The 144,179-nt window shown below is 34.1% G+C and overlaps 1 protein-coding gene across 2 annotated transcripts; it reads right to left on the bottom strand.

The window, feature by feature from the left end:
• Positions 1-20,115: 20,115 nt before the first annotated feature.
• Positions 20,116-75,200, bottom strand: LOC101900975 (3-phosphoinositide-dependent protein kinase 1). Of its 2 annotated transcripts, none has more exons than XM_005187296.4 (6): positions 74,077-75,200; positions 52,693-52,801; positions 52,129-52,614; positions 25,173-26,408; positions 24,834-25,108; positions 20,116-23,045 (listed from the first exon to the last, which is right to left on the bottom strand). In XM_005187296.4, exons 1-6 carry the CDS (start codon positions 74,140-74,142, stop codon positions 22,650-22,652), a joined length of 2,568 nt encoding a protein of 855 aa, XP_005187353.1. In that variant the 5' UTR covers positions 74,143-75,200; the 3' UTR covers positions 20,116-22,649. The 2 variants fall into 2 exon arrangements, with proteins under 2 accessions (XP_005187353.1, XP_005187355.1); XM_005187298.4 differs by lacking the exon at positions 74,077-75,200 and adding an exon at positions 57,898-59,019.
• Positions 75,201-144,179: the final 68,979 nt, after the last annotated feature.

The following is a 144,179-nucleotide window of genomic DNA, read 5'->3' on the forward strand; positions in this document are numbered from 1 at the left end:
AAAATCCGGACCTTTCATCTTTCTCTTAAAATTAAATAGCACATTATTCCTTTAGCCACCCTAATATACAATTGTGCAAATTATATCCAAACATGTGAAATATTGCAAAGATTTTCAAGAGCTTTGAAGTAGGTGGATGACAGTGTCAGTAGCAGTTAAAACAGCTGCCTGACAGACTGGTAGCCTGCCGGCTTGCCAGCCAACCTACCAGTTTCACAATGACCACAACAAGTCGTCAAGATTTGTGTGAATTCTTCCAGTTCATATTGGACGTGTTTGAAATTTTGATGATATCCCAGTTACAGGCCGGCGTGTAATTATTGTATCTTTTGTTTGAAGAAAGTATTTAATGTCATAAATGCCTGTTACGAATTTTACTTTATTGATAATTACGAACGGCGTTGAAACGTTAACAAATTCAACTCAAAGTTGTACGTGAATCAGAATTGGGAAACAAATAATTGTTTACACCTTAAATTATCTGTTAGACACAGACGACTAGGGTCTGAGGACTTCATTCTAGAGAAAACAAGCAAATTATAGGCCTGATGTTTCTTAAAAAGAAGTTAAAAAGTATCAATCGGTTTTGCCGAGAACTACATTTGAAGAGAGTTGAATGCTTATTTGGCTATCTTAGAGCGTTTGGTTTTTCAAATCTCGAAACCTATGTGGAGGAGGCACCAGAAGAAATGGTCGAGATCGAATCATCTTTATTACAGATCATGTGTTAATTAAAATATTGAGATGTGGCAAGTCTGAATGGAATCAGACGTTAATTTCGCGTTTTGTGTGCTTTATGGATATTCAAAATGTTGACCCTTTGCGAGGCAGTAGACCGATGTATCCTATCTTTACAGCAAATCTTGTGTTGGTAGAAATAATGGGATGTGTGAAATATGAAGTCAGAATGGAATCGGAGTTTAATTTCGCGATTTATGAGCTTCATGAATATTCACAGACCGTTTGTGGGGGGGTACCAGAAGGAGTGGACCTATATATTTCATCTTTACACCAGACCATATTCGACGAACCCATGACTCTTTGGGCCCATTCCAATCGACGAGGCTTGTCCGCAGGCAACATTCTTTGCGTCAATTGAATTTTGTACGGGAACAAACGCAAATCAATGCGAATAATCCGTTGTAAAGTGGACCGAGCCATGCCCAACTGCTGAGAACGGCGTTTTTGGGTTGTTCTTGGGGACCTCTCAACACTGGCTCGTACGGCAGCGATATTCTCGGCCGATCGCCTTGGTCGACTTTTATACTTCTCACATTTTTTAATGTTTTAAAAGCATGTTGAGTTTTCACAATTGACTTCTTCTGTTGAATGTAAATTTCAACTATTTCAGAGCGCGTGTATTGGTTCATGTTAAAAATCTGCTTGGACTGACGCTTCAAACGCGGTATGTCATTAAGCGATGTGACATCTCTGTCAAAAGTTATGGCGTTGCCAGATGGGTCCATCGAATATGGACAACCCTGTATTGTGATGTGTGTAATTTGAAGACAATCGGACTCTTATATGATATATGAGTTAAAATTATTCAAAATTTTGAACCTTTGCGGGGGAGGTATTTGATGGAGTGGACCGCTTTTCTTCAATTTCGCAACTGACGCAAACATTAGGATTTGCAAATATGAAACAATATCGGATTATACCTTCTCTTTCTGGGAAATAAAATATTCTTTTGAAAATTCCGAACTGTTGTGGGGGAGGTACCAGAAGGAGTGGACCGATATTGTCCATCTCCGAACTGGATCTAAGTTTGATAATAATATTATGATGTACCAAGTTTGCATCAAATCGGATACTCCCTTTGAGAGTTATCGTGCGCACCAGCCAGACAGACAGACGGACGAACATCGCTAGATCGACTCTAAATGCCCTGAAACGGATTTGTACAAATATACCTTATTTCGACGGAACACGTTGTGTTCGAATCAAATTTCTATCCATATGCCTTAAGCCATATGTTTTCAAAATTCACAATGTTCTTAAAAATCCATAATTACTGGTAAGTTTTCCTTTCGTAAAAAAACATAAATAGTAGCTTTTTAGTCCTATGAAAAAAATCTAAGAAAATCGGTCTATTGGTCCTTAAAAATATTCATAAAAAATCCACGATCATATTTTTAAGTAAATTCACAATTGTTGGGGTGTAGGTCATTCAAACGCTATTCTTAAAAAATGTACGATTATTAGTTTTTTGGTCCTAGAAATAATTTTCTAAAAACCCTCCTCCGTCTATTATTAAAAATCCTCCATTCAAAGAACATTGGTCTGTCGGTCCTTAAAAATTTTCATATTGTTGGTCCTTTGAAAAAATATTAAATAAATTCTCGATTGTTGGTGTGTGTGGGCCTTAAAAAATGAACGACTATATGTCTGTTGGTCCTTGAAAAAATATTCTTAAAAATTTTCTAATATTGCTCTTTTGGTCCTTGAAAACATTTGACTAAAAATCCATTACATCTTCTATTAGCACTTAAAAATTATTTACAAAAATCCACGATTATTGGTCTACTGATCCAAAAAAAAAAAATAATAATAATAAATAAATAAACTGTTGATCTTCTGATCGGTTGGTTTTCGAAAAAATATCCCTCTATCCACTATCATTGGTCTGTGGTCCTTAAGGAAATATTCTCAAAAAATCTATGATCTCTACGTCGGTGGTGCTAGAAATAATGCTGGTTCGTTGGCATTGTTGGCCCTCAAAAAATTATTTGTAAAAACACCATTACCATTCGTCTGTTAATCCTTAAAAAATAGTTGGTTTGAAGGTCCTTAACTGCCTGAAAGTCCAAACGGCCTGTAGTCCTAGAAATAATGTTCGTTGGATGGCTTTCTTGGCCCTTGAAAAAAATAACCGCAAAAACACCACGACCTTAAAAAAATCTTTGACTGAAGACACACAAAAGACCTTTGCAAGATGTTCTGTAGTCAAATGACATTTAACAGATCTTATATAGATAAATAACAATTTAACAGTCTTTTCTCGACTGAAGCTCTTTTTATACCCTCCACCATACTATGGAGGGTATATTAATTTTGTCATTCCGTTTGTAACTCCTCGAAATACGTAAATAACGCTACCTCCCGATATTCGGTATTTTGATGATTTTAGCGACATTATTCACCGGAATTGTTTCAAATTTGGCATTTGAAGTTCGTAATAGATACTACAGCATAAAACAGAAAATGAGCCATATAGGTCCACTACCGTACCCCCCGATATTCGGTATTTTGATGATTTTAGTGACATTATTTACCGGGATTGTTTCAAACTTCACATGTGAAATTCGTAATGGATACTTCAGCCCATGCCAGAAAATTGTCTGTGCAGGTTCACGTCTTCGTATAGCCCCATATAACGGAACCCCCCATATTCGGTATTTTGATGATTTTAGCTACATTATAAACAGATTTTTCTTCAAGTTTCGCTTTTAAATATTGTAATAACTAATGACAAAAGTTGCCTATGCTGGTCCACGTCGTCGTATAAGCATTCGGTATTTTTAAGATATTAACAGAATTTTTAACGGATTTTATTTTTTTTTTTTTGGAAATTGCCAAATTTGTACCAAATGGTGGAGGGTATTAAAAGTTCGGCCCGGACAAACTTACAGCTTTTTTACTTGTTTTTGCCTGTAATACACAAAGGACCCTTAAGAATCCTTCTTCTATCTACAGGAGACTCATTTAATATATTCAGTCTGTTCTGGTTCGTTGGCCTTGTTGGTTCTTGAACAAATATTCGTAAAAATACCATGACCATTGGTCTGTTGTTCCTTAAAAAATAGTTGGCCTGAAGGTCCTTAACTGAAGGCCTACAGAAGAACTTAACTTATGAAAATATTCTAAAAAAAATCCACGGTCTATAGGCTTGTGATCCTAGAAATAATGTTCGTTAGATGGCTTTGTTGTTGTCTTGAAAAAAGTAAAACACCACGATCTTAAACAAATGTTTGGTCCTAAGGTCCTTGACTGAAGGCCTACAAAAGACCTTAGCAAGGTGTTCAAAAAATCCATGGTCTATAGGCTTGTGGTTCTAGAAATAATGTTCGTTGGTTGGCATTGTTAGCCTTTGAAAAAAATATTAGCAGAAGCACACCGACTCTAATTTTTTTTCTTCTGTCTATAAAAGACATATCGAAAGTCAAAGGCCTCTAACGGGTGTTCTACGGAAAAAAAAATATTTTGAATGTCTATAGAGAGAAAGCGTTTCAAAGCTTTTTTTGGAGGCAATTAACCTTTAAATTATTTTCCATATACAGAAGTCCATTTAAAGAAGACCTGTTTCACAGTTCAATGATTATTATTAGTTATTCTATAGATAAATTATTTTTTAAAGCTCTTCTAAAGATAGAAGACTTTCCATAGATCTTCAAAGATCAAACGGAAAACTTTTCAAAGCCCTTCTATAGACAAAGGACTCTCAAAATCGTAGAATACAAAGAAGAGCTTTCAAAGCTATTTAATAGATAAAACATGTTTCAAAGCTCTCATATAAGGGCTTTCAAAGCTCTTTTGTAGACAAAAGACCTTTAAATCTCATTTATGAAAAAAAAACAAGAAAAAATGCTGTAAGTTCGGCCATTTGGGGGCTATACGAAGACGTGGACCTGCACAGATAATTTTCTGTCTTAGGCTGTAGTATCCTTTAGATATGTGAAAAATCATAATTTTCCTCATGGCACAAAGTTTCCTTGACCATGCCGTTACTTAAAACTTTATCTGACGCGTTTTGATTTGTTCTGCAGCCCGTGTATTGAGGTTATTTCTAGCCTTCCCATAGAAATCTAACAGCGACCGGCCACATCTAATGACCATCTAGGGTCATTGTAACGATTTTTGGTCAAATCTAACATTCCGCCAATGCTAAGTGCAGAAGACGACGACGGCGACAACAACAGCATTCGCCAGCGGTCAGAAGAAATCATTTCACAGAGGCTGTTGGTTGGTTTTACGAAATTGGTGGCCTGCCTTTCTTTGTTCACTTTTGGGATTGAAAAAAAAAAAACGTAAACAAGCAACACGTTTCACTACCAAATATGAAGATGGAAACACAAAATATATATGCTACACACACTCCGCTTCGATGCGTTGTTAGAAAATGCTGTCCATGACCAAACACAGTCAGACCAACTGACTTTGACTCTCTGTTGTCTCTTGGCTGGTTGGCTGGTTGGCTGGTTGGCTGGCCTTCAATCAAAACAAAGAAATAGAAATAACAATTCCCGGCTACACAGCAGCAACTGCAACAACACAACAAATGGACAAATTGTTTTATTTGCAAATATGGAGGGGGGGGGGGGGGGGGGGGGGGAATCGATAGAGAACAAAGATTGTGGCCACTGGCAGCCACCACCTCTCATTCTTTCCATGCAACCAGTTGTAGACACTTTAAAAATGAAGGAAAATTTCCCAATCCACTTAAAATGGTCAAAAGCGAAAAATGTTGATATTTTTTTTAGCTGTAAATTAAAAAAGTATGTTTCAGATTCTTGGAATTATTTATTGGACATTTACATTTAGTTTGAAAGGAATCTGGCTGTGATCATTCATTCCGAATAGTTATTGGATGAAAAATATAAATCAAAGGGAATATTGAACAAAAGTCGAATGCTAATTGAAAGAAATCAACAATGAACAAGAATATTGAATAAGAGCTGAATGCCATTTGAAAGAAATGAACAATGATTAAGTTAGAAAGTATAAACCAATAGACATTTATCCAGAGGGACGCTCGGAGACGGTGGAGGAAAATAAATTTTGAAAAAAAAAACTCTTTAAAAAATCTTATCATTAAAACAAGTTAAAAAGCAGTAAGTTCGGCCGGGCCGAACTTTGAATACCCTCCACCATTTCGTACGAATTTGGAAATAAAATTTTGAAAAAATTTTGGTAAAATTTTAAAAATACCGAATATTGCCGTTATATTGGTGCCTATACGACGTGGACCCACACAGGCATTATTTGTCATGAGTCATTACCAAATTCAAATTCGGAACTTGAAATAAACGCGAATAATGTAGCTAAAATCATCAAAGTATAGAATATAGGGAGATACCGTTATATCGGAGCTGTGCGAAGACCTGAACCTGCGTCGATAATTTTTTGTCATATTCTGTAGCATCCATTACGAACTTCAAATACGACATTTCAAACAACTTCGGTGAGTATTGTACCTAAACTCGTCAAAATACCGAATATAGGGAGGTACTGGTGTATGGGGCCTATACGAAGACCTGGACCTGCATAGACAATTTTCTGTCACAGACTGGAGTTTCCATTACGAACTCTAAATGCGTAATTTGAACAAATTTTGGTGAATAAAGACGCTAAAATCACCAAAATACCGAATATAGGGAGGTACCGTTATATGGGGGCTATACGAAGACGTGGACCTGAACAGACAATTTTCTGTCTTAGGCTGTAGCATCTATTGCGAACTTCAATTACCAAATTTTGAACAATTCCGATTAATAATGTCGCTAAAATCATCAAAATACCAAATATCGGGAGGTACCGTTATATGGGGGCTATACGAAGACGTGGACCTGCACAGACAATTTTCTGTCTTAGGCTGTAGTATCCATTTCGAACTTCAAATACCAAATTTGAAACAATTCCGGTGAATAATGTCGCTAAGATCATCAAAATACCGAATATCGGGAGGTACCGTTATATGGGGGCTATATAAAAACGTGGACCTACATTACCCATTTACGAACTTAACCTGCCTACTGTAAAAATAAACCTGTGTGCAAAATTTTAGCCTTGTATCTCAATTCGTTCGAAAGATAGCGTGATTACAACAGACAGACGGACAGACAGACAGACGGACAGACAGACAGACGGACATCGCTAAATCGACTTAGAATTTTACGCTGATCAAGAATACATATACTTTGTTGTGTCTGACATGAGTATTTCGAGGAGTTACAAACGGAATGACAAAGTTAATATACCCTCCATAGTATGGTGGAGGGTATAGAAATATTTAAAAAATTTAAAAATCCACAATTGTTAGTAGGAATGCCCTTGAAGGGGTGCGAGGGTGAAGTTACTCCCTGATTTGACACTTTTACCAAAAAATATTATTTATGGGAGATTTTCATCCATAATATATACGTACAGGGTTGCCCATATTTGACGGACCCATGTTTTTTTGGTCCCATTCCAATCGACGAGGCTTGTCCGCAGATGTTCTTGGGGACCTCTCAACACTGAGAAGTATACTGTCTAGATGAAGACCGTGGCATTGGGGTATACGAAGACCTGCATACTTAATTTTTTGTCATAGGCTGTGGTGCCCATAAAGATCTTCCTATACAAAATTTGGAACAATTCCGACCTATAATGTCGGTAAAATCATGAAAATACCGAATATTCAGAATTACCGTTATGGGGGGGGGGGGGGGGGGGCTATACGAAGACGTGAACCTGCATAAGTAATTTTTTGTCATAGGTTGTAGTACCCATTAAGATCTTCCAATAAGAAATTTGAAACAATTCCGGTCTATAATGTCGCTCAAATAATCAAAATACTGAATAATCAGAGGTAACGTTGTATGGGGCTATGCGAAAACGTGGACCGACATGACTCATTTACGAAATTAAATCTACCTAGTGGCAAAATACACATGTGTGCAAAATGTTAGCCCTCTATCTCAATTCGTTTGAAAGATAGCCTGATTACAACAGACAGACCTCACCATATCGAAAATTTTACGCTAATCAAAAACATATATATTTTGTTGGGTCTGGCATGAGTATTTCGAGGAGTTACAAACGGAACGACAAGGTTAATATACCCTTCCTAGTATTGTGGAGGGTATAAAAATTCCAAACGAAAATATCATTATATATTTTTGCCGAATGAAACGATAGTAGTGCCATCTAGTATTGGTTAGTACCAAGAAAGTAACATTTTAGCCGAGTCTCATTTAGTACACGATGGTTGTCTAGACTAATCATTACACATCGAAACAGCATGTTTCGTATCGAAAAGGGTGACTCACATAACGTTAGAATTCAAATGTATTGTTGGTTCAAAAAATATTTTAAAAAATCTTAATAATTCCGTATGTAGCCGTTGTATTAGGGTATTTACGACGACGTGGATCTGCATAGGCAACTTTTGTTATAAACCATTACAATATTAAAATCCGAAACTTGAAAAAACTTGAAACTTGAAATTTTCAGTCTTAGGCATTACGAACTTCAAACACAAAATTTAAAACTATTTCGGTAAATAATGTCGCTAAAATCATGAAAACACCGAATATCGGAGGGTACCGTTCTATGGGGGCTATACGAAGACGTGGATCTGCACCGACAATTTTTTCGTCTTAGGCTGTTGTATCCATTACGAACTTCACACACCAAATTTGAAATAATTCCGGTGAATAATGTCGCTTAAATCACCAAAATGCCAAAAAAGTGAGGTACAATTCTATACCAAAAGTCCTGCAGACATAATACACATTTGAGTACAGGGTTGCCCATATTCGACGGACCCCGAAAACAAATTCTTCAGAAAATCGATTGTTATGCGACTTGTGTGCGGTGGAGCGCCGTCTTGTTGAAACCAGAACTGCCTCACACGCTTTCGACGAATAATTGGCATCACCAAATTGGTCATCATGTCGCGATAACGCTCCTGATTGATGGTAACAGCATGGCCATTTTCATTTTGGAAGAAAAACGGCCCAATGACCGTTTTCGCACTAATGTGACTTTTTCGTCATGAAGAGGCACTTCTTGAATCTCCTGAGGATTTTCAGTGGCGTAAAAACGGTCCCATTCAAAGTGAAATGGGCTTCATCGGACATGATAATTTTGTTCCAAAATTGCTCGTCATCTTCGGCCATTTCGATGACACTCGCGTGGCGTGTATTGGTTCATGGTAAAAATCAAACGCGGTATGTCATTAAGCGATGTGACATCTCTGTCAAAAGTTATGGCGTTGCCAGATGGGTCCGTCGAATATGGGCAACCGTGTACAATTTTATTAACCTACTGCATTTCGTACGCAAGCTAGAGTGATTTCCACAGACGGACATCGCTAAGTCGACATAGAATTTTGTGCTGATCAAGAATATATATATACAGAGTGAGATGAAAAAACTGCAACCAACTTCAGACTGCTGGCATTTCTAAGCTACTCGTCCGACAGCTGCTAAAATTATTCCAGTGACAGCTCATTATATTGTTTACAAGCGTACAAAAGCATTTTGGTGAGAATTTTCTAGAAAAAACATTATTCGTAATGGAATTCAAGCGTGATAGTGTGATTTCTTTATATTTGGCTGGAAAACCACAAGTGGCTATCGTTAGAGCACTCCAGCATTTAAATGTGAATAAATCTTTTGTGTCTCGTCCAATCGCTCTTTACCGTGATACCGACGTAAAGGAAGTGGACTTAAGAAAACAGCAACATCAGCAGAAATGGTTCGAAAAGTAAAGAAACTACTTGATCGAAACCCGCGTTGCAGTGGCCGAAGCCTGGTCGAAAGTGGTGAACTGCCGAATTTGCTTTTCTCCGATGAGAAAACATTCGTTATCCAGCAGTTTGTAAACAAACAAAATGATCGTGTTTACTTGCCAAAAGGGGTCCACTGAAAATGTGCACCTTGGGTCACCAGAACTCAAGCGCCGGCCATGGTGATACTGTGGGCCGCCATAACAGCCGATGGTCACTCTCCGCGCGTATTAATCGACCGCGGCATAAGAATAAATGCCGAATAATATCGCGAAAATATTCTGGAGGGTGTATTAAAGCCTTGGGCATGCAAACATTTGGCCGCAGACCTTGGACATTCCAACAGGACTCAGCACCATCACACACAGCACGCGCCACCCAAGAATGGTTACAAAATGAGGTTCCTCGCTTCATTTCCAGCGCACAATGGCCACCTAAATCTCCGGATACCAATCCGTTGGACTATTGTGTCTGGAGTATTTTGAAAAGCAAGGTTGGCACTAAAAAATACCAAAGTGTCGATCATCTCAAGCAAGCGCTTCGCCGGGAATGGGTCAAAATTCCGCAGAGCAACATTCGGGCAGCGTGTGACGGTTTCATTGACCGTTTGAAGGCCATAATTCGTGCCAAAGGTGACCAATTCGAACAAATCTAAACTTACGCCAAAATTTAATGCTATTTCCGACATTTTTCGCTTTCAGTCAACAAAATTTTAAAAATAAATGTAAAAATTATGGTGATTGACATTGTTGCAGTTTTTTTTTATCTCACCCTATATTTGTGGGTTCTAAAATGTATATTTCGAGGTGTTACAAACGGAATGACAAACTTAATATACCCTCCATACTATGGTGGAGGGTATAAAAACTAAAGGACCTAATAAAAAATAGTCCACAAGAAGAATCAAAGTATTTCATTTTCTTTATTTGCAGCTAAAATCAGTAAAGAAAGTCTTAAAGCCGGGCGGGGCCGACTTTATGATACCCTACACCACTTTGCTAATTTAGTAGAGCTCCACATAACAATTAAAAGTTTTTATGGGAGAATTAAATCACACACGCTATGATTATAATTATAATTTAAAGATCAAAAGACTAAATATGCCGAAGCATTTGTATCTCTTAAATTCGGACTTGTATTGCCCATTTGATATATATGGGAGCTATATCCACATCTGAACCGATCTTGGCAAAGATATTTCTGAAATATATTTCTCTGAATATCGTTGTTTACAAATATAACAAATCGGATGAACAATATATATGGGAGCTATAGCTATATCTGAACCGATCTTCATCAAATTTGACATACTAGCTTCTAGACTCAATTCGATCGTAATTTCATCCCATTTGGGCAAATATTAAACGTTTGGTGCACAATAACAGGTAAATCGGACCAAGTTATATATGGGGGATATATCCAAATCCGAACCGATCTCGATAAAATTTAGCAAAGGTATTTCTGAGCTGTATTTGATGCATTTCCCCAAAAATTGTTGCTACAGAGTGCATATTACGGCTGCGGAGGACAAAAATAACAGATCGGATGAACAATATATATTGGAGCTATAGCTATATCTGAACCGATTTCGATCAAATTTGGCATATTTATTTTCAGGCCTAATTTGGTTGTATGTGCATACTATTCGGGCTGATATTACACGTTTGGTGCACAATAAAAGGCAAATCGGACGAAGATATATATGGGAGCTATATCTAAATTGTTACCGATTATCTCCAATTTTAACTATCCATACTCCTTGGGCCAAACAAATGATTTGTGCAAAATTTCATCTGGATCGGGTAATAAATGCGAACTGTATTTTGTTCACAAAAATACATGGACAGGCGGACGGACATGCATATATCGACTCAAAATGTGAGAGACATAACAACCTGACCACCTTGTGGTGTGGGGTATAAAAAAACATCGAAAGTTTACTTTTGCGCCACCTTGTGCCATATAAAGGTTATATCTACTAAAACCGATGGGTACTGAAATGGAGAAAGATAAACCCTCCATCCATGGTGGGCTATTAAAACTATCCATACTCACACATTTAACAAATCGAATTTTAACCAGTAAGGAAAGCTCAAAAGTCGGGCGGGGCCGACTATATGATACCCTACACCACTATGCATATTTAGTAGAGCTCTCGTAAAAAGGTTTATACAGGGCATTTCAGAGGTCTATGAGATATTTGGTACAAAATCAAAATCTATCTAATTCTATCGTGCATTTTACGAACTATAGCGTACTCTGAACCGGGTTTCTCCAAATTTTACGTATTAGCTTCTACACTGAATTCGGTCTTATCTACGAAAATTCAGGTGATTTGGGCTGATATTGACCATTTAGTGCACATTTAACCCGAAATCGGATGAAGATATATATGGGAGCTATATCCAAATCTGAACCGATCTGAAATTTAAAACAGTTATTCCTGTACTCCATCTAATACCTGGTACCAAATTTCACGGTTGTGGAGTGAATATGTATGGGAATGTATGGGACTAAAACACTAAATCGGATGAAACTTATATATGGTTGCTATATCTATATCTGAACCGATTTTCACTAAATTTGATATACTTGCTTCTAGGCTGAATTTGGTCCGATGTACTAAAATTCAGTCCATTTGGACTTATATCGGCCATTTGGTGCACAATTAACCCGAAATCGGATGAAGATATATATGGGAGCTATATCCAAATCTGAACCGATTTCGATAAAATTACAAACAGCTATTTCTGGGCTATATCTTATATCTGGTACCAAATATCATTCTTGTGGAGTGCATATTACGAATGTCAGAGGCTTAAACACCAAATCGGATAAAACATATATATGGGAGCTATAGCTGTTTCTGAACCGATTTTCTCCAAATTTGTTGTATTTGCTTTAAGGCTAATTTCGGTCACATGTGCCAAAATTCGGGCCATTTGGGCTGATATTGGCCATTTGGTGGTCAATTAACCCGAAATCGGATGAAGATATATATGGGAGCTATATCCAAATCTGAACCGATTTCGATAAAATTTAAAACAGCTATTTCTGTGCTCCATCTAATACCTGGTACCAAATATCACGGTTGTGGAGTGCATAGTAGGAATGTGAGGGACTTAAAGATCAAATCGGATGAAAGATATATATGGGAGCTATAGCTATATCTGAACCGATTTTCTCCAAATTTGATATACTTGCTTCTAGGCCGAACTCGGTTGGGTGTGCCAAAATTCAGGTAATTTGGACTGATAGTGGACATTTGGTGCACATTTAACCCGAAATCGGATGAAGATATATATGGGAGCTATATCTAAATTTGATCCGATTCTCACCAATTTCAATAGGGTTCGTCCTTGGGCCAAAAAAATATTGTTTGGAAAATTTCATCTCAATCGGATAATAAATGCGACCTGCATTTTGTTCACAAGAATACATGGACAGACGGACGGACGGACAGACGGACTGACATGCATAAATCGACTCAGAAAGTGATTCTATGAAGGTTCTCAAAAGTAACTATGGGTCTATCTCGTTTCCTTCTCCATGTTACAAACAAATGCACAAAGACATAATACCCTTACTACTATGTGGTGTAGGGTATAAAAACCCCAATCTTTAATAAAAACACAAGTATATTTTTGTTGTTGTTGTTGCTTGTTTTCTGTCATCGTCTTAGTTTGTATCATTTCCATAACTTTGTGTATATTTTATTAGTTTAATTCATTAATTGTATATATGTATATACAATATTTTGCCTATAGTCTAAATATATATATATATAGATATATAAATATAATTTTTATTAATAATATTTTGCCTTTTATTCTTTTTTTTGATTGTTGTTTAAATAAATATGCAGTTAGTGTTGTTACTGTAGTTGTAAATTTTATACAGTTCCTAATGATAATAGTAGTTATCGATAGTAAGTTTATCGTAATTATACATATATATAGTTTATATTTTATATGTATGTGTGTGTGTGTGAATGAATGAATTTATGCCTTTAGATAAATATTTTATTTAACCATGTATGTATAGATATAGTTGTAAATCTTAATTTAGTTATATTATTACTGCGTTTTTTTCTTGTTTTTCTTACATTAATCTAATAACATTTCTTTTTTTTTTTGAATTGAATGTTATTTTGTTTCTCTTTTTCTGTATTGCACCATTATATTTCGGAAAATTTTACAATAAATATAAGTTGTTTTTTTTTTAATTTTAAATATAATTTATATTTAATTTTCTTAATAAGGTGTATATTTATTTTATATATAGAGCTTGTAACGAGTGATAATTTAATGTTTATAGTATATTGTTTTGTAAATATAATTTATATACAAAAATATTATTTTTTATTGCACTTTAACTCAAATATCGACAAGTAAGTTAAAGAGTAAGATAAACTTTGAAAAGAGAGCTCATGGGTTTAAATATCTATTTTGGGGATGTGAGAATGAAATGACCATTCTGAAGAACTAAAATTAAATAACAGGAAATGTCCTTGTCCCAAGAAATTAATTTTATATTTTTAGAAATATTTATTGAAAATAAAATAACCGATTATGAGCTTCATATTCAATTTGAAAACCCAATGCGAAAACATATTTGTTAGAATTAACTCTTGTTTTTTTTTTTTTTTTTTGGTTTTGGTTTTGGTTTTGAAAAAAGTTATTTGTTTTCAAGCAAAATATAGGATATCGGTTAGAATGGATATACATTTTTCTGTTTTAAAAACTCTTCTCATTTATATTCTCTCTCTTTACCCACATTTTCACCTCGATTTGCATATGGCTCTACACCGCAATCGATATTTGAGCGTACACTACTACTCTGACGAAACATAAACCGCTTTTTTTTAGGTCCTTAAATCGTATACAATGTTTGTTGTTGTTTCATACCGTTTTTTTTTTCTCAGTGTTTAGTTTATTTTTTAAATTTTCTTAATTATAATTATTAATATTAAGCACCTTGTTAAATTCCAACAATCCTATAGCAAAACTGACTGTATCCCTAAACATTACGCATAATATCCTTCGAACTTTTATTTCTGTATATACATTAAAATATTTGTAAAGGTTTTATTTTAGGAGTTGTTCAACTTAATTTGATTAAAAACAAATTGAAGAATATATATATAAAAATATACACGCAGAAAAATACACGTTCGAAATAGTATGTATATATTTGGGGCTGCTTGCTATATATTTGGATGCAAACATATCATTCGACATGGGGGTAATGCCATCTGGCACGACTTTTGGGTTATTAGTTCCCTAACAACAAAGCCCGTCTAGCTATGTCGATGAGAACCTAAATTTAAGTGCGTGGGTTTATGTATCAAAATACATATTGGGCGCCATACTGTAACTGAGCCTTCAGCCTCCGTGTTATTGGTTGCCCGCAACATAGCTCGGCTAGTTCAGTCGGTAAAACATGAGAATGTTGTTTGAAGGTATATTAATTATTAACTAACGTTTTGATGGCATACAGTAACAGATCAAAATTTTATTGAGCGCCATACTGTTACGGGACCGGTATTCAGTTTGGGGGGATTGTGCCTTCTGCATCGGTTTTCGGGTTATTGGTGCCACCGCAACAACTCCCTACTAGCTAGCTAGTCGATGGAGTATTAGAATCGTTCTTCAGCTTAAATCCATGCAAATTTAAACAAATAAAATAAAAAATATTAAGTTCGGCCTGGCCAAACTTTTAATACCCTCCACCTTAGGGTAAAAGAAACATTAGAAGAAATGTGGCGAATATCGGGAGGTACCGTTATATGGGGGCTACACCAAAACGTGGAACGTGGACGTGAATTACAATGTTTCGCCACACGAACAAGGACCCATTATGACCCACAAATACCAATTTTTAGACAAATCAGTGAAAAAATGTGGCTAAAAACTAAAATACCGAATATCGGGAGGTACCGTTATATGGGGGCTATACCAAATCATGAACCCATACATGCAATGTTTCGCCACGGGAGCTGGAACCCATTATGACCAACAAATACCAATTTTCAGACAAATCCGTGAAAAAATGTGGCAAAAATTATCAAATTACCGAATATCGGGAGGTAACGTTATATGGGGGCTATACCAAACCATGGACCCATACATGCAATGTTTCGCCACCGGAGCTGGAAACCATTATGACCCACAAATACCAATTTTTAGACAAATCCGTTAAAAAAATGTGGAAAAAAAATAAAATACCGAATATCGGGAGGTACCTTTATATGGGGGCTATACCAAAACGTGGACCTATACATGCAATGTTTTGCCACACGCACAGGGACCCGTTATGACCTACAAATACCAATTTTCAGACAAATCCGTGAAAAAATATGGCATAAATCATCAAAATACCGAATATCGGGAGGTACCGTTATATGGGGACTATACCAGAACGTGGACCGATATAACTCATTTTCAATACCAACCATCCTAGACACAATGCAAATTGCTCTGCCAAATTTTGGCGCTCTACGTCAAATAATGTGGGCTGTATCGTGATTTCAACACACAGACGGACAGACAGACAGACAGACAGACGGACATTGTTATATCGTCTAAGAATTTTATGCTGATTATGAATATATATACTTTATGGGGTCTAAGACGAATATTTACAAACGGAATGACAAAGTTAATATACCCTCCTTTCCAAGGTGGAGGGTATAAAAATAACCAACCCAATGTACGAGTTTTACAACGATAGCGGATATTTATAAATAAATTTTCTTCTAATAGCGATCTAAAGCATTTAAAGAAATTGTATTTGATATATTAAGAGCGTGATATAGATAGCGATCCTCCAGCAAGGACAACTAATCGGAACCGCTTTCACATTTCCTCGAGATAGAATTCATTAACCGATCTATGTAGCTTTCAGGTTATTCATTCGTTCAATCTATTGCGATATATCCGATTTGGTCCAAACTTTATATTTCTGTCAAAAGTATATTGCATTTTAAGTCGGACACTATAGAACCAAGTCCTCGTATAAACTTAAAATCAAAAGTTTCTACCAAAACATTCCTCATATCAAAAAGAAATTGATGGGGAAATTTGCGGTATCTATTTAGATAACTTTGCCAAAAAAAATTAAAACTCCGTTCACATGTGTTCTCTTTTTAGCTCTACTTTCAATGGATTTTTATATCTCCTTTTGGAAAAAAAAACAACAAGTAAAAAAGCTGCAAGTTCGACCGGGCCGCACATTGAATACCATCTACCATATTAGAACGAATTTGGCAATTTTCAAAAAAAATAAAACAAAAAACCGTTAAAAATTCTGTTAAACTCTTAAAACTACCGATAGGGGCTATACGAAAACGTGGACCTGTATAGAGAATTTTCTGTCTTAGGCTGTAGTATCCATTTCGAACTTCAAATACCAAATTTGAAACAATTCCTGTGAATAATGTCGCTAAAATCGTCAAAATGGGGAAAAGCGGAATGTAGCGTTATATGGGGGCTATACGAAGACGTGGATCTGCACCGACAATTTTCTGTCGTAGGCTGTAGTATCCATTTCGAACTTCAAATACCAAATTTGAAACAATTCCTGTGAATAATGTCGCTAAAATCGTCAAAATGGCGAAAAGCGGAATGTAGCGTTATATGGGGGCTATACGAAGACGTGAATCTGCACCGACAATTTTCTGTCTAAGGCTTTAGTATCCATTTCGAACTTCAAATACCAAATTTGAAACAATTCCTGTGAATAATGTCGCTAAAATCGTCAAAATGGGGAAAAGCGGAATGTAGCGTTATATGGGGGCTATATCTGCACCGACAATTTTCTGTCATAGGCTGTAGTATCCATTTCGAACTTCAAATACCCAATTTGAAACAATTCCTGTGAATAATGTCGCTAAAATCGCCAAAATGGCGAAAAGCGGAATGTAGCGTTATATGGGGGCTATACGAAGACGTTGATCTGCACCGACAATTTTCTGTCATAGGCTGTAGTATCCATTTCGAACTTCAAATACCAAATTTGAAACAATTCCTGTGAAAAATGTCGCTAAAATCATCAAAATGCCGAAAAGCGGAAGGTACCGTTATATGGGGGCTATACGAAGGCGTGGATCTGGAACGACACATTTCTCTTATAGGCTGTAGTATCTATTAAGAACCTCAAATACCAAATTTGAAACAATTCCTGTGAATAATGTCGCTAAAATCATCAAAATACCGAAAATAGGGAGGTACCATTCTATGAGGGCTATACCAAAACGTGGACCTACATGGCCCATTTTCAATACCAATGGTCCTGCAGACATAATATACATTTGAGTAAAATTTTATCTACCTACTTCATTTCGTTCGGAAGCTAAAGTGATTTCCAAAGACGGATGGACATCGCTAAGTCGACATAGAATTTTATAGAATATATATACTCTGTGGGGTCTGAAATGTACGTATCGAAGCCATTGGATGGCCTAATAAATAGAGACTCTATTTTTCTCAAACAGAATACCGAATGTGAATTTTCAAGAACAAAGATTTTTTTTTTTTTGAAAAAAAAAAAAATATTTCAAATTTTAAAACTAAAATAAAAACCAAAATTAACAAACCTTTTGTTTATATCCAATTGTGGCCAATTAAAACAATAAATAAATTTCATTTTTGTTGTTCTTTGTTTGTTTCAAATTTAATTTAATAGGTTTCAAAAATTCCAATTAAACGAAATTTTTAATTTAGAATTTTTTTGTTTTGTTTTGTTTTAGATAAATGTAAATTTAAAATTTAGTATACATAAAAATTATTTTTACTAATTTGTAAGATGCTTTAGAAGTTATGTTCTCTTTCCTTATTTTATTAAGTATACCAGCGCAGTTGTTTTATTTATTTATTCTGAAAAAAACATTTTCAGCAAGGTTTTTGGTTTAAAATTCTTTTAATATGTTTCTTAGATAATAAAATAAAATTTTAAAAGAAAAAAAATATTTTTTTTTGTAAAATTCATTTAATATGCTTATTAGATAATAAAATAAAATTTTAAAAGAAAAAAAATATATACTGGTAGGGTAGAAGAATGTAGGTGAGCGATTTTTAAAGAAACTAAAATCATGAAAAGGAAAATAAAAAGATATGTTATCATTCATAGCCACCGCAATTAAAGAATTATACTAAAATTTTCCTAACGGCTTCACGGCTTGATGGAACTACTTTGACATTTTATTGACCAGAAAAATCCCATAATCAAATTCGACGGAAAGTAATGTTGAAAAATTCAGCCAATATCTTTTGAATATTAAAAAAGGAGGAATATATTGAAATGACTAAGATCTCTACAGAGTGATATGAAAAAACTCCAACCAAATTCTGACTGCTGTCGTTTCTAAGTCACTCGTCCGACAGCTGTTAAAATTACTCCAGTGACAGCTCATTATATTGTTTACAACCGTACAAAAGTAGTTTGGTGAGAATTTTCCCCACAAAAAAAGTTATTCGTAATGGAATTCAAGTGTGATTTATTTATATTTGGCTGGAAAACCACAAGTGGATATCGTTAGAGCATTCCAGCAATTAAATGGAAATAAACATTTTGTGTCTCGTACCATCGCTCGTTACCGTGATACTGGTAACGTAGCCCAACGTCAAGGAAGTGGACTGAAGAAAACAGCAACATCAGCAGAAATGGTTCGAAAATAAAGGAGCAACTTGATCGAAATCCGCGTCGCAGTGGCCGAAAAATGGCTCCTGAGCTGAACATATCCCAAAAATCCATTCGGCAAATTTTGAAAAATGAGATCAGGGTAAAGCCATTGAAATTTCAAAAAGTGCAAGAATTTACACCGCAACAGAAAGAAAATAGACTCAAAAAAAATAAAGAGTTGCTTCGCTTGGCCGAAAGTGCTGAACTGCCGAATCTCCGGATACCAATCCGTTGGACTATTGTGTCTGGAGTATTTTGGAAAGCAAGGTTGGCACTAAAAAAAATACCAAAGTGTCGGTCAAGCAAGCGCTTCGCCGGGAATGGGTCAAAATACCGCAGAGCAACATTCGGGCAGCGTTTGACGGTTTAATTGGCCGTTTGAAGGTCATAATTCGTGTCAAACGTGGCCAATTTGAACAAATCTAAACTCAGACCGACTGTCACAAAATTATTTTTTCCTGCAAAATGTGAAAAAAAAACTTCCAGATAAAAAACTTCCTGCGTAACTCCCTGTTCCCTGGCTTCTTTGTGGGCTTTGTGATGCAGATCCAGATTTCGCACTATTTCCTTTTTCCAAGGATCTTTGACTTATTCCGGTCTAAAAATGCTGAATCGATATGTCGTTGAACGAACTAGACATCAGGATAATGCTTTCTATTTTTTTCTGCCGCAAAATGCTTTTAAGAATTCCCAAGGTAGCCGTTGAAAATTTCGAGCCCACACCCAATTAAATTCGAAAAAAAATATTTTTCCAAAATTTCAAAGCACATGCCAGGTTAAGATTGGCATTTAAAAAAGACTTAAATTTTTGATTTTCGAATTTCCTACCAAAAACATAAACTGGCAACCCTAGTAATACGGCCATCAATGTCATGGGCATTTAAAGCAAACACTGACCAACTAATAAAAAAAATTGAAATGAAATAAAAGAAACAAAGATATTGGTTTGCAAAAAATTGAAATTCAAATAAGGTTTTATTTTTGTTGTTTTTTATGTTGATTTTTGTTTTCATGGTGTGTGTGTGTGTGTGTTTTTAAAGTCTTTTTCTTAAATATCTCCAACAAAACAAATTGAAGGAAATATATATATATAAAATTAAATTGTTATAGCTATTAGATACGAGGATTTGGGGGGAGAAACAAATAATAATGTAAGGTAGTAAATGTGGGTGTGAGTGCTGATCTCGATTTTCCATTTTTTCTTTCTTTCATTCTTTACATAAACATTTAAATTTTGTAATAATTAATATAAATATGAATAGCATAGGATTAAATTGATTTACAAACAAAAAAATATAATAATTAATATAAATTTATAAATAAATGAAAAATAATATAACACAAAGAATAAGAGAGATAGAAAAAAGTTGGAAAACAAAACAAAAATAAGTTTAACACATTTCTGGGGTTTTCTCTTTTCAAGAAGAAGAAACAAAAAAAAACTAAATTGTTTCCTTTTCTCTTTTTCAAATAAAACAAAAAATTAACAAAATCTGAAGGGGGCCTTGGAAAAAGGGGGAATTAAATTATATCGAATAAAGCCAAAAATATTTGTTTTATGTTTCAACAATTCACAGTACCAAAAAAGAGAGCTATTATTTGTTTAATTTATCCTTTCATCCATCTTCTTCTGTTTGTTTTGTTTCATCTGTTTCATTTCTCTTTTGTTTTAAATTAAAAATTAAACATAAATTAAATAAATTATTATAACTGTAAATGTGTTTTGGGATTTGGGGAGTTTTTTGTTTTGTTTTACGTTTTACAATTAAATTAAAATATATGCCTTGTTTGTTTTTTTGTTTTTGTTTTTAATTAGAATTAATTTTTGTTTAAATTATCAATTAAGGGGAGGTTTTTATACAAGTTTTTGTGGGGGAGGGGGTGATTTCAGGGGGATAAATGGTGCTGTCAGAATATTCAAAAGAAATTTACAACTTTTTTCGGAAAATACTCAAAATTATTGACTAATGCGATGAAATTAGTTCCGGTTTCTCGCAACACCATTTTCCTTCGAAGTTTGGGGGTGGGGGAGTGGTTTGGGGAAATATTTGTTTTATTTAAAATCTACACCTTACAAAGAGAGATGATAAATGGCCACAGCAAAAAGAATCCCTATTGAAAATTTTGTAAAAATGTTTTCAAAACGTTTTCTTTTGCCGCCAATTTTTCTTCCCTCTACATAGATAATCCTTAAATGTAATAGTAGTTGGTTTCTTTTTCGATATTTTTCTGTGTGTGTATATATAAGTTTGTTTTTTTCTGTGTGTATATAAGTTTCCTTCTTTTTCTTGGTTTTTGTTTATTTTTCTTATTCTTTGTTTTAAAAACTAATGTATTTTACGTAAATTTCTTTCAATATTTATATAAATTTTTTTTATTAATTTCACTTTCATTTATGGGTTAGATAAATAATTTCATTTCAATCAAATAAATCCAAATCCATTCAGCCATAAACTGTTTTCAGTCTAAAGTCTAATTACTTGGATATTTTCAATGAATTGAAATTATTGTATTCGCCCGATGTAATTGTATTTAGATTAGTTTATTAATGTTACATATGCTTGTGTGTATATTTTCACCGTTTGTTTTTTCACTAAATTTTTGCTAAATTGCTTAAACTTTAGAAGGTTAGTTGTGGTTTTGTTTTTTTTTTTCATTTTCTTTTTAAGGGAGATATGAGGAAATTGTACAGAGGAGTAGGGGGTAAATGGATTATGTGAGGATATTTATGAGGGATGTGGGGGTTATTATTTAATATTTTAGTGATATAATTAATAAATACTTTCTAAGATAAATTATAATTACTTTTTTCGTTCTTATGTTTGTTTTGCAATTGAGACTATCTAGAGTTGGTTTGTTTTCTGTTTTTCTTTTTTCTTTTGTTTAGTAGCAATATTATTATTATTTTACTTCCTTTCAGCTAATTTCTTATATAATTAAGCTTATGTATGTTTATTATTAATAATTATATTTAATTTTATTACGAATATTATTATTACCAAAAAAATAAAGAACTTATAAATGTAATAAAGTGGTGTTTTGTAAATAAATTATATTAGGTTTTCTTTTTTTAGTTTTTTAATAATTATGCTATAATAATATTTATAAAGTATATAGGATTTTTGGGGGTTTTGTTTTGTTTTCAATAGGTTTTGCGGTTTTGAACTAAAATTTGTTCTAAATAAAAAAATTAAATTTAAATAATTTTTCTATGAGAGTTTAAGGGCTGGTATTTTCAGTTTTATTTTCTCAGTATAATTTATTATTATTATTTAGTATTTTAATAATTATTATTTTTATTTGTTGTTGTTGTTGTATATGTTGTGGTTTTCTTGTTGGTTTTATTCCATTTCACTTCCCATTGCTTATCGTTTTCGCTAAATGATTATCCTTGAGAGCCACCCACCCATTCCATCCATTTTCCTTATTAATTAATATTACTATTAGTAATTAAAAAAAAAACAGCAAAGTCTATTTAATTTGAGGCCGTTTTCAATATTGTAAACGGCGCTGTCAGTAATGATGATGTCTTGTGGGCTATTGACGATGACGACGATATGGCTGAGGAGGTTTTCACTGCCACCGAACTCGTTGAATGACTGTGATGGTTATTGTTGTTATTACTATGGTTATTGTTATTCAGATTCATTGCCATTCTTGCATTGGAGTTGGTTGTATTGGAGGTGGATGATGACGAGGCTGTCGAACAGGACGATGAGGTGGATGGTGAGGAGGAAACAATACCAGCAGCAGCATTTGAATTTGAGGTATTTATTTGTTCTTTATAGGTAAGATGATGCATTTTCTCAATAGCTGCCACCCATTCAAGGCCGAAACCTTCAGGATCATCCAGATAATAGGTACGATTGGGCTAGAAAGACAGAAAGGAAAAAAGTTCATTATTATTAAATTCATGTGATACTGTAAAGAAGGGAAAAGCCCTAAGCACGTCCAAAGGTCAAAAGGGATAAGATGAGAATGCTATCCCTTAAAAGTCTAAAAAACTTTATATGAAGAACTAAATTTAAATAACGGAAAGTAATCTTTCAAAAAAGAGGAGTTGAGTTCCTATATTATTTTTCTAATTTTATATTATTGCATAATTCCACTTTTTCGATTTCGATGCAATCGATATTCATATTTTGCTTTGTATATCACGTGTTGTATGAATGACAACCTGATGTTTTGCTGTTGTTGTTATTTTTGTACTAATGAACTCGTTTTGCTTTCGCAGACTTTAATACGCCACTTGAGCAGACCACCGAAACGAATGCAAATCAGGCTGATGTGTTATTTCAATTAAAAATAAATACTCTGGCCTTAAATATTCTTAGCAAATCAAACGGTGTTGAAGCGAACAATATTGAAAAAAAAAAAAAAAAAAAAAAAAAAAAAACTATTTTTAGGACCCGTTTCAAAAATAGACAAGAAATTAGGAACTTCAATATTAAGGTTTTCATATGCGATATTCGAATATTCCAATGATAACAATTAATAAAAATATATATATATATGAATTATTGTAAAATTGTTTTGAAAATTGCATACTTAAAATAAAAACTAATTTTTGTGATTTGAAAATTTCTTGAAGTCAAATTAAAAAAAATGAAAATTTAAAATATCTCGTATCTTTTACCGATCATTATGATAACTTGTCTCTTTCTCATAATATATTCAAAAAAGTGTGGCATTAATTCAAATATGTGAACAAAGTTATCAAACGAATAGAAAATATCGATAATGCCTGTCATCATGTGTTGTTGATATATTTTTTTTAAATTTCAGCAGTTATTTGTTTTCAATTTGTTAATAACAATTCTTAAATGAAATGCATGCTCAGTGCACATGTCTAGATTATCTCGTTAATTATAGATTTTTTATTTTTTAAAGCAAAACGATTTCAAAGAAAGTACCTTATCTAGATGATGTATACATTAACGTTAAATTTAATTTGATACATTCCATACTGACTGAATTGTTTTATTTCTATTCTATTTTTTTTAACAAAATGATTCATTTTCATCATTTTTTATTTATATTCGAAAAAAAATCGCAAGAGTATGACGTCACGGCGACGCTGAAGACCAATACAAATAGATAATTTGCACAACTCTTATTGATGATTATGTCAATGAGTGGGAGCATAATAAGTAACCACAATTGAAAGGCAAGTCATCGAGAAAGGAAGAAGTGGCATAACAAAAAGAAATTCACATCACGTATGTGCTTGATTAAATTTTAGAAAGAAAAAAATTATAGATGAAAATAATTTCAGCATTTATTTTTTTATGGGAAATTTGGCGTGCGTGTGTTCTTCTTCGTTGTGGTTTAATTTGTGGCAAATATTCCAGAATTATTTATTTTGAAAATGCCATAAAAATTCTAAAAGAAGAAGTCCATGAAATGCCAGGGAAGAATATTCAATCATATTTAAGAAAAGAGAGTGCAAATATTTTGAAAAAAAATGGCAAATTTCTGGATTAAAAGATTTCTTTGAACACACCTGAAAAGAGTTGAAAACTAATTTGAAATATACTTTGATAATTTCACAAATGAGTCCAAATGTTTGAAATTCATGGCCCTCCTTTAGCCTAATTTCTGTCCCTCAGTCATTCCAAAATACATAATACATTTCCTTCCATAAAGCCAACCAACTTACCGTATGCACAAAGAAAATTTTGAAATTTTTGGCTTCAGCACGCAATTCCGGACTCCAGGGGATTTCTCCCTTTTTCACCATCTGCACGGGATCGATATAGATGAGATGGGGTCCGGTGGTTAGCAAAAGCATGCGGCGTCTGGCAAACAGGCCTTTGCGTTTGTTGACAAAGCCTTTCTTTAAAATGACCTCACCCTCGGCGAAGACATGCCATTTGTCCGATTTTTGGGCCTCCAAACGTTTGTGTTTCTCCATGTCGGATAAATCAAAACTGTCTGCAATAGAAACAGATATTGTTTTATTAATAACAGCTAAAATATGAAAATAAATTTCACTTACTTTTTGCCGACTTTTGATAGTTGTTGGGTGTTGAGGGCTTTGGCTGTGTTGACGCTGATGTTGTGGAATTAATCGATTTGGGTTTACTGCTGGCCGAAGAGCCACCACTCATTTTACGTTCGTAGGTATCATCATCACTGATGCAACCCAATTCCTTGCCCAATAGCCGGGTCAATTGTTTGTCATCCAGGCCGGGTTCCAAATTGTCACACAACATAAACTCGTTCTCCTCCTCTCGCACCAGATCCGGCAAATAGGGTGATATGGCTGGTGGTGTTGTCTGGCGTACGGCCTCAAAATCAACATTTTTGAAGAAGGGATGGGAACGTATGCTATCATATTGCCCACTGGTGTCTTGGGCACCCAAACGTTCGGCTGGATTCAGTTTTAGCAGTTTTTTGACTAGATCCTCGGCATCCTTGTCGAAACCTTGGGGAAAATCTAAATTGCAGGCAATGATTTCTTTGAATATGACATAGTCATTGGAGCCACGGAATGGTGGTAGGCCCGACATCATTTGATAGATGATACAGCCCAGAGCCCACAGATCGGCGGCGGGAGTGATGGGGGCATTTTGCAAGACTTCGGGAGAGACATATTGCGCTGTGCCCACAAAACTGCCACGACGTTTTCGATGATAACGAGGTGCTGGCGCCTGATGGCGTCTGGCACGCGGTGAATCAGTTTCACCACCTGTCTCAGCATCACCACAGCTACCCGATGACCCAGTCGATTCGTAATCTTCATCATCATCATTGTAATCATCATCATCACTGCGCATACTACCACCCGATTGACATCTGGCTTTTTTGGCTAAATCAATACCGCCGGACAGTAGAAATTCCTGGGCCTGGGCCTTCTCCTCGGCCGACAAGATTTTCACCGAACCAAAATCGGCAATCAACGTATGCATATCCTCGTCCAACAATATATTCTCCGGCTTCAAATCGCGATGCACAATATTGCGTCGATGCATCTGCTCACAGGCTAATACTAATTCGGCAGCATAGTGGCGTGTTGAGTCGATATCGAAGGAACCAACTTTATTGATATATGGCAATAGATCACCATTTTTGGCATAGGTCATAACAAAGTAGAGTGAACGGGCATCTTGGAAGGTGCAGGACAGATTCACAAAACCAGGAACATTTGTCAGTGTGTGCATAACCTCTCGCTCGCGACGGATGTATTCTTGTTTGTGTTCGCGTAAAATTAGGCGCTTTTCGCAGACTTTAACTGGAATAAAAAAGAGAGGGGGAGAGAAGAGACATTTGTTAGTTATTGTTCAAAATTAATGAGAGTAAAATAATTATAGAGAATAATTTTTGTGAGAAAATTTGGGTAGTAATTAAGAAAGAGTTGTTGTTATTACAGCCGCCTCCAGTTTTTGTTACAATACGGACTGGGTCGAGTTGAACTCGGCTCGATACCTGCTATTGTGAGAACGCCGTAAGTGACAAACAAATTATTCTAAATTTCCAAAATAAAACAAAAGCTTTCAAAACAACAATCATAATCATGAAGAGAATTAAACAAACAATTGCAGCAGGACAAGATATGAATGAAAATAAAAAAAAAAATAAACAGAATGACAGCTTTATTTAGCGGGATTTCTGTGCAGAATTTTGTTGTCCAGAGATTTTTGTCGCCACAGAAAGTAGTCGTGGCCGATGTCATCGTCGTCGTTGCTGTCACACACAAATGGTGAATAAACTTTTGATATACAGAGATTAAACAACCTTGAACTTAAGCAGAATCCCAAAATACAATAACAGTAAAAAAGCGACTTGTACAAAAAAAAAAAATAAAATGATGATGATAAACAAAAATAATAACAACAACAGCAACATAATAAAACGGTGCAATACGATTGAAGTGAAATTTTTGTAACTAACATGCTTTGCAAATGGCTGAAGGGGCAGGGGACATATTATAACTCGTGTTTACTTTCCTCCTTCCCTTAGCAAATTAATAAATAAAAATATGAAAATGAAATGAAAATGATAAGACCGACCATCATCATAAATTGATTGATTCTCAATAAAAACAAAATGAACGAACGAAAAACACTGATAAGAATGCTGAGACATGTTTAACAACAATTTTTTTTTAATATTTGTAAATATTTAAAAAAAAAATATTTTTTGCCAAAATCAGCAACGACATTTCAAGGCACACACCCGCCGTCCCTCCTCCTCTTCTTGTGTGTAATTTGAATACAATGTTGTTTATCGCTTGTTATTTATTTAGTCATTGTATAAATCGCTAGTAATATTAGTGTGTGAATCAAACCATAACTTATTTGGGCGGAAGGTAAATAACCTCCAGGAGCTCACTTTTTGTTTGTCACTCAGTGGGGTTGTTCAACTCGTTACAATGTGAAAAATGTATAACAATTATCACCAAGTAATTTGTAATTTTCAATTGAGTTTTTTTTTTTTCGAATTGGAAATTTTGGGCATAAATAAAGATATCCCTCAAAATTTTTTGCAAAATTCCTTTATTTCAGTAAACTATAGATAAATACATGTATGTTTGGGGGAAAAATCAAAAATTTCCCGTTTGGGAAATTTTTCGTTTTCAACGAAAAATATTATTTTTCATCGAAACAAAATTGTGCGTGAAAAAAAAATTCAGCTTTGGTCCGAAATGAAAATTTCCCTCAAGGGAATTTTTTGGAATATTTCTGTTTTCAATGGAAACTGAATTTTTCCATCGCAAAATAAACAAATATAAAAATATATTTTTTTAATTTCCAATTGGAAATTTAAATATTTCAGTTATAATAAAAATTATTAAAAACAAAATTGTTTTAAAATTTTTAGTAATATTTGTTTTTTTTTATAAATTCAATTTTATTTCTAACATTTCCCAAACAGTATTGAATTCCCAAAATTTGGCAAACATGAAATTAATACCAAAATTAAAACATAAATAAACATAAATTTGAATGAATTTTTTTTCAAAAAACCTTGCCAACGAAATATGTATAACGTCAGGCGCCGTCGATCACAAGACTCATCGATGATCGTCGTCGACATAATAATACCACCACCTACTTTTTTCCCCACCTGTTACTAACCCGAAAATATAAATATGTATACATGGAATAAAATAACACAACCGAACTATAAAAAAACCTCTATTATCCAAAGAAACAACAACACCAAAGGCGGGGTCTTCTGCAAAATAAATTCATTGATATCATCTTTTTTTCTTTGAAAACACAAACAGACAAAATTTTTGCCATTATAAACAAAACAAAAACATGTTTCCAGAGCAAGAGATATGAGAATTTTCCTATCCCACCTTTCCAATTGGTAGGGTACCAACCAAATTGAGACATTGTCCCCTTTTGATTTCTACAAAAATTAAAAAAACACATTTTGATGATAAACAAAAAATAAAAATTTACAAAACGTGTGTTATTGACATTTTCGTTGAAAAGTTTTAAACCCAAAGCAATTTAAATAAAACTGAAATCTAATTTTATGCTTTGTTTACAAAATCTCAAATTAAGTGGCTGGAAATAAGCAAAAAATCGAATTGTTTTTAAAAGAAAAACACGCATGAAAAATACAAACAAAAAATTACTACTCGTGTTAAATTTTTTTGTATTTTTTTTATTTTTGTTTTTAAAAGTAAATGTTAAATAAAAATGACCTTGAGTCAGCGGGGCCCACAAGAGAAAAACAAAAGTTTTGTTTTTAATAAAATTTTGCCTAACCTTGTGGTAATGACGAGAAAAAAAGAGCAACGAAATGATATTTGAAAAAACCAAATTGGTAATTTTATGGTTTAGGTTTGGGACTTGCCATATTTTTTGTATAAAGCAAATAAACAAGGTGAGATGAAAAAACTGCAATCAACTTCAGTTTGGCCGAAAGTGGTGAACTTGCTTTCATTCAATAAAATTAAAATTATAGCGTTTGACTTTGTTGCAGTTTTTTTTATCTCACCCTGTATACCCATGTAAATGGCAAAAAAGAAAGAGTTTTACTATTTTTTCTTAACAATTCAAATTGTTTTGTAGCATTGTAAAGTAGATGGATGTCTCAAAATATCCGACTTTAATGCTTTTTTTTGTAAAATCGCAAATTACGAAAATTCCAGCATGCCATAACAAATTTTTCAAATTAATCGATACATGTAAATTTTACCGTAGAAAAACGCTCTGAAGTATATCCTATAAATTGTTTTTTATCTTGTAAAATCCATAAAAAATTTTCACTTCCAAGTTTTGCAAGTTCCCACCATTTTATGAAATGACAAAAATACCCAAAAGAGAGAAAAGATATAAAAAAAAAGAACACAAGCATTTTGGCGGGAAAAGTTTTTTTTTTACTTTTTTGAGTTTCAAGCTGTGTGGCTGGTTTGTTGCTGTAGTTGGTGGATAATTTTTTTGTTTCTTTGTAAAAGAAATAAATCACAGCCTGTTGAATTCTCTTGAACCACACGGATACAAGGAGCAGCAATAAAAAAAAAATATATATGAAAAGAAGCAAGACAAGACAAGCTCTGTCGGCTAACAGCTAAGAATTGAAGAAAATGAAGAACGAAAATGAAAACGTTCTCATAATAAAGCATAAAACATTGCTCCTTTTCGAATAGGTTTCTTCATTAAAAGCTTGTTTATGAAGTCAAGGTGATGGTGGTGGTGAGATGGCGATGGCGATGGCGTAGTATCATGGTTTAGGGGGGGGAGCCCAGCTTGTGAGTGGTTAGTTCATTGGTTTGTATGTCTTTTTGATTCACTTTTTTGCTGCTGCTGTTGTTGTTGTTGTTATAATGGATTTGTGTTCTGTTTTGGTTGCTTTTTTTATTATTGTGGTGTCAAGTTCAAAAACCTTTTTTCCGTCTCGTTTCTTGTTTTACACACACACACACATACTCAGACATCATGTTGCCAAAGAGAACACCCTATTGAGGAATTAAAAAAAAAATCGCAATCTCTTCTCTCTTTCATGGTCTCCCCTTTATAGGTGGAATAAATGCTATGTTTAAATAGCCAGCAAACAAGAACAGACAGTTAAAACCAGACATGAATAATAGTGGCAGTAGTAGTAGTAGTAGTTAAAAATTGTATTACTCTAGGTAAGCAATAAGGGTTCTTGATTTCAATCCTTTCAATGTATTGTTTATTTTATAGTCTGCCGTTGAACTAACCCAAATAGGCAGACAGACAGACAGACAGGCAAAACCAACAGTGCGACAAAAAATCACATGCAGACAAGTATATGAAGACAAGATCTTGTTTTTTTTTTGGGAGGGAGGGGGTAATGAACTTGTGAAAAACCAGTAAACGAACTTTGAAATAGAATAAAAATTAAAAACAAAAAAGAAGAAAACAATTCTTAAAGAAAATAAAATAATGATTGAAAAACGATATTAAAAAAATATATATATACAGGGTGAGATAAAAAAACTGTAACAAAGTTAAACGCCATAATTTTTACATTTTTTTTTTAATTTTATTGATTGAGAGCAAAAAATGTCGGAAATAGCATCAAATTTTAGAATAAGTTTAGATTTGTTCGAATTGGCCACCTTTGGCACGAATTATGGCCTTCAAATGGCCAATGAAACCGTCACACGCTGCCCGAATGTTGCTTTGCGTTATTTTGGCCCATTCCCAGGGAAGCGCTTGCTTCAGGTGATCGAAACTTTGGTATTTTTTTAGTGCCAACCTTGCTTTCCCAAATACTCCAGACACAATAGTCCAACGGATTGGTATCCGGAGATTTTGGTGGCCATTGTGTGCTGGAAATGAACCTCATTTTTAGCCATTCTTGGTGGAGCGTGCTGAGTCCTGTTGGAATGTCCAAGGTCTGCGGCCAAAATGTTTGCATGCCCAAGGCTTTAATACACCTCAAGAATATGTTCGCGATAATATTCGGCATTTATTCTGATGCCACTGTCGATTAATACGAGCGGAGAGCGATCATCGGCTGTTATGGTATGTTATGGTTTTGTGGGAAATTCTCACCAAAAATGCTTTTGTACGCTTGTAAACAATATAATGAGCTGTCACTGGAACAATTTGAACAGCTGTCGGGAGAGTGGCTTAGAAATGACAGCAGTCTGCAGTTTTTTCATCTCACCTTGTATATATTTGTTTCATTCTACAATTTTCATGGCAATGGCCAAAGTTCGTCAAATTAATTTCTAATAAAAATTTTATATTAAAATTCTATATAAAACTAATATTAAAATAAGTAATAATTATTTGAGACTGCTATAATTTTTATAGCATCATTACAATCATGTGTTGATTAAAAATTAATTTGAACAGAATTAAAATTACTGCAATGAAAATAATAATAATTTAATATTAAAAATGTGAGAGGTTTGTATTTCCTAAGCATGCTATAATTTATATAGCATAGTTGTCCTAATGGAATCATTGCAAATAGATAATGGAATTCTATTATTACAGAAATGAAAATAACATTTACTAAATAACAAATATGTAGAAACTGTGTTCCTAAACTTGCTATAATTTTTATAACATATCTAAAAATACTTCTCCTTTAAAAAGGCGTGATAAAATAAATCCCAGAAATTTTACAAATATTGGGGTAGCTATAATTTTTATAGCATCTCTCATATGCAGAGCTAATCGATGAATTCCAAAGCTATTTTATTTTGTTAATCAAAAAATAAATTAAAACTGCCAAAAAAAATTCTATTATTACAGAAATGAAAATAACATTTACTAAATAACAAATATATGTAGAAACTGAGTTCCTAAACTTGCTATAATTTTTATAGCATCTCCAAAAAATACGCACATAATTGAATACTTCTCCTTTAAAAGAGGCGTGATAAAATAGATCACAGGAATTTTACAAATATTGGGGTAGCTATAATTTTTATAGCATATCTCAAATGCAGAGCTAATTGAAGAATTCCAAAGCTATTTTATTTGTTAATCAAAAAATAAATTAAAACTGCCAAAAAAAATATATATAATGTTAATTAATTTTGTTTGTAAAAATGCCAACAATTCTTAAACAAAGAGATAATATTAATGTTTAATGCAAATTGGATTGTTCATATAATTATATTATTTATTTGAAACGTTGTTGTTGTTGCTCAATTATTTGTCGTTATTATTGTTGTTGGTTTCTTCTAAACAACGGCCTTGTGGCTATCGCTTGCCACACAAAATATGTAATATAACCTGTCTTTAAAAAAACTCTGGTTTAGATTTTCAATCTCCTTCCTTTGCCCCGCTTCCTCGAAGCCTGTCCTCCCCTCAACAAAAAAATATACATACATACATACATAAAGTAAAGTAAAGGATGATCGAGTTGTTATTGTGTAAAACAACAATACCAAATTTATTGCCTGCTAAACTTCAGAGCAAAACTTCCAATCTAAAAGGTGGCTCTGGCTGTGCCTTGGAATGTCGCCATACCACATTTGACCAAAAAACAATGTTGTTGTCGTCGTCGTGCATGCTGCAATGCTGTTGGCTGCTGCTGGCTGCCTACTGTTGGATACTGTGTTGTGTTGCCTCCCCCCCCCCCCCCCCCTCTGTTGCATCTTGGACGACATTGCCTCCCATAATTGTTATTGCCGTTTTTCTTGTACAGTTTTCTATTTTTCATCTCTATGTCATTAAATAGAGAAGAAAAAGGCGATGATGACGTTTGCATGGGCATGGGACGCGTACCAACCATCATTTCCAATGTGTTTTTCTTTTTTATCAAAAAAATAGAATGTACCCAGTTTGTTTTTCCATTTCATTCCACACAAAAATTTAATTCTATTTTTGGTATTGCTGCCACAGTAATTTTTCTTGAAAAACAAAAACAATACCAAAAACGCCATTGACTGACTGACTAGTTTTGTTGTGGTCGTTGTTGTATGGATGGCATTTCTTATATGATATCATTATATCGTTTTATACCCTCCATTTGTCTGAGTGTCCACCAAGTGGAACGACTTGCGACCAACAGTGATGTTGCATGATCGTCGGCCTTTAACGCCTTTACGACGATGATGTTACTTAGTGAAACCCCCCAAACCCCCATGCACAGTCGGTCCATGGGGTCTGCCTCTCCGCCAAATATAATAATATTATGCCGCCAACGTTTTGGCCATATTATTTTCTAACACTCTGGTGGTTATGGTTGGTTGGATGGTGCCTTCGTTTTTGGTATTTATAGCTCAATGACTTGTTTGGTATGCAATTGTGTTAGGAATGTGTTGATATTTTTCTTCTCCTTCTCGAATGTCAGCAGCAGCAGCAGCAGCAGCACAATGATAATGGCGATGATGATGAACATGTGAATAACTATTGAACTCATGCTGATAATTCATTGGTATTTTTCTTCCTTAGATGCAATAGAGAGGTGGAGAAGTAGAGAAACAGCAAGCTGCTTCTAATGTTGCTGATATTAAATACGACACGAAACGATGTCTTGAAATGTTTTGAACGGGGAGTGGGGATATCCCACTGTATTACTGTAAAGATTCTCCTACTCTGCTGGTTTTGGTAGCTACTAGGTGGTAAACGGACAAAACTTGTTCGACTGCATTCTTTTGAAAAATGGAGTTGTTGTTTGTGCGTTGATGCTGGGGAAGTGCATCCAGCAATAGCTAGCTTAACACCAATAACAATAAACGGCAACAATTTCCATTAGAATAACAAGAAATAAAATGGGCGCAAAAATTACATATCTACTACTACTCTAAGCGAAGAAGAATGCCATACAAATATGTATTATTCTTAAAGAAAAAAAATAAAGATACTGAGAAGGACAAGTTTCAATGAAATTGTTTAAAAGTATTTCATTTTTTTTTTTTTTTTTTTTGATAACCAAAAAATACAGTCTTAATTTTTTTTTTAAATAAAAATTTAAGCTTTTAATTTCGGAAAAATATATTTTTTTTAACAATAATTTTTTTAAATAAAATTTTAAGTTTTTAATTTCGGAAAAGTATATTTTTTCTCTAAATTCCTTTTTTTTATTATTATTATTTCTAAAAAAATACATATCTACTACTACTCTAAGCGAAGAAGAATGCCATACAAATATGTATTATTCTTAAAGAAAAAAAAAGGTAATGAGAAGGAGAAGTTTCAATCGTTTAAAAGTATTTTTTTTTTGATAACAAAAAAATAAAGTATTAAAAATTTTTTAAATAAAAATTTAAGTTTTTAATTTCAGAAAAAATTATTTTTTTTAACAATAATTTTCTTAAATAAAATTTTAAGTTTTTAATTTCGGAAAAGTGTATTTTTTTCTCTAAATTCCTTTTTTTTAATTTATTTTTTTTTTTCCAAAAAAAATCTTTCCAACATTTTATCGTTTAAAATATGTTTACTCATTTTCTCATTCAAAATTATTTTTCATATAACTTATTAAAAAAAATTCAGGGGTCATTGGCATTATTTTTTTATGTCACAACGAAAAAACAATTTTTTCGTAGTTGGCATAACTAACTGTCCTTAAACTCAGCTGTGATAATCTAAAACTTAATATGTCATTGTCCTCCTCTGTCTGTGTCTTAGGGGCGGCTAAACACAGCAAAAACATCTGTCACACGTTTGCCAAAAAAAAAGAAGGAAAAAAAAACAAACAAACAAGCTCTCTAAAAAATTCTACTAAAAAATGGACACGTCATCGTTGTTATTAAACAACATATAACATTCCCCTCCCGCTCCACCATCTTTCCTCTTTTACTCACAGGTAGGTAATACAATATTAAAGTGGTTCAGTTTAAGCGAATATTTATTGCCAAACAAAAATATATACGGAGTCATTAACCCCTCTCGATACACCAAAAAACAAACAGCCAAACTAAAAGTAAAAATCCTCACCACTCAAAGAAATTGCCTTAAGGATAATGGTGTAGATGACCAGCCCAAAAGCTACCTAAAAATATGGTCGGTTTGTGCTGTCCTGCTGAACTTCCTTTTTTGCCATTGAAGAGTTTGTGTGTGTGGTGGGTTCTTTCCTTTTTTTTTGTTTTGGTTTTAGTTTTGCAGTTCCTTGCTTTGTGGCAAAGTTAAATGTCCTTTTTCGCAAGAAAATGCACCTGGCCGAGGAAGGAATCCAAAAAAAAAGAGCTTTAAACCTTATTTTGTGAACGCAAAATGGCAGATGTTTGGCCATTAAACCAGGACAAATGTATTTCAATTGTGAGTGCGTTATATGAGGAGCAAAAACAACAACTCCTTGGCGAGCTAAGCAAAGAAAAATGATTATCATTTAGAAGGCCGCTTGCCAGTCATTTAGGCACACACGTGCCGCAAAATAATTTGGATAGCGTAACACTCACTCACGTAGGGGTTGGGGGCTATGAAGTTTCATCATGGCAGTGACGGGCAGACACTCCTTTTGCCAGGCGCTGAATTTTATAGTTTTGAGTTTGTTGTGAGTGAGCGTGTTTTTGCGAGGCCCCTTTTTATGATTGCTAAATGATCATAAAATTCAAATTACTTTGGGCCTTACAAAGGACAGAAAACAAAAAACAAAAACAAAGAAAAAAAACAACACTGGCAAGCATATTATTACTTTGTTACTATAATTATAGTTATATTAGAGTACATTTTTCCTTGTCTACGAAGAGGAAAGGGGTAGTGAATAGCAACAACAACAACAACTGTCAAGTGTCTCCTTGGGGACCTTATTTGAATTTATAGTAATTTCCGTTTTCATTTACATTTTACTTTAATTTTTTTTTTTGGGGTGGCAAGAATGCTTAGTTGGAACAATGGAAGGAAGCAGGGATAGAAAGGAAGGAAGGGCTTGAAAGATAATAAAGTACAAGGTTTTTTGGTTCATTGTAATTTTATGTTCCTTATGATATTTGCATGCCAGAATGATGGCGCCGCCGGCATGAAATAATTTCTTTTGGGGTATGTGATAACTATTTTAGTTGGAAATCCAAGTAAAAAAGGAGGGCTGAAGAATTGTGGAAATAATTTTTTGGAGAGTATTTTTAGATTTGTTAATTGTTTTTTGTAAAATTATAAATTATTATTATAAATTATTTTATATGAAATTAATTCATATTTTATAAAAAATGTTATTTGTTTCTTCTGAAATTTTTTTAATAAGGTCCTCAAGGTCCACATTTTCTGTTACTAATTTGTTTTTATTTATTTTATTTTCAAATTTTATAGCTCCAGTGAAAAATATAATAAAATTGCTTACAAAAATAGCAAGCTACATTTGTATGAAATTTCTGTTTTATGGAGTATGTGTGGGAGTTATGAGGAGGTGGTTTTGTTTTTATGAAATTTTTTTGTTGACAACCTCCTCCCCCCCTCCTCTTTTCTTCGTATACATCTCATCTACCACAAAACATTTTGTTGCAGATTAGTCATAAAATATTTATTAGCTTGTTAATTAGAATACTTATATTGATTTCGTAGAGGAAGGAGGATGGATGGATGGATGTGTCATAAATTTTTATTGTGGCAAACTATGATTAAACATAAAAATGTAAGAAAAATAAAAATACTGATGACAAAAATATAAAGAAAATGTAAATTGGGAACGAAACATAATAAAATTAAGACAATTTGCTTAATTATTGAAGGAAATAAAACATTGATGACAGACAAAAGTAACATTTTTATGGTTGCAGGGTGGTGCAAAAGAAAATGTTCTAAGTCAGAAGTCGATAAAAAAAAATAAAGTCAGAGGGTAAGTGAAAAAGTGGAGATTTCTTTCTATGAATTCAGTGCCTTTTTTACTCCCAACCCAAAATCTAGCAGAGGCATTCTTCTATCTTCTTAAAATACAATTACCAAATTTTATGAACATTAGTCCATAACATTAAACAAAACGAAAGTTATTTTCATTGTTAAATATTATAATGAAAACTATTTTTGGCATTTTATTATTTTTTTCTTTTAACTATTAATTTATTTTGAAAAATATTGCCTTGAGATAAATAACCCCATTGGCCAATTTTTGTTGTTGTTTTTTTGTGATTTCTCTTTAAAGTGTTGGTCTATTTTTAGAGATGCTATTTTTTATTTATAGAAAGCCACTTACAAATAATTGTTTGAAATTGTTTTTGGTTCTGAAAAAAGGCCTTGTCATTTGTTAAATTGTTGTTGATTTCTATAACGGTAAATATTGCCAATATGCCGTTGTTTTTTATTTACCTTTAATAATTTAAAGCATTTGAAAAGGCCTGTGGCATTTATTGTTAATAAATATTATTGTTTGTCTTCTTTTATTTTATTTTGTTCCACTCAAATCAATAGCGGGCTATGCAATGAGAGAGAGAGAGAGATCAAAATATATGAACGAATTTTGTATACCCTATTAAACACAAAGGAATGAAAAAAATTAAGTAGCCAAAAAAAAAACTAAATTCAATTCACAAAAAAAAATAGTTTTCCAAATTGTCATTTACGATCCCAAAGAAAAATGTCATCATTTTTCCTTAGGAATTTTAAAATGTTACAAAATTCTCCAATAAATCAAATATATCCCCTTCTCCTCCCACTATTTTACATCACATGACCGGCGGAGATAGTCAGTCTATAAATTGTGCCAAGTCATTCATAAACGTCAGTTGAAATAGTATGTCGTCTATAACCCAGCCAGTCTTAATGATGATCATGATGTGAAAACAATATTGTTTTTTTTTGCGTTGTGCTTAATAGAGAAGAGAACGAATGAAGAGGCGAGTGATCAAGCCAGCCAGCCAACCAACTTGTTTTGATTGTCGATTTGTACAAAACAAAACAAATAAAATAATAAAAAATTTAAATAACCTCAAGTTTACAGGGAAAATAACAAAATGATAATAACAAACAAGAGCAGCAGCAGCTATGCGAGAAGCGCGCATAAAAATTTGGAGAGCAGCACCAAGAGCATAAAAAACAACATTTAGCAATCATATGATCAATATGGTAAAAAACAAAAACATCTTGATATCTTGTACAAGAAATATTTCGAATGCATATCATTTTTAGAGGAATTTCATCATCTTGTGAAGCAGGAGAGAAAGAGAAGAAAATAGCATAAAAGAAAATATATAGGGAAACAAAATTGGCTTTACTTTTTCTATCTTAAAACAGAAAGATAGATTTTCTTAAAATTTGTAATTTTTTCCAAAGAACCCAACATTCTGTTGATGGTTTATGATGAAATACCTAAAATTGTGGCGCCCGGACGCCAAACGCCATCCGTTTCATTGTCTTAGACAATTTTAATTACAAATAAACCCCACATTGTATAATAAATATCTAAAATATCTCTTCTGTATGATTGTGGCCACAAAATAATAAAAACAAAACAACAACCAACTCATATATAAATCTATATTTGTCGTACTGTTATTTTATTTCCTTTTATGTGATTGTTGTTGCTGTTGTTCTCTTCCCCTCCCTCACCAAATGATGAACAACAAATACAACGCAATAACAACAAGAAGATGATGAAAACAGCTGAAGAGCATGAATGAAGGAGGAGAATCGAAATGAATGAAAAAATTACAACGTAGTCGAGAAGAAGAAAACACTATAGTAGGCTTGCTTCTCTATTAGTTTGCCGAACAACAAAAACAACACCACTATCAGACTAGAGTAGAGGAGAGCTTCAATTGTAAAGGAGCCTATGCTATGAAGAGTGTGAGAGTAACTTATTTGTTATGAGGGGGAAAGCGAGAGAGAAAGAGAGTGAAACTATTTTTGTTTTTCATTACATTTCATTTAAGATTACAAAGTCCACGGCACATACACACACATTAGTGTTGTTGTTTCTCAATGGCCAGAGAGCCTCAACAACACAAACAACCCATGATTCGATGTATTATTGCAATGAGAGCAAACGAATGCCAGCCAAAGGCCGATGTTGTGTATAGTGAGTGTGAGTGATTGGGTATGGATGGGGTGGTTGGGTTGGATGGCTGGCTGGCTGGTGGTGGGAGGCAGAGATAAAGCAATACAAGGAGATTATTAGAAAAACAAAAACATTCACACACTCACACACGAAATTGGAGGCCGGTGGCCACAAGAAATTTAAAAAAAAAAATCAACAAACAAATACCTTATTGATGATAACAGTCTCTAACACCTGACACTCGAAGAAAAAAAACGACAAAGCATATTTAGACAATCAAATTAGATTAACCACAATGAAAATAAGGCGCGTGTATATTAAATAAGAACAACAACAGCAACAAAAAGTTTGTCACAAATGTCAGTATACGTACATATGTACATGCATAATGATCATCATAATTCTTATTTTGATAATTTCACCTTGGTTTGAGTTTTCTCTCCAGCTTTCTTAAGTTGTTTACCTTACATAAAAAAATAACTGGGAACCTATATAGAATAACAAAAACAACAGACACACACGTCGTGTACCTATATGCATAAATTCTTTCTGACATACCTACAAACACATATAATACATACATTTCTTCATAGAAAACCCACTTGAAACACGCGCTCACGCACTACACTTTTGTTTTTATTATCGTTGTTGTTTTTTGTTTTGTTTTCATGATAATGATAAAAACAACATTGGCGATATGGCTTGTGAATGAAATATGGGGTGGTGCTGGTAGTGCAGTTACAGCGCTAAGTGACTACTTGAAAAATATGCCCAGTCATTGTTTGTATTTTAAATTACAATTCATTTACACACATATTTTTCATGTTGGCATTATTATCTTCCAACAAAAAAGTGGGATCTGTCTAAGATCTCGTATTTGGTGTGTGTGCTTTTTGTAAGTGGAATAAACCCAAATACTCGTAGGTATAAAGTACATTTTCGAAAAGTTTCCATTGGTTTTTTTTTTGTTTTTTCAAAAAACAATATAGGAAAAAAGTGTTTGTTTAAACAATAATTTTTTAACAGTTTTAATGAAAATTGAAAAATATTGACGAAATTCATTCATAAATAAATGGGGAAATATGTTAATTTTTTTGTTTTTTTTTTTTTTTTTTCAAAAATTATTTACCTCTGGAAAATTCCCCAAATTTGTATTTAGCTTTGGGGCTATGGACAAAGAGAGAAGGTCAAATAAAAACATTCCATGGAAAAATTCCATGGAATTTTTTGGGGAACGTTACAATTTGATGTTGTGGAAAATGTTACATTGTAAGAATAATAAAAACAAACATTAAATTTCAATTACTATGAAATTAAAATAACAGCATCCAAAATGCTGTATCCTTTTTAATGTATTATATATTTTCTAAAATAAGAAATTCCTTCAATTTTAAGTAGCATAGAATTTTAAAGTAAAAACATCACCACACAGCAGGGCGTTGAGCGCCAAAATTCCGACATTAAAAATGATCAAATTGAATAATAATATTAGAATTGTGGAAGACATTCTAGGAACTTTATTAAAAAGACAACAACTGAAACTCCATATTGGGCGCCATTTGCAATTTGAAATTAATTGTCATGATGAAGGATTGAAAAATTTATAAAATTAAAAGCAATTTGAATATTGTGGATCCCAAGCTAATTTACCTAACTGCAAGAGCACAGAAGCCCCAAGTTGGGCGCCATAATTTACCTTTTTAATAGAATGAAGAGAAAAATTGATCAATTTAGTAAAAACTAAAGGCATAGGAGGTCCATGTTGGGCGCCACTTTTCAAGTTTTTGATGCAATGGAAGGAAAATCATATAAAATGGGAATCTTTATATATTAACAAGAAAAATTTACTGGACAAATTATAATCACAATTCTATTTCTTGTTTACAAAAATCGACCCACAAAGCAATTCAATCTAGATCATCAAAAAAAAAAAAAAAAAAAAAACTATTAAAATCCAAATATATATATTATTTGTTTATAAAAATATATTAACTTAAGAATGTTGTTCTTTTTTCAAAAATATTTAAACGAGATTATTTTTTATTGTGTTTTTATTACTCTGCCGGAAATGCTGGGCAGCACCAATGATATTTTTTATTTTCGTTTTTTTTTTATTTTTTGAAAAACAACAAATTATACAACCACCTTCAATATATGTATATACACATAAATATATAATCAACAGACTACGACGGCCACCACATCTATATACTAATAGTTTATATGTGTGACGAATTCATTATGACAATGTAGTAAAACAAATAATAACGCTTGCTATCATTGAGCATAATCTTGATAAAGTGTAGAATACTTGGAGCTATGGAAGCATAACAAAAAAAAAATAACATAAAACTTAAGCAAATAACGCAAGGATATACACACGCACATTAGATATGAATTAGAAAACGAAAAACAACAGATCTTTTAAAAACAATAAATACTTTGATGCTTTCACAAAAGTAAAGAAAACACAAACAAAAACAACAACAATTTAATTACTGAAAATGAAAACAGCCAGAGATAGTCAGTCAGTCACAAGCGAGGCAAGGTAAACCAAAACTTGACTGACACTAACAACAGTGAAATATTTTCTTGTTTTTGAATGTTATTCTAATGTCAAGAAATGATTTTGAATGATTTTCCTTCTGAGGGAGAGAGAGAGAGAGAGAGATAGAGGTTAATGCGTAAAATAAAATTCAAACTAACGTCAACAATGACGTTAGAGGGGAAAAAGCCATTAAACTACGTAAGAGGAGGTGTCTTGTGACGTTCCCGATTTAAAATTTGCCATTATTTTATCTCTGGAAAAAGAAAATATCTGGGTAAATAAACGTCATTGCAAATTTCTTGGATTCAGGGGGTTTCTATTGTTTTGTATGGCATTTAATTAACTTTTATTTTGATGAGGATGTATGTGTGTCAGTGTGTGTGTGTGAATGATAACGTTTGTTGATTAGCTTGACAGCAACAGCTGTTGGGCAAAACTATGGAAAACAAGTTTATTTATTATTTTTTTTTTTTTCGTAGAAGGCAAGCCTCCACACTTAGAGAAAAAGTTCGAAGACAAAATGCCTGCAAAGTAAATATTTATGCACGCCCCACATTGGGCGCCACTCTGGAGACATACAAAATAGTGAATTCCATTTCTAGGAAATAAAAAATATATAATTTAAAAATAAGCTTGGGAAGAGATTTACGTTGGGCGCCATTTTCAATGTTACAATTGTGATAGCCATAATGATCTTCTAAAAGAGAACACCTTTTAAATTTATGGAAAATAATACAGAAAACCTCGCGTTGGGCGCCATTTTGGCGCACATGATTATTCTAATAATAATAAAATTGAACATTCTGTTTGGGGATTCAGAGACTTGAAAATCCAATAAATTCGATTAAATTTTGCAAATTTTCCGAGCAACACCACTACTTTGAACGTTGGATGTCATTTAATTGAAATTTAAAAAATTGAAATGCCAGACTAGTCTATTTTTGGGATCAAATTCAAACTTGTAAATGTAATCAATTCCAAAATATTTTGCAATTTTTCCAAAGAACCCAACGGGCGCCATTTTTGCAGCAAATATGTCCACAGCATTTAGTTACTTACTTTAATATCGCATTGTGTACACACTTTTCTCTACCATTACTTATTTCTATTTTTAAAATCTAAATACCCTGAACTAATTGATCCTAGAGGATTAAAACACTTTCGCATACACAAACGAAGAAGAAGAACAACAACAAAATTGTGGCACAGCTTTCTTTTCCAGCAATGTTGTTATGGAAGATTTTAAAGAAAGAAAACTAATAATAATCCCATGATGGCAAATGGTTTCCTGTGGAGAAAATTTTCATTTTGGGATAATAATATTTTCTTTCGTTTGGAGGGTTTTGGTTTTCGTCATCGTCAAGAAGCAGCAGCTCGCACAACATCTGTCCTGTGTGTTAACATGTTGCATGCATTATACTGTCGTTGTTGTTGCACAGCAGGCATGTGAAAAACACTAAATAAACATTCATTCTAAGATGTTGTGATGCAAGAAAAGACCGATTTTGAAAAGAAAAACAAGGCAGCTGCTGTTTTGTCTAATCTCTAACAGCAATCCATCTTGTAATGATCTGCCGCCGCCTATTTATCTGGCTTTTGCCTTCCCCTACACCATTTACTGGCAGAAGAAAAGACAAACCAAAAAAAAATTGTTTTTCTTTATTTCATTTTCGTTTTGCTTGTATAATTCCTGCATGAATGAATCGTTCGTTCGTCTGGTGTTTTTCCTTTGCCATAGACGACTACACGAGCGAGGCAAGAAAAACAACTCCCTAAGTGTTTTTCCAAGAATTTCTTTTTCTTTATTGTTGTCTTTTAATGATGATTTTTCGTGTCGTTGTTGTTACTTTTGTTGTGCATTTAATGTATGTACTTCTTATTGAGGGGGATTATGAAGAAGTGAGTGGAAAAATATGGGCTAGAGATAAGAGAAGCGGAGGCGTTCGAACGGTCTGGTCCGTTCCTCTTCCAACATGGGTGTCTGTGAATGGTGGTGGCGGCGGCTTCTTATTTCTGTGTAAACAGCATGCTTGAGAAATCGCATGAAAAGCAAAAAAAAAAAAAAAATAAAGAAGAATCCATCAAGTAACAGCTGAGTAATTTGTTATTGTATGGAAAACTACCCATCTAAAAGAAATGTTTGTTTCGAGGGGAGATAATACCACCCACCACTTTTAGGGGGGAGATATGTTACAACATTTTATTCAATAAACATAGAAAAAACCGAAGAAAGTGACAAAAACAAATACCAAAAAGCGATGCTAAATTCCAAATCATGTGGGTGCCATGATTTCAACCAGGACCGGACTTTTTATATTTTATCAATTAATGATATTTTGAATATTTTTGAATTAAATATAATTTGCATTGAAAAAAGAAATAAATGCTACCAATTCAAAATAAATTTCCTTTAAAAAAAAAAAAAAAAAAAAAACAACCGACGACACGTGGAGACTTTTTTGTGCAACAACATCCTTTGAGTGTTTTTCTTCGCTTTGCTTTTTGTAATAGACACACCAAGAGCCACCAGCCAGGTTGGTTGGTGGAGAGGTGGCAAGGAGAGGTGTAGATTGTGTGGTCAATTGGCGCCAGTCGTAAAGCAAACGACCGTGTTAAGATTATTTACAGCAATGTTTTTTTTTTTTTTTTTGTCTTCGTCTACAGCAGCAATATCAGTCAGTCAGTCAAAGCTTTTTTGTCATTCTTATGCTTGTCGTTTGTGTTGTTTTGCCCTGGTTTATTGTTAGTGTGCCAACAACACCAAACACAGCAGGCTTTGTTTTTGGCTGAGAGACAATTAGCCAAGAATGCGGTCGTAATATTAGAAATGTTCATATGTAAAGCAGCCGCAGCAGCAGCAATTGAATGGGGCAAAACAGAAACAAAGACGACAGATCAACATTTTTTTAGCACCCAAACAGCCCCTCCGCTCTGTCGCGCTCTCTTTTTGGATATTGGACTTGGCCATTTGTAAGAAAATAACATATGTCTATTTTCAGCCCAAGTCTATTTATGTTAATTTTTGTTGTTTTTTTTTTTTTTTTTTTAAAGAATAAAATCTACTTTCAATGTGGGTGGTTGCTTGCTTGCTTGCCTGTCGCTGTAAGCCTTTGGTTTTGGTTTTTTTTTTTTTTTTTTTTTTTTTTTTTTTTTGCTTTAACCCAGTTTAAGATGTGGGTGAGATATTTGTCACAAATGTGGCAACATCAATAAATATCGATTTTAAAACGAGGGAGAAGAAGGAGGCGAAAAGTTTTCAAAACCATAAACTCAAAGAATTACCTACCGCTCGGAATGCGGGAGCATGCGAATGGAATAGGAAATTTTTGCCCGACAAGTTTAGAAGGCAATGCATTGTGATTGGGTGTGTGGTGGGAAAAAGTAGTAGTAGTACTATGATTATAAATTGGTTCCTTGTTTGAACAAAGAGTTTGATTTTTAGAAGAGAAAAAAAAAACGCACAATTGAACATTGAACCCCCGAAGGTTCAAATATGGGAAATTGTGTTTATTGAAACACTTGGTTCATCTTGGCTAAAAAATGAACCACAGGGTTCATTATGAACCTCTGGATTAATTTTGTGAATGTTTGGGTTCATATTGAAGCCTTAGTTTAAATGTGACTTTTTGTGTTCACAATGAAGATTTGGCTTCAAAATAAATCACTCGCAATGAAGTATTGTGTTTACAATGAATCTCGTGGTTGTACAATTAACTTCTGGCTTGGCAACTAATTTTAATGTGTTCATATTAAAGTCCTCTGGATGCTCAATGCACCTCAAGATGTGTTGGTTCTATGATGAAGCTCCGATTTTAACATGAACTTTTCGATCGCTAACGAAACTTCATGTTTACCATGAACTTTGGGCCGGTCCACATTTTTCATAACCTTAAGGATACTCTCTGGGGGGGGGGGGATCTCATTGATCCCCTGTGACCTTATGGCAGCATAATGATATTCTCTTGGGCAATATTGATTCCCTACGAATCTCAGGGATCATATTGTTTCAATTTATAACGAGTCTCTACCTATCTCTCTCTGCCCTCTCCCTTTCTCTCTCTCTCTGCATCACAATGAACTAATTAGCCCATTGTTTAAACCGTGCTTGTATTCATCTCAATCTACCCTTTCACAAATTCTTTTGAACATTTCTCGGCCACCTGATTGGGAATTTCCGATTGGAATTCCTAAATGGGGGGGGGGGATTGACGTCAAACTTCGACCAAAATAAAAATAAAAAAATAATGTTTTTGTTTTTTACGATATTGCGGTTGTTTTTGACTCCACAAACAAGAAAAACCCAAAAATCGTTCACCCAAAAGCGTAGCACAAAAATTGCTGTTTAAAAGCGTTTTTTTCTTTTTTTTTTTGTTTTTATTTCGTTAAGGTTATGGTGATAAATTTTGTATAGCTTCAAGTTGTTGCTAGCATTTATGGCATAGAAATCACGTACAAAATCAAAAGATAATCACCGCCATACACAAGAAAAATAAATACAACAACAACAACAACAACAACAACAACAAAAATTTAAAAACGATAAAAACAAAATAAAAATTTCTTTCAAGTCAGGTGTTGTGCGTGATTTGATAACTTGCGATGAGATTTCAATTTAGGCTGGGGGGGTAGGAGAGGGGCTAGAGGTCTCTGAATACGGGAGGGGGGTCAGTCAACAATCATAACATGACAAAATAAAAACAAAAACAAATGGGGATTTTTTTTCTTAAAGTGATGATAACAAGACAATCACTCGCTCGTTCGCTTGTTGTCCACAGCGGAACAAAGATGTTTTTTTTTTTTTGAAAACGAAGAAGTGCTAATCAAAATGTTTATGTTTTCTTAATAAATTCAAAGAATTTCGAAAATAAAAACAAAAACAAGCACCAGCAGTTTGTTGTGATAATTACAGCAAGTGTGTCTCGCAGGGCAGTTGTTGTTGTTTTAGTTCCAGTGCCAGAAAAAATTGTAATATTTATTGATAATCAATTTTGAAATGGAATGGTGAAAAAATCGAAATCAAGACTTAATTAACAATGGATCTAGTTTCCAATGTTCTAGATACACAACTGTCCGCCCCTTAAGCCGCTGGACAAACAAGACTCGTATCAGTTCGGCGGCCAGACTGACTTGCAGTCAATGTCCGTCAAGATAAATTTAAATTTAACTAGCAAAGACACAAACCAAGGTGACTTTTTCTCCGGTTCACAAAGGGTTAATAAAGAGAGAGAGAGAGAGAGCGAAAGAGAGAGAGGGAGAGATAGATAGAGGGAGTAGTAAACCAGAGAAAATTAAAGGTAAACTAAATTATATTAGTTTTCATCAAATTTCATAATTTTCCCTACAAATTTCAAATTTAATATGAAATCGCTAAATAAAAACCTAATTAAAATTCACGTTGAAAAACTTTAAAACCCTTAACTCTACATTTAAACCGAGAATAAAATATTTAAAAATGAAGCGGTGTTGTGGCTGGGCACAAAAGAAAGATCTCGAGGAGTACTTTCCGAATCAGTGGACCTTATAGTCAAAAAGAATTTCAGACTTAGGAATTTTTTGCATTGTCTGAAGAATTATTGCTCAATTTTATGGAAATTGCAGATAAAAGCATCCACAGAACAGAAACTAAAAATGAAGCGGTATCGAGGCTGGGCACCAATGAAAGGTCTCGAGGAGTACTTTCCGAATCTGTGGACCTTATAGACGAAAAGAATTTCAGACTTAGGAATTTTTTGCATTTTCTGAAGAATTATTGCTCAATTTTATGGAAATTGCAGATAAAAGCATCCACAGAACAGAAACTAAAAATGAAGCGGTGTCGAGGCTGGGCACAAATGAAAGGTCTCGAGGAGTACTTTCCGAATCTGTGGACCTTATAGTCAAAAAGAATTTCAGACTTAGCAATTTTTTGCATTTTCTGAAGAATTATCGCTCAATTTTATGGAAATTGCAGATAAAAGCATCCACAGAACAGAAACTAAAAATGAAGCGGTGTCGAGGCTGGGCACAAATGAAAGGTCTCGAGGAGTACTTTCCGAATCTGTGGACCTTATAGTCAAAAAGAATTTCAGACTTAGGAATTTTTTGCATTTTCTGAAGAATTATCGCTCAATTTTATGGAAATTGCAGATAAAAGCATCCACAGAACAGAAACTAAAAATGAAGCGGTGTCGAGGCTGGGCACAAATGAAAGGTCTCGAGGAGTACTTTCCGAATCTGTGGACCTTATAGTCGAAAAGAATTTCAGACTTAGGAATTTTTTGCATTTTCTGAAGAATTATCGCTCAATTTTATGGAAATTGCAGATAAAAGCATCCACAGAACAGAAACTAAAAATGAAGCGGTGTCGAAGCTGGGCGCAAATGAAAGGTCTCGAGGAGTACTTTCCGAATCTGTGGACCTTATAGTCGAAAAGAATTTCAGACTTAGGAATTTTTTGCATTTTCTGAAGAATTATCGCTCAATTTTATGGAAATTGCAGATAAAAGCATCCACAGAACAGAAACTAAAAATGAAGCGGTGTCGAGGCTGGGCACAAATGAAAGGTCTCGAGGAGTACTTTCCGAATCTGTGGACCTTATAGTCGAAAAGAATTTCAGACTTAGGAATTTTTTGCATGTTCTGAAGAAGTATCGCTCAATTTTATGGAAATTGCAGATAAAAGCATCCACAGAACAGAAACTAAAAATGAAGCGGTGTCGAGGCTGGGCGCAAATGAAAGGTCTCGAGGAGTACTTTCCGAATCTGTGGACCTTATAGTCGAAAAGAATTTCAGACTTAGGAATTTTTTGCATTTTCTGAAGAATTATCGCTCAATTTTATGGAAATTGCAGATAAAAGCATCCACAGAACAGAAACTAAAAATGAAGCGGTGTCGAGGCTGGGCGCAAATGAAAGGTCTCGAGGAGTACTTTCCGAATCTGTGGACCTTATAGTCGAAAAGAATTTCAGACTTAGGAATTTTTTGCATTTTCTGAAGAATTATCGCTCAATTTTATGGAAATTGCAGATAAAAGCGTCCACAGAACAGAAACTAAAAATGAAGCGGTGTCGAGGATGGGCACAAATAAAAGGTCTCGAGGAGTACTTTCCGAATCTGTGGACCTTATAGTCGAAAAGAATTTCAGACTTAGGAATTTTTTGCATTTTCTGAAGAATTATCGCTCAATTTTATGGAAATTGCAGATAAAAGCATCCACAGAACAGAAACTAAAAATGAAGCGGTGTCGAGGCTGGGCGCAAATGAAAGGTCTCGAGGAGTACTTTCCGAATCTGTGGACCTTATAGTCGAAAAGAATTTCAGACTTAGGAATTTTTTGCATTTTCTGAAGAATTATCGCTCAATTTTATGGAAATTGCAGATAAAAGCATCCACAGAACAGAAACTAAAAATGAAGCGGTGTCGAGGCTGGGCGCAAATGAAAGGTCTCGAGGAGTACTTTCCGAATCTGTGGACCTTATAGTCGAAAAGAATTTCAGACTTAGGAATTTTTTGCATTTTCTGAAGAATTATCGCTCAATTTTATGGAAATTGCAGATAAAAGCATCCACAGAACAGAAACTAAAAATGAAGCGGTGTCGAGGCTGGGCGCAAATGAAAGGTCTCGAGGAGTACTTTCCGAATCTGTGGACCTTATAGTCGAAAAGAATTTCAGACTTAGGAATTTTTTGCATTTTCTGAAGAATTATCGCTCAATTTTATGGAAATTGCAGATAAAAGCGTCCACAGAACAGAAACTAAACATGAAGCGGTGTCGAGGCTGGGCACAAATGAAAGGTCTCGAGGAGTACTTTCCGAATCTGTGGACCTTATAGTCGAAAAGAATTTCAGACTTAGGAATTTTTTGCATGTTCTGAAGAATTATCGCTCAATTTTATGGAAATTGCAGATAAAAGCATCCACAGAACAGAAACTAAAAATGAAGCGGTGTCGAGGCTGGGCACAAATTTAGAAATTAATTAAGATTCGGAAAGTACTCCTCGAGACCTTTCATTTGCGCCCAGCCTCGACACCGCTTCATTTTTAGTTTCTGTTCTGTGGATGCTTTTATCTGCAATTTCCATAAAATTGAGCGATAATTCTTCAGAAAATGCAAAAAATTCCTAAGTCTGAAATTCTTTTCGACTATAAGGTCCACAGATTCGGAAAGTACTCCTCGAGACCTTTCATTTGTGCTAAGCCTCGACACCGCTTCATGTTTAGTTTCTGTTCTGCGGACGCTTTTATCTGCAATTTCCCTAAAATTGAGCGATAATTCTTCAGAAAATGCAAAAAATTCCTAAGTCTGAAATTCTTTTTGACTATAAGGTCCACAGATTTGGAAAGTACTCCTCGAGACCTTTCATTTGTGCTAAGCCTCGACACCGCTTCATGTTTAGTTTCTGTTCTGCGGACGCTTTTATCTGCAATTTCCCTAAAATTGAGCGATAATTCTTCAGAAAATGCAAAAAATTCCTAAGTCTGAAATTCTTTTCGACTATAAGGTCCACAGATTCGGAAAGTACTCCTCGAGACCTTTCATTTGCGCCCAGCCTCGACACCGCTTCATTTTTAGTTTCTGTTCTGTGGATGCTTTTATCTGCAATTTCCATAAAATTGAGCAATAATTCTTCAGACAATGCAAAAAATTCCTAAGTCTGAATTCTTTTTGACTATAAGGTCCACTGATTCGGAAAGTACTCCTCGAGATCTTTCTTTTGTGCCCAGCCACAACACCGCTTCATTTTTAAATATTTTATTCTCGGTTTAAATGTAGAGTTAAGGGTTTTAAAGTTTTTCAACGTAAATTTTAATTAGGGTTTTATTTAGCGATTTCATTTTAAATTTGAAATTTGTAGGGAAAATTTTGAAATTTGATGAAAACTAATATAATTTAGTTTACCTTTAATTTTCTCTGGTTTACTACTCCCTCTCTCTCTTTCTCTCTCTCTTTATTAACCCTTTGTGAACCGGAGAAAAAATCACCTTGGTTTGTGTCTTTGCTAATTAAATTTAAATTTATCTTGACGGACATTTGCAGTCATTGCATGTGTCATTGTCGTCCGAGAGCTGGGAAGAAAATAATAAAAACAAAAAATCCACATAATAAAACCAGCAAGCAATGGAGGGGAAAAGTCGTGGGGGCTAATGCAGAGGGGATCCTCCACCACGAAAGGCCACTGTGTAAATAAAAATGTAAACAACTGCTTATGCCATAATAACACAATTGCTTAGGTTTTGCTTTTATAATTTTCTTTCCGTATTTCACATGAGAGCGGTGTTGTTTGCGGGTTTTGAAAAATCCAACACTACTGAAAACTGAGCGACACGTGTAAGCGATAAAAATGTGTTTTTTTGCCTTCGTCTTTATGTTTAATTTACATTCAACTGGGTTTAGTTTCAATTCCCTAGGGTTTAGCTATTATTACTTGAAGACCATGGCGACTAGTTTTGGAATATAAAGAAGAAGAAAAAAAAAACGACAACAACAACATACCGAGAGTGAATGACTCTAAAAACAATGTTTATTTCATACATGTGGAACTCATCATTTTTTGTTGTTTCTTGAGCTGTTTTGAACGGTATTTTCAAGTATTGTTGCTGGAAGTAAAAGTGAATGTAAAGTTGTTAGAAGATAGAGAGGAGAGGAGAGGAGGGGAGCAGCACAGCTAAGTGTGTGCGTTCGATTTTTATTTATTTTTCATGATGTGTTTAAAATTTCGTGTGAACAAGACATTTGGTCGCTCAACAGCATTTGATACTCTACATTGTTTTTTTTTTTTTTTTCGGGAGGTTTCTATTTGATTTTGGTGGGAAAAATGACCATTATTTTGAAGAAAAAATGAAAACTTTATTATGTGATCTCGGGGGGGTTGGTGGTACTTGTGACAGAAATAGATTTTGTTTTAATAGAAAAAAGAAAAGAAACTGTAAATGAAGCTATTTTTAGAAAAAGAGGTTAATGGCAGAAAAGTGTTTGCACGTGTGTTTGTGCGTGTGTTGGAATGTAAACAGAAAAAATCTAAAAATATAAATTGAAAACACTTGAGAATAGCGGGGCTATAAACAATGTGAGCCACTTTAATATTTTCTTAGAAATCTATTTAATTTAACATTTTATTAAACACGGTCTTTAAGAGTTTGGAATTTAATTCCCATGACCTTAGGTATATTTTCAAACAACAAATTGATAAGATATCAAAAAAAATCAAATTTTAATGGAATATGTGTTTTTCCTTGTTCCAAACGATTTAATTTCAATACGAAAATCAAACAAAATTATTTTTTTACTCTCAAAAAATATGTTTTGGGTCTGACCTTAAATCAAGATCGAAGATAGGCTATATCGGCCAACTCTTTCCTATAGTCCCCATCATCACGGCACCCTCCCATTTTAAACATTTCTACGATTTTCGGCACTTTTTTAACGGGATTGTCTGGGTTCTTAAAAAATCTCTGTACCTTTATTTTATATCTGTTCAATTTAAATATTGCAGTTTTTTTTTTTTGAGTGGAATTTTTTTTTTACATTTTCATATTTTTGATCTACCCCATAATTTTCTCTTAAAAATAATAATAATAATAAAAAGCAATTTTAAGATTTCTACTTACTTGCATATTCACGTTTCGTATTGACATCGACCGCCAAATAGACCGTGCTGAAACTGCCCTCACCAATGTATTTACCAAAAATAAAATCTTTTGGCGATTTCTTTGGCGGTGTAATGGCATTATTGGCGGCAGGTGGTGATGATTTTGCAGGATATAGATTTGTTGAGTTATTTTGATGATGATGATGATGATGGTGGAGGGAGGATGCTGTTGTGGCGGCTGATGATGACATTCCCGATGTAGATGATGATGACGATGCGCAGGAGGATGTGTGTGATGAGGCTAGGGGTAAGGTTTCACAGCTACCATTTGTTTGTTGTTGCTGCTGCTGTTGTTGTTGTTGGTAACGTAGTCGACAACATGTTGTATTACTAGCGGCACTACTGGCCGTAGATACTGTTGACGCCGTCGACAAACGTTGTGGTGATGACGAAGGTGATGAAGAATTTTGAGCGGCCAAGGCAGCCGTTAGGGGCGATGAGTGCCCTGCAAATAAACAAAGATAAAAATTCACGTTAGAAATCTAAAACAAAGATTTCAAGTCGTCTTTTTTTTGATATTTACCATTTAATCGTTGCTGTTTTTCAATGGAGATTTGCTCCAGACATCCTAACATCTTGGATGTGGCTGTTGTTGAGGTGGTTGGTAAAGGAAGCTGCTGTTGACCGTTAATCTGCAAATAAACAATGAGAGAATATTTTTAGAATTCGTTCCAAAAATTCCATAATTTGAATGATTTTTTGTGCTTTTTTGATTTTGATTTTTTTTTCGTTTTGTTATTTGTGTCAAAACACAAAGAATGAACAACAAAACTGAGGCATTTTTATGATTATTTTTATTGCGTTTTAAAAAACAAGACAAAAAAAAATCAAGTATTGAACTGTGGACCTTTAAGTCATTCGAAAAGAAATATCACAAAATACAGATATTTGGCAAAAAAAAAAACATATATATTCATTCAGAAAAAAAAACGTGTTAATAAAACAATAATAAAATACAAAAATGTTTAAAACTTTGTATTTTATTGAATTGTGTTCAGTACAAAATACAAAAAATTCAAACTTAGAGAGGAGAGGAGCCGGGCAAAGCGATTCGAAAAACATATATCTGGGAAGGTTGTTTAAACTGTGTTTCGTTCGTCGTCGTTTTGTTTAGAAACCAAAAAAAGAAAACAAAGCGAGCTGTCGCCGAAAAAAAGGTGAGTTAACTCTCATCAATAATTTCATTAATGGTTAGAAGGTCATTAGTGACGTAGATCCCCCCTCCTAAGATAAAGAAACCAACAGCAGACTAAAAGACAAACAGACTCAGACAGTTTGACGTACATCATTATGGCCAAAAAGCAATAACAACAACAAAGCAGTGAACAAAACGAAACTAATGAAACTAAACAAAATATCATAAATTAGACACAGTTAAGTCTTTTTTTTTTTTGGTTGAGACTGGTTAAGATTTTCGGGTCATCTTGATCATCAAAAGGAAAGTTGAAAGGTATATATATTTCATAAAACAGGTGCCAAAACAAAGCCAAAGATCTTTGATCGAAAGCAAAAGAAGAAAATCGATTTCATTCCAAATTTCCAAGTCCCCTCTTTGATCTTTAGCGCCAAAATGTATTACTTCTTGTTTTGAGTTTTTTTTTTTTTCAGCATTGACCTTATATGGAATTCTAGAGATTTTGGTTTTTACACAAAATATTGTCAAAGTAAACTGAGTGTGTGTGAGAGAAAGAGAGAATAAATAAATTATGATCTCATGCTACCGTAACAATGTCTGTCTGTCTGTCAGACCCATTACTCATGCCAACCCAGAGGCTAGCAGCAACCAGTCAGTATTCAATAATAGTATAAAATACGCATTTAAAAATAAAAGAAACTATAAAACAAACAAAAAAACGCAAATTAAAATGAAATATTTTTGCTGTTCGACAAACACCACAAACTCCCCCATACAAAATTCCAAGAAATGCAAATTGTAGCGACGAGCCAAAGACATTAAGTCATAGTTTGAACCAAATGAAGGAAAAAAAAACACGGAAAAACGGTTATAGATAAATAAAGGATTTTAAATTAAAAAAAAATAAAAAATAAAATTAAATAATTGATAAATTAAAAAATATTTAATATTACCTTAATGACAAAAAAATACAAAAAAGTTAAATTAAAAACAAATTAATAAAGTGAAAAAAAATAAATAAATAAATAAACAGAAACAGTTATGGATAAATAAAGGATTATGAATTAAAAAATCCAAAAAATTTAATAAATAATAAATTATAAAAAAAATAAATAAAGTGAATAAAATAAATAAATAATATAAAATAAAAATAATTAAAAATCCAAAAATATATAATATAAATAATTTTTTTCATTATTTTTTTATATTTAAAAAATAGAGAAAACTTAAATTAAAAAAAAAATAAAAAAAGTAAATACAAAATATATAATATAAATAATTTTTTAATATTTGATATGTTTCACTTTTTTAAACAATTTTTTTTTTTTGTAAAATTTCACCTAAATAGTAAACTAAAGAAATAAAAACTACAACAAAAAATTATTTTATTGCATGCCAAGTTTTGTACACTTTGCATGACTAGTCGACATGATTACTTTAATAACGCCCACAATAAAAAAAAATGAAACAATAAAACAATTGCCATTTTTCTCCCGTTAGTGTTTTAATTTTCATTGAAGCATTGGCAAAAGATTGCAGTTAGAAATAGATTGTGTGCTGGTGGCGCCCAACTTATTATTATGCCAGTGTTGTTTTGGTTTTGCAAACGAACACAGAAAAAAGAGGTAAGCTTTCTTTGGCAGACAAAAATTTCGCTGAAAATTTGTCTTGGAAAAGGATTTCCTTTCATGTTATTGCTACTGCTGGCGTTTTTTTTTTCTATATAATATATAGCATTGGCTTTAAATATTCTAAGAATAAAAATAAGAACAACAGCAGCAACAAACAACAGCTATGAATAAAGAAATCTGGCACACAGGCTCGCCGTCGCCATTTGCACCTTGTCTAGTTGTTTTGTTTTTTTTTTTTCGTTATTTTTTCTTGTCTAGTAATGTATGTCGATTTTTTTTGTAAATTTTGTTGCTGTTTCTTTTACTCGTGTATTACTTAAATGGCGCTCTGATTATTCTTAGAGGTGCCATGATGACGCCCGTTACACTACCAACCATGAGATACATATTTTGTGACATTTTTTAAACAAAAACGACAAATTCAACTGCAATTACCCTTCCCTCCTCGAAATGGCAACATTGTATTATTTAAATTACAAAAAAAAAAAACCTTTTTTGAAATTATTCCTCTTCCTGTCCTCTTAAAAATTCAGCCATTGCCTGCCTTTCTACCTGCCACTATTTGACTTAAAAACACATTTAAATTAGAAGAAAAAATTTGAAATATTCATGAAAACAAATTCTAAATAGACTTTGCTCAGGACATTACACTGGTGTGCAAAATTTGGAAAATGAAAATTAAATTGAAAAAAATGAAATTTGTTTAAAAAAAAAATTAAAAAAAAAACTAAAAAAAAAAATCGAATATGTTCATAAGTTAATGAGGAAAAAAGTAAAAAAATACATATACATTTTTATTAAAAAAAATTATAAACAATTAAAACCTATTTTTTGTTTATAAATATATTATATATTACAAATATATAAATATATTTTTCTATTTATTAAAATTTAAAAAAATATATTTAAAAAGTAGTATATATCACCAATGGATTTTTAATCGAATTGAATTTGAAAACTCTAATAAAAAAATTATATTACTTTTTTAGTTTACGTATTGAATTTATAAACTAAAAATATTTTTCTTTTTCAATTGATTTGGAATTTTCATTTGCAATTAAAAAATATTATTTAACTCTGTAATTTTATATATCTTAAAATAGTTTTATTTACTTTCAAATTTTAAATTTTATGATTTAATGTTCAATATATTCATTTTTTCATCTCAAAAAAAAAAAAAAAATTGACATCCTTGTGTAAATTGTAGTTCTTTTGCTTGTTTATAAACATTTGCAAATATCATTGTATATATCATGACATTTTTTTTCTCTCTTGTCTATATGTAGCGTTCGAAAAATATTTAATGTATGACAATGATGTGTGTATGTCTGCCTGTGAGTGTAGGCGTTGTTGCAATTCGATCACAAAAATTGTCTAGACAGTTATAGACGTCAGCAAGAAAAAAAAAATAAGAACCGAAAAACAAACAAACAAAAAATAGAGTATATTTATGTGTGTGTTTGTAAAGCTATTTAAATATTGTTAAATATTTGTACTCGACGAAATTTTGTTTTCAAATCAGCTGATAGCTATATCTATATACAATGTATTTAATTAAAGAGAATTTTTTTGTTTGTCTTTATTTCCTTCTCCATATGTTTATTTCCTCGAAAAAAAAAATATAAGAATACCAAAAATACAATTGTTTCACAAAACAACAGCAAGCACTTGAAAACAGTATGTACTTTGATATTGTAGCCATACAAGTTCAACAAAAACAATAAACAAGAGGAATGAATAAATTGTTGCTTTTTTGGTATTTATTTTTTATGGTATTTTTATGGCGAACACGCGAATTATGATTGCTAGTGCTCATTTTTTTCTAATTAGAAAATAGAGAATAATAAAAAAAAGAGAGAAAAAAACTAATTTACAAACAAAATTCTATTTAAAAATTTAAATAATTCACTTTTATTTAGCATTTAATGATACTACATACGAGAGAAAGAGAGCAAACATTCACAGACACATATAAAAAATAACGGGTACTCTTTTTTGCCAATGCTCTCGCACAAAAAATTTACATTAAAATATCCAATTTCTAAACAATAATATTTTTCTATTTTATATTTTTAAAATACAATTTTAACAAATAGTTATGAATGAGTTTCCTCTTTTTGAAACAAGAAAAAAAAAATAATATGTAACACACTGAGTCGTTTTTTTTATCCAAACAAAACCCTATACCACATTTCGCAATACTACATTTTTACTCTCATTTGGCTAAACAGAAATCAAGGTAAAATTCCGTTGTTTTGATGATGCTCTGTCTACCCCTCCCCTTTCCAAACCACAATAATACCAAACAAATGTAACGAGCAGCCAGTCATGCTCAGCACCAGTGTCCATTTTTCGTAACAACAATACTACTTTTTGCATTAATATTCACCGTTGTTTTGGAAAGGCCAGAGAGATAGAGAGAGTGGCATGAATTCTCTGTTATATGTTTGGTGTGTGGGGCCCACACACCAATTGTAATGAGATGAGGGAGAGCTCTGTGGAGAAATGTGTGGAGTAGTAAAACTGTAATTGTATACAGAGAACAAGAGACACAACAACCATACAAACAAGACAACTCAGAAATAATACGTTGTAGTAGTAAATTCGTTTGGGCTACATTGATAACAGTGATGTTAACTTTGTGTTTTTTTTTCTCATAAAACATCAAAATATTTGCAAAAAGTAAATTGAGCAATTTAATTCAAATTATAGAATTGCTATTTTGTATTTTTTTTATTTTATTTTAAAAAATTATGAACTTATTCAATATTATGAGATGAAAACACAACGTATGATAAATAAAAATAATAAATTCTGGTTATACACGAAGAATACATCTAACGTTTTTACTATTTTTTACAATTTAAATTAAAAAAATATTTATTTGTATTTTATTCAATTTTAAAGAAATATTAATTTTTTCTGTCTTTGTTTTGAATCTCTAGGGAGAAGAATAACTTACTATGGGGGGACAACGATGAGACCGCCAACAACTTTATTTGCTGGTTGTCTTCTAGGTTATTGTTATTTTTTGCTGACAAGCTTACAGCTTATTTTCTAGATCTATGTGAAAGAAGATTGGTACGTCGTAGGTTACGGGTCTTTTTTTTTTTGGTGTGAGGGTCGCTCGTTCCACATTCATATATATTGCCTGTGTATGAGGCAGCGCGCAACGTAAGAAATACCGAGAGAGAGAGAGAAAGAGCGGGAGAGTACAGAGAGAACGCGCGCACTATTCAATTGTTTTGGGGGTCTGACTGCTGCGAACTGCTATAGTTAAATAATAATCGGATTTTTCTTGTTCACATCGGCTGCTGCTTTTTTCTCGTTTCACATACAACTTGTGGTGTTTGTTGTTGGTTTTGTTATTCTAATGATTAAGGAATTCTCCTTTATAGCCACAAGATTTTATTATTCTTTTTCGTTTTTCGTTATTTTTGACTATTTCAATGAGAAAAGCATAACTTTTGCTTGCTTGTTCTTCTTTTATTTTCTTTCTTTATTTAGCTTGACGAATATATATTATGCTTGTGCTTAGGATTATCTCGTTTTAAGTATAGACAAAATTTTCTGCACTTTATATAGGTATTTTGATCTTTTTTTGCGTTGGAGAAGTTGTTTGTTTTTGTATTTAGGTATTTATTTGAACACAGACTTTTAACATTGACATTAACACAAAAAAATATTTAACATATTCAAATACATATCACAATTTTAAATTATTTTTTATTAAAAAAAATTAGACGACGATTTTAACTAATTTGTTGGTAACAGGAAAAAATTGATTGAAGACACACCACAAAAAAATTTACTAAATTATTTTATTTTTGCTAAATTGATTTTATTTTTTTTATTTTTCCTTTGAGTGAACACTTTCTGGTTACATAGGTTTTTTGGTTGTTTTATTTCCAAATTATCATTTTGTTTTGAATGATTTATTTGCCTTGATAAATTTTCTGATTTTTCTTTTTTTCTTATTTTGCTTCACCGAACTATTGCGAGGAGTAGCTTTGTGGGTTTTTTGGTATACCGTTTCACTGTAAGCGCCACAAAAAACTAATCAAGAATGAATGTATAAAGAAACAACATTGTCAGCAACGACCTGGCTGGCTAGTTGCCTGTTTGAATCAAAATAATAACACACACATTTACAGAGAGAGAGAGAGAGCAAGAGACTCATATAGAAATATGAGTAAACGCCACCACTGCTACACTGGCTCCGCATTTGATATCAACACATATATACTTACACACATTCAAGCAAACTGCCTAAATCCTGTATCATTTGGGGGGATACTCTCAATTTCCAATGAGTAAAAGTTAGTCAGCATTTTTAAATCTAATTGGGAGGGGGCCAAACAGAGAGATGATGGAGAGGGAGAGAGAGATAGCATGTGTGTGAATACGAGTGTAACCCAAGAGAGCTGACATTTAAATGTTGGGGGGAAACTGAACAAGTGTTGTTTATTAAAAAAAATTATCAAGTGTTGTCAATTTAGCGATTTTTTTGAAATAACAGATAAATAAAAAGCAATTTATGTGTAAAACTACCAAAAATAAGAAATACGTTTTTTAACTTTTTCAATGCAATATATTTAAAGGTTTTGTCGGTTTCATGAGAAAGAGTTAACAGCACTTACATAGATGTGTTAGAACATGGCGAGTTTATGTTATGATGAAGAACAACATGGAGTTGCTGTTGTCCGTACAATCGTAATCATAACAATGTTTACACATAGTTGTTGTTTTAAAAATAACTGTGTGTGGCGCTTTGGTGTCTGCATTATTTTTGTTGCTGTTGTTGTTTATTATTATTGTTTTTGTTTTTGGGGGAATTTAGTTTTGCAGCCTCAAGTGTTTGGAAATTTCATCTCATTTTCTCATAAATACATACAAACAGAAAAACACACACGTACACAGACAGAGCAAACAAAAATAACAAAAACATTGGATGGATGGATTTTTGCAATAAATGTCTTCTGCAAAATGGGAGACTTGACTTGGTCGGTATTTTATTTTTGTTTATGTTGCTCTCCGCTATTGTGTTGTGTTGTCCTCTAGCACATCATAAGTATGTTAAGTGGGCTGACTTTGGTCAAAGCCATTTAATGGTGTCGATGTTGTTGTTATTGTTGGGGTTTGAGTTTGGTTGAGTGGAAGATAACCGGATAACCCCCATCCCCACAAAAGCCTACAGTTTAGCTCTCAGTTAAAAATAAATAAATAAATATGAGAAAGGTATTTTGATTTCTCATGGTAGGTACATATTCCAAAAAACATATATTGGTTGGTGGGTAGATAATATGTGTGACTTTCCATGGGACCAGCATATTTTTGAGATTGTTACTGGCAGGGCTCTTGAAATTATTATCAGCTATAAAAGCAACAACAAACACATACTACATTTAACAGCAAACGGGTACACATAAAGATGCCGCTAATCAATCAATCATTTTGTACTGAATAACTACCAAAAAAAATACCAAAATATAATAAAAGAGCCGTTGATATAAATAACAAAAGTAAAATTCGAATGGGAATTATGTAAATAGAGGTTTATTTCTGTTATTGTTGTTAAAACTGGGTATGTAGAGACATTTTAATATTAAAAAAAATCAGAAATAAGGTTTGATCAACAAATGGGATTGTGGTAGGTATAAAAATGTTTTCAAATTAAAAAATATATATATTTTTTTTGTTTGAATTTTGTTAATATAAAATGAAATAGCAAAATATATCTAAACGTACTTTTGAAGGATTGTGGAATATGGATTACGAATTTTGTTTCAAAATCATTTTTTTACTGTAATAAAAGGTTTTGGATTTCCCAATATGTGGTGAAAGACCCCAGAGCCGCTGCATAATTCTACCAACTCAAAATAAAAATTATAGCAATTACTCAGCAAGAAAAATAAAAATTAAAAACAAAATGATTTACAAACTTGCCATGAAAACCTCAACTAAATTGAGAGACGAAACAATTCTAAATACAATAACAAACAACAGACAACAACAACAGCAATGTCTTGCGTATTGAGGTCATTGTCGTTTCACTTTGAAAATCAATCTATGGCCGTAAGGCAACAGCAGCAGCAAAACAAAAACAAAACAAAAAAAATGAGATAAAAACATTTTTGTAAACCGAAAAGAAAAGAAGAAAAACAACAACAATTTACAGAGCTATTATTATTGTTTATATACATTTTTTTTCCTTTTTGAATACAAAATTTTTGAAATAGTTTTGTGTGTTTTTTTTTTTTTTTCTAACCAAAGTTAAAGTAATTTATCATTGTTTGGAGAATGGTAAACTATCTATGAATGAATAGATGACACAGAGCATTGAGACGATTGGAGGGAGGATAATGGTGTTTGAGTTTTAATTTTCGTGGAATAATGATGTGGAAGATGATTCAAGGAAATTTAAAAAAAATATATATTTATCATAACTTAAATGCAAATGTTTTTGTCGTGGTGGCTGGGAAAATGTTACAAGGCAAATAAACGTAAGGCTCTAATCCACAAATTAACAACAAAGTAAATTAACTACAAAAAATAACCAATATTTTTGTGTTGCTGTTTGTTTGGTTGGTACCTACAAACACAAACGAAATAAAAATGCCAACCAGCCAAGCAGCCAGCCAGCCACCAGTCAGCCAGATAACCAACGAAATACAAAACACCTTTCACTTTATGAATATACTACACACAGAAATATTTTGCAAATATTTGTGAATGTTAAGAAAAGCAACCAAACAAATACAAAACAAGCAACTCAACAACAACAACAAGAGCAACAACCATGTACAATCATAACAATATTAAAACAATAACAAAAAAAAAAGACAAGGAGAAATTAAACAACAAGCAGCCAGCCAACATAAAAAGATACCGCCCGCTGCAGCAGCAGCATCATCACAATTGTTGTTTTTCTTTAAATTATTAACAAAACAACAATGCATATAAATCAAAATAATGGCACAATTAAACATAATTTTTTGCAAATTTAAAATAATTTTGTTTAAATTTGCTTCTCAAGGCTTTCCAAAAACAAAAACCACTGTGCACATTACAGGTACAACACACGTATACGAAAAAGTTGTTTACATTTTTGTGGCACAAAAAAAACGGCAAAAACAAAAAAAACAACAACAAAATAAATTTCCTGAATTTTGTTTCGTATAGTTTATTTGTTTATCTAGCAACCCTCAAATGAAGAAAAGCGAAATAAAAAAAACAACAAACTCGCAGCGCAAATTAGATAACCTGATTAATTATGTTTATTAAAAAAAAAAAAAATTGTTTTCTTTTTTTTTTCTTTCTTTTATTTATTTATTCGTCGACTTGCGACTAAGAGGATGGAACTAAGACTAACTTTTACATTTTTAATTTACTTATTCTACAGGTATTATTTGTTAATTAATTATTGCAGTGTTAGCATAAGTTTATTTTAAATGAAATTTGATTAACACACTTTTGTAAATAATTGTATACTCAGCTCCAGACAGTTTTAACTGGAAAAATAAAATAAAGTCAAACTAAAGAATGTCAAATTCACTTATGCTTACAGTGCAATAATTGTACACGTTTTATTGGCTAATTGTTTCCAAGAACTTATCAATTTTATCAGGGGTAGTATGATTATACGTAACTACTCCCCCCTTTAGACTAGAATTCTCCTGAATTCTTTTATTTAATTTTACAGTTATATATTTATGTTTTGTTATGATTATGAAAATTAAAATAATTATTACAATTACTATAGAAATATTACATACATATGTTATTTTAGTGTGGTATTTTAATTTTCCGATATTTCTTACATTGTATTGATGTTCTTTTTCAATTTGTTCGAACGATATCTTATGTTTAAAATTTTGAGTTTTATTTGTATTTTCAATTATTTGTCTTTCTTTTGTAATTTCTGCAATATTTGAAAAATAATAATCTTTTATCCTAACTGAACAATTATTAAAATTAATTAAATAATTTCCATTTAACAAAATTTTTTCAAAGTTACAAGTTTGATTTACAGTCGTGTTTATTGCATTTTTAATTATAATTGTGTCTATATCTAACTGTATAATTTCAAAGTCTTTATTTTTTATCAATTGACAATTATTCTTTATTAAACAATGATGACTTAACTTTAAATCTTTTAAATGTTTATTCTCTTCAAATTTATAAGTTTTATTTTGAAATTCAAAAAATCTTTCCATATTAGATTCTATTTCATTATTTTCATTATCTGGTATTGGTACAATAAATCTTAATTTTACTGTTATAAATTGTTTAGGTATTTTTATTCCAAACACAAGATAAGAGTTGTTAAGAAATGTTGTTCCAAACTGAATATATTTAAGTTTGTTATAATCTATTTCATATTTTCTTATTTCTCTACTTGTTAAAATACTTGGGTGTACAATCCCGTATTTTGCAGAAATTACGTTGTCTTGCAAATGCTCTATCTTATTCTTAATTAATTGTATATTAGTCAATTGTTCTAAGTATAAACTTTTATTATTTTCTTCCTCTAAAAATTTGTTTATAGAGTTTAATTCTTGTTCTATTTTCTTTCTATCATTCTTAATTACCATCTTTAAATGACTTAAAGTTATATTGAAATAATCATTAATTACAATCTGTTGATTATTATTTTCCTTAATTTCATTAATATTAAGAAGATGTTCTTGTATGTTCCGTCTGTCTTCATCGTCCATCGTCCCAAATAACCATTTGGTCATACTTCCTATACCGTTAATTAGTCCACGTCTTTTTCTATTTTGTTTGGGTATCAACGTCATTAATTTATTTCTGGCATCTAATAGTTCTAACTCAAGTAATTCTTTGTTTTCGATTTTCATTAGAATAATGTTATCTGTTATGTCATCTAAAATTGTTTCAATTTCGTGAAGATTGATTATATGTAAAATTATGTCCGATTCATTAACAATTTTCTGATTTCCCATGCAAATGTCCATATATCCTCTTTGTTCTGTCAGAAATTTTGTAGTAATTATCCCTCTAGTCTGTGGTATCCATATTAGTATCATCAGTATTGTCCAAATCTGCAAATTTCAAAGGTCTTTTAATATTGCACGGATGTATTCGCTCCAGTTTTGTCTTTTTATATTTCGGTTGTTCCTTATGTCGGACGGCCTTATAATTTTTTATAAACCCTTCTTTTCTATTTTCCTTATAATCTTCTCTAGAGTTATTTATTTTATCTATTATTTTTCTTTTACTGTCCTCTAAATACTTTCTAACTTTATTTTCATCCATTTTTCCTTGTTGAACCTCTTTAGGAGTACATTTAATAGTTGAGTGATATCGTTCGTTGTAATTTCTAATTGATCTCTGAATTAATTGTTTCACCGGTATTTCCTTATTTGCTTTATACATTATCCTAAACTTTTCCGCAATTGTGTTGTGAAATCGTTCTATGTCGGCGTTTCCCGTGTGACTATTAGGTTTGGTCAGATGCAATTCTATATTTTCATTGTCTAAGAATTCCTTTAGTCTAGTGGCGTTAAATTCATTATCGGCTATTATTTTCCTTGGCTTCCCTACCTTTGTAAAATGATCATCTAATTGCTCCATTATTGTTAAATGATTTCTATCATTCAATGGATACGCTGCACCGAATTTAGAAAATTTATCAATTATTGTCAAAAAATGAAATCTTTTAATCACATATGTGTCAATATGTATTATTTCGTTTTTCGTCGACGGTGTTTCTGTGTATGAGAATTTCAATTTAATTGGATTTCTATCATATTTTATCTCCTGACAAACTTCACATTGATTTATAACTAATTGAATTAGTTCCATTAATCTTGGGTAATAAATTTTATTTTTTAGTTGGTTATAGGTTTCCTGTATGCCCGAGTGCATACTTTCTTTTACATGATATAATGATATCTGTTTCACCGCCTCCACTTCTGTTTCTATATCTTGAGCCCTGATAGTGCATTTAATAAATTCCACTTGTTTCTCATTAGAGTACATTTCTATTAGTTTTTCCTGAACAGTATTATAGCTTCTCTCCGATACTTCCGAAAATATACCTATTTTTCCTTTGGTAATATACTTTCTAAATATTTCCCCCATTTCGTGAAAATCACTTTCCGCTATGAAAATTATCCTTTTATTATGTAAATGTTTTATTTCCTGAACTTTATCATTTGTAAGTATAATCTGTGTCCTGTACTTATTCACTATTTCTTCTTTTATAAAGAAATGATCTTGTAAATTTTCATCAGCTGAATGAATTGTAATCATTGATACATCATCATCATCCTCAATATTATTTATTATTCTCAATTCTGAATTATTCTCCGAATTTTGTACCTTATCTGAAATGGTATCATCTTCATTATCTTTCTCAATTCTACTTAGAAAATCTGCCACCTTGTTTTCCTTGCCTTTTATGTATTCTATATTAAAATCGTATTCTCCTAATTTCAAAAACCATCGCTGGTGCCTGGGTGACATGTCTTTCCCTCTATATTTTGTGTGTAAAAATCTGATGGGTTGGTGATCCGTAAGTATTTTAAATTTTCGACCATAGAGGTATGGTCTCAAATAATTAACGCTCCATAATATTGCTAGAAATTCTTTGTCCGTTGCCGAATAATTTCTTTCGTGATTGTTAAGCGTTCTTGATGCAAAACAAATTGGATGTCCCTCCTGTGACAGGACAGCACCGATTGCGTAATTCGACGCATCTGTAGTTAATGTAAATTGTCTTTCATAATTTGGGTATCTTAAAATTGGATGAGAGCTAATTAAAGATTTTAATTTTTCAAAAGCTTCTATGTATGTAGGGTCCCTTAAATTTATTTTTACACCTTTCTTTAAGTATTTTGTTATTGGCTGTGCGACTTTAGCATAATCTCTCACAAATTTTCTATAATATCCCGTTAATCCCAGGAAACTTTTGATTTGTTTTTCTGTTTTAGGTAAATCTAATTCTTGAATAACCTTAATTTTATTGGGGTTTGGTTTTAGTCCTTCCTTTGTCAGAATATGCCCCAAAAATTCTGTCTCTCTTTTCATGAAATTACATTTGTCGATTTGTATTTTTAAATTTGCCCGTTCCAATACCGTGAAAATGTCCGTTATGGCTTTAACGTGTTCCTTAAGAGAAGTACTAAAAATAAGTATATCGTCCAGATAAACTACACATGTTTTATTAATGAAATCTCTTAGTGTTTCATTCATTAATCGTTGGAATGTCGCTGGGGCATTTTTTAACCCAAACGGCATTCTTATGAATTCATATAATCCGTGAGGTGTCACAAAAGCTGTTTTCTCTCTGTCCTGTTCTCTTATTAGAATTTGATGGTATCCCTTGGCTAGATCCAAGGTAGTAAAATATTGTGCTCGTCCTAGTTTATCTAAAATTGAATCTATGTTCGGTAGTGGATATTTATCATCGATCGTCACTTCATTAAGCTTCCTATAATCTACCACTAATCTATATTTACGCTCTCCAGAATTATCTATTTTCTTGGGTACTACTATTAATGGGCTTGAATATCTTGAACAACTTTTCCTAATTATGCCCTGTTCCTCCATTTCCCTGATCTGTCGTCGTACTTCTTCTTCATGTTGTGGCGGATATCTGTATAATTTGGAATTTATCTGTTCATTTGTTGTCGTTCTTATTTCATGTTTTATTGTCATTGTACTTGTCAATTGGTCCCCTTCTTTAAAAAATATTTTGTCGAATCTTCTTAAAATTCTCGTAACTTCTAAATGCTCCTCTGCATTTAAATGATTCAACTGAATTCTGTCCAAGTCAACTTCCAGTTTTTCCAATGAACATATTTCCAAATCCTTATATGGATTAATTAAAAATTTTGTAATCTTGTTATTAAATGTTATGTGTCCGTCTATTAAATTTATCATCGTGTTAAAATGGTTTAGTAAATCAACTCCTATAATAAAATTGTACTTTCTTCCTTTTAACTCTTGCATTTTCCACTTAATTTTTGTATAATTTGGTAAGTTAAATTCCATAGGTGCGTCAGTTATAACTTCAAATTTAATTATGTCCTTCCTAGTTATGGTGCTAAATTCTATAGGTTGTTTTAGTAAAACTCGTTCAAAATCTTTTACCTTACTGTCAATCAGGCTTAAGTTTGCGCCTGTATCAATCAAAGCTTTATATTTCCTTTTATTAATCGTAATGGTTATGGTAGGTAAACAATCGGAGGTTGTTTCCGAAAAAAATTATTTTGTCTTTGGTCTTGTCCGTTATCCTGATGTAAATTTGGTTCAGAGTTTCCTACTACTCGATGATTATCTACTTCTATATTGTCTATTTCCATAGGTTCCTGCTGGTCTTGCCTAGGTTGATTCAAGCGATTTTGGCTGAAATTTGGCCTAGGGTTTCCTACCTGTTGCTGAAACCTTCTGAAATTTCCCGACATATTATTATAGTTACTTTGTTGGACTCTATACTGTCCTGAATGATTAAAATTTCCATTTTGATTCCTATTATTATAGTTATTATTATAACTGTTATTTTGTTGGACTCTATACTGTCCTGAATGATTAAAGTTTCTATTCCTATTATAGTTATCGTTATTATTATTATTATAGGTTTTATTATTATCATTATTATTTCGTTCTTGTCTAATATCCGACCTAAAATTATTTTGTCCTAACCAATTCCGTTGATTATATCCCTGGTTATTACTGTTAATCTGCGGATTAAAATTATTCCTATTTTGCGACCGATTTTGTCTAAATGTTACGTCGTCTTTAGTCCTAAACTTCCTATATTCTGGCCTAATGCATGTGTCTTCAAATCTCCTTCTTGTCAATATTTTTAATATATCATTAATGTTTCTTTCTTCGTAAATTTTGTCTAACAGTGTACCTTGTGTCATTTCCTTAACTGTATTTACTAAAAGACTGTCCACGTTTGATAAGTCAATATAGTGGTCATTTCGGTAATAAACTATTAACTCATCTGCCTTATATTTTAGATTCTGCAACTCTATTATTAATTCACTTACCGAATTTACTTTTAAGTTGGCTATCATCCTATATATATTGTGTGGTTCCACGTTCGGTCTATACCTTAGTTTTAAAGTCTCTTTGATTAGTTGCCAGTTGTCCGGTGTGGGTATGTTTATTATGACGTCTTTAGCTTGTCCCTGGATTATTTTATAGAATATTGTTCTTATGGCCTCCTTCTTAATATTTTCATCTTGTATAGTTGACAGCAAGTATTCAGTGCTACTAAAAAAGCTGTTCACCGTTACTTCTCCGGTGCCGGTGAAAATGGGTAGATGATTTATCGTTTTTAAAATGTTGTTTTTTGCATTATTTGATTGTGTATCATATAACACCGGGTTACGCTGTTGTTGTTGTAGTTCTTGTGTTTGCTGTTGTAATTCTAGATATGCTTGGCGTAACCGTTCCAATTGTTGATCCTTTCTGGCTAGTTCTTCTGCCGCATTTACGGATGCGATGTGAGCTTGTTCCTCCATTCTTCTTCGTTTGTCGAAGACTTTTTGCCTTTGCGAATACACTTTTAAAAGAGAAAAAAAAGGATTGACTTCCTTTATCTAGTGGTGTCCACTTAACTTAAATGTTCACTGCACTATTGTTTATTTTAGTGGTGTTCAATTTTTTGAATTATTCACTGCACTATTGTTTATTTTAGTGGTGTTCAATTTTTTGAATTATTCACTGCACTATTGTTTATTTTAGTGGTGTTTAATTTTTTTTTTTTTTTTTTTTAATTATTCACTGCACTAATGTTTATTTTATAATCCTGGAGGGTCCCGTAGGATTCGCAGAATTTATTTAATTATTTATAATTTAGGTACGTTTCACTGGATCCTTTTTAATTCCTAAAGGATCCTACCGACTGCGCCAATTAGATAACCTGATTAATTATGTTTATTAAAAAAAAAAAAAATTGTTTTCTTTTTTTTTTCTTTCTTTTATTTATTTATTCGTCGACTTGCGACTAAGAGGATGGAACTAAGACTAACTTTTACATTTTTAATTTACTTATTCTACAGGTATTATTTGTTAATTAATTATTGCAGTGTTAGCATAAGTTTATTTTAAATGAAATTTGATTAACACACTTTTGTAAATAATTGTATACTCAGCTCCAGACAGTTTTAACTGGAAAAATAAAATAAAGTCAAACTAAAGAATGTCAAATTCACTTATGCTTACAGTGCAATAATTGTACACGTTTTATTGGCTAATTGTTTCCAAGAACTTATCAATTTTATCAGGGGTAGTATGATTATACGTAACTCGCACGCAAAAATGATGATGAAAAAATCAGCCTCAATAACAACATTATATTATACACAACAAAGCAGCGGTGGCAGCAGCATTATCAAACAATAACAACATTACACACACGCAATTTCCTCTGTGAGAGACAACTAATAATAACAACAACACCAGGCCAAATACAAGTGGCTCCAATGCGAGGTTGCGCATACAACAACAGCAGCAAGACAACCCCAATGTAAAATAAATGTTCTCACCGTCATTGGTAACGAGAGGAGTCTCACCAGAGTTATGCTCAGTTACACCATTGCTGTCCCTATTTACACTCTCTCTCTCTCTCTCTCTCTTTGCCACCTCTCTGTGTGTATCATTATAACATGATATTACATTGTAATGTTGTTATTGTTTTATTCTGCTGTATTTTTGTTTTCATTTGTAATGTTTTGTTGTTGTTCGTATTTATCTTGTTGTTGTTGTTGTAGTCTGTAACCTCAATTTTATGAGTGCACAACAAAACTGCATGCACTCTATATATTTATGTGGGTTTTGACTTGTGGAGAAGGTTGCCGTTCTGGTGGGTAAGGGGGGTTTTGTTATTGTCTGGTAAAGGCAAACACGCACATGTACACAGACACACCAACACACACAAACACGTATAAGCACACGCAAAACTATCACCGTCGACGTCGTCAAAACATGGACTTTGTATGTAAATATGTGATTGAATGCCCTACATTAGGCTTGGTATGTAATTTATGCCAGAATATAGAATTGGTTGCATTCAAACGGAGTCAATCGGAAGCAAAATTTGCAAAATAAAAATGCAAATTAAATTAAGTTCTCATAATGCTCTTCGTAGGGCTTGACAACAGAGAAATTGAACTTGATATGAGAGAACTTATTAAGCGTGGAGATTCGAGGAATATATTTTGTAACCTTATTTTTATACCCTCGACCACCATGCGACTACAGAGAGTATATATCATTTCATATGACCAAAACGTGTCTCGTCGAAATGTCCGTTTTAGGAAATTTGTAGTCGATCTTGGGGTGTCCGTTCGTCTGTCTGTCTGGCTGGTTCGCACGATATTGCAGCAGTTCAGTACTTCTGTTACCTCCCCCACAAATAAAACGATCATCTGACAAGATCTAGTGTGAAGATGATATACATCGGTTCACCTCTTCTAGTATCTCCGCCAAAAAGGGTAACAGTTTCGAAAGTTATATCTCTCATAACTTCCGAAGCGATTCTTTATAGTTTGGTATATCTAAATAGATCTTCCAACTAGAAATCTGTTCAGTCCACTCCTTCTGGTACCTCCTCCACAAAGGCCGAAAAGTTTATCATATTTTTTTTTAAATAAGTGGGATATTTTGGAATTTTGAATTTTTAAGTTCTTAGAGAGAAATTTTACAAAGAAAAATTTATAATACAGCTTGTTTTGAAAATGATGTCCCCTCTGGAATTTGTCTCTTTGGGGAGCCGAAGTGACGCCCAAATGGTCCTACCAATTAAAAAACATACAATTTTACAGTATCCCTCTGTGTCGCCTACTGCCAATCAAACTCTTAATACCAAGCAGTTATCTATATAGTTCCCTCCTCCTAATGTTGGAGTCTTGTTATTTAATACTGATTTATTATTGCACTAAAATTGTGTAGTTGTGTTCTTGTCTGATCCGTGTTGTTGTTGTTGTTGTTGTATGCCTCAATGTAGCTGGCGTCATAGTGTGCTCATTTTTCTTGCAATTTTGCAGTCTGTTTGGCCCAGCAGCGTCAGTCTTTTTTTTTTCTTCCTAGCTAGGTACCTATCTGCTGCTAGCATGCATAGGCAAGCAAGCAAGCCGGAGCCTCCTCACTGGCACAAAAAAGTCTGTGTTTATGTCTGGTAGATGATAGTTTGCTGTTGTTATTATTATGTTTGCAACTGTTATACTAGACTGTGTCCCCAGCACACATTAAATAAGAATACCTTTCATCATTCTTTTTTTTTTTTTTGCTTTGGTTTCATTTTCAAAGCTTCATTTGAGAAATTTGGCCTCCATATGAAGTTTGTTTCTATTCTCCTTCCTACCGCCCCATAACACACAGCCAGACAGCCATTAGCTTCATATGATTCTCAGCATTATTTTTCTTACTATTAATTGTTGTTTTGTTTTCATTTTTTGTTGTCTTAGGGGAGTTTAATATTTCGCTTCCTTGTTGCTGAACTCAGCACACAATTATAACAACGACGACGACGAAGACGAAGACAACAATAACACCAACAACAAAGAGACAACAAAAAGCAACGGTTAAGTTTTTTATTTCAATTGTTGTTGTGTTGTGTTGCTCTTTCTCATATTCTCTGTTTACAAAAAAAAAATTAAAAACAAAGTCCCATTTGTGTAGTGTTGTTTGCTTCGCACTGTTTGGTGGGTTTATTTCATTTTGTTGTGTTGTGTTATACTTGTTTTGCTTGGCGCTTTACACAAGGCAAACAACAGCAAGCAGCGTCAGCAGCGACGTCGACGTCAACGAATGGGAACAACAACAAAATCGATAAAAATGAAAATACTTTTATGGCAATTTTAATGGTTTGTTTACGTTTTTTTTTGCGCCAGCCACAGGGTTTTATGGCAGAAGCTGGCAACCAAACAAACAAACAACATTCCTCTGAAAATGGGAGAGCGAGAGAGAAAATGAACATGAAGTTCATAAAATTTTCTCTTAGAATCCACAAGACGGTAAACTAGGTGGGCTCTTAAATTTTAATTTCTCTTCCATCTCTTTTCTATCTCTCTCTCTCTGTTATGATGACAATTTCAATAAGGCCAAAGTGCTTTATTTGCTGTAATTTTCGTTTGTACGAATTAAAAGAAATAAAATAAGTCTTTTATAGGGGAGAATGGGGGGGATGGAATTCAATATACAACTTACAACACCAACACACAGGGACATACTTATGTGGTGGTTCACATGTAAAATATGTAACAGAGAGAAGAATACTTTTACAACATTATAGCTATAGATAGGTAGGTAGTAAACAACATAGGAAGGAAGTACACCTTACATCAAAAAGGTTCAAAGGTTATTGAGATGGATGTTGACTGGAATTGGTTCATGATGATTTTTGATGGATTAATAAAAATTGTTAATTATTTAATTTAAATGGAAAATATAAATAGGAAAATATTTTTGAAAAGATCAATTTTGTTGAACAATTTTATTGTAGGTGTTGACAAAATATTTTGAAAATAAGCATTTTTAATGTCGGAGAAAAAATAAATTAGTACGTATTTTTAATTGGTACGTATTTTTAATTGAAGTTGAGAAAAAATTAGCGGAGAAAAAAATAAATAGGAAACAAAAATATATTTATAGAATTTAAAAATTTTCAATTTAGAATGAAAAAGGTGTGTGCAACTTTCAGAATCTTTATTTACAAATCCACGAATCGGAAATGGAATCAGTTTTCTATTTAGTGAAATTCGATCAGTTAAATGACATAAAAAGCAAAGGTGGATATGCTTATTTGAAATGGCTTTACTTTCTACATTTTACCATGGTATTAACAAAAGTATATTTTTAATTTTTAAACAATATATATATTTTTTAAATATTATATTAAAAAATAAATAAAAATATGTAAATATTCAAAATTTACTTTAACCAAGTGAATATATGATTTTTTTAGCAGGAAAACTTTGTCAAGAGGTTTAAATCAACTAAATAATTAATTGCTACCTTATCTTTTCTATGTTTTTGGGAAAACATTATTTTTGTATACCCTCCACCATAGTGTGGAGGTTATGTAAAGTTTTTTTAGACCCAACAAAGTATATATATCCTTGATCAGCATAAAATTCTATGTTGAATTAGCGATGACCATTCGCCTGTGGAAATCACTGTAGCTTCCGAACGAAATTAAGTAGTTTGATAAAATTTTACTCAAATGTGTATTATGTCTGCAGGACTTTTGGTATTGAACGGAACTTCCCGATATTCGGTATTTCTATGATTGTAGAGACCTTATTCACCGGAACTATTTCAAATTTGGTATTTGAAGTTCGTAATGGATACTACAGCCTAAAACAGAAAACTGTATGTGCGGGTCCACGTCTTCGTATAGCCCCCATACAACGGTACCTCCCGATATTCGGTATTTTGAAGATTTTAGCGACATTATTCACCGGAATTATATATATATATATATATATATATATATATATGTATATATATATATTATATATCAATAAATAAAAAATAATCCTTTCTCAAAAATATGTTTCAAAAAAAATTGCTTTTATGCATTTGTATGAAATAACTTTGTAAATAACGTAGAGTTATGTTTATTGAAACATTTTTTTTTTTTATTTTAATTATTTTATGGGAATTTTTTAGGGTTAATTACCATTTTATGTATAAATTATTCGAAAAAAAGTCATTGTTTCAAAAAATTATGAATGGGGAAAATTTTTATATTAAAAATATTTTTGCGTTGCAAACGATTTTTTTCTTTCGTAACAAATTTTAATAAGATTAATAATGAATAATTAAAAATTAATAATTTATTAATTATTAATTTATTCACGATGAGAAATATTTTTCGGTTGACACTCAATATTTTCGAGCATCAAATTTCAATAATAATTCAATTGAAAAATTATGTTTTAAACAAAAAAAAAAAAAAAATTTTATATAACAAATTTGTTGATAAAAAAATAATAAACAATTTTTTTTAAATAATTTCTCTTTTTGGGAAAATTGCCTTTAAAACAGACCACGGTTCAAAAAAAATTCAAGTTTCTACCTCAAAATGTTTACTTAATTTTTTTTAGTAAATATTTGTTGATACCAAATTAACTGACTAAAAAAAACGCATATTTACCTTCATAAACTTCAATCGGCGCACAACAAAATTGTTGATTTTATTGGACCAACTTTTACATTTCATGAGGAGGCCTTTATTTGGTATAACTTGGTTCCCGTTTTAATGGGGCTCTGTTGTTGTTGTTGTTTGTTGTGGTAAAATGTTGCAACAAACAATTTCACTTTGTTACAATAAAGTTGTTATTATTGTTTGTAATTTATATATTTTGAAAACGAAATATTTTCTTGTTTTGCTTTGTTATTGTTGTGATTTTTTTTCTTTTCTAATTCAATCAAGAAATGAATTCTTGTCTGGTTTTGTGGATGTTATTGAAAAGGTGGTTGACTGGCTGGCTGGTAATCCTCAATGTGGGCCACAACCTTTTGCAATGGGTTATTGTTTTGTTTACAAATTGTTTTTTGTTTGTTTTTAATGCACAGAGAAATTTCAAGAAATAAAATTCAATTCAATACTTTTTTTCTCTTTTCTTTGTAATCAATTCAATGCAAGGCAATTTAAGGTTGATTTAACTTTTTCTACTATTTTCCAAGTAGAAGTCTTTATTTATTTGTATGCACAATAGCTAGATATATTTTTATTTTTAATTTTATTTCACTTGTAATTCAATCAAAGCCATGATTTTTGCCATCAAGTAGGCCTTGTTTTATTTTTGGGAAAATTCTTGCACATTTTTTTAAATATGAATTTCACAATTTCATATATTTCAATTTTTTTGGAATATTTTTTTCTCAGACTACTTTTTCTGTTTTCTCACAAAATTCCAAAAATTTTGTGCGTTCTTTTTATTTTCTTTGTTATTTTTTTTTTATTTTCAAAAATTTTCTTTATTTGCAATTTAAATTTCTTTCATATTTTTTTTTTTTTCAAAAGAAAAAATATATAATTCTTTTTTGGTTGTTTACCAAAATAAAATCTTTGTTTTGTTTATTTTGCATTTGTTGTTGTTGTGATAGATATTTTTGTTTTGAATAGTAAAACGCTTCTGATTTTCTTTTGTATTTTTGTACAATATTTTCTTTCCGCTACAACGTCCGATACGCGCCAACTTCAGTTTAAAAATGAATCAAACAAATGAACAACGTCCGTATCGCACCAAATTTGAAATAAACTGTCATTACATTGCACAGAAAAAGCAGCCACAGTCAGTCACACTCAGTCGAACAGAGTGTGTGTATTTGCGCAGAGGCATTCCCCATATTAAAAAGAACAAAAAAAAAAAAACAAAATGCACACAAACCAACACACACATGAACGAGATCTACGGCTGTGGCCTACACAGAGAGAACAACTGGAAATGAACCGCCAACCATCAGCACTGTTGCGAGCTGTGTAGTAAACAACAAAACGGAACAATGGCCTTTCGGGGTATTCATCCAGTGAAAACACCAAGAGAAGAGAAACACAAACACAATCCACTGCTGAGAAGAGTACAGTTAAGTGAAGAGACTCGTTTATACTCTATTCCACAATGTTCCTATCTGTGTTATTTTGTTATGATTGCTGGTTTATTGGTTCGTTGGCTGGCTGGCTGGTTAAAAAAGGGCGCGCAAAAAAATTCACAAATACTACATTTTGTTGGTATTCCCCCTGCATCAAGGAAAAAGAACAACAACACCACAACCAAATGAAAACAATGCAACCTGTAATGACTACTTCGTGTTTTTATGTGATTTCTGGTGATTAAATTGGGGGACATTTTATAATGAGGTGTAATTTGGGAACTACTGCAGCAATTTTTATGCAAAATATACCAAGATGTTTGTAATTCAGAGTAGAATAGGGATGCGGTCAATTTTTGTTTATATCTTAAAATGCTGCAAAATTCATTGGAATGTAATTACATTGGTATTCTATTTTTGTATAAGTTAAGTTTGTCATCCCATGATTCCGACCGTCTGTCTGGCCCTCTGTGGAAATCACTCTACCTTCCGAACAAAATTAAGTAGGTTGATGATATTTTGCTCAGATGTGTTTAAGGTCTGCAGGAGTTTTGGTATTGAAAATGGGCTATATAGTCCCCATATAACTGTACCAACAAATTGAAGGTTTCCTCCAGATATTCGGTATTTTGAGAATTTTTCGTCACAGTTTTCACGGGAATCGTTTTTAATGGGCACTACCTCCTATGACAGAAACTTTCTTCTTCAGATCGTAACATTATTACCAAACTTAGATCGAGTTCAGAGATGGGCAATATCGATCCATTGCTGCAGGCCCCTCCACAACAAAATATCAAAATTTTTAAAAGAAAATAATTAACCTCATGGAAAGAGAAAGGTTCGTTCGATTTTTGTCTCAATGTTGGCAAATCCTAATATTTTTGTCATTGCTATGTCAGATGCGTAAATGGACAGTTTCGGCCCCTTCTTCTTCTAGTATCTAATCGGAAAAATCATAACACTTTTTGCTGAGAATGAAATCAATTGCTCTGTTCAGGATTAGTTTCAAATCTCTGTAGCGCAAGGTGAAAGTATATAAAAAGCTTTTTTGACTGGCTGAAGTCTTCGGCTGGCTTCTAAGTAGAGGAAAAAAGAAGTTTTAGGTTGACTTAGTTGGATTTTGCCCAATCGCACCTTTTCCAAATAAGCTAGCCGATGTGTTCTCACCTCTAATGTTGAAAGAATAAAGCAACAGCTCTGTTAGGGTGTAGTATCTATTATGCCTGCAAATAAAATAAATGTACATAACTTGCTTCCAAACGCATAATAGACTTGTTTCAGCAAATTCCTGAGGAATTTTATTTCCTCTTTCATATATGTCGGTTTCTGTATATCGCAGAATTTTATTGACTTCTTCATAAGTGAGGTATACATCCTCCTTTTAATAATATTTTTTGATGGAACCTTTGTTGTCCTTTCTCTGTTGTAGCTTCCATGTTTTTTTGTGCCTCAGTAATTCTTTTTTATACCCTCCACCATTCTATGGAGGATATATTAGCTTTGTCATTCCGTTTGTAAATCCTAGAAATGTTTATAATAGTCCCTACGAAGTATATATATTCTGGATCAGAGCAAAATTCTAAGACAATCTTGCGATGTCCGTTTGTCTGTGTGTCTGTCTGTTGTAATCACGTTATCTTATCGACCAAATACTCTGTCGCCCAATACTCTGTATTTTCATGATTTCAGCAACATTATTCACCGGAATTGTAATAAATTTCGTATTTAAAGTTCGTAAAGATTCTACAGCCTATGACAAAAAAAATCGTATGCAGGTTCACATTTTCGTATAGTCCCACTGTAACGGTTTCATCTTAAGTAGTAGTAGTTTTCGGATTCTTTTTCTAATTTTTCAAGTTCTTTTCAAATGTTGGAGGGTACTAAAGGTTCGGCCCGGCCGAACTTAGCTGCTGTTTTATTTATTTATTATTTTTTGAAAACTGCTCGAGATTTCGATCTTTAACACTCACTTCTTCCTTACTTAGCGGCTGTTTTATTTAATTTTTTTTTTTTTTTTTTTTGAAAACTGCTCGAGATTTCGATCTTTAACACTCACTTCTTCCTTACTGCGTTCTTTATCTTTGTTTTAGGATCTTTTCGTCGTGCTAATTCGTTTGGTTACCACTTTGCTTAGTATTAATGCATTTACACTAGTCCTAAAATCTCTCTAGATCCAGTACTTCCCCACAACGGGTCAAAATTTTGGATACGGGTACGAGCATAGATTTTACAAAAGCATTCGATTCTTTTCAAACTTCGTACATATAACTTTTATAAGATGCGAGACAAGTCAGCCTATTTTTCTTCAAATTTCTACAAACCATAGATTTATATAAATATTCTTTTGGAACCTCCCCAGCCAGGTGCTAAAATTTTGTATAATTATAACCCCTATAAGAAGTCATAGATCTTCTTCAAACTTCATTGTATATATCAATATTTTTATCTACCATAAATCTATTGTAAATTTGAGATATTTCGCACTACTACTTCTGGTACCTCATCCACAAAATGTTTACATGTTCAGCTATATTTAGATCGGACAGTTTAATTTTATTTCCGCATCTCTAACCCCCAATGACCTGTAACGAAATACCTACTGTGAATTACTTCTGGCAAAGGATATATTTTTGCCAGTTAAATTTTGGGGTTTTTTATTCTCTTTTTCTGCAAATTACTACATTGGTGTTAAGTTTTCTACTTTTTTTCGCCACTTTACATTTTTGTAGCAATTTTAAAAACCATTTAAAACTAATTCTCTTGAAAATTGTACGAATTTCCCCTTTCACTTTTTTCCAAACCATATTTTAATGACTTGGCGATTTGCTTAACCATTTTAAGTTGACATCACTGAACAACACACAAACAGAGCTTTCAAGAATGTTGTTGTTATATGTCTTGTTTTCGTCTTATGAAGAAAAAAATCAAAACAAGTGCATTTGCTAAGCCTACCTAACAGTCAGCCAACCAACCAACCAGCCAGTCAGCCATCCAACTAGCCTGTAGCTTTGTTATTGTTTTGGGGTTTGTTTTGTTTGTACCGTTATGTTTTGGCTGACTCTTGTGTGTTTGTGTCGTAGAGGAGGTTGTGAGGCTCTATGTTGTTTTTTCCTCCTGTCTCACTGTATGTTGTATGCCCGTATGATGTTCTTCATTGGAATTTGTGTGGTATGTGCGGTGTGAGCCCACGGTCGTTCCCCATTCAGTTTTATGTTTGCAATTGTTTGATGAAAATCTACTCACACTCAATCCCCATCATTGATGGATGAATTGGCTGGATGGGTGACTGAGGTATCCAACAATGTTAATGTAATTTTTTGTTTTGTTTGTTTGTGTTTGTCACAAACATAATTTTTTCCTCTCTTTCTTCCGATTGACAAACATGTTGTGTGTGCGCGAGTAAACAATGTTGGCAGAACATAAACGAAGATGTATTAAACGATAGCTTTCTAGAAATGTTGTATTTTGTAATAGGTGAAAATAGCAAAGCGAAAAAAGTGAAACTGAATGAATTTGAAAAATATGTAGGTAGATAGAATGTGAAAAAAAAAAAATAAATAGACAACAGCAACAACATTGCCAAAGTGTGTCATCAAAATATGTGTGCATTTATTGTTGCTGCTGCCGATGTTGCTGTTGTTGTCGTTTACGGTTATGGTGAAATTCAAAACAAAATTTACAGCCGCCAACCGCATAAAATATTGTAAACAACTTAGTGAGAAGTGATAAAGCAACAAAGCCAGTATCATCATCCGTCGCGATATCTGCAAGGGGAAAGAGGGCATTGAACTGTGAAGAGAATCGTATGCAGGCATCGTAATGCACAGTGGGTTATGCAGAACATCAAATTAAATGGGCATAACTCGTTGTACTGAGTATTGAATCCGTTATAATTATGATGCGACGAAGCGATGGTATAGTGTCAAATTAATATTGTCATTCAAGAAAACGGGGAGATAAAATACGTAATTGGGTGGGATATTTGGAAATGGAAAATGAACAGTAGACCCAGCATATAAACACATTCTATATGAGGAAACCAATAAAGTTAAAAAGTATCAATCGGGTTTGCCGACAGATGTATGTATACTCACAACCTATGTCCGATTATTTAAATATATTTTGACTTATGATTATTCAAGCTGTTGACCCTCCATTATGCAGGTTCCAAATGAATGGACCAATAGTGTCCATTTCGTATAGGACCTAAATGAATATGATATAAACATTGCGACGTGCCAGGTATGGACTATGGACTTCTTCCTTCCCTTTATATGAGATATGTGCAAATTTTTGGAAAATGTGGAAATAAGTGTGAGGTAACAGATGTAGCGGACCAAAGTAATCCATTCTCATACTTCATCTGATACAGATAAAAATACTGATATGGGCAAAATTACAAGATAACCCGAACATTTATATCTAATTTTATGGGAAATAATAAATTCCGAAAAATTTCATATTCATATCAGGTTTATGGTTGAGAGGAATATTTAGGCATAGCACGTTATTACAGATAAAAGTATTGAAAATTGCGAAAATTTGCGACGGGGTTCGCAGATATATATTATTTAATTGACTTTTTTTGAGCGACTTGTTCATCAAAAGCTTTAACCATATGTGGCGAAGGTACCAGAAGGAATGGTCCGATCTCTACTATCTTTATAACCGATCTTGCGTTGATAGAAACATTGAGATGTACTAAGTCTAAATGGAATCAGATGTTAATTTCGCCTTTTAACAGCTTCATGGATATTCAAAATTGTGAGCCTTTGTGGGGGGAGGTACAAGAAGGAGTGGACCGATATATCCCATCTTCACAACAGATCTTGTGTTAGTAGACATAATGGGATGTGTGAAATATAAAGAGAACCGAATGCTTATTTCGGATTTTTTAATGTTTTGGCTATTCAAAATTTTGACCCTTTGTGGGGGAGGTACCAGAAGGAATGGTTCGATATCTACCGTCTTCATAACCGATCCTGTGTTGATAGAAATTTTTAGATGTGCCAAGACTAAATGAAATCGGATGTTAGTTTCACGTTTTATGAGCTTCATGGATATTCAAAATTTCCACCTTTTAATGGGGGAGGTACCAGAAGGAGTGTACCGATATATTCCATCTTAACACCAGATCTTGGGTTAATACAAATATTGGGATGTGTGAGGCTTGAGAAAACCGACTCTTACATCACATTATATAAGAGTTGTAATTATTAAAATTTTGACTCTTTGTGGGGGAGGTACTTGATGGAGTGGACCGAGATTATCCCTCTTTGCACCTGACCTAGAACTGACTCAAATATTTGGATTTGAAAAGTTGAAACAAAAAAGGATTATCGCTTCCCTTTCTGCGCAAAACAATTTTTTTTTATTTTCTTGAAAATGTCCAAATTCGTTCCAAATAAAATAAAATCCGATAAAAATTCTGTTAAAATCTATATAAAGACCTGCATAAGCAATTTTGTCATAAGCCATTACAATATTCAAATACGAAACTTGAAAAAAAAAATCAGCTGAATAATGTAGCTTAAATCATCAAAATACGCAATATAGGGAGGTGCCGTTATATTGGGGCTATACGAAGACTTGGACCTGCATAGATAATTTTCTCTCACAGGCTGTAGTTTCTATGGAAATACAAATACGAAATTTCAAAAAACTTCGGTGAAAATTGTAACTAAAATCGTCAAAATATCGAATATAGGGCCTGTACCTGCATAGACAATTTCCTGTCATAAACTGTAGTTCCCATTACGAACTCTAAATAAAAAATTTAAAACAGCACCGGTTAATAATGTCGTTAAAATCATCAAAATACTAAATATTGGAAGGTATCGTTATATGGAGGCTATACGAAGACGTGGGCCTGTATACGCAATTTTTTGTTATAGGATGTAGTACCCATTACAAATTCTAAATACGAAGTTTGAAACATTTCCGGTAAATAATGTCTCTAAAATCGTCAAAATATCGAATAACGGGGGTTACCGTTGTATGTGGGCTATACGATATCGTTGACCGATATAGCGCATCTACAAATTTGCCCTGCCTGCAGACAAAATACTGATCTACGCCAAATTTAAGCTTCCTATCTTTATTCGTTTTGACTCTAGCGTGATTACAACAGACGGACGGACAAACAGGGCTAAATCGTCTTAGAATTCTACGCTGATCAAGAATATATATACATTGTTATGTTACGTAATGACCCCCCCCCATACTAAGTATGGTGGATAGTATAATTCCTTTGGAAAATGCCGCTAAAATCATCAAAATACCGAAAAAAGGGAGATATTATATGAGGCTATACGAAGACGTGTATCTGTACACATAAATTTCTGTCATAGCAAGTAGTACCCACCCATTACGAATTCCAAACACCAGATCCAAAAAAATTCCAAAACTTCTACTTTATAAAAATATCTATGTACGAATGTAACCTGGGTAACTGGGTACAAAAACTGCCAATGTACAGGAAATTGTGGTTTGAAAAAGTGACTAAAACAAAACTCTTTATATCTCTCGATACAGTTATATGGAGGGGCTATATGACCTAAATTACATCTAAGTGAAATTTTAACAACCTACTTCATTCCGTTCGAAAGCCAGAGAAGGATTTTTCGACGTGTTACAAACTTAACATATCCCCCATACTACTAGAGATATGTATGTATGTATTTGATCTCAAACTTTTAATTCAATGAATTAGAACAAGTTGTTGGTATTCTTAACGAACATCTCCAAGTTTGAGTTCAACTGGGATGTATGTTCTATTTCCGCCCAACTCCACTCAACAACACTCTCTCGCAGCAAAAACCAAAATCAAGTTTATATTTTAGTCTCTATCATTGTTGTTGCAATTGGTTTTATCGATTGTGGATCTCTTTGTTATCCCGTTACTATATTGTTGTATTATTATTTTGATGGGTATCAATGTTTCAATTTCATCCTGTTTGTCTTATTAATTTCAATGGAATTTGTGGGGTGTGAGGTGGTCCAATTTTAACTCCCAATCCAGTTATATTTGCGTCGCCATTTGATTAATATCATCTGTCCGCGTAATTTTCGATTTTTCAATATTTTCTGAGTTGATGTTGTGCCAAAAAGGCCTTGATTTTTGTTTATATTAAACTAGAAATATATCGCGATCGTCTCGGTTTTTTTTAAATGATTTGAAAATGATGTGAACATGAAGTGGGTTTAATAACAAAGCAAAAGAAAATAAGTATTTGATCTCTGCCTCTTTTATTGATGGATGTAACACAAGTGACAAAGTGACAGCGTATCATAAGCTGGGCCAGTGTAAATAATTCGTAATTGTTTTTGTGCTTACGGTCATGACGACATTCAAAACGGATTTTGTAAACATTTTTCAAACAATCACAGTCATGCAACCAAACACATGCACATGTATGATCGATTTCATGCCTTACTTCAATTGGAATTTAGTTAGAACAAGTCGCGTGTTTACAAGTTTGATGGAAACTTTGATGAAACCTACGTTTTCTCTCCACTCCTCTCAGTATTACTCACTCAATACAAATAAAAATTAGTGTCTATCGCTCTAAATTGTTGTTGTCATTGATATCATTTAGGGATCTCTTTGGATTTGTTATCCCGTTACCTTTTTGTTGTATTATTATTTTGAAGGGTATCAATGTTTCAATTTCATCCTGTTTGTCTTATTAATTTCAATGGAATTTGTGGGGTGTGAGGTGATCCAATTTTAACTCCCAATTCAGTCCCATTCTCGCCGCTGTTCAATTTAAACCGTCCGTCCGCGTAGTTTTCGATTTTCGGTATTTTCCAAGTTAATGTTGTGCCAAGAAGAAGGATTTGAATCATATTAAACTGAAAGTTTGTACACATCGACCTGCCGATCGGATAGAGCTCGCTTCCTACCATTCAAGCATTTGGAACGCCTCAACTTAATGAAGCATGCTCATAACAATAGGAAGAATACCATGAATTTTTGTTTGAATTTATAGAATTGGGTGGTGAGAACACGCGAATGCTCTACACAAAACCACTGTATGAAAGAATACTACCAACCAACAACAGGTCGCATTCTACTAGTAGTTAAACCAAACTACCAGTCGACGGACTGCTGCGACATCCATATTCCTTCTAGTGTTATTTCATCACATTTGTTTGTTGATCGTCTCGTTTGATTAAAAAATTGCTGTGACTTAAAAATTCTGCGGAAATAAACTGGGAAAAGAAAATAAGAATTTGATCTTCTTAATTGATGGATGTTAAAAAAGCTACAACATTATACGCTGAGGCAGTGTAAATAATGCGTAATTGTTTTTGTGCTTACGGTCATGACGAAATTCAAAACAAAATTTGTAAACAATTTTCATAAAAAAATAACGCAGTTAAGAGTTGTAACTTTTGGTGAAGTACATTGAACTGTGTGATGTACAGTGGCTTCGAAACTGAGAAAATAAATGAAGGGAGTTGGACTCTATGATACAATGGGTAAGTTTAATTGATGTCATAGAGATACTATGAAGCAGGATCCTGTGTTTGTTGTGAGGTGAACCAATTCCCGAAGCAGTATTTTTATACCATCAGCCATATGGCTACACAGGGTACATATCATTTGAAACGGCTAAAACCTGCTTCATCGCATTGTTAAATGTGGGGTAAGATGCATATGCACATGTATGATCGATTTGATCCCTTACTTAGATAAGAATATAGTTAGAACAAGTCGTTTGTTTAAATGTTTGATCGCAACGTGGATGAATACCATGCTTTCTCTCCACTCCTCTCAGCAGCATTCGCCCAAAACAAATCAAAATAAAAGTGCGAGTGCGAATGCCTGCAAATTGTTGTTGCCATTGCTATTAATTTGGGATCTCTTTGAATTTGTTATCCCGTTACTTTATTGTTGTATTCTGATGATTGGTATCAATGTTTCAATTTCATCCTGTTTGTTGAATGGAATTTGTGGGGTGTGAGGTGATCCACATTTAAATCCCAATTCAGTTCCACTTGCTTCGTTGTTTGATTAGTATCGTCTGTCTGCGTAATTATCAATTTTAAAGATTTTTTATGTTAAGGTTGCGCCTGGATTCCTTTTTTTAAGCAATAATTCGCAATCGTATCGTTTAGTAAAAAATAAATAATAAAATTTTGTAAACATAAACTTGATTCAATATAATTTAAATGTGTTTGCTCCGTATTTCCAAAAAAACTTGCAAAAGAAAAAAATTAATCTGATCAACATTGCTTTCTTTGTTGATGGATGCAAAAAGAAAAATTCAAATAACGACAACAACAAACGTTGACCCAGTGTAATTGAAAACAAGTAAAAAAACATTAAGTTCGGCCGGGCCAAACTTTTAATACCCTCCACCTTAGGGTAAAAGAAACATTAGAAGAAATGTGGCAAAAACCATTAAAATGCCGATTATGGGGAGGTAACGTTATATGGGGGCTATACCAAAACGTGGACCTATAATTACAATGTTTCGCCACCGGAGCTGGAACCCATTATGACCAACAAATACCGATTTTCAGACAAATCCGTGAAAAAATGTGGTAAAAAAACTAAAATACTAAATATCGGGAGGTACCTTTATATGGGGGCTATACCACAACGTGGACCTATACATGCAATGTTTTGCCACACGCTCAGGGACCCGCTATGACCTACAAATACCAATTTTAAGACAAATCCGTGAAAAAATGTGGCATAAATCATCAAAATACCGAATATCGGGAGGTACCGTTATATGGGGACTATACCAGAACGTGGACCGATATATCTCATTTTCAATACCAACCATCCTAGACACAATGCAAATAGCTCTGCTAAATTTTGGAGCTCTACGTCAAATAATGTGGGCTGTATCGTGATTTCAACAGACAGACAGACAGACGGACATCGTTAAATCGACTTAGAATTTTATGCTGATTATGAATATATATACTTTATGGGGTCTAAAACGAATATTTAGGGATGTTACAAACGGAATGACAAAGTTAATATACCCTCCTTTCCAAGGTGGAGGGTATAAAAATAATGCGTAGTTGTTTTTGTGCTTACACGGTCATGATGAAATTCAAAACAATTTCTAAAAAAGTGCATTGGACTCTGATACAAATACGTACGTTTCAAAGCTGAGGCCATAACTCAAGGCACTCCATAATAGGGGTAAGTTTAATTGATGGACCCTGGTAGTGGATACCAATGTTTTCTTTTTTATACTGTTCGTATATTAAATTTCATTGGAATCTGTGGGTTGTGAGTTACTTCAACTCCCAAATCAGTATACCTATTGCATTAGCATTTTGAGAGTTCCCAATCGTCGAGAAAAGAATTCCAAGATAAAAATTCCCCTGTCATACAACCAAACAAATGCACATGTATGATCGCTATGATTACAAACTTGATCTACAACTCAATTAGAACAAGTCGCATTCTTGCAAGTATGAGTTCAACTTTGAGACGAACGTTTCATTTTCGCTCAACAGCAACCTCTCTATTTTGCCAAAATTGTTGTTGGAAGTTGCAACTGTTTGCAATCGGGGTTCTCTTTAATGTTGTTATCCCGTTATGTTATGTTATCTATTGATGTATTCGTATGATAGACATGCGCCATTATTTGAATTTGATCCTGATTGTCTAATTAATGGCATTTGTAGTGGGGTGTGAGTTGATTCAACCTTAACTGCAACATCGCTGCTGTCAGATTAATACCGTCTGTCTGAGTTAGAGCAAAATTTCGATTTTAATGTACTGCCAAGAATTCGTAGAATCGCATTCATCTCGTTTTATAAAATAAGTCGGAATATAACGCGTAGTTGTTTTTGTGCTTACTGTGATGACGAAATTCAAAACAATTACTGTAAACAGTCTCTTAAATGTAACGCAATATTTGAGTTTAAAATTTGGGAGAATGGAAGGTATATTAAATTTGTCATTCCGTTTGCAACACCTCCAAATATTCGTCGGAGCTCCCAAAATGTATATATATTCCTGAGCTTCAGAATGTCAGAAGGTATTTTGGCCATAGAAGAGCTTCAGCAGGTCTTCTGGCCATAGAAGAGCTTCAGAAGGTCTTCTGGCCATAGAAGAGCTTCAGAAGGTCTTCTTGCCATAGAAGAGCTTCAGAAGGTCTTCTGGCCATAGAAGAGCTTCAGAAGGTCTTCTGGCCATAGAAGAGCTTCAGAAGGTCTTCTGGCCATAGTGGAATTTTGTTTATCAATATGTTTCTCTAATGTTATTTCTGTTTTCTATAAATTGTTTATGAAAATAATTGTTTTTTGCATTTTTTATAATTTTATTTAGCCTATTATTAAATCGCTTATATATGGTTTCTTTGGTTTCGTTGTTTTTGTTACGAGTCCATTTTTTATATAAATTGTCTCTTATATTGCAGCATCTCAAAATGTATTCATTAAGCCAAGGGAATTCATTTCTCTTTTTGAACTTAGATTCTTTAACTTCCGATTTTTTGTATATTTCGTTGAAAGTGTTATAAATATTATTATAAAGCTCGCTGGTGTTACTGGATTTGTTTAATATTTCCTCCCAATTTGTGTTAATTATTTGAATGTTGACTTTATTTGTGTATATTTTACGTTTTTCTTCTATTTGTTCCTTTCTGGATTCAACCTTTTTCTCATTATTTAAAAATCCGAAAACTGCAAAATGATCTGATATTTGTAATCTCACAGTGCCTGCATGTCCATGTATTAAATTTTTATCCATTCTTGAAAATAAATGGTCAATACATGTTCGAGTTTGGACCGTATTGTCCTCTCTTGTTGCCATATTGATCATGCAATGTAAACCATATGAAGATAGAATATTTAAATAATTTGTTGCTAAACGATTGCGCTTTATTAAGTCAATATTAATGTCACCCGTCATAATTAATTTTTGTTTTCTGTTTGCATTGGCAATTAGATTTTCTAATTCCTTTAAGAACACTTTGATATTTTGGTTTGGTGGTCTATAGATTGCTATGATGATGATTTCTTGGTTGTTTATTGGTTTTATTATTAATTTCATTGTTTCGGCTGATGACATTTCAGTTTCCAATTGGTCAAATTGTAATTCATTTCTGATGAAGACAGCTAGGCCTCCACCCCTGCCATGTCTGTTCTGAAATATTGCATTAAAGCCATTTATATTATAAAATCTATTTTCATCATCTGTTATATTTGTTTCGCACAATATAATGATTTTTATTTGATGTATAATTTTTGATAAACTGGCTATAAAAGCCAAAAAGTTTTTCCTTAAAGATCGAATGTTTAGGTGTATTATTGACATATCATAGTCCAAATATTTCGTTTGTATGTCGTTGAAGATATCAAGTGTTTCCTCCGTATAATTCATATTTTTTTTAATTTCAGTTTTTTTATTTGAGAAATATAGGTTTTAATTATTTTTTAAACTTCAGTATTTTTTTTTATTTTTATTTGAAAAAGAGTTTTTAAATTTTGTTATAATTTGATATTTGAATAGAGTTTGCGCACAGGGAGTCTTTTATAAGAAAAATGTTATTGATTCTAATTATTTTAATTTGATGAAATAATATTTTCCAAATCTGCTGTATTATTGATGTTTGTTAATGGTGAATTTTCGTTTTTCCGAGCATATATATTTCCATTTTTCACCCATATAAATTTCTGGCCATATAAGAGCTTCAGAAGGTCTTCTGGCCATAGAAGAGCTTCAGAAGGTCTTCTGGCCATAGAAGAGCTTCAGAAGGTCTTCTGGCCATAGAAGAGCTTCAGAAGGTCTTCTGGCCATAGAAGAGCTTCAGAAGGTCTTCTGGCCATAGAAGAGCTTCAGAAGGTCTTCTGGCCATAGAAGAGCTTCAGAAGGTCTTCTGGCCATAGAAGAGCTTCAGAAGGTCTTTTGGCCATAGAAGAGCTTCAGCAGGTCTTCTGGCCATAGAAGAGCTTCAGAAGGTCTTCTGGCCATAGAAGAGCTTCAGAAGGTCTTCTGGCCATAGAAGAGCTTCAGAAGGTCTTCTGGCCATAGAAGAGCTTCAGAAGGTCTTCTGGCCACAGAAGAGCTTCAGAAGGTCTTCTGGCCATAGAAGAGCTTCAGAAGGTCTTCTGGCCATAGAAGAGCTTCAGAAGGTCTTCTGGCCATAGAAGAGCTTCAGAAGGTCTTCTGGCCATAGAAGAGCTTCAGAAGGTCTTCTGGCCATAGAAGAGCTTCAGAAGGTCTTCTGGCCATAGAAGAGCTTCAGAAGGTCTTCTGGCCATAGAAGAGCTTCAGAAGGTCTTCTGGCCATAGAAGAGCTTCAGAAGGTCTTCTGACCATAGAAGAGCTTCAGAAGGTCTTCTGGCCATAGAAGAGCTTCAGAAAGCGATGTCTGTCCGTCTGTTTGTCTGTTGAAATCAATATAGATTCCACATTATTTAATATTGAGCTGTGAAATTTGGCTACATTCACGTTTAGGTATAGCCCCCATATAACGGCACCTCCAGATGTTCGGTATATTGAAGGTTTCTGCCACAATTCCCAACTAAATTCGATGAAACTTGGCAGATGGAGTTCTCGGTAGGTTTTTTCTCTCCTTGCAATTGTTCCATTCAGGTCCAACAATTGGTTTAGCCCCCATATAACGGTACCTCCTGATTTCAGTTTTTTTGAAGGCTTTTGTCACAATTTCTTATCAAATCAGCTGGAACTTGACATTTGGAGTTCTCGGGAGTCTGTTCTCTCCCTGCTTAAAAAATCCGCTACAGGTCTTCTAATTGGTATAGCCCCCATATAAAAGCATCTACCGATTTCCGGCATTTTTAAAGTAATAGCATTTCCAACTAAATTAGTTGTAACTTGACATTTGGGGTTATAGAAAGGTCTGTTCTCTTTTTGCGAAAAATGTTCGATTGAGGTCCACTTGGATTTTGGCTATTTGTGTTATTTTTTATTTAAACCACATATCAAATACGGCCCAGAAATAACTCCGCCAAATTTTATCAAGATCGGTTCAGAGTTGGATATAGCTCCCATATATATCTTCAACCGGTTTCGGGTTAATTGTGCACCAATATCAGTCCAAATGACCTGAATTTTTTCACCTCCGACCTAATTCAGCCTAGAAGCAAGTACATCAAATGTACCTGAATATATACCTTTGCCAAATTGAGATCGGCTCAGATTTGGATATACCCCTCACATATCTCCTTAATCCGAAATTTGTAGTTCGCATTGGATCCTTTTGAAAGAAAATTACCTAAACAGATCCAATTCTAGCCCCAATATGACTGTACCTCGCAATATTCGATATGTTCATGATTTTAGCTACATTCTTCAACAGAATTATTTCAAACTTGGTGTTGGGAGTTCGTAATAGACACCACCTTGTCTGGCAGATAATTGGTATTGGAGGTCCACCCCCACCATTTTTTCCCTTGTTTTGTTCTAATTCATAAGCTTAGCTAGTCCGGATAAAATTTTCATGAAAAAACCCCAATTGTTTACTCATAATGATTTTTTTTTGTATTTACTTATTTCTTTTCAGATTATCGATATGCTTATGACAGACCTAAGCCTAATACATGATATAGTTTAAAAGAGGTTGCCATTAAAAAAGCAAAATTTCAATAGTAAAAAACAATTTTCTTCTAGACTGTAGTGTATTGAAAAAAAAAATCATGAAATAATTTCCAAATAAAAATTATAAATGTGACAATTCATTCAAAAACAATTTCAATTATTATTTTGTTTTTCTTTGCATTGGAAATGCCCCCAAAATTTAAGTCCCCTTCAATAGATAACAAATGTTTATAACAATATATACCCACCTACATCGGTACATATATTTGCTCGCGTGTTTGGGATTGTTAAGTGTTTAATACCCATGTATTTATTGCTAAAAATAGAACAACAGTATTTGCTAAACAAACAACAAAATGAAATCAACTATATCATCACCATCATCGTCGGCGACTTCGTCATCATTATCATCCTCGTCACCATTGTCAAGATCATCAGCGTTAATTACAAAAGGTGAGGTGAGTAATACTGCATTTATCAATAACCAAACTATTTAAGAGAATTAATTACGTTTTGATTTAAAATAACAAAACAACAAATGAATCATTCAATCATTTGGGTGAGAGGTAAGAAAGAGAATATCGGATAAAATGTTCATTGCTAGGCAAATTGTTTAGAAAAAAGGGCTGTTGGCTCATGAATCAGTTGCTAAAAATAAGAAATCAAATATTTGAAACATTTCCCCATGAGCCGTGATATAATTTTATGGTATTAAACGAAGGAATAGAATAGAAGTTTCAGAAGGTCTTCCAGCAATAGAAGAGCTTCAGAAGGTCTTATGGCCATAGAAGAGCTTCAGAAGGTCTTCTGGCCATAGAAGAGCTTCAGAAGGTCTTCTGGCCATAGAAGAGCTTCAGAAGGTCTTCTGGCCATAGAAGAGCTTCAGAAGGTCTTCTGGCCATAGAAGAGCTTCAGAAGTTCTTCTGGCCATAGAAGAGCTTCAGAAGGTCTTCTGGCCATAGAAGAGCTTCAGAAGGTCTTCCATAGCCATAGAAGAGCTTCAGAAGGTCTTCTAGACATAGAAGAACTTCAGAAGGTCTTCTAGCCATAGAAGAGCTTCAGAAGGTCTTCTAGCCATAGAAGAGCTTCAGAAGGTCTTCTAGCCATAGAAGATCTTCAGAAGGTCTTCTGACCATAGAAGATCTTCAGAAGGTCTTCTGGACATAGAAGAGCTTCAGAAGGTCTTCTGGCCATAGAAGAGCTTCAGGAGGTCTTCTGGCCATAGGAGAGCTTCAGGAGGTCTTCTGGCCATAGGAGAGCTTCAGAAGGTCTTCTGGTCATAGAAGAGCTTCAGAAGGTCTTCTAGCCATAGAAGAGCTTCAGAAGGTCTTCTGGCCATAGAAGAGCTTCAGAAGGTCTTCTGGCCATAGAAGAGCTTCAGAAGGTCTTCTGGCCATAGAAGAGCTTCAGAAGGTCTTCTGGCCATAGAAGAGCTTCAGAAGGTCTTCTGGCCATAGAAGAGCTTCAGAAGGTCTTCTGGCCATAGAAGAGCTTCAGAAGGTCTTCTGGCCATAGAAGAGCTTCAGAAGGTCTTCTGGCCATAGAAGAGCTTCAGAAGGTCTTCTGGCCATAGAAGAGCTTCAGAAGGTCTTCTGGCCATAGAAGAGCTTCAGAAGGTCTTCTGGCCATAGAAGAGCTTCAGAAGGTCTTCTGGCCATAGAAGAGCTTCAGAAGGTCTTCTGGCCATAGAAGAGCTTCAGAAGGTCTTCTGTCCATAGAAGAGCTTCAGAAGGTCTTTCGGCCATAGAATAGCTTCATAAGGTCTTCTGCCCATAGAAGAGCTTCATAAGGTCTTCTGCCCATAGAAGAGCTTCAGAAGGTCTGCTAGCGAGCGAGCTTCAAGAGGTCTTCTATAACTATCTAGGGACTTCTATCCATAGAAGAGCTTCCTATATGTAGAAGACTTGTAAAAAGTCTTTTGTTTATAGAAGACCATCCGAAGATCAACAAATCTATAGCTCTTTGCCATTTCGGTTTTTCCCAATAGCAGTTCTAAGAAAATACTTCCATTGTTTCACGTTAAATTTGACTAATCGGATAAATAAGTTTGTTTGTGTTAATCTTAGTCATTTATTTATGCTTTATAGTTTTTAACAAGAAAGATATTTAAAATTTTAATATACTTAAAATTCATATTCCATGAAGTAATCGACAGACCAGAAAAATATGTTTTTTTTTTGGAAACCAATTTAATTGTATTAAATCAAATTTAATTTTACACAATGTTTCTATTTGTTTCAACACACAAAAAAAAAAACTACAACAACAAATATTTTGTTAATTGACTTGTTTGTGTTTAAAAATGACAAAAACAGCAACAACAGCAGCCGCACCAATGTCAGCTACAATGAGAGTAGCTTAAAAAATCAACAACAACAAGCCAAACACTAATTGTTTAAAATCATTTCCGTATGACGTGCTTTGCATTGTTGTTTTTGTGTTTTTAATTTTGTTTTTGTATTTTTATATCATCATCATCATCTTCTTCATTGCAAATTGATAAACAACAGCAAAAACAACAACATCGCGAAAAATGAAAACACAATATAAAAATATCTAGATATGACCAATACAATTGCCTTGTAGCATTGCATCTTTTCTATACCTCTGTCCCCCCACAATGGGTTAAAGGAATGTCATTGTGTTTTTTCCGTGGAATTTCTTGGAATTCCACTTTTTATCGATATGAGGCTACAGAGATATAAATAAAGTTGTGTTAATTGCATGCGCCATTAGACGTCAAATATTTTATGTCATTGTCTATTTGTTAGGGGGCACTATCTTTAGAGATACCACACCACCAACAACAATAATAATAGCAATGAAAGTTGACAGTAAAATAGATCATGTACTTTAAATTTTTTTCTCTCTCGACTGTCATATCAATGGCACCAACTTTAGAGATTCGGAGTTTTGGACTTTGAACCGTAAAATTTAAAAAAAAAAAAAATGTTTCAAATGCCATTGAAGCTGTATGCGTGATTTTTTAAATAATATTTTGTAAAGCGTCATCGGAAATTTTGGCGTGGATTTATTTTTTTTAAGAATCATAGAAGCTATAAGCCTAGTATTTTCCAAAAAATCAGTGACCAATGCAAGCTATAAGCGTGGATTTTTAAAACATTTTTTAAAAAAACTGTTTTCAAGGATCTATATGAAGCTATAAGCATGGATTCTTTAAAGAAGAATCGTCATAAAGCATCGAAGCTATAAACGTAGGTTTTTATACCCTACGCCACATAGTGGTAAGGGTATTATGTCTTTATGCATTTGTTTGTAACAAGTAGGAGGAATATAAGTCCAAATGACCTGCATTTTTGGTACATCCCCCCAAATTCAGTCTAGAAGCAAGTAAATCAAATTTGAAAAAGTCGGCTCAGATATAGCTTTGGGGTTTTAAGTCCCTCACAAGCGTAATATGCACTCCAGAAGAATGATATATGGTATTGGACATCAGATCCTGCTAGAAAATACCTCTGTTAATTTTTTTCGAGATCGGATCAGATTAGGATATAGCTCTCATATATATCTGTATCCGATAACAGGTTTATTGTGACTAAATGGCTAATATCAGCCAAAATCTTAATTACGACTGAATTCAACCTATAAATTAGTATTTAAAATTTGGTGTAAATCGGTTTAGATATAGCTATAGCTGCCATATATATGTTTTATCCGCTTTGGATATATAAGATAAAACTGTGAAATAAGTGTATCAAATTTCGGTTCAGATTTGGATATAGTTATCATTTGTTGGCTCAATTTATAATTTTGCACCAAATGGTCAATATCAGTCCGAAAGTTCTGAGGTTTGGTACATCCGACCGAATTCAGTGTAGAAGCAAGTACATTACATTTGGAAAAAATCGGTTCAGATGTAGCTACAGGCCCCATATATATGTTTCATCCGATTTGGTGTTTAAGTCCCTCACATTCGTAATATGCATTCGACAACAATGATATTTGGTACCAGATATATCATAAAGCTCGGAAATACAATTGCCAAATTTTATCGATAACGGCTAAGTTTTGGATATAGCTCCTATTTATATTCTTAATCTGATTTAAGGTTTATTGTGCAAATAATGGCTAATATCAGCCCAAATGAAGTCAATTTCAAGACGTCCGTTTCCATTTTGTGCAACTCGGCTCCGATATATACTATGCTATATATGCTACTTTGCCAGCGAAAAGTACGCCTTAACATTTTAGGATCGTTCCAACAGTTTGTGTTATGCCAAACTATAAATGTTAGAATTTCCATAAAAAGCCCCTATCCTATACAATATCAGAGACTCGCACTTCAACTCTCAGATTTCCAGCTCTATTCCTTCCTTAAATAGAGAAGTTAATACAGGGTTGCCCATATTCGACGGACCTTTGGGCCCATTCCAATCGACGAGGCTTGTCCGCAGGCCACATTCTTTGCGTCAATTGAATTTTGTGCGGGAACAAATGCAAATCAATACGAATAATCCGTTGTAAAGTGGACCGAGCCATGCCCAACTGCTGTGAACGGCGTTTTTGGGATGTTCTTGGGGACCTCGCAACACTGGCTCGTACGGCAGCGATATTCTCGGCCGATCGAAAATTTTTCGTATAAACTATGGTAAAAATCAGCTTGGACTAACGCTTCAAACGCGGTATGTCATTAAGCGATGTGACATCTCTGTCAAAAGTTATGGCGTTGCCAGATGGGTCCGTCGAATATGGGCAACCCTGTACAATTTAGTACTTATTGTACTTTTTAGTACATTGTTCCAATTCCCCGCCATGTATTAACCAAAATGGCACAAAAGGTGATCCAACTGCTAAATTTTAAACTTCCAACTCATTTCTTTACCCAAATACCAAATTTACTCCTTTTTAGTTCTGTTCTGTTAAAATCTTTAAAATTCTGAATGTAGCCGTAAAATGTATATTTACCGGAAATGTTTCAAATTTAGTATTTGAAGTTCGTAATGAATACTACAGCCTATGACAGAAAATTGTCCGTGCATGCCCACGCCTTCGTATAGCCCCCCGGTACCCCTGATATACGGTATTTTGATGATTTTAGCGACATTATTTACCGGAATTATTTTAAATGTTGTGTTTGAAGTTCGTAATGGATACTACATCCTATTCAAGAAAATTGTCTGTGCAGGCTTTTGTCAAAAGTTGCATATGCAGGTCAACGTCGTCGTATAGACCCTAATATACGGCTACACTCGGTATTTTTAAGATTTTAACCGAATTCTTAATGGATTTTAATTTTTTGAAAATTTCCAAATTTGTACCAAATGGTGGAGGGTATTCAAAGTTCGGCCTGGCAAAACTTACAGCATTTTTGCTTGTTTTTATTTTTAAAGAATCAAAAATAAAAAGTTTCCATCGAATTTTCGTTAAATTCCTTAGAAACATTGAGATGATTAGCATTTTTTAAATAGCTAACAGAAAATAAAATTCCAACAAATTTCTCCTTCATTTTCAAATTTCTTAGAAACACTGAAATGTTTGAATTGTACCACACGTTTCAATAGTTTGTTTCGAAACAAAATGCCAGTTCATATTTAGCATTTATTTATTTTTTTTTTCTGAGAAAAAAAATTGTTTCTTGAAATTTGTGAGCTGGATTGTAAAGAAATAGGCGATCATCTCGCACATCCAACCAAAATAAATCATCTTTACATTGGAATTGTTGCTAATCATAGTTTTATAATTCAAATGTAAATTAGTTTTTCGTTTTCGTCGGCTGGCTTATCGCTTGTGAATCCCCGTCCATGCTGTCGTCTAGGCCGGTCAATGACAAGTCCAGACAAGTTAAAAACGACTTTTGTGATAAAAAAAAAATAACAAAACAAAAGTCATAATTATAATAATTAATAAATATAAGCACAGCAACAGAGGCTCCGAAATGTCTCCCGAAGACTTGAAGAAGAAATGATAAACAAAAGAGACATAAAGGCATACAAAGTATCGCGACAAAACAATCTAAATTCAGACATGCAAATTACAATTCATTAATAATAAATTTTGAAATTCGCATCATCATCATCATCATCATCACCATCAGCAGTGTTATGCGTGCCAAAAACTTGTCCAAAATCGGACAATCGTTCGATTTTGTTGTGATAAAATTAAATATTTTATTTTTGGAATTGTTTTGTTAAATTTCAAGTTTTATTTTTGTTTTGGTGGGTCGACTTAGACAAACAATTTTGTAGGTTGATTTTAAAAAAAAGTTTTATAAAAGGCATTCATTATTCCCGTAAAATTCGGAAATGAGATACAACTGTAAGCCGAAGTGAAGCTGGAAATTTTCTATTTTTTTATACCCTACAATGTATAATTATAAGTTTGATTGGGCCAGAATTTATGTAACACCTCGAAATATTGGTTTCCCATATAGGAAAGTATATATGGATCTTTCTAGCTCGCCGAGCTGAGTCGATCTAGCTATGTATGTCCGTCCGTCTGTCCGTCTGTCCGTCTGTCCGTCTGTCCATGTTAATTTGTAATCACTCTACAGGTCGCAATTATGGCCCGATCTTCACGAAAATTAGAATGGAGGTGGGGTTAAGGTCAGAATAGAACCCTATTTCTTTTGAAGATGATCGCATAATATTTAGGGGTTGAAATGGACCAAATACTGAAAAAATGTCGGATTTTGCAGTAGCTATACAGGTCGCAATTATAGACCAATCGACGCGGAATTTCGCATGTAGCTAGAGTTTAGGGCGGGGAAGAAGCCTACCAATTTTGATGGTCATCGGATAATATTTAGCGGGTAAAATAAACCATATCTTTTGTGTTGAAAAAATTCAAAATTTTTCATTAAACCGCGAATATTTTAAATTCCGGCGAAGTCACAAAGTCATGACAAGGTTACTTCTGAACTTTACATTGATATTAACATCCAACAAATCGGATATATAGCAAAATATGTACGATATATATGTCTATCAAAGAAGATATGCTTGGAAGATCTCATATATGTCGAGAACGGCTGAACTGATTTCGACAGTTCTTATTAATTCAGAATGGCCTCTTGGCAGGAAAGAAAAAACGTCTAAAAAAATCGCATAAAAATATCTCTCTAAAGATGAAAATATTGATTTTCTAAAAATTTCTCATATTTTTTCAATTTTGTCATATTTTTGGCATATTTTCATTTTGAATTAAACATTTGGTAATATTTCTACAGCTAACAAAACTAAGTAGTTAGGATATCAAGATATCATATACAGATCGCATTTATGGCTCGATCTTTACGAAATTTTGCATGGGGATAAGATGAGGGTCAGAATAGAAGCCTACTCTTTTTGGAGATGGTCGCCATATATTTAGGGGCTGAAATGGACCAAAAAACTGCAAAATTGTCAGCAGGTCGTAATTATCGCCCGATCCTCACGCACATTTGAATGGTGGTTACCGGACATTGCAAAAGCCAAGCAGTTTTGGATGGCCATCCAAAAATATTCAATGTGTAAAGGAGTTTGCCAACTTTTGTAGACAAAATACGAAAATGTCCATTCCAGTGACTTTTTGGAGAATTCACAAATACAGGAAAGACGCACTTCTGACTATTTCGTTGAAGAATATAGTCAAATGTCTGTATCTCATATAGATGCGTTTCAGTCAAAAACCAATAATAAATGTTAATCTTTTGCCACTTCTAAGATACTATAGGTCTATGGGAAATATTGGTTCCAGATCTAGGAAGAGCATTTACGTGCAACATCTACCAATAAATTGGAAATGAGCAAATTAGTTTAAGCTGCTATTATTCGAAAATTAGAGAACGAAACCTGATGGTTTTCTTTTATTATTTGCCACAATATCTTGTGGAATTATTTCGAGTATCTCGCCTATATAAACTGTATCGTTTATTATAGTGTTGTAGGGTATTCAACGGTCGGCCCCGCTCGACTGTAGCCTTTGCTTACTTGTTTTCTATTAAAAATATTCTCAAGAGCTTTGTGATTCTGACTCTGCTAGTCCTTTTAAGACTATTACCAAATACCTAAAATTATTGCCTGCTAGTCCCTTAAAAAAAAAAATAGAAACCACGACTAGGCGTCTGTCCATCACGAATTAAGCAATTACTGATACGGCTTGATAATCCTGCTAATAATTTTTTTTAAAAATTCCATGAACCAAATGAGTCATTGTTGTTTGAAAAATATTAAAAATCTGCTGTTGTTATTCGGTTGGTACCTAAACAGTTTTAAAGAGATATATTTAACAATCCAGCCAGGTATTGAAGAAATGTCTTCAAATAATCTTCTTAAAAAGCCAAAAATTATGTTTATGCTATTACATTAAAAATTATTTTGAAAATCCGCGGTGAGAGATTAAAAAAATTAAGATCAGGTCTGCCAAAATAGTTTTAATAAGACAACGATTCTTCTAATCTTCTCTTTAAAACCAAAAAAATTAAAGAATATAACGTGAGGCCTCTCAAATTTTTTTTAAAAAATTCACGTTCAGTTCCACAAAAATTCACGACCGCGCATTCTAAAATATTTAAAAATAAATGATCAGTTCTCCTAAAATATTCTTAACTTGCAAGTGCCCGATACTTCGTCACCGTCTGCATATGCAAACCCTAGAAACCAACAGTAACCTCAATATCAAATTTCGGAATTTAAGCTCTGTCCCTTCACCGAATGCCCAATTTAGTAACATTTAGCACGCCTATCCAAATCAATCTGCCATCTCTTATTCTGAGACACTAACAGTGATAAAAAAAATTTTTCGAACAATTATTTTTAAATATTTTGGAAGGTCCGGTCGTGGATTTTTGTGGAACTGATCGTGAATTTTTTTAAAAATATTTTGAAAATCCGCGGTGGGAGATTAAAAAAAATTAAGATCAGGTCTGCCAAAATAGTTTTAATAAGACAACGATTCTTCTAATCTTCTCTTTAAAACAAAAATTTCAAAGAATATGCCGTGAGGCCTCTCAAAATATTTTTAAAAAATTCACGATCAGTTCCACAAAAATTCACTACCGGGCCTTCCAAAATATTTAAAAATAAAACGAACAGTTCTCCTAAAATATTCTTAACTTGCAAGTGCCCGATACTTCGTCCACGTCTGCATATGCAAACCCTAGAAACCAACAGTGACCTCAATATCAAATTTCGGAATTTAAGCTCTGTACCTTCACCCAATGCCCAATTTAGTAACATTTAGTACGCCTATCCAAAACAATCTACCATCTCTTATTCTGAGACACTAACAGTGATAAAAAAAATTTTTCGAACAATTATGGAACGCATTAGCACCAGATGCCAACAAAAACCTCAATATTATATTAGGGGATTCCCGCTATATTCCTTCATCCAATATGAAATTTAGTACCATCGAGCACTTTCCGTACAAATATGGATTGCAGCTCTATTCCTTCACTCAATAGCAAATTTAGTAACATTTAGTATTCATATCCAAATGAAACATCTCCCCATTGTAGACAACAACAGCGATCCTAAATTAGTACAATTTAGTACTTTTCGAACAATTATAACACGCATTAGAGCACCAGATACCAAGAAACGCCTAAATATTAAATTTGGGGATTCCAGCTGTATTCCTTTACCCAATACCAAGTTTAGTACCATTCAGCACTTTTCCTTCAATTATGGCACTCATTTTCGAAACCACCTCCATATCTCAATCCCAGATATCAACAGAGACCTCAATATCAAATTTGAGGATTCCAGCCCTATACTTTCACCCAATACCCAATTTAGTACCAGTTAGTACTTTTAGTACAATTATGGTACAGCTTTCGTAAACCACCTCCATATCTTAATCACAGACTCATACACCGACAGTGACATCCATATCAAACTCCATGTAATACCATTTATTACTTTTCGTACAATTATGGTACACATTTCCGGGACCACCTCCATATCTCAATTCCAGATACCAACAGAGAGCTCAGGATTACAACCCTATTATTTCACACAGTAACAAATTTAGTAACATGTAGAACTATTCGTACAATTATTTTACACTAATCTAGATTCCAAATACCAACAGAGACCTCAATATCAAATTTGAGAATTCCAGCTCGATCCCTTCGCACAATACCAAATGTAATACAAATGTATGACTATTCGTACAATTTCTGAAAACCACCCCATATCTCATTTCTAGATTCCAACAGAGTGCTCTATATGCAATTTAAGGATTCCAGCTCGATCACTTCTCCCAATACCAGATGTAGTAGCATTTAGACCATATCGTACAATTATGATACTCATTTCCCAAACAGCCTCCATATGTCCGGGCTACACATGAACAGCGATCCTTATACCAAACTTCATATTTCAAGCACTATCTGTTCACCCAATACCAAATTGTGCCAAATGTAGTACCATTTAGTACTTTAGATCTCTTTGAACAAATAAAACTGAATTTCCATGAAGCTCATAAAACAATACCGACTTTTTAACTCGTTTTTTTATACCCTACACCACAAGGTGGTCAGGGTATTATGTCTTTGTGCATTTGTTTGTAACAGGCAAAAGGAAACGAGATAGACCCATAGTTCCTTTTGATGATCTGCATAAAATCACTTTCTGAGTTGATTTTTGCATGTCAGTCCGTCCGTCCGTCCGTCTGTCCATGTATTCTTGTGAACAAAATGCAGGTCGCATTTATTATCTGATTGAGATGAAATTTTGCAAACAACATTTGTTTGGCCCAAGGACGAACCCTATTGAAATTGGAGATAATCGGTAAAAATTTAGATATAGCTCCCATATATATCTTCGTCCGATTTGCCTTTTATTGTGCACCAAACGTGTAATATCAGCCCGAATAGTATGGAATTTTGCACATACAACCAAATTAGGCCTGAAAATAAGTATGCCAAATTTTATCGAAATCGGTTCAGATATAGCTATAGCTCCCATATATATTGTTCATCCGATTTGTTATTTTTGTCCTCCGTAGCCGTAATATGCACTCTATAAAAACTATATTTGGGGAAATATATCAAATGCAACTCAGAAATACCTTTGCTAAATTTTATCGAGATCGGTTCAGATTTGGATATAGCTCCCATATATAACTTCGTCCGATTTACCATTTATTGTGCACCAAACGTCTAATTTTTGTCCAAATGGGATGGAATTTGGCACATACGACCGAATTTAGTCTAGAAGGTAGTATGCCAAATTTGGTGAAGATCGGTTCAGATATAGTTATAGCTCCCATATATATTGTTCATCCGATTTATTGTATTTGTTACCCACAGCCGTAATATGCACTCCGTAACAACGATATTCAGGGAAATATATCAAATACAGCTCAGAAATATCTTTGCCAAATTTTATCGAGATCGGTTCAGATTTGGATATAGTTCCCATATGTATTTTTATCCGATTTCAAATTAATTTCGCACCAAATGGACAATACAAGTCCGAATTTAAAAGATACAAATGCTTCGGCATATTTAGTCCTTTGAATTTTAAATTATATTTATAATCATAGCGTGTATGATTGAATTCTCCCATAAAAACTTTTAATTATTAAGTGGAGCTCAACTAAATTAGCAAAGTGGTGTAGGGTATCATAAAATCGGGCCCGCCCGACTTTAGGACTTTCTTTACTGGTTTCTAAATGTTGTTATTAACAACATTGCTGATTTTTATTAATATTTTTTTTTAGTTTAGTTTATTTTACTTTATACTGCAGCATAGCGAAGGGTCCTCATTAGTCAAACACTTGACCGGTTTTCGCTCGCAATGCTTTTAAAAGACAATGCCATGAATTTGGATAAAAAACAACAGCAACAACATCATCAAAGAGAAACAAATATATAAATATTTTAATATATATATATTTGATAAATTATTTTTATAGTATTTCGCATTATTTTATTTTTTTTTCTTTTTGGACGTTAATTTTGCCTTTTGTCCAAGTTTCAGGGTTAAGGTTCAATTTAATAGACGCCGAAGGTGATAGTCTGGCAGCAGCAGCATAATTATTGCCGGTGATTTTTTTCCATAAGTAGATTTCAAAAGTAATTTGTTATCATTAGTCCAAGCTTCCGAAATTCGAAAAATTCGTGTGCATGATGTCATAACCAATTTTAGAGTGGTGGCGGAATTTAAGGCCTATTTATCATCAAAGAATTTGTGAATAATATACCAAAATTTCCTATTGACTAACTATAGAAATAATTTAAATAATCAATTAAGATTTGCATATAAATTGGCCTGAATCAAGGAAATTGGCAGCTCAGTGGGGCAGGTGAGTGAGAGTATGAGAAGTGAGCTGCTCCAATATACTGTAAATGTTTGCCATTAAAAACAAAACTCTCTATCAAGAGGACTTGTCTCTTGTTTGAATAAAATTTAAAAAAAAGTCAATATTGAAATTAAAAATATTATATTCAATGCCTTTGAACCGATATAAAACAATCACTCAGGATTATGTAATGGAAAAAACCTGATGAGGAAAAATATGAAATTGTTTTTTTTTTTTTTCTGTTTGTCTGTCATTTTTGTACATTGCTCTGTAAACCCACAAAGGAAGAGGAGAAAGAGTTCACTTGTACACGAGTTGTATTTTAATATGTCAATGATTTCACATCAACAGTTTTTCCGGTTCATTCATTCATTCATTCATAAAGAAAAACGTAAACAAAAACAATTGTTAAAAAAAGCGTGGAAAATTTTCAATAGCAGTGTAAATAGCTAAAGGGAACATGATGGATGTAGATTCATTCAGTTTAATTGAATTGCACTTTTAAACTAGAGAAGGAAGTAGATTGTTTTTTGGGTATTAAATTTTAAAATAAGGCCAAATTTTTGTGGTTATGATAGATCAGTGAATAATGTCGCTAATATCATGAAAATACCGAATAAAGCGACGTACTGTTATATGAGTGCTATACGAAAAAGTAAACCGACATAGCCCATTTACGAAATATTCTGAAAAAATCCATATTGCCCTTAATAAAATGTTCTTAAAAATCCGCATGTTGTAGCTCAGTTGGACGTTGATAAAACATTTTTAAAAATCCCCCTTAAAAATATACTAAAATGTATGGCTCAGCGAGCCTTAAAAAAATATTACAAAAAAATCGAATGAAATTTGCGATAATCGCATCAGATTTAGATATAACTCCCATACATATCTTCAACCGATTTCATGCTAATTGTGCACCAAATGACTAAAATCAGTTGAAATGACCTGAATTTTGGCACATCCAATCGAATTCAGTCTGCAAGCATGTACTTTAAGAATCGTTTCAGATATAGCTATAGCTTCCATATATATGTTTTATCCGATTTGGTGTTAAAGTCCCTCATATGCGTAATATGCACTCCACAACAATGATATTTGATACCGGACATCACATACAGCTGGAGAATACATAAGGCTTAATTTATCGAGATGGGTTGAGATTTGTCAATAGCTTCGATATATATCTTCATCCGATTTTACGGGTTTTGTCCACCATATATGTAATATCAGCACAAATTGGATAGATTTTTTTACCCTCCACCACCCTCCTCCAATGTCCGTCCGTCTGCGGAAATTACCCTAGCTTCCGAACGAAATGAAGTAGCTTGATAAAATTTTACTCAAATGTATATTATGTCTGGAGGATTTTTCGTATTGAAAATGGGCCACGTAGGTCCACGTTTAGGTATAGCCCCCATATAATGGTACCTCCCTATTTTCGCCATTTTGGTGATTTAAGCTACATTATTCATTGCATATGTTTCAAATTTGAAATTTTAAAGTTCGTAATGGATACTACAGCCTATAACAGAAAATTGTTCGTGCAGTTCCATGTATTCGTATAGCCCCCATATAATGGTACCTGCCGATATTCGGTATTTAGATGATTTTAGCTACATTACTCACCGGAATTGTTTCAAATTTGGTATTTGAAGTTCGTAATGGAAACTACAGTCTATAACAGAAAAGTGTCCGTACATGTCCACGTATTCGTAGTGCCCCCATATTACGGCTCCTCCCGATATTCGGTATTTTGATGATTTTAGCGACATTATTCACGGGAATTGTTTCAAATTTGGTATTTGAAGTTCTACAGCATATGACAAAAATTTTAGTAAGCAGGTCCACGTCTTCGTATTGTCCCCATATTACGGTTTTCAATTAAGTGGTAGTTCTCGGAATTTTTTTTTCAAATTTTCAATGCATGCAAATTTTTCATGCACTATACAGCAATGTCATTTGGTACTAGAGGTACAAAAACCTCCGTCAAAATTAGATATGCAGGTTCATGTCTTCGTATAGCCCTCATATAACTGTACCTCTCTATATTCGGTATTTTTATGATTTGAGTCACATTACTCACCGGAGTTGTTTCGTATTTAGAATTCATAAAGGATACTACAGTCTATGACAGAAAATTGTCTATGCAGGTCCACGTATTCGTATAGCCCGATTCCATATATAGCGGTTCCATCCTATATTCGGTATTTTGATGATTTTAGCGCCATTATTAACCGGATCTGTTTGAAATTTCGTAGTTGAAGTTCGTAATGGGAATTACAATTTGTGACAGAAAATTGTATATTCAAGTCCATGTCTTCCTATAGGCTCCATATATCAGTACCCCCCTATATTCGTAATTTTGACGATTTTAGATACAATATTCACCAAAATTGTTTGAAATTTCGTATTTCAAATTTGTTTAAAATCGATTCAGAGTTGGATATAGTTCCCAAATTTGGACTGGTCTAAAGCCATGATGCGCATTCAAATAAGGTTCATAGTTGGTAAGATGCACATATCATCTCAATTTCCCATTATAAACTTTTTTGTTACGTGAGCTCTACTAAATAAGCATAGTGGTGTAGGGTATCACATAGAAGGTCCCGCCCGACTTTTGATCTTTCCTAAATGGTTTTTTTCTGGAATTTTGGATCTTCAATATCTGATTGATGTCACATTAAATGGCGCCATGCATATCTACCGTATTGATTAATTATTATAAAGCTGTAGATCTTAATTATAAATATAATTTTTTCCTCTGGCTGGATGTAGACATTGTGCAATTTGACTCAAGTAAATACAGAAAGTCATAATTACAAAAAGTCACGATTTTTTCAAAATCAAACGTATACAATTTTTTAATCCCCCAGGTACATGACATGCCACTTTTTTGCGCATTTTTCGAACAACAATAATCATTTGTTTTAGATTTTGAAATAAAATATTGTTTGTTTTTTTTCGAAATCCTATTAAATGGCGCTTCTTTTTTTTGAAAACCTCGCAAAAAAATACACCAAAAATATAAAATAAATTGATCTTTTTGTACCCAACGATGATCAATCACAATTTGGTGCTTGAAAAACAAGAGGGCTAATATTTGTTTTTTTTTTTTTTGTTTTTTTTGTTGCATCTGAATACCCCTAATGATGCTGAGTAGCGAAATCAGGTTAGGTTATGTCCTTGAAATATACTCCGATCAAGTTTGTGCTTCAATTAATTATTATTATTTTTTTTTGTTTGGTTTTACTTTTTGTGCATTCCAGCCAATTTATATATTAAATGCAATTTAAAATCACCGACTTTTTTTTTTTTTGCAAAAAATTGCAAAAGTACTTGTATTTGTTTAATTACATTCGATTTGTTTGACAAAAAAAAAAACCTTGTTAATCGTTTTGTATATTCCTTTTGTTTTTTTTTTCTTTATATAATTTTCAACATCATTTTAAATGAAGCTGAATATTTCATTGTGATTAATGGCTTAGTCTCTCCATAAACAAATCAATTAAAATACAAATTATTGTGTCACAAAATGTAAATGTACTGCAATTTGACAAATTATATATATTAAATATTGTTTTATTTGTTATTTTGTTTTTTTTTTGTTTTTAGATAATTTAATATAAATTATCTAAAATCTTGAAATTGTTGAACCCATTTGTCAATAATTTGTGTTTTGAAAACAAATTATTTTGAATGTCATAGACATTTTGCGTTTTTGAAGTCTATACATTGCTTTAGAAAATATTAGTTTCCGGTTTGTCGAAATAAACTAATATTTTAAGTAAATTCTTAACATAATTCAATAATTTGTTAATGTTATAAAAACTATTAAAAGTGTTCGTATACACCAACGAAAATCTATACCAACAGTGTTCGAAAAATGTTTAAAATATACTAACGCCATTTATAATTGAATTTCAAACTTGCTACATGTATTTAATGAAAATGTGGTTGAAATATCAGTTAAATTAAATTTTTTATACCCTCCACCACTCATAGTATGGAGGGTATATTAAATTTGTCATTCCGTTTGTAACTCATTGAAATAATAATTTAAGACCTAACAAGTAAAAAAGCTACCATTTGGTACAAATTTGGCAATCCGTTAAAAATTCTGTTAAAATCTTAAAAATACCGAATGCCTATACGACGACGTGGACCTGCATAGGCAACTTTTTTCATAAGTTATTACAATATTTAAATGCGAAACTTGAAGAAAAATCTGTTTATAATGTAGCTAAAATCATCAAAATACCGAATATCGGCGGGTACGGTATATGGGGGCTATACGAAGTGGTGGACCTGCATAGACAATTTTCTGGCATGGGATGAAGTATCCATTACGAACTTCACATGCGAAATTTGAAACAATTCCGTTAAATAATGTCGCTAAAATCATCAAAATACCGAATATAGGGAGTACCGTTATATGGGGGCTATACGAAGACGTGGACCTGCATAGACAATTTTCTGGCATGGGATGAAGTATCCATTACGAACTTCACATGCGAAATTTGAAACAATTCCGTTAAATAATGTCGCTAAAATCATCAAAATACCGAATATCGGGGGGTACCGTTATATGGGGGCTATACGAAGACGTGGACCCGCACAGATTATTTTCTGTCTCAGGCTGTAGTATCCATTACGAACTTCAAATACCAAATTTGAAACAATTCCGGCGAATAATGTAGCTAAAATCATCAAAATACCGAATATCGGGAGGTACCGTTATATGGGGCCTATATGATAACTTGGACCTACATGGCCCATTTACGAACTAACCCTGCCTACTGGCAAAATATACATGTGTGCAAAACTTAAGCCTTCTATCTCAATTTGTTCGAAAGATAGCGTGATTACAACAGACAGACAGGCAGGCAGACAGACACACAGACAGACAGACGGACATGGCTAAATCGTCAAAATTTTACGCTGATCAAGAAGATATATACTTTGTTGGGTCTGACATGAGTATTTAGAGGATTTACAAACGGAATGACAAAATTAATATACCCTCCATAGTATGGTGGAGGGTATAAAAAAGTGTATATCTTCTTGATCAGCGTAAAATTTAAAGACAATTTAGCCCTGTCCCTCAGTCCGTCTGCTGTAATCACGCTAGAGTCAAAACAAATTAAGATATATCAGTCTTTTGCCTGCAGGTAGGTCAAGTTCGAAGATGGGCTATATCGGTCCATCATATCGTATAGCCGCCGTATAACAATACCACCAATATTCGATATTTTAATGGTTGTAGCCAAATTTTTCAATGAAATTATCTGAAAATCCACAAAAGGAGTTCCTTCTGAGTACTTTACCCCTTGAAAGAGAAATGTCTATATAGGTCGTATAGCCCCCATATAACGGTACCTCTCTATATTCGGTATTTTTATGATTTTAGAAAAATTTTTAACCGGATCTGTTTGAAATTTCGTAGTTAAAGTTCGTAATTGGAATTACAGTCTTTGACAGAAAATTGTACATTCAGGTCCAGGTCTTCGTATAGCTCCCATATATCAGTATCTCCCTATATTCGACATTTTTATGATTTTTGCTACATTATTAACCGGATCTGTTTCGTAGTTGGAATTCGTAATGGAAATTACAGTCTATGACAGAAAATTGTATATTTAGGTCCAGGTCTTTCTACAGGTCCCATATATCAGGACCTCCCTATATTCGGTATTTTCATAATTTTTGGTACAATATTCACCGAAATTTTTTAAAATTTCTTATTTGAAGTTCCTAAAAGGGTACTACAGTCTATGGCAGAAAATTATGTATGCAGGTTCACGTCTTCGTGTAGCCCCCATGTAACGGTACCTCTCTATATTCGGTATTTTTTATGATTTTAGTGACATTATTCACCTGAGTTGTTTCTAATTTCGTATTTAGAATTCATAAAGGATACTACAGTCTATGGCAGGAAATTGTCTATGCAGGTCCACGTATTCGTATAGTCCGATTCCATATATAGCTGTTCCATCTTATATTCGGCATTTTGATGATTTTAGCGACATTATTAACCGGATCTGTTTTGCAATTTCGTAGTTGAAGTTCGTAATGGGAATGACATTTTATGACAGAAAATTGTATATTCAGGTCCATGTCTTCGTATAGGTCCCATATATCAGTACCTCCCTATAATCGTAATTTTGATGATTTTAGATACAATATTCACCGAAATTGTTTGAAATTTCGTATTTGAAGTGCCTAATAGGTATTATAGCCTGTGACAGAAAGTTGTCTATGCAGGTCCAGGTCTTTGTATATAACGGTGCCTCCCTATATTCAGCATTATATTGACTTAAGCTACATTATGCACTGTACTTTTTATACCCTCCACCATACTATGGAGGGTATATTAATTTTGTCATTCCGTTTGTAGCTCCTCGAAATACTCATGTCAGACCCAACAAAGTATATATATTCTTGATCAGCGTAAAATTCTAAGTCGATTTAGCGATGCCAGTCTGTCTGTCTGCCTGTCTGTCCGTCTCTCTGTCAGTTGTAATCACGCTATCTTTCGAATGAATTGAGATAGATGGCTAAAATTTTGCACACATGTTTATTTTTCCAGTAGGCAGTTTAAGTTCGTAAATGGGCCATGTAGGTCCACGTTTTCATATAGCCCCCATATAACGGTACCTCCCTATATTCGGTATTTTGATGATTTTAGCGACATTATTCACCGGAATTGTTTCAAAATTGGTATTTGGATACTACACCCTAAGATAGAAAATTGGCTGTGCAAGTCCATATCTTCGTATAGCCCCCATATAACGGTACCTCCCGATATTCGGTATTTTGATGACTTTAGCGACCCTTTCCCGGAAGTAATTTAAAATTTAGTATTTGAAGTTCAAAATGGATACTACACCCTAAGACAGAAAATTGTCTGTGCAGGTCCACGTCTTCGTAGAGCCCCCATATAACGATAGCTCCCTATATTCAGTATTTTGATGATTTTAGCGACATTATTCACCGGAATTGTTTCAAAATTGGTATTTGAAGTTCGTTATGGGAACTACAGTCTGTGATAGAAAATTGTATGTGCAAGTCCATGTCTTCGTATAGCCCCCATATAACGGTACCTCCCGATATTCGGTATTTTGATGATTTTAGCGACCTTTTTCCCGGAAGTAATTTAAAATTTAGTATTTGAAGTTCAAAATGTATACAACACTCTAAGACAGAAAATTGTCTGTGCAGGTCCACGTCTTCGTATAGCCCCCATATATCAGTACCTCCCTATATTGGGTATTTTGACGATTTTAGGTACAATACGCACCGAAATTGTTTGAGATGTGGTATTTGAAGTTCGTAATGTATGCTACAGCCTGTGACAGAAAATTGTCTATGCTGGTCCAGGTCTTCGCACAGCTCCAATTTAACGGCATCTCCTTATATACGATATTTTGATGATTTTAGCTACATTATTCACAGTTTATTTCAAGTTTCGAATTTGAATATGGTAATGGCTTATGACAAACAATGCCTATGTATGTCCACGTCGTATAGACCCCAATATAACGGCTATATTCGGTATTTTTAAAATTTTAACAGAATTTTTTAAGGATTTTATTTTTTGAAAATTTCCAAATTCGTTGCAAATGGTGGAGGGTATTAAAAGTTCGGCCGGCCGAACTTTCTGCATTTTAACTTGTTTTTAAGTTTCCTTTTTAATATTGTAACGGCGTATGACAAAAGTTGCCTATGCAGGTCCACATCTTTTTATATATCCCGGATTTTTTAAGATTTAAAAAAAAATTACGAAATTTTTAACGAATTTTATTTTTGATGAAAATTTCTACATTCGTTCCAAATGGTGAAGGGCATTCAAAGTTCGGCCCGGCCGAACTTACTGCCTTTTTTCTACTAAGCTTCTTTCTAAGCTCTACTTTCATAATCCATTGAGATTTCCTTATTACATTTTTGTGTTGCTCAGTGTTATTGAAGTTCTTACAAGGTAGTCTTAAAAACCAAAAAAATTCGAAACAACCTGAAATTTTTATTTTATATATATTACATACCTTATTTATTTTGATGCATCCGGCTAAAAGTGTACTATACGTTATAGTATTCTTACGCTTGTAATCCAGCTACCAAAATTTGTTTACTTTTCTGTGATACAGATTCACTTCATATGTTACTACCAATATCCATTTCTGTTATTATTTTCGTTCCCCAATATTTTGATGTTGTTTTTCTTTACTGGGTCACAGATACAGCACAACACAACACCACACCACGAACAGAAACTAACAACAACACATTAGCGTTTTCACATGCTAATTTCACACGAAACGAAAAAAAAAAAATATCTCACGTATTTTTGTGGTTTGATAAAACAGCAAAACAAGAAATCCGAAAACCACTTGTTTTAATTGTTTGTTTTGATAATGACCTTTCGATTTGTTATTGTTTGGGCAACGTAGTTGTTTTTGTTGTTGTCGCTATTTTGTTTTGGTTATTCGCCGCTGTTTCTTTTAACAGATGTTGATATTAGGGCGCAGAACTGTTGTTTTTATTCATCAAATCACACATTTATTTCACTCATTAGCGTGATAATATTATTGGGAGCGTTTTTAATGGTGATTGATATATATGAACATATTTTTTTTTTTTATTATATGTTTTAGATTTTTTTATATCTCTTCCTTTTGTTTGTTTGTTTTGGGCGTGATTAAACCGATATTTCACAGTTTTCAAGTTCAAGAGCTCTGGGAAACCACCAATGAGCAACTGAATAGTTTGACCATAGTTTGTGCAGCTTAAATATCATAACATGCAAAAAACGCTGCAGAACAAAATGGCAAAAAGAATAACTGCGCGAGAAAAACATGGAAACCCAAAAAAACAACTGCAGCGCCACATCAACAATTGAGTGGCACGTGTTGCTGCAACCTTTCTTCCTTTCCATTCCATGTGGCTCTTTTTTGCCCAGTAGGTAGGTCAGTTGAAAATAAACAGCAACACTTCTTCACATTTGCCAGAGAGTGAGAGAGAGAGAGTGAGAGGTGAGCAACTGCAATACGGAATCCCCCAAAACACCCATCTGCTGCTCCTCCTCCTCGTCCTAGGGCAAGGGTATTTTCTAGGCCTCGAAACTGAACTTAAGATGTGAAAATTTAACAACAAATTGTCACACATTCCCCCATTACCACTTAATACTATTAGTTTGCCCTAACCTCAATGCAACCCCCCTTCTTACTCTCTCTCTCTCCCTCTACAAAAAAAAAAAAAAAACACAAATGCACCATAACAGACGCTGTTCCAGATTTTTTCCTTTCGAAAGACCACGAAGAAAGCCCAAAAATACTACAAAAATTGTAAAGATGGTTCGGATGGGTTTGAGGTGGATTGGTGGGCTTGGGGGGTACATCCATCCATCCATCCATATATCGTGCTATGACCTTTCTCTATAGCAGTGGTGTTTGCAAGCGCATTATCATTGTTGTTTTTTTTTTATTGTTGGCTTGTTATTGTCTTCTCAAACTACGTAGTAGGCTTATTTTTCAATTTCAAAAAATACGACGCAAATACGAAATAAATGATGTTCCGAAGAGAATGGTACCTACTTGCTGCTGCCGACACACGTGGGTAGGTACCCTATGAAAATTGGAAAGCAAATGGTGATTCGAACCTTTAACAATTTCAAATTCCGTCAAATGACCTTACATTAAGAGAATCTTTCTAGAAGGTTGAATAAGTACAGATACCATTAGAATAATTTATATGTGTAGAAAATGTATACGTTTTTCATTTGTAGGCGACCTTTAGAAGATCGGCTGTATAGCAGACCGTTAGAAGGTATTCCTCCGTAAAGGAGACAGTTAGGAAGTCTGCTGTGTTTTTATAATTTGAAAAGTCCGTGAAGAGAAAATTTAATGTATCTAGCAAAGACATAAACCGGTCAAAATTTTCTAGAGTTCAGAAATATTTAAGAGAGACCGAAAGTGGTGAACTGCCGAGTTCGGTTTTCTCAGATGAGAAAACATTCGTTGTCCAGCAGTTTGTAAACAAACAAAATGATCGTGTTTACTTGCCAAAGAGGTCCTCTGAAAATGTGCACCTTCGGTTGGCCACCAGAACTCAAGCCGATGGTCGCACTTCGCTCGTATTTATCGACCGTGGCATCAGAATAAATGCCGAATATTTTTGCGAAAATATTGTGGAATGTGTATCAAAGCCTTGGGCACGCAAACATTTTGGCCGCATACCTTCGACATTCCAACAGGACTCAACACCATCGCACTCAGCACGCCACCCAAGAATGGTTAGAAAATGAGGTTCCTCGCTTCATTTCCAGCGCACAATAGCCAACAAAATCTCCGGATACCAATCCGTTGGACTGTTGTGTCTGGAGTTTTTGGAAAGCAAGGTTGGCACTAAAAAATACCAAAGTGTCGATCACCTCAAGCAAGCGCTTCGCCAGGAATAGGCCAAATACCGCAGAGCAACATTCCGGCAGCGTGTGACGGTTTCATTTGTCGTTTGAAGGCCATAATCTGTGCCAAAGGTGACCAATTCGAGCTAAGCGAAACTTATTCTAAAATTTAATGCCATTTCCGACATTTTTTGCTTTCATTCAATAAAATTAAGAAAAAATATGTAAAAATTATGGCGATTGACTTTTTTAATAGGGTTCGTCCTTGGGTAAAACGATTTACTTGTGCAAAATTTCATTTCAATCGGGAAATAAATGCGACCTGTACTTTGTTTATAAAAAAAAATGGACAGACAGACGGACGGACATGTATAAATCGACTCAGAATGTGATTCTATGGCGATCATCAAAAGGAACTATGGGTTTATCTCGTTCCCTTTTGTCTGTTACAAACAAATGCACAGCGACATAATACCCTGTGGTGTAGGGTATAAAAAGTGGGCGGATTTGAACTACGTTTTCAGAAATAACGATGCAGTACAGTTATATATGAAGCGATATAATCCGTATTAAACATCAATAGTTTAGGATTACTACAAATATCTGAGGAAATTTTTATAAATGACAAAGCTAATATGCTCTCCATCTTTATGGTGACGTAAGTGATCCGTCATATGCCGAAGGTATTATACATCTTTCGGCAAATCGACCGACTCTTGTTATTTTTTTTATTCATTTACAAATTTGAAGGAAAAAAACTTGTAAGTTCGGTCGGGCTGAACTTTGAATACCCTCCACCATTTGGAACAAATTTGGCAATTTTTCAAAAAATATAATATAAAAAATTCTGTTAAATCTTAAAAATACCGAATGTAGCCGTTATACGATGACGTGGACCTGCATAGACAACTTTTGTCATAAGCCATAACAATATTCATATACCGATTATAGGGATGTAACATTATATGGAAGCTATACCAAAACGTTGACCTGCACAGACAATTTTCTGTCGAAGGCTGTAGTATCCATTAGGAACTTCAAATACCAAATTTGAATCATTTCCTATGAATAATGTCGCTTTAATCAGCAAAATACTGAAAATAGTGAGGTACCATTATATGGGGGCTATACCAAAACGTGGACATACATGGCCCATTTTCAATACCAAAAGCCCTGCAGACATAATATACATTTGAGTAAACATTTTATCAACCTACTAGAGTAATTTCCGCAGACGGACGGACATCGCTAATAGAATAGAATTGTATGCTCATCAAGAATATATATACTTTGTGGGGTCTAAAATGTGTATTTCGAGGTGTTACAAACGGAATGACAAACTTAATATACCCTCCATACTATGGTGGAGGATATAAAAATAGTAATTCTTGGAACATTTAACCTTTACTGCCATATAGGGTATTCCTAAAGATGCGTTACTAGTATTCATCTCTGGTTTACAAACTATTGTTTGTGGTACTACTACTACTACTACTACTACTACTATTTCTACTACTACTACCACCACAACCACAAGTTTCATTTCTCTGGCATTCGTTTGTCAGACGAAAATGCATTGCATGCTCTGTAGTGTTTTCCCGAACAATCATTGATTTTCGGCGTGTAGTTGTGTGTGTGTCCATGTGTTTTTAATTCATGTTTTTTTGCAATTGTTTTGCAGTTCATTTTAAGATGTCACTCATCTGTCAGGAACTGCGCACTGCACATTGCAGGGCTGTAAACCAACAAACGCCCTTCTTCACTTGGTGCCCTTTTCCGTTTTCCTGCCTTGATATCCTTTCAATTCGAGAGCTTCCTACAAAAGTTGTAGTGAAATTAGTATTTGAAGCAATGTTTGGTTTGCAAAGGGTGCGGGGGGAGGGGGTTGAAAAAAAAATGTCATTTTTCAATTTTAGTGTCTATAAGGCAACTTGGTTGGTTGTCTGTCTGTCTGTCCAAATTTGACACATAAACCTTATTTCTTTCATTTGTTTATTTTGTTAGCAGTTTTCCATTACGTTTGTGTCATTTGTTTTTTTTTTTTTTGAGTCTCTATTTTTCCTAGTTTGTTTTTGTTGTTAATTAAATTGTTACAAGGCTGTTATTTTTCAAACGACGTAGTAATTTTTTGACTTGAAATGACTGAAAGACTAGCTGAGTGGTTAGTTGGTTGCTTGCCCGTCTGCCTGGCTTGTGTGGCGAGTAAGTTTTTACGGTAGAATGTAATTGGCGCCCAATGTTGTGCATATTCACAACACAAATCTTTGCCCCATCAAATGTAGGTCGATTTTTGGTTTTGTTTTCTTTCTGTTTTACGCTCTTCTCATTTTTCATTTTCCAATTTTCAAAATTGAAAGGCTCTCTCTGGCGTTTTGTCAAGTTTGAGGGCGCGTTCGAGTAAGTGTAAACGTATGCCTGCCCATCGTTGTAGTAAATGAATTGAGTTAAGCCTTGTCATCGTCGTCATTGTCATTCAGTGCCTTCTCTTGCCTTGGCTTGGCTTGTCATGCCATCCCAACCCTTTCCTTTGGTGTGTTCTAATTTGTCAAGGATATCACTATGATGGTACGCTCTCGTTCTCCACAAAATGCATTTGTTTTAATTGTAAACGAATTTGTGTTTACTAATGAAATTTTAATGTCGAAGTAGAATGGAGGAAAATCAATAGCAATGGGTTGAAAGAGCGGGGGAGGTAAAGAGTAATTAAAAATCGGTTGAAAGAGCGGAGGAGGTAAAGAGTAATTAAAAATGGGGGAAAGTACACATTTCTTCGTTTAGTTTTTGACTCCGTAGAGAAATAATGTCAGACAGTAACATATATTACTCGGAAACCCGAAATGTCGAAATACAGCTGAGTTGGTCGGAAAATAGTTGGTCAGAAATACCGAAAATCAGGAGATCATATGGATGCTATACAAAAATCTGGACCCTAATATGGGAACTATACAAAACAAAGGACCCGCCATTAGTAGTTTTTGCCAAGAGTTAGCTATCAACTAAAATTCTTAAATACAAAACCTGTCAAAATTGGGGTGGGACCGACTGTATGATATCCCTACAACACTATGCATATTTAGTAGAGCTCCCGTAACCGTGAAGTAGATCATACCACCTATCAACCTTTGGATTTTTATAATTTGGTTTCAGAGGAAACTAATATTTGGGAGGCATATCCAATTCTGAATCGATTTTTACCAAATTTGACGGAGACATTTGAATTTTTTATACCAAATGGAGGCGTACGTCCGAAATTCACTCCATTTGGGCAGGTACTAGGCAATAATTGCATAATAATCCTGTAATTGCAAAAAGGATATACATGGGAGCTCAGCCGATCTCCATAAAATTTGGCAAATGTATTTTCGAGATCTATAAGATATCTTGTTGTGGAGTGCATATTACGCATCTGATGGTTTTAAAAACCCCAAATCGGATGAAATATATATATATATATAAAAAAAAAAAAAATAAATATATATATATATATATATATATATATATATATATATATATATATATAAATATATATATATATATATATATATATATATGTATATATATATATGTATATATATATATATATATATAGCTATATCTAATATATATAGCTATATCTGAGCTATAGCTATATCTGAACCGATTTTCACAAAATTTGATGTACTTGCTTGCTATATATATATATATATATATATATATATATATATATATATATATATATATATATATATATATATGTATATATATATATATAGCTATATCTGATATATATATAGCTACATCTGAGCTATAGCTATATCTGAACCGATTTTCACAAAATTTGATGTACTTGCTTGCTATGCTGAATAAGGTCGGATGTGCCAACAAATCAGGTAATTTTGGTTCGTATTGGCCATTTGGCGCACAATTAAACCGAAATCTGTTTAAGATATACATATATGGGAGCTGTATTGAAATGGGGTGCATATTACGAATGTGAGGGACATAAACACCAAATCGGATGAAACATATATATGGGAGCTAAAGCTATATCTGAAACGATTTTCACAAAATTTGATGTACTTTCTTCTAGGCTGAATTAGGTCGAATTTGTCATAATTCGCTTCATTTGGGCTGATATTAGCAATTTGGTGCACAATAAATCTGAAATCAGTTGAAGATATATATGGGAGCTATATCCAAATCCGAACCGATCTTGATAAAATTTGGCAGAGGTACTTCTGGACTGTATATGATATCTAGTACAAAATATCAATCTGGTGGGGTGCATATTACGAATGTGAAGGACTTATACACCAAATCGGATGAAACATATATAGGGGAGCTATGTCTGAACAGATTTTGACCGAATTTGAAGTACTTGATTCCAGGCTCAATTGAGTCGGATGTTGAAAAATTTACGTCATTTGGACTGGTATTGGTCATTTGGCGCACAACTAACCCGAAATCGATTGAAGATATATATGGGAGCTATATCTAAATTTGAAGTGATTCTCACCAATTTGCATTGGGTTCGTCCTTGGGCCAAAGCAATATTGTTTGGCAAATTTTATAAATATATCGTTGCGGCTTACACATGTGACTAAAAAACAGAATTGGATGAAACATAATTATGGGATCTATACCTATATATTAACCGATTTTCATCAAATTTGGCTTATTTATTTCTGGGACCCATTAGGTCGTATGTGTCAAATTACATCCTATTTGGACAAATATTACACATTTCGTGCGCAATTAAAGGCTAATTGGGCGAAGATATTTATGGAAGCTATATATAAATTTTGGCCGATTATCTCCAATTTCAATAGGGTTCGTCCTTGGACCAAACAAATTATTTGTGCAAAATTCTCTCTCGAATCTCGATGGGGGTAATATATCCGACCTGTACTTTGTTTAAAAATATACATGGACAGACTGACGGACGGAGAGATGAGAGATACATTCATTAATCGACTCAAAATGTAATTTTCTGCAGAGCATCAAAAGGAACTATGGGTCTATCACGCTTCGTTCTCTATGCTATGATTAAATGCACAAAGTCATGATACCCTACCACAGCGTGGTGTAGGGTATAATTGCAATTAATTTGATTGTAAACAGGGTCAGAAACCTTCAAAATACCGAAAATCAGGAGGATTTAATATTAGGACCCGAAATGACCAACTATGGTTGTTTTTGTTTATAAATTAGAACCATAACTCTCGAAAACCCGAAAATCGGGAGGTAGCTTTATATGGGGACTATACCAAAAAGTGACCATATAATTAATAGAGCGTGGCGTTAAACTACACACTTTTAAAAAAACAAATGTCGAATTACATCTCATATGGTTAAAATTTGAAACCAAAACTTCGGAAAATAAAATCAGGATGCACCTCTGTGTGGGGGCTATACCAAACAATTGGGATACGTTGAATATTTTTTTGAGGAGTTAAATTACTTACAGATACCAAAACCTGCATCTACATTTTGTTTTTTTTTTTGCAATGATAAAAAAATGCCTCCTGAAAACCTGAAATATCAAATATCAGTTGTTTTGTTATGAAATAGAAACCATAGCTTTCCAATTGTCGAAAATTTGAACTACCGTTATAGGAGAGCTACGTCAAAATATGGGACGATATAATCCATTTTCAAAAACAAACATCTAAGGAAGCTTTTGTTGTGGATAAAAACACGCTTCCTCTGTACTAAGCACGTTTTACACTATTCCAATAGGTAACAAGTAAAAAAGCTGTAAGTTCGGCCGGGCCGAACTTTGAATACCCTCCACCATTTAGTACAAATTTAAGAATTTTCAAAAAACTAAAATCCGCTAAAAATTATTTTTAAATCTTAAAAACACCGAATGTAGCCGTATATTAGGGTCCATACGACGACCTGCATAGGCAACTTTTGTCACAAGCTATTAAAATATTCAAATGCGAAACTTGAAAAGAAATCTGTTTATAATGTAGCTAAAATCATTAAAATACCGAATATAGGGAGGTACCATGGGGGTTAAAAAACTTGGACCTCACAGACAATTTTCTGTCATAGGCTGTAGTATCCATTACGAACTTCAAATGTGAAATTTTAAATAGTTCCGGAAAATAATGTAGCTAAAATAATAAAAATACCGAATATCGGGGGGTACCGTTATATGGGGGCTATATGAAGATATGGACCTGCACAGACAATTTTCTTTCATAGGCTGTAGTATTTATTATGACATTTAAATACCAAATTTTAAATAGTTTCGCAAAATAATGTCGCTAAAATCATCAAAATACCGAATATTGGGAGGTACCATGGGGCTTAAAAAACGTGGACCTCACAGACAATTTTCTGTCATAGGTTGTAGTATCCATTACGAACTTCAAATGCCTAAATTGAAATAATTCCAGTAAATAATGTCGCTAAAATCATCAAAATACCGAATATCGGGGAGTACCGTTATATGGGCGCTATACGAAGGCGTGGACCTATATGGCTCATTTTCTGTTTTATGCTGTAGTATCTATTACGAACTTCAAGTACCAAATTTGAAACAATTCAGGAAAAAAATGCCGAATATCGGAAGGATATTGGGGGATATACGAAGACGTGGACCTACATGGCCCTTTTTCTGTCTTAAGCCGTAGTATCTATTACGAACTTTAAATATTAATAACAATTCCGGTAAATAATGTCGGTAAAATCATCAAAATACCGCATATCGGGAGGTACCGTTATATGGGGGCTATACAAAGACGTGGACCTACATGGCCCATTTTCAATACCAAAAGTCCCGCAGACATAATACACGTTTGTCAATCTACTTAATTTCGTTCGGCAGCTAGAGTGATTTCCACAGACGGACAGATGGGCGGACATTGATAAATCGACATAGAATTTTATGCTGATCAAGAATAGATATACTTTGTGGGGTCTAAAATGTATATTTCGAGGTGTTACAAACGGAATGATAAACGTAATATACCCTCCATTATATGGTGGAGGCTATAAAAATTCACGTAAAAAGGCATGACCTTAACTTTGAAAGAAAAAAATAAATTATATTTACTTTCTTAATGGAAAGTTTACTTAATTGGATCTGCATCTTGGATTTGTTGTTGTTTTTGTCATGGAATTTTCCTGCCATTTCTAGACTTAATGCCATAATAAAAGCAATGCATCCTTTGGAAAACAGGAGAAAAGCTAATTTTATACGATCCGGCAAGTGAACTTTAACCTTTTCAAGCCAAAGCTGCCAAAGCTTATTTGTTTGATGTAATGCTGTTATACTCTGCAACTTATGTAGGAGTTTTTCTCTCGTTTTTTTTTGTTTTGCTTTCGTTTTCCGTCTTTACATTTATCCTTTTGCCATATTGTGTTTGTTTGTTTCATAAAATCCCACGCACTCACACACACACACACACATACCCAAGTTTAAACTTCTCTCGCCAGCCCCTGATGGTGCATTATAAGCTCTTTGGTACAAAAGTTAATATATACGTACTTATATATTTACTTTACTTACTGCCATGGGATGGAAGCACTATGAGTGGTAGGTAGTTGGGTTGATAGGCGAGTTGGGAAGATAGGTAGCATCAAATATGTCTCATTTTGATTAACTTGAGCTCGCCCTGCTAGTGATGTAAAAATCGATTGCATTGCCAATAAGAATAATAAAAAAATAATAATTAAATGATTCCTCCATTATTTAATGGCTTATGATTCGATTGCCTTCAAATGCAACTAATGTGGGCTTTTACGACGTGGAAGACACAATGGCGTACATGAGAACAATAATTTATTATGTGTCATCCAGCCATGGAGGGCAGGCTACTCGCCCTCAGGGTCGTTGATAGTTGTTTTTTTTTTGTCTTGGTGTCTGTCTCTCTTTTGCCTTGTGTCATTATCAATTCACCTTGAAATGTTCAAGGAGTCGCGTGGTGGCAGTGTGAAAACGTAACTTTTTGTCGTAAATTATTTTTTTTTGAAAGGAAATGCACAAGTGGACAGTGGTATGAACATTTGATTCACAGAAAAATGTGAGGGATATCTAAATAAGTTTTTTTCTGTATACATACAATTTTACCATTGACTCTCCAAAGTTTTGGTATAGCCCCCATATAATGGTACCTCCCTATTTTCGGTATTTTGGTGATTTAATGGACATTTTTCACTGGAAATGTTTCAAATTTATTATTTAGAGTTCGTAATGGATACTACAGCCTATGACAGAAAATTGTCCATGCAGGTCCATGCCTTCGTAAAGCCCCCTTATAACGGCACCTCCCGATATTCGGTATTTTGGTGATTTAATCGACAATATTCGCTGGAAATGTTTCAAATTTGTTATTTAAAGTTCGTAATGGATACTACAGCCTATGACAGAAAATTGTCTGTGCAGGTCCACGCCTTCGTAAAGCCCCCTTATAACGGCACCTCCCGATATTCGGTATTTTGGTGATTTAATCGACATTATTCGCTGGAAATGTTTCAAATTTGTTATTTAAAGTTCGTAATGGATACTACAGCCTATGACAGAAAATTGTCTGTGCAGGTCCACGCCTTCGTATAGCCCCCATATAACGGCACCTACTGATATTCGGTATTTTGATGATTTTAGCGACATTATTCTCTGGAATTGTTTCAAATTTGTTATTTAAAGTTCGTATTGGGTACTACAGCCTATGACAGAAAATTGTCCGTGCTGGTCCACGTCTTCGTATAGCCCCGATATAACGACACCACTCGATATTCGGTAAATCCAAAGTTCGGCCAGGCCGAACTTACAGCTTTTTCACTTGTTTTTACTTCAAATCAAGAATATGATGTCATGTCATTTGATCCCCATTTTATGGCGTTTTCCATTACTTTGGCCAAAACTTCCGGCGATAGGTCCCCGCATTTTTGACGGATATTGTCTTTAGGAGCTGAAAGAGTCTGATGCTTGTTGACATAAACCCGCGACTTCAAAAAAGCCTCACAAAAAGAAGTCGTGGAGCGGTCAAATCAGGCGATCTCCAAAACGGGAGATTTGGCGCCCGGGCAATGCATCCTTAAACATATCGATTGTGGCACGTGCAGTGTGTACCGTTGCATCGTCCTTTTGGAAACACAAGTTCCCAACTCTTCAAGTTGCGGCAAAAATAAGTCGTTGATCATTGCTTTTTAGCGCTCACCACTTACATTCACTTTGAGCGGTTGTAATGGCTCTTTGTGGGTTACAAGCGGATTTTCAGTGCCCCAGAAGCGAAAAATTTTGCTTATTTACGTACCTGCTATGATGGAAATGGGCCTCATCACTCAGGCTTATTTTTGATGGAAAATCATCTTCTTCTTGGTGGTGATTAAGGATGGCTTGAACGTATTGGCGGTCATGTGGACTTTGTACGGAAACATCTTGTACGGATAACTCCTTCAGAGAAAACAGCACACCATACAGTGAGCGGTTGCAATGGCTCTTCGTGGGTTACAGCGGATTTTCAGTGCCCAAGAAGCGTAAATTTTGATTATTTACGTACCCGCTGTAAAGACTGTCGATTTATACCCATTTGCGTGGGACGTCATCTGGCCAATGTCGACGGTGCTTCCATGACATCTTCCGCTACAGAACTATTACCCCGGGTGCAGTATCTTTTGTTGTGCCTCTTTGAGGCTAGTTGCTAATCGTCGCAGTGTTTCACCAGTAGGCGTTGGACGGCCAGGAAATCTGCGACGAAATCCACGTTGTGCCAGTAGGATAAAATCAATGTTTGATGGTATTTGTATTTCCGATTTGGCGCTGGTTTGGAAAAAGTACTAAGTAGTACTTTATTTAGTGTTGGGTGAAAGGATAGGGCTGGAATCCTCAAATTATATATTGTGGTCTCTATTTGAATCTGGAATTGAGATATGGAGGTGGTATTGGAAATTGTACATATTTCGTAAAATTGCACAAAAAGTACTAAATTGTACTAAATTGGGTATTGGGTAAAGGGATCTCAAAATCTCAAAATTTGATAATGATGTCTCTGTTGGTGGTTTTGTAAATGTGTTCTATAATTGTACGAAAAGTACTAAATAGTACTGAATTTTGTATTGGTTGAAGGAAAAGTGCTGAAATCCTGAAATTGTATGTGGATGTCTCTGAGTGCCTATGGTTGAGAGTAGGAGCTGGTTTTGTTATGCGTACTAAAATTGTACTAAATGGTCCTACATTAGGTAATGTGGAAAATAAAAAAAGCTGAAAACCTGAAATTTGATATTAAGGTCAATGTTGGTATCTGAGGTTGAGATATGGAGTTTGTTTTAAAGTACGAAAAGAGCTAAATGTTAATAAATTTGTATTGGGAATGGATAGGGCTGGAGGTTGTTTTGGAATTTCGTACTATGGACGTACAAATAGTGTAAATATCACAAAATATGCCGTGGGTTGTTGGGATAGAGATGTAACTCTGAAATTTGGAATCAAGGTCGCTCTTGCTGTCTAGGGTGAAGAGGAGGAAGTGATTTTGACTATGCGAAAATTATGGAAATTTGGAATTGGGTCTCAGGATAGCGCTGGAGTTCTGAAAATTGATATTGAGGTCAATGTTGGTATATAGTTTTTAAAGAAGGTTGTGGATTTGAGAATGCATACTATGATTGTTCGAAAAATACTAAATTGTACTACATTTTCCCGTGAGTTAATGGGAGAGCTTGACTTCAGAAATTTGTTGTTGAGGTCACTGGTTTCTAAGATTTTGATATGGTGGGTTCCAAATTTTTATCATAGTCATAGTTTTGGGCATAAAAAATTATATGTGTAGATTTTTTCTATGGATACCCAAAGTGTCAATTAAAAGGCAATTCAGTCGAAAAATGCCCACACCTAAAAAAATACCTAAAATCGGGCGGTACTTCTAATAAAAGAGCTGTGTCCCAATTTGGACATTTATAGATCATTTTTGTTGCCAAACATTCTATAGGTTCGCCTAGGACCCAAAATTCCAAATCTACCGGACGTTGAGGATCTCTGCTTGCACAAAATCCTGTGGAAAAATACCTTGAATCTACTTCCTACAATTTTATTTAGGAATTTTACTTATCCTTATTTTTTGACCCGAAAAAACCACTGTTCTCCAGCATGGCGTGGTTGTTAGTTCATCAATGATGTAGGCAGGTCATCATCGTATGGACAATTTCAATATGCTTTGTTGTGCACCCATTTCTCAATATTTCTTTCAAGCAGCATGTAGGAAGAAGGCTTTTGAAGTGGGAATTTGCGCTACACTCAAGGTTATTTAGTTAGCCAAGGCTGAAACAAACATGACACCATAACAGACCGGCCATATGTTTGATGAGATAACTTCCTTCAATGTCCTGAGATAAACAACAAACCTACAATTGTTGTGCGCTTATGACGCAGAACCAGCGACATTTTGCTACAAACAATATTATGTGTTGTGACATGAAAGTCCGTATACATACGTCCACACCAAGATGGCAAGTGACCTCCACTTGTTTAATCGGCCTGAGTTTGTTCCTTTTTTCCTTCCTTCACTTCCCGAGGAGTGTTTGAGGGTATTCATATTTCTCGGCTAAGCCAAGGAAAATAAATTATCACATTGGCCCACGCCAAACATCAAGCCTACAAGAGAATTTTATATGTAAACACAAAAATAATAACAAAAACAACAACAAACACTTTTTTGTTTCGAAGACTCGAGAGAGAAAGAACAGAGAAGTACTACGACAACATCAAACATATTGTAGGCAACGGCAACAAATGCAATAAAGTCGAACGTACGTAATACGTCAATAGGCGTATTAAAACGACCCACCTAGCCGATGTGTTTGCCAACCGACCTACCTTCCTTTCAAACAACTTTTGTTTTCAAAACATTTTCACCAAACAACGACAAACACGAACAGCAACAACACCGACAATCTAGCGCCAGCAATTATTTGTTGTTGTAAACGTAGTACGTTAATGACGTAAGATTTGCCTAGCAGGCTACCCGCATGTCCGCCTGTCTCTTTGCCTTGCCTCCACCTGAGCAAGGCTGCCTGCCGTCACCAAGTGCGATATGTCGTCGTTTTATTCTAACATTAGACCAAACTTGAGCCGATAGATAGCAATGTGAATTGTTTGCTTGTACCAGCCTAGGTTTGTGCATCGGCAGATACACACACACACACAAATCCCCACTAGAGCACCTCCCCGATTTGTGTACATCTGTTTGGGGGTAGGGGGAGTATGTGGGCACAATTTCCCCTCTACAGATGGCCTATATTTAGATTGCGTGGTACTGTTGCTAAATTGCTTTACCCACAACCACATTGGTGACCCAAAGAGAGAACAAATTGGAGAAGATTACACAGATGAGGAGAATGATATTCTATTGTGGAATACATTATACAGAATGAAAATGAAAATTAAATTTTTTTCATTACAGTTGCCTGGGGATTTGAAGTGGCGGATGAATACATAATGTGAATATTTTATTAAAAAGAAACAATATTTTTTTGAAAAATATTTTTTTGAACTTTTCTTGAGGTGGATTAAAAAATGACGTCGACGAAAATAATGTGGATTTTTTTTTTTAAATTTAGACAAGGATTTTTCAAACGGATTTTTTTTTTAATTTGGAGGTAATTTAAAAAAAAATTACAGGGAATTTTAAAAGAAAAATAATTCTGAAGATCCAATCAATCCACATTATTTTTTTTAAATTCACATTTTTAAATCAACTTCAAATTAAAACGATGTTTATATATATAAAATATATACTTTAACCAGTTTGGAAAGGTCGAAATTCGGGCGGGGCCACTATATGATACCCCACACCACTGTGGGTATTTATTTGAGCTTCCGTAACAAAAAAGTTTATATTGGGAATTTTTGTGAAGTAGATCACACCAGCTATGAACCTCATTTGATTGCATATTTTGGAACGACATCCAACTCGGAATCGATATTCAAAAATTTTGACGGTGGCTTTGTAGCTTCAGTACCAAATAACATTGCTGTATAGGGCGTGATTATATTAAAAAATATTTATTGCAGCAATAGATATACCGGACCGAGTTTTTACCAAATGGAACAACTCGCTTGAATAACAGAAAATTTATCCAATTTGAACTTATATTACATATATGGTGGACAATAACAGTAGCTGGCCTCAAAGGCCACTACTGTAGAGTAGCTGGCCTCAGAGGCCACTACTGTAGAGTAGCTGGCCTCAAAGGCCACTACTGTAGAGTAGATGGCCTCAGAGGCCACTACTGTAGAGTAGCTGGCCTCAGAGGCCACTACTGTAGAGTAGCTAGCCTCAGAGGCCACTACTGTAGAGTAGCTGGCCTCAAAGGCCACTACTGTAGAGTAGCTGGCCTCAAAGGCCACTACTGTAGAGTAGCTGGCCTCAAAGGCCACTACTGTAGAGTAGCTGGCCTCAGAGGCCACTACTGTAGAGTAGCTGGCCTCAGAGGCCACTACTGTAGAGTAGCTGGCCTCAGAGGCCACTACTGTAGAGTAGCTGGCCTCAAAGGCCATTACTGTGGAGTAACTGGCCTTAGAGGCCCCTATGGTAGAAAATCTGGACTCAGAGGCCACTGCTGTAGAGTAGGTGGCCTAAGAGGCAACTACTATAGAGTAGCTGGCCTCAGAGGCCACTACTGTAGAGTTGTCGTTCAGTAAAAGGTCCTTTATTTTAGCGAATTGCCTAATTGTTCCCTGTACCTGTCGGGGCGTAAGAATCAATTACTGCAAAATTGTTTTAAAACAAACGATATTATCAATGGTTAAATCCTACCAAAACACAAAGCTAAAATACACCTACACACACACACACTCACTCCCATACACCACCACGGGTCTATATTACCTTGGGCTGGTGGCGCATTATTGATTTTGTGTCCGGCTTTACGGCCTACAAACGAATGAATATACACTACTTGCACTCACTCATCTAGAGTAGGTTACTACGAGCTAGACGTAGTAACCCATTAAATATGACAACAGCAACAACAACAACATTCAGTCATGACTATTCACACAACAACAACAACACCCACGTGACACACCTCCACTGCACCCGCCGTAGCCGCTTTTCGGCGCCCAATATAACGCCATCATTTGCGTATAGGAAGATAGTCGCCGCAATAAACCTTTATCCATGGCCTGGTACGTAGTATATGTTGGAAAAGTGTTTTTCTCTCTCGCTCTCGCTCACCGTCTACACTTTTCTAGATGCTTCCTGCAGTTTGATGATTATAGTACTATGACTTTTTGTCCCAAGTCGCCGCTTCTGCCTTGCATGTTGTTCTTGGTGCTTTTTGCTTCTGCTATTAATCCACAAAATGTTTGCCAGTCTGCTTGTCACTTTTACGTTATTTTATCGATTTTTTCCTGCACAACGCAAAATATATTATTCTCCCTTCCACCAACTCTGGCTTTCACTTGGGCGCGCTCTCTCTCTCTCTCTCTCGCTCGTGTTTTCTTTTTGGGTCCCAGTGAACTCGTTTTGTATCTGCAAAATATGAACTACATTTGTCGGCTATACAATGACGTCATTAGTGTAAGCCGAAATCATGTTGTTGTTTTTGTTGTCAATCGAATGCACGGAAATTTCCTTATATGGCTAGAAATTTCTCCGTGAAATGTTGGGTGTTGTGATGTGAGAGAGGTCGGTGGACTTGGATGTTGGATGTATTACGACAACGATGACGTCACTGATTGCCATTTTGTCCAGTTTGCAGGAGAAAATGAAAAAAAAAACCAACTGCTCATAATGATGATGATGATGTGCATTTGTGCAGAATTGCAGGATAGTTTGTTGTTGCTGTTGTATAAAACGATTTTAAATTCGAGCTTGCCATGTAGGAAAGTAGTGATATAATTTGGTGCCGGGAAAATGTAGCACAACCATGCCAGACACTGTGAGAAGTGTGTTAATAGCACACACGTGTGGCAATCATAGTTTTGTTCTTTTGTTACTGTTGTTGTTGTTGTTGCTCTTGGTTCTCGATTGGTTGGTAGGTAGGCGGTCAAGGACTAGCATATGGCACTACTTTCCCAGACGGAGCGTGGCATTGCCAATACATAAATGTTGCTCTCAATCGATATTCCTGGAAATCATCATTTGAATTTGAGAAATCAAAAACAAATACGACGTAGTAAATATTTGACCTTTTCGCTTCGTCGAAAATTCTGTAACAAATTGCAATTGCAACGACGCAATAAATGTGAATTTTGAAAGGCTTCTTTCTTTCGTTAGATTATATGTTGCAAAATTTAATTGGTCTTTGGCGTAAATCGACAAGATTATCAATTGTAATTTGCAATGGTTGTTTTTTTTTTTTTGGGCTGAAATGTGTAAACAATTTGGCACGGTGTGCGTATGAACATTATTAATTGAAGTGTACATAGTGGCGTATGGTTTATTTCACAAGAATATTAAGAATATGTTTGTGAAGGACCATAACGCGGAGGATTTATTGGAAAGAGATCGCGAATTTAAAAAAAAATATATATTTTGCAAAATATTTGAAATATTTTTCTCTTAAGAATGCGTTATTTTTAAAGAAATATTATGATCCTAATAATCGAACAATTCTTAAAATAATTTACTAAAACACTTTAAAGACGATATTATTTTTAAAAACTTTTTCCCAAGATCTATAAAACCACAGAAAAATTAAAAAAAGTGAAAAAAGTGAATTAAAAAATAGTTAATGGATAAGAATAAAGATTATTTTATAATATTGATTTTTGTCCAATATTTATTACTAACTATAAGGACCTGGATTGTTATACCATACAACGCTATGCCTTGGGGATATTATAAGTTTGATTTGAGCAAAAGGTTCCCAACTCCTCGAAATATTGGTCTTAGACCAACAAGGTTATATCTTCTGGCCTGCGTTCTTTGGTTCGTCTGTCCATGTTAAATAGTTAGCACATCACAGGTCGCAATTTTTGCCCGATCCTCACGAAATTTTGCATGGAAGTGGGCTTAAATTCAGTATAAAAGGCTATTATTTGGAGATGATTTGCAAAATATTTAGTCAAAAAGTTTATTCTTTTGGGAAAATTTTCTGAATTTGCAGTCGCTCTATACACGACACGGAATTCTCTAAAATGGAATCGGGCCGAATAGGGGTTTCCTATATATTATAGTGATGTAGGGTACGACAAGGTCGTTCCGCACGACTTACTTAAAAAAATCATGTTTAGAACACTAAGAAGACTGGATTTTTATACCCTGCACCACAAGGTGGTCAGGGTATTATGTCTTTGTGCATTTTTTTGTAACAGGCAAAAGGAAACGAGATAGACTCATAGTTCCTTTTGATGATCTGCATAGAATCACTTTCTGAGTTGATTTATGCATGTCCGTCCGTCCGTCTGTCCGTCTGTCCATGTATTCTTGTGAACAAAATGCAGGTCGCATTTATTATCCGATTGAGATGAAATTTTCCAAACAACATTTGTTTGGACCAAGAACGAACCCTATTGAAATTGGAGATAATCGGTAAAAATTTAGATATAGCTCCCATATATATTTTCGTCCGATTTGCCTTCTATTGTGCACCAAACGTGTAATATCAGCCCGAATAGTATGGAATTTTGCACATACAACCAAATTAGGCCTGAAAATAAGTATGCCAAATTTGATCGAAATCGGTTCAGATATAGCTATAGCTCCCATATATATTGTTCATCCGATTTGTTATATATGTCCTCCGCAGCCGTAATATGCACTCTGTAACAACAATATTTGGGGAAATATATCAAATGCAGCTCAGAAATACCTTTGCTAAATTTTATCGAGATCGGTTCAGATTTGGATATAGCTCCCATATATAACTTCGTCCGATTTACCTTTTATTGTCCACCAAACGTCTAATATTTGTCCAAATGGGATGGAATTTGGCACTTACGACCGAATTGAGTCTAGAAGCTAGTATGCCAAATTTGGTGAAGATCGGTTCAGATATAGCTATAGCTCAAATATATATATATTGTTCATCCGATTTGTTATATTTGTTACCCACAGCCGTAATATGCACTCCGTAACAATCTTTATCCGATTTCAAATTAATTGTGCACCAAACGGGCAATACAAGTCCGAATTTAAAAGATACAAATGCTTCGGCATATTTAGTCCTTTGAATTTTAAATTATAATTATAATCAATCAACTCAACTAAAGCTCAACTAAATTAGCAAATCGGCCCCGCCCGACTTTAGGACTTTCTTTACTGGTTTTAAATAAAATACGTGAATTTTATACCCTCAGCCATATGGCTAGAGAGGATATATATTATTTGATACGGGCAAAACGTGCCTAGTCAAAATAACGGTTTTAAACTGTAGGTCTCTTTTGTCCAAATCCGTGTCAGGACATTTGGAATCGATCTAGTGATGTCCGTCCGTTTGTCTGGCTGGTGCGCAAAATAACTCTCGAAGGGAGTATCCGAGTTGGTCACAACTTGGTACATCGTAATATTATTATCAAATTTAGATTGAGTTTGGAGATGGGCAATACCGATCCACTCCTTCTGGTACTTCCGTCACAAACAGGTCGAAATCTTTAAAAAAAAAAAAATATCTAAACAGAAAGGATGATCCGATTTCGCTCCAACTTTGCGAATCCTAATATTTGCATCAGTGCTATTTCAGGTGCGAAAATGGACAGAATATGTCTTAAAAATATATATGAGGCGTGGATCTTTTAATTATTTTAGGCGTGAATTTTCTAAAAAAATATTTTAAGCGTTAATTTTTTGAACAATATTTTAGGCATGAAATTTTTAAAAAAATTATTTTAGACGAATTATTTTTTGAGGGCGTGTAGTATCGTGGATTTCTTAGCATTAATTTAATAATTGTTTATGCCTTATAGTTTTATACATTCATCATTGTGATAAACTAATTTTTCAACTCCTCCATCCCGGTTTGTATAAATTTCCATCGACTTTATTGATTGTGAAACATTCCTGGATGTTATGTGAAAATTCCTCCTTATCATCAATGAAATATGAAACCTACATACATTTTCCAGACACATACCAAACATCTGAGGTAGGAGTATTCGACATTTTTACGTTGCACAGAGGCATTGCTGCCACTAAATGTCGTCACATCAATGATTCTAAAAATAATGACACTTGACCAGATAATACCAATTAACGGCATATGGAAATATAAACCACACAGACGAACACACAAATACAGAGGCTGGTTGATTGGCTGATAGAGCATCGATTTACTCTACTCTGTCTTCGCAAAGCACCCACTCATTGTTGTAGATGCAAGGATACGATACACTGTGAGAAACTGGTTGGAAATAAAAAAACTGTTTTGGATAACATTTTTTGTTTGGTTAAGATTTTAATTAGATTCAGATGATACTTATATTGTTCATATCGGTTTAGTAGATCCGAGTCTAACCCCGGTCTTGGACCAGGACTTTCGGGTCAAATATCCGGGAATCTGGATATAAATACTTACATCCCTTAGTTGTTTTAATTTTCCAAAAAAAAAAAAAAAAAAAAAAAAGCATTTTGGTGAGAATTTTCCAGAAAACAGTTATTCGAGATGGAATACAAGCGTGGTAGTGTGATTTCTTTATATTTGGCTGGAAAACCACAAGTGGCTAACGTTAGAGCATCATCGCTCGTTACCATGATACTGGTAGCGTAGCCCGACGTCAAGGAAATGGACGGAAAAAAACAGCAACATCAGCAGAAATGGTTCGAAAAGTAAAGAAGCGACTTGATCGAAACCCGCTTCGCAGTGGGCAAAAATTGGTTTGTGAGCTGAACATATCACAATATTCCTTTTGGCAAATATTGAAAAATAAGCTCGGTGTTAAGCCATTGAAATTCCAAAAAGTGCAAGAACTTACACCGCAACAGAAAGAAAATAGACTCAAAAGAGCTAAAGAGTAGCTTCGAGTGGTGAACTGCCGAATTTGGTTTTCTACGAAGAGAAAAATTCGATGTTCAGCAGTTTGTAAACAAATAAAATTATCGTGTTTTCTTGCCAAAGAGGTCAGCTGAAAAATGTGCACCTTCGGTTAGTCACCAGAACTCAAGCGCCGGCCATGGTGATGGTGTGGGCCGCTATAACAGCCGATGGTCGCTCTCCGCTCGTATTAATCGACCGTGGCAACAGAATAAATGCCGAATATTATCGCGAAAATGTTCTGGAGGGTGTATTAAGCCTTGGGCACGCAAACATTTTAGCCGCAGACCTTGGACATTCCAACAGGACTCAGCACCACAATATTAGGTTCCTCGCTTGATTTCCTGGGCACAATGGCCACCAAAATCTCCGGATACCGATCCGTTGGAATATTGTGTCTGGAGTATTTTGGAAAGCCAACCAACCTCGGCACTAAAAAATACCAAAGTGTCGAGAATCGCTTCGCCGAGAATCGGCCAAAATACCGCAGAGCAATATTCGGGCAGCGTGTTACGGTTTTATTGGCCGTTTGGAGGCCATAATTCGTGCCAAAGGTGACCAATTCGAATCTAAACTTATTCTAAACTTTGATGCTTTTTCGGACATTTTTTGCTTTCATTCAATAAAATAAAAAAATAAAAATAAATAAATTATGGCATTTGACTTTGTTGCAGTTTTTTATCTCACCCTGTATATCATCTTCACAACAGATCATGTGTTAGTAAAAATGGTTGTGTGTGCGTGAAATTTGAAGAGAGTCGGATGCTTATTTCACTTTCTTTGAGCGTTTTGTTTTTCAAAATCTTGAAACCTATGTGGGGGGAGGTACCAGAAGAAATTGTCCGATCTCTATCATCAACTCCAAATGGAATCGGGTGTTAATGTTGACCCTCTATGAGGGAGGTTCCAGAAGGAGTGGACCGATATAAAAATTTTGCGATGTCTGTATTTGAAGACAATCGGAGTCGTACAACACATTTTATGAGTTATAATTATTCAACATTTTAACCCTTTGTGGTTGAGGTACTTGATGGAGTGGACCGATATTGTCCATCTCCGAACTCGATCTAATTTTGCAAGTAATATTACTATGTACCAAGTTTGGACCAAATCGGATACTCCCTTCAAGAGTTATCGTGCGCACCAGAAACGGATTTGGTCCAAAGAGACCTAGGGTCTAAAACCGTTATTTCGATGAGGCACGTTTTGGCCGTATCAAATGATATATACCCTCTCTAGCCGTATGCCTGAGGGTGTAATAAATACATAAACATTTCCATTGCTGGCACCAGATGTTGTACAGTTTTTAAAGACATTCTGAATGATTTCCATTTTTTTTGGTTTTTCCTTTTTATACCCTACAGCACAAGGTGGTCAGGGTATTATGTCTTTGTGCATTTGTTTGTAACAGGCAAAAGGAAACGAGGTAGACCCATAGTTCCTTTTGATGATCTGCATAGAATCACATTCTGAGTCGATTTATGTATGTCCGTCCGTCCGTCTGTCCACGTATTTTTGTAAACAAAGTACATTTCGCATTTATGGCCCTATCCAGATGACATTTTGCACAAATCATTTGTTTGGCCCAAGGACGAACCCTATTGAAATTGGAGATAATCGGTAAAAATTTAGATATAGCTCCCATATATATCTTCGTCCGATTTGCCTTTTATTGTGCACCTAACGTGTAATATCAGTCCGAACAGTATGGAATTTTGCACGTAAGATCAGATTGGACCTGTTCATCCTATTTGTTATTTTTGTCCTCCGCAGCCGTAATATGCACTCTGTTACAACAATATTTGGGGAAATATATCAAATGCAGCCCAGAAATTTCTTTGCTAAATTTTATCGAGATCGGTTCAGATTTGGATATAGCTCCCATGTATAACTTCGTCCGATTTACTTTTTATTGTGCACCAAACGTCTAATATTTGTCCAAATGGGATGGAATTTGGCACATACGACCGAATTGAGTCTAGAAGCTAGTATGTCAAATTTGGTGAAGATCGGTTCAGATATAGCTATAGCTCCCATATATACTGTTCATTCGATTTTTCATATTTGTTACCCACAGCCGTAATATCCACTCCGTAACAACGATATTCAGGGAAATATAGCAAATACAGCTCAGAAATATCTTTGCCAAATTTTATCGAGATCGGTTCCGATTTGGATATAGCTCCCATATATATATCTTTATCCGATTTCAAATTAATTGTGCACCAAAGGGGTAATACAAGTCCGAATTTAGAAGATACAAAAGCTTCGGCATATTTAGTCCTTTGAATTTTGGATTATAATTATTATGATTGAATTCTCCCATAAAAACTTTTAATTGTTATGAGGAGCTCTACTAAATTAACAAAGTGGTGTAGGGTATCATTAAGTCGGCCCCGACCGACTTTAAGACTTTTTTACTGGTTTCAATACGAATTTCCTTGTATTTATTTCCCCGTGTACCCAAACACCACCCACACACATCTGTGGCCGCACATTTGCCACCAACACAAAATCGTGGAATATAAACTATAAAATAAATGAGAGAAGCCAGGAAGGAAAAAGGAATAACCTACGCATAGAATATTCTATTCAAATCGAAGGATGGGTTGATAAAAACATGAAACTGAAAACTCAATTTATAGGAATTTTGAATGAGCGTAGTAGCCTGCTGATGGCGATGAGAAAATATGCAAATACGTGCTTTGAAAATCGAGTTATTTCTTCGCTTCGATTTTTTTTTGCATATTCATTTTCAAATATCAATGAATACATTTAAACCCACTCGCCATGTCTAAATGTCATCCATTGGGTATTATTGGATATTATCCTCTTATTATGGATGGTGTGGGGCATTATGCGATATTCATACCAGACAATATGGTCGAATTAGTGGGAATTAATCAATTGATAAAATGTCATGATTATCTAGTTTTAATTTTTTTTCCTCGAAATAAGAAGCTTATTGGGCGCCGATAGAAATGTTTACAATGTGGCAGATATGGCTTGTTGGGAATTTTCTTTATTAATGGATTTATTTTTTTTTTAATTTAATTTTTGCAAATCGGTTTAGGTAATAAATTCCACAATTTAAATCCCTCTTAGAAGTTAGATTGTTGTAAAGGGGAAAATCACATTTAATTTGCATTGCAACTAGATCTATAAATTGATAGACAGTCAGGCTTGAGTATTTGTGTTGTCTTTTCCATAATAAAAACCAGTAAAGAAAGTCATAAAGTCGGGCGGGGCCGATTTTATGATACCCTACACCACTTTGCTAATTTAGTAGAGCTCCGCATAACAATTAAAAGTTTTTATGGGCGAATTCAATCATACACGCTATGCTTATAATTATACTATAAAGGACAAAGGATTTTTAAATTCGGTCTTGTATTGCCCATTTGGTGCACAATTAATTTAAAATCGGATAAAGATATATATGGGAGCTATATCCAAATCGGAACCGATCTGGATAAAATTTGGCAAAGATATTTCTGAGCTGTATTTGATATATTTCCCTGATATCGTTGTTACGGAGTACATATTACGGCTGTGGGTAACAAATATAACAAATCGGATGAATAATATATATGGAAGTTATAGCTATATCTGAACCGATCTTCACCAAATTTGACATACTAGCTTCTAGACTCAATTCGGTCGTAAGTGCAACATTTCATCCAATTTGGGCAAATATTAGACGTTTGGTGCACAATAAAAGGTAAATCGGACGAAGTTATATGTGGGAGCTATATCCAAATCTGAACCGATCTCGATAAAATTTAGCGAATGTATTTCTGAGCTGTATTTCATATATTTCCCCAAATATTGTTGTTACAGAGTGCATATTACGGTTGCGGAGGTCAAAAATAACAAATCGTATGAACAATATATATGGGAGCTATAGCTATATCTGAACCGATTTCTATCAAATTTGGCATAGTTATTTTCAGGCCTAATCTGGTTGTATGTGTAAAATTCCATACTTTTAGGGCTGATATTACACGTTTGGTGCACAATAAAAGGCAAATTGGACGATGATATATATGTGGGAGATATATCTAAATTTTGACCGATTATTTCCAATTTCAATAGGGTTCGTCCTTGGGCCAAACAAATGATTTGTGCAAAATTTCATGTGGATGGGGCAATAAATATGAACTGTACTTTGTTTACAAAAATACATGGACAGACGGACGGACAGTCGGACATGCATAAATCAACTCAGAATGTGATTCTATTTAGATCATCAAAAGGAACTATGGGTCTATCTCGTTTCCTTTTGCCTGTTACAAACAAATGCCCAAAGACATAACAACCTGACCACCTTGTGGTGTAGGGTGAGTTATACCAGTTTTTAAATAATGTACCGTGCGAAATAATTATTTAATGTTTGCATTACAAGAATACATTTTGGATCGATCTTTATGTTACTTGTAAAGACAGTTCAGTCTGTTCACGAAAATCGAATATATTCTCAGTATTTGGCAGTACATAAGTTCAAAAATATTACATTTATGAGAAGAAGGTCGCTGAAGTATTGTTTTTTTTTTGTATTTTTTTTGAATATGTCCTTCAAAAAAGTCGAAAAACCTTGGTCAGAAGGGCTGTAGAAAAGTATTTGTAAACAAGTAAAAACAACGTTATTAGTAACAAGTAAAAAAGCCAGCACCATTTGGAAGGAATTTGAAAAATTTCAACAAATTCCGAAAAATACCGATTAAATACGAAGACGTGGACCTCCATAAGAAATTTTTTTATCATAGGTTGTAGTACCCATTATGATCTTCAAATACGAAATTTGAGACAATTCCGGCGAATAATGTCGCTAAAATCATCAAAATATCGAATATAGGGAGGTACAGTTATAAGGGGGCTATACGAAGACGTGGACCTGCACAGAAAATTTTCTATCTTAGGCTGTAGTATCCATTTCGAACTTTAAATACCAAATTTGAAACAATTCCGTTAAATAATGTCGCTAAAATCATCAAAATACCGAATATCGGAAGGTAACGTTATATGGGGCTAAACTAAAACGTGGACCGACGAATGTAATTTTGCACAATGGACCCACATCCAATTTTTCTGTACAAAACCCTTTAGTACGTATTTCCAAATCACCCTTGATTCTAATTCGTACGTTTGCTGAACGCATTTTCAAACTCAACACTTTATCTTAACCCTTCCCATTAACGGAAACCCCAAATATTGTACCGAAATAAAATTGTACCGAATTTAATAATATTTAGTCCAGGTGTTACAATTACTACACATAGCCAAAAACACCTACTTAAAGCAACACACCCTATTTCCCAAACATAATTTTTATACCAAATTCACTTTAGCTGTATCCGTTCACACAATACCAAAAGGTACGGAATGTAGTGCTTTTTAGTACTTTTAGAATATTTCTAGTCGGAATTTCAAAAATCCCAGCCTTGCCTCATCCCCACCACCCACCAACGTTGAACCACAAAAAAAAAAATAAGATTCTAGCTTTAGCCGTTTCGTGCATTATCGAAATAAAGGTTTTAGACTCTAGTGTTCTTTGGACCAAATCAGTGTCAGGACATTTAGAGTCGATCTAGGGGAGTTCTTCCTCGATGGGGTATCCAATTTGATTCAAAGTTTGTGCATCGTCATATTGTTATCTTATATCTAGTTTTGTATAATCTTTGCAAATTCTAATTTTTTGTCAGTGCTAGGTCAATTGCGAATATGAACAATATCGGTACAATACTTCTGATACATCCTGCACGAAAGGTCAAAATTTTAAATAATTATAACTCTTATAAAATGCAAAATATGAGTCGATTGTAATATTCATATTAACACAAGATTTGGTGCAAAGATAGCATATATCGGGTTACTCCTTCTGTTTCCTCCCCCACAACTGGTTGAAATTTTGAATAATTATAACACCTATAAAACATGAAATGAGAATCTGATTCCTTTCAAACGCGGAATATCACAATATTTCTATTAACACAAGATCTGTTGTCAAGATGGTAGATATCGACACACTAAGGTTTAAAATTTTGCATATCCAAAACTATCATAAAATCCGAGCTCATCATTTAATTTACTTATCATTTCGCACATCTCAATATTTCTACTAAAACAAGATCTGGTATGAAGATTTCACATCCCCCGCAACGGGTCAAAATTTTGAATAATTATAACACTAATAAAATGAAATTAGAATCCTGAAATTAGAATCCTATTCTCGTTAAAATTTACACATCCCAATTTTTTTATAAAAACAAGCTCTAGTGTTAGGATAGTATACAGGGTTGCCCATATTCGACGGACCTTTGGGCCCATTCCAATCGACGAGGCTTGTCCGCAGGCAACATTCTTTGCGTCAATTGAATTTTGTACGGGAACAAATGCAAATAAATGCGAATAATCCGTTGTAAAGTGGACCGAGCCATGCCCAACTGCTGAGAACGGCGTTTTTGGAATGTTCTTGGAGACCTCTCAACACTGGCTCGTACGGCAGCGATATTCTCGGCCGATCGCCTTGGTCGACTTTTATATGGCCTCTTCGGATTAGTATATCGGTTCACTCCTTCTGGTACCTCCCCCACAAAGGGGTTCAAATTTTCTATAACCACAAAGCTAATGCAATGCGAAATAAGCATCCAATTCTCCTTAAATTCTACGCATCCCAATATTTCTACTAACAAAAGATGCTGGATATTGGCCCACTCCTTCTGGCACCTTTTCCACAATGGGGTCCCGTCATATTGTAGTTCCCTTTCCAAATTAAATATTCACATAAATTTCCAATATAAACATATATTTGTTAGGGGTAGCAATATTAAATATGCATAGTGGTGCAGGGTATCTTATAGTCGGACCGCCTGATTTTTGATTTTTCATTGAGAATCGGTTTTATAGCTATAGCTTCCATCAGAGACGTAGCTATAGCTTCCATCAGAGACGTAGCTAAAGCCTCCATCAGAGACGTAGCTATAGCTTCTATCATCCAAGCCTGGCTACCTTAGTGCCTCCCATACATTTTTTTGTTTTCCTTTTTATACCCTCCACCATACATAGTATGGAATTGTCTAAAAATCCACACAAGGAGTTCTTTCTATATTTATTCGGTATTTTGATGATTATAGCCACAATTTTCAATGAAATTGTCGGGAAATAAACACTTGGAGTTCCTTTTGAGTACTTTACCCCCTGGAAGAGAATTGTCTATATAGGTCCACGATAGCCCCATATAACTGTACCTCCTTCGGTATTTTGATGACTTTAGCCCCAATTTTGCAATGAAATGGTCTGAAATTCTACACAAGGAGTTCTTCGTGACTACTTTACCATCTGAAAGAGAATTGTCTATATAGGTCTGCGATATCGTATAGCCCCCATACAACGGTACCTCCAGATATTCGGTATTTTGATGATTGTAGCCAACATTTTCAATGAAATTGTCTGAAAATACACAAAAGGAATTTCTTCTGAGTACTTTACCCCCTGGAAGATTATTGTCTATATCGGGCCCTTTGGACCCATTCCAATCGACGAAAATTGTCCGCAGGCAACATTCTTTGCGTCGATTGAATTTTGTACGGGAACAAATACAAATCAATGCGAATAATCCGTTGTAAAGTGGACCGAGCCATGCCCAACTGCTGAGAACGGATTTTTTTGGGATGTTCTTGGGGACCTCTCAACACTGACTCGTACGGCAGCGATATTCTCGGCCGATCGCCTTGGTCGACTTTTATATGGCCTCTTCGAATTAGAAAGAGCCTTACCAGTCGAAAATTTTTCGTATAAACGCTTAATGGTGTTCTTAGAAGGCGCACTTCTCACATTTTTTAATGTTTTAAAAGCACGTTGAGTTTTCACAATTGACTTCTTGTAAATTTCAATTATTTCAGAGCGCTTGCGTGGCGTGTATTAGTTCATGGTAAAAATCTGCTTGGACTGACGCTTCAAACGCGGTATATCATTAAGCGATGTGACATCTCTGTCAAAAGTTATGGCGTTGCCAGATGGGTCCGTCGAATATGGGCAACCCTGTAGGTCTACGATATCGTATAGCCCACATAGAACGGTACCCTCCTATATTCGATATTTTACCGATTTTAGGGACATTATTGAAGGAATTGATTCAAATTTCGAATATAGAATTCGTAATGGATACTACAGCCTATGACAAAAAAAATCGTATGCAGGCCCACGTCTTCGTATAGACCCCATATATCAGTACCTCCCTAAATTCTGTATTTTGATGAGTTTAGCTATATTGTAATGGCTTATAACAAAAGTTAGTCCACGTTTTCGTATGGACCCCAATATAACGGCTATATTCGGTATTTTTAAGATTTTAACAGAATTTTTAGCGGATGTTATCTTTTTGAAAATTTCCAAATCCGTTCTAAATGGTGGACGGTACTCAAAGTTCGGTCCGTCCAAACTTACTGCTTTGTTACTTGTTGATATTTAATTATCATAGCGGGTATGAGTTATTTCCACAAATTCGTAATATAAATGTTGATTTTTTTTTTGCGGAAATCTCTAATAAATTTGCCTAGTTGTGTAGGGTGTCATGTTGTCGTGACGCCCAACTTTTGTCATCTTTTTACTGGGCTCTTTGTTTGTTATTATTAAATTAAATATCGCCAAATTTAATAACCACTACAACATTTCTAAAAGTCTCGTTTGTAGCTATTACATGTCCCAGATAGCTGTTACTTTACAAGTATATCTAAAAATAGAAAAGTGTCATATCATCGTTGTCATTATCATGAACTCGACCATGAAGCTGTTTACAGCAACAACAACAACAACAAATCTTCAAAAGCAAAAACGAAATAGTAAAAACGTAGTTAAATTATCTCTGCCGTCCTACAATGACAAAATTTCACAATATTATGTCAAAGCGCGATTTGTTTGATTTTCATAATGCATGTTACTGGGGGAAAACCAACCAACACAGATCCGAACTAGCTAAAAAATACTTATTTTCACAATGTTATATCGTATTTTCGAAAAGCAAAATCAGTCAAGCTGTAAATTAAATTAGTTCATCTTTGTAGAGAGAGATAGAGAAACACAAGAACATCTTCTTCCTTCCTGCCTGGGTTGAACGATGGTTCTCTCCGTCATTCCATTATATTGTGTGTTTATTGCAAAACGTTCAAAGCCAGCCGGTCAGCCAGCCACCAACTAGCTAGCGTCTATCTATTTTAGCTCAATGAAAACAATTTTTGCTTTTACACGTTTAGAGGTCTCTTTTTCAGAGAGCCAAGGAAAGGAGGCGATGGGGAGGGACTGAACAGCCATTTAATTTTTTTTTTTTTTTTTTTTTTGGGGCAAGGTGGCTACTTTCATCGCGTGCCAACTAAATAAAAAACAGAAATGGCATACAATGTAAACAAGAGAGACTGAGTGCAACAATGTAACTACTTTGTAGTTTTTAAACGAAACTACAGGTAACCCTCGGGAAATGCAAATATGGGTTTTCTTAATTTAGTAAAATAATTATGTATTTTGAAAGATTTTCCATTTTCCAAGGCTTACCCATGGTCTTTGGTATTTTACCACTGCCAGCCAACAAGTAACGATAAGAGTTTAAAGTCTCCGCAAACAATTATAAAACGTGTAAAAAGATGATGCGCAATTTCGCTCGCTGCATCCCCAGATTTGTTCTTCTTGTTTCTGTAAAGTGTGTAAGAAAGAAATAATAACAAAGAATTGCAACAAATCATTGTTGTCGTTTTGTTTATACGCGTGTTGCAACAACGCCATCTCCTCTCATTCGCATTTTTGTCGTCGTCGGCGTCTTCGTCATCATCTTTTGCAACTATCAACCAGCCAGTCATCCAAGACAACAGCAGCAGAAACCAACTACAATGCCAGAATCAGCCCACATCCATACACTCGTCCATCCATCCGTCCATATGCTGTTGGCTTGTTACAAGATGCCATTGTACGACGAACGCTGTTCGCTCACTCGCTTGGTAGAGACATCGTTCATTAAGCGTTTATTTATAGGCGGATCATGTTTTAAACATGTGACCATCAGTCGACATGTGACCTTAATACGCAGTGCCATTTTTTCCCATTCGTTTGTTCGTTTAGTGCAGAGATTCATCAGCATTGACTGACAAATGATGAAATTACAAAAGGGAAGTACATTTTTTAAACTTCGCAATTATTTGCTGGAACTATTTTGTGCCTATGTATGTGTGTGGGATTTCCAGAATTTTCGTCATTCTCTATTCCCTAAGTGATAGATAATTTCTGTGGATCTGGAGGATTTCATCCCAAAGAAGACGTGGAGAGCTTCTCATAGAAGACCAGAAGTTTTTCTCATAGAAGACTTGGAAGTCTTTTTTTCTCCTTTTCATAACATAACTCAAGGTCTTCTAATAAACGACCTGGAGATCTTCTCATAAAGACCTTGGAAGTCTTTTCATAGAAGACCTGGAGGTCCTCGGTCCCCGGATGATCTTCTCGTAGAAGACCTGGAAATATTCTCCTTCTCATAAAAGTCCTGGAGGTCTTTTCATTGAGGACCTGAAGGTGTTCTCCTAGAAGACCTGGTGGTCTTCTAGAAGACTTTCTCCTGGATACCTGTAGATTTTCTCATAGAAGATCTGTAGATCTTCTCATAGAAGATCTGTAGATCTTCTCATAGAAGATCTGTAGATCTTCTCATAGAAGATCTGTAGATCTTCTCATAGAAGTCTTGGAAGTCTTCTTTTCTATTTTTCATAACATAACTCAAGGTCTTCTAATAAACCTGGAGATCTTCTCATAAAGACCTTGGAAGTCTTTTAATAGAAGACCTGGAGGTCCTCTTATAACAGACCCGATGATCTTCTCGTAGAAAACCTGGAAATATTCTCCTTCTCATAAAAGACCTGGAGGTCTTTTCATTGAGGACCTGAAGGTGTTCTCATAGGAGACCGCGAAGTGTTCTCCTAGAAGACTTTCTCCTGGATACCTGGAGATCTTCCCATAGAGAACTGGAAGTCTTTTGGAACCTTGGAAGTCTTTTCATAGAAGACCTGGAGGTACTCTTATAAAAGACCCGATGATCTTCTCGTAGAAAACCTGGAAATATTCTTCTTCTCATAAAAGACCTGGAGGTCTTTTCATTGAGGACCTGAAGGTGTTCTCATAGGAGACCGCAAAGTGTTCTCCTAGAAGACCTGGTGGTCTTCTCCTAGAAGACTTTCTCCTGGATACTTGGAGATCTTCCCATAGAGGAACTGGAGGTCTTCTCTTAGAAATTTTGGAGGTCTTCTCATAGAAGATCTATAGATCTTCTCATAGAAGATCCGTAGATCTTCTCATAGAAGATCTGTAGATCTTCTCATAGAAGATCTTTAGATCTTCTCATAGAAGATCTGTAGATCTTCTGATATAAGGTCTGTAAATCTTCTCATAGAAGATCTGTAAATCGTCTCTTAGAAGATCTGTAAATCTTCTCATAGAAGATCTGTAGATCTTCTCATAGAAGACCTGGAGATCTTCTTATGGAAGATCTGAACAGCATATCTCTTCTCATATATAGCCTGAAGATTATCTCATAGCAGATCTGGAGTTCTTCTCACATAAGACCAGGTAGTCTTCTCCTAGAAGAACTTTAGATCTGAAGGTCATTGTAGAACATAGAAAAATACTAGGGTTCTTCCCAAAGAGTATCTTATGGACTTCGAATAAAAGAACGGATAATGGTCTTCTCATGGAAGCACTGCCATTCCCCCAGTTCCCATATTTTGTTCTTTATATAAAATAGTGATTATTTTTTATATATATCCTATTGGTTAGTCCACATTGAGGAATTGTTGTTTCACTTACAAAATTACTTAAAGGCATTTAACAACTACTCGTCGAGACAAATTGTTTCAACAATAACCCCGAGGCTATGTGTTGATTTAATTTTATTTAATATAAATGAAATCGTGATGTCTAGCTGATAATTTGTGTAATTTAATGTAATTTCTATCAATGGCGCCCAATTGAGGAATTCCACCTTAATAATTGGGTGATATAAATATCAATTGTAGTATAAATATTTGTTGTCGGCTGGCTTTTCTGTTAGAATCACGTTACAGTATGAACAATTTACAATTATACCGAACACCAATGTCCCAACCAATTTCCAATAAAATGTTTATTGTAGACTAGGGCCTATCCTTTATATTTGCATTTGATAGAAATATCGATAGTGCGTAATTCTGTCTTGAAATGCCTGTTCGACAATTTTACCAATATTATAAAAAAAAAAAATTGAATTTCCATTTAAGATTTCTTAGAATCGAATCACACAAACTAAAGTCCAATGTCGGCTTATCTGTGTGCGCAGAATTCTCTCAATTGCATTTGGCATTTGTTCTGGTTCACATGATATGGCGTTCTATTTGAACATTTCATTCATAATTAAATGGGCCCATGCCAAGTTGGCTGCGACGGGAGGAGACGTTTACGCTCTCATCCACTGACACGAAATCACAAGTTTTACTACTACGACGTACAATATTCAATGCATCACTGAATTGTTGGTTTTAAATGTAATTGTTGTAAATTTGTT

Source organism: Musca domestica, unplaced genomic scaffold (genome assembly GCF_030504385.1).
Source record: "Musca domestica strain aabys unplaced genomic scaffold, Musca_domestica.polishedcontigs.V.1.1 38, whole genome shotgun sequence".
NCBI classification, from domain to species: Eukaryota; Metazoa; Arthropoda; class Insecta; order Diptera; family Muscidae; genus Musca; species Musca domestica.

Excerpts from the sequence above, each read along its gene's own strand:
- LOC101900975 (XM_005187296.4), bottom strand. The coding sequence starts at position 74,142 with ATGAAATGTAAAAGTTGGTCCAATAAAATCAACAATTTTGTTGTGCGC. Across the intron at positions 26,409-52,128 it reads TACGAAACGTGAATATGCAA|TTAAAGTCTGCGAAAAGCGC; the intron begins GTAAGTAGAAAT and ends TTTTTATTCCAG. Across the intron at positions 23,046-24,833 it reads AAATTTTCTTTGTGCATACG|CCCAATCGTACCTATTATCT; the intron begins GTAAGTTGGTTG and ends CTGTCTTTCTAG.